Source organism: Carcharodon carcharias, chromosome 6 (genome assembly GCF_017639515.1).
Source record: "Carcharodon carcharias isolate sCarCar2 chromosome 6, sCarCar2.pri, whole genome shotgun sequence".
NCBI classification, from domain to species: Eukaryota; Metazoa; Chordata; class Chondrichthyes; order Lamniformes; family Lamnidae; genus Carcharodon; species Carcharodon carcharias.
The window spans coordinates 190,764,217-190,907,291 of NC_054472.1; the positions used below are offsets into that span (position 1 = coordinate 190,764,217).

At 51.6% G+C, this 143,075-nt stretch overlaps 1 protein-coding gene across 1 annotated transcript; it reads right to left on the reverse strand.

Annotated features, from left to right (window-relative positions):
• Positions 1-222: 222 nt before the first annotated feature.
• On the reverse strand, positions 223-57,523 carry asic1c (acid-sensing (proton-gated) ion channel 1c). Its single transcript, XM_041189327.1, has 10 exons — positions 57,002-57,523; positions 28,923-29,073; positions 26,019-26,146; positions 22,712-22,862; positions 19,618-19,674; positions 17,050-17,203; positions 16,378-16,469; positions 7,342-7,421; positions 5,866-5,937; positions 223-327 (listed from the first exon to the last, which is right to left on the reverse strand). Exons 1-10 carry the CDS (start codon positions 57,521-57,523, stop codon positions 223-225), a joined length of 1,512 nt encoding a protein of 503 aa, XP_041045261.1.
• Positions 57,524-143,075: the final 85,552 nt, after the last annotated feature.

The following is a 143,075-nucleotide window of genomic DNA, read 5'->3' on the forward strand; positions in this document are numbered from 1 at the left end:
CTGATAGGAGCTGAATTTCTGATAGACTTTGGTGAATGGTCCATGGATCCATTGGGGTTGCTGCTTCGTCCCATGTTCTCGGTTCTTGCTGGTTTTGCCTTGAGACAATCCCAGTTTCCCTTGTGTGTTTTTTTTTTGGGTTTCATTGTGTTTATACTCCCTCTCTCTCCTGGTTCTGCTCCGCCATGGGACCCGCTGCCTCCTCTGGAACTCCCGCTGAGGTCAGCAGGCAAACTCTTCGAAGTTGCCCAGGGTGGGGTGCCGAGGCAGCATGTTGGGGGTGAAGGCCATGCTGTCTGAGTGGCTCCTCAGTGTGTCGCAGGTACTCTGAAAGAGGCCGAGTGTGGGCGTTAGTGGTGGGGAAGGGGTGAAGAAGGACAACCCTACTTTGTATTGGCCAGTGTCAATGCATCACCCTAGAACTACATTTTCTTGTGGATATATGTACAATATACATATATAATACAAGGTGTGTGTACATTCCCTTGTATATGTGTATGTATGCTTGTATGTGTGTGTGTATTTGCATTTGTATGTATGGGTGTAGAAGCAGTGTATGTACATGTACGTGTGTGTGTGTGTATTTGCATTTGTATGTGTGGATGTAGAAGCGGTGTATGTACGTGTACGTGTGTGTGTATTTGTATTTGTATGTGTGGGAGTAAAAGCAGTGTATGTACATGTACGTGTGTGTGTGTATTTGCATTTGTATGTGTGGGAGTAAAAGCAGTGTATGTACATGTACGTGTGTGTGTGTATTTGCATTTGTATGTGTGGGAGTAAAAGCAATGTATGTACATGTATGTGTGTGTGTGTATTTGCATTTTTTTGTGTGTGTGGACTTGTAGATGCCTGTGTATTTTGTATGTCCTTGTATATTTACGTGTGCATTTGTGGGTGACTGTGTATTTGCATATGTATATATGATGGGGAGTTTAGAGACACAGAAACAGGTGAAGGCCATTTAACCTCTTGAGCCTGTTTCACTGCCATCCAATGAGATTACTCTGATCTAACTCCATTTACCTGCCTTTGTCTTGAAACCCTTAATACAGTCTGGTTAACAAAAATCTATCAATCTCAGATTTAAAGATAGCAATTAACCCAGCATCACCTGCAGAGTGCTGCTTTGGGCTGCATTTAAGTGATTCATTTGGAGTTTGGTGAGTCAGGGAGTTTTATGGGTTAATTTATCTTAAGGGCTAATTTCTATCTACAGTCTAGCCTTTCTTTAATTAAGCAATTAACTAAGAGTTGCACTTTGGGTTGGGAGAAGGTGAGTTTTAGTCCAGCTTTAAAACAGGGCTTATTCAGGTTCGACTTGCAGCTAGTTAATTAGTTAACCTACTTAAACAGGTTTTCAGAAGCTACATTCAGACAGCGTAAAAGCAAGCCACCTACAATACTGCTTTGGGCTGCATTTGAGTGCTTCAGTTGGAGTTTGGTAAGTGAAGGAGTTCACTGAAGAGGGAAGGATCCTTTCATTTTCTACCTTCAGTGAACTCCTACTCTCACTATTGCACTGATTTCATTCTTAACCAACAACACCGCCCCGCCTCCTATTCCTTTTTCCCTTAAATATCAAACACCCTTGGATGTTCAGTTCTTAGCCTTGAGCATCCTGCAGCCATATCTCTATAATTGCAATCATATTGTACCCGTTTTGCATCTATTTGCGCTGTTAATTCATCTACCTTATTGCAAATGCTCCTTGCATTCAGATACAATAGTGAGAGTAGAAGGAGTTCAATGAAGAGGGAAGGAGGTGATCTCTTCATTTTCTACCTTTCTTCAGAAAGAGGAGCAGCACCCTTGGTGAATAGGGCTTGGTGAGTATTTCTACTGCCCTTAGTATTCTTTAAACTAGAGGAAGTAAAAGTAAAGGGAGTAATTTAAGGGTAAGTCATGATAGGGCAGCTCGGTCATGTGGAATGCTACTCCTGTGTGATGTGGGAAGTCAGGGACACTTCCAGTGTCCATAGTGACCATGTTTGCAGGAAGTGTCTTCAGCTGTAGCTACTTGAAATCTGTATTTTGGATCTGGAGCAGCGGCTGGAGTCAATGTGGAACATCCGGAGGGTTGAGATCTTTGTGGATAGCATATACAGTGAGATGGTCACACCGCAGATAAAGAGTGCATAGGCAGAAAGGGAATGGGTGACCACCAGACAGAGTAAAAGCACTAGGCAGGTAGTTCAGCAGTCCCCTGGGTCCATCTTCCCCTCTAACAGATTTTCCATTTTGGATACTGCTGAGGAAGATGGTTTCTTAGGGGAATGCAGCAAGAGCCAAGTCCCTGCACCACGAGTGGCTCAGCTGCATGGGCGGGGGGGAGGGGGGCATGGGGGGTGGTGCGGGGGGCGTGGGCCGGGGATGAGGACGGAGAAAAAAGGGTGGGAGAGCAATAGTGATATAGGATTCTATCGTGACTGGAACGGATAGGTGTTTCTGGGGCTGTAGATGTGCTGGATGGTATGTTACCTCCCTGGTGCGAGGGTCAAAGATGTCACTGAGAGGCTGCAGGACATTCTGAAGGGGGAGGGTGGATACCAGAGCTCGTGATACATATTGGTTTCAACGACATAGGTTAAAAACAGGGAGGAGGCCCTGCCAGCAGAATATAGGGAGTAAGGCAATAACTTAAAAAGCAGGACCTCAAAGGTTGTAATCTCAGGATCACTCCCGGTGCCACACGCTAGTGAGATCAGGAATAGGAGAATAGACCAGATGAGTGTGTGGTGGAGAGATGGTGTCAGAGGATGGGATTTAGATTCCTGAGGCATTGGGATTGATTCTGTGGGAGATGGGACCTATACAAGTTGGACGGGTTGCACCCCAACAGGACCGGGACCAATGTCCTCTCAGGGGCATTTGCTAGTACTGTGGGGTAGGGTTTAAACTAGATTGGCAGGGGGATGGAAACATGAGGGGAGACATAAGAGAGGGAAACAAAGATAGAAATGAAAGACAGAGCAAAAGTGGAAGGCAGAGGAAACAAGGGCTAGCAGCAAATAGGGTCATAGTACCAAAAATAAGTGTAAAAATGTTAAAAAGACAAGTCTAAAGGCACTGTAACTGAATGCAAGGAGCATTTGCAATAAGGTAGATGAATTAGCAAGGCACATAGATGTAAACAGGTATGATATTACAATGACAGAGACATGACTGCACGGTGACCAAGACTGAGAACTGAATATCCAAGGGTGTTCAATATTTAGGAAGGTCAGGCACAAAGGAAAAGGAGGTGGGGTGGTGTTGTTGGTTAAGAATGAAATCAGTGCAACAGTGAGAGAGGATATTGACTCAGAAAATCTAGATCTAAACAAAGGAAACTACGAAGGTATGAGGCATGAATTGGCTAAGATAGATTGAGGAACTTCATTAAAAGGCATGGCAGTGGATAGGCAATGGCTAACATTTAAGGAACGAATGTCTGCATTGCAACAGTTACACATTCCTTTCTGGTACAAAAACAACAGGAAATGGCCCAATCGTGGCTAAAAAAAAAAGAGTCATATAAAGTTGCTTGGAAAAGTAGCAAGCCTGAGCATTGGGAGCAGTTTAGAATTCAGCAAAGGTGGACCAAGGGATTGATTAAGAGAAGAAAAATAGAGCATGAGAGTAAACTTGCAAGGAACATAAAAGAGGGCTGTAAAAGCTTCTATAAGTATGTCAGAAGAAAAAGATTAGTGAAGACAAATGCAGGTCTCTTACAGTCTGAAACGGGAGAATTTATAATAGAGAGCAAGGAAATGGCAGAGCAATTAAACAACTACTTTAGCTCTGTCTTCATGGAGGAAGACACAAATAACTTCCCAGAAATACTAGGGAACCAAAGGTCTAGTGAGTAGGAGGAATTGAAAGAAATTACTCAAAAAAACAGCGCTGGAGAAATTAATGGGACTGAAAGCCGATAAATCCCAAGGGTCTGATAAGCTACATGCTAGGGTACTAAAGGAGGTGTACATGGAATTAATGGATGTGTTGGTTGTCACCTTTCAAAATTCTGTAGATTCTGGATCAGTCTCAGCAGATTGGAGGGTGGAAAATGTAACGCTGCTATTTAAAAAAGGAGGGACAGAATAACAGGCAATTACAGAGTGGTCAGCCTAATATCAGTAGTAGGGAAAATGCTAGAGTCTATGACAAAAGGATGTGATAACAAGACACTTAGAAAATATCAACGGGATTAGGCAAAGTCAACATGGGTTTATGAAAGGGAAATCGTGTTTGACATCCCTCCTGGAGTTTTTTGGAAGATGTAACTAGCAGAATAGATAAAGGAGAACCAGTGGATGTGGCTTATTTGGATTTTCAGAAAGCTTTTGATAAATTCCCACATAAGAGGTTAGTGTGTAAAATTAAAGCACATGGGATTGGGGGTAATATATTGGCATGGATTGAGAATTGGTTAGCAGACAGGAAACAGAGAGTAGGAATAAATGGATCTGTTTAGGAGTGGCAGGCGGTGACTAGTGGGGTACCACAGGGATTAGTGCTTATTCCGCAGCTATTCACAATAAATATCAATGATTTGGATAAGGGAGCCAAATGTAATATTTCCAAGTTTGCTGACAACACGAAACTAGGGGGGAATATATGATTGGTGAGGAAGATGTTAAAAGGCTTCAAGGTGATTTAGACAGGTTGAGTGAGTGGGCAAATACATGGCAGATGCAGTATAATGTGGGTAAGTATGAAGTTATCGACTTTGGTAGGAAAAACAGAATAGCAGAATATTATTTAAATGGTGATAGATTGGGGAACATTGATGTACAAAGGGATCTGGATGTCCTTGTACACCAGTCACTGAAAGCAAGCATGCAGGTGCAGCAAGCAGTTAAGGCAAATGGTATTTTGGCCTTCATTGCAAGAGGGCTTGAGTACAGGAGCAAGGATGTCTTACTGCAGCTGTACAGGGCCTTGGTGAGACCACACCTGGAGTGTTGTGTGCAGTTTTTGTTTCCTTACCTCAGAAAGGATATACTTGCCATAGAGGGAGTGCAGCGAAGGTTCATCAGACTGATTCCTGGGATGGCAGGATAGTCAAAAGAGGAGGGATTGGGCTGACTAGGCTTGTATTCACTGGAGGTTCGGGGAAAGAGAGGAGATCTCATTGAAACATATAAAATTCTGACAGGGATGGATGGATTGGATGCAGGGATGATGTTTCCTCTGGCTGCGGTGGTGGGGGGGGGGTCACAGAACAAGGATTCATAGTCTCAGGACACGGGGTAGCCCATTTAGGACTGAGATGAGGAGAAACTTCTTCACTCAGAGGGTGGTGAACCTGTGGAATTCTCTACCACAGAAGCTGCAGAGGCCAAATCACTAAATATATTTAAGAAGGAAATAGATTTTTGGACTCTGAAGGCATCAAGGGGTTTGGGGAGAGAGCGGGAGTATGGTGTTGAGATAGAGGATCAGCCATGATCATATTGACTGGCGGAGCAGAGCTAAAGGACCAAATGACTGACTCCTGATCCTATTTTCTGTTTTCTTGATTAATAAGAGAGTCAGGGATTATCAGGGGTCGGTGAAATGTAAAGTTGAGGTTACAATCAAATCAGCCATGATCTTATTAAATGATGGAGCAGGCTCAAAGGGGCCAAGTGGCCTACTGCTCCTAATCTGTATGTTGGTATCCTTTGTGTGGAGAAGTGTTTTCTAATTCCACTCCTGAAAGGTCTGGCTCTCATTTTTAGATTCTGTCCCCTAGTCCCAGACTCCACAACCAGTGGAAATAGTTTCTGTCTGTCAACCCTATCAGTTCCCCTTAATATCTTGAAAACTTTGATCAAATTAGCCCTTAACTTTCTAAATTACAGAGAATATAAGCCATTTGTTTATGCTGCTGCTTTTTACCAGATTGTCACTGTGGCTTCTCTTAGGCCTTTTCTTGCGTTTTACAAAATTGGACATCTTGTCTTTAAAAACCTGAAGTACCAAACACAGAGAAACATAATCAAGACTCAAGACGCATAGACAGACAGAGAGAGAGGCAGACAGACGCAGAGAGAGAGGGAGACAGGCAGAGAGAGAGAGGGAGAAAGAGACAGGCAGAGAGAGAGGGAGACAGGCAGAGAGAGAGAGGGAGAAAGACAGGCTGAGAGAGGGAGACAGGCTGAGAGGGAGGGAGACAGACAGACAGAGAGAGGGAGGGATACAGACAGAGAGAGTGAGGCAGGCACAGAGAGAGAGGGAGGCAGACACAGAGAGAGAGGGAGGCAGACACAGAGAGAGAGAGACAGACAGTCAGAGAGAAAGACAGACAGGCAGAGAGAGAGACAGACAGACGCAGAGAGAGAGGGAGACAGGCAGAGAGAGAGAGGGAGAAACAGACAGGTAGAGGGAGAGGAAGACAGGCAGAGAGAGAGAGGGAGAAAGAGACAGGCAGAGAGAGAGGGAGACAGGCAGAGAGAGAGAGGGAGAAAGAGACAGGCAGAGAGAGAGGGAGACAGGCAGAGAGAGAGAGGGAGAAAGACAGGCTGAGAGAGGGAGACAGGCTGAGAGGGAGGGAGACAGACAGACAGAGAGAGGGAGGCATACAGACAGAGAGAGTGAGGCAGGCACAGAGAGAGAGGGAGGCAGACACAGAGAGAGAGGGAGGCAGACACAGAGAGAGAGGGAGGCAGACACAGAGAGAGAGAGACAGACAGTCAGAGAGAAAGACAGACAGTCAGAGAGAGAGACAGCCAGGCAGAGAGAAAGACAGACAGGCAGAGAGAGAGACAGACAGACGCAGAGAGAGAGGGAGACAGGCAGAGAGAGAGAGGGAGAAAGAGACAGGCAGAGAGAGAGGGAGACAGGCAGAGAGAGAGAGGGAGAAAGACAGGCTGAGAGAGGGAGACAGGCTGAGAGGGAGGGAGACAGACAGACAGAGAGAGGGAGGCATACAGACAGAGAGAGAGGGAGGCAGGCACAGAGAGAGAGGGAGGCAGACACAGAGAGAGAGAGACAGACAGTCAGAGAGAAAGACAGACAGGCAGAGAGAGAGACAGACAGGCAGAGAGAGAGACAGACAGGCAGAGAGAAAGACAGACAGGCAGAGAGAGAGACAGACAGACGCAGAGAGAGAGGGAGACAGGCAGAGAGAGAGAGGGAGAAAGACAGGCTGAGAGAGAGGGAGACAGGCTGAGAGGGAGAGGGAGAAAGACAGGCTGAGAGAGAGGGAGACAGGCTGAGAGGGAGGGAGACAGACAGACAGAGAGAGAGCCAGATACAGAGAGAGAGAGTCAGAGAGAGTGTCAGTGAGAGAGAAAGATTGAGAGAGTGACAGAGAGAGATGCCCCACTAAGAGAGGTTTAGATCAGCAAAACATGAACCCAAGCCTGGTCTTACCTCGTACAAGTAATCAAAAATTTCCAAGATGGTTAAAATACTGGCTCCAATGAACAAGCCCATCTGACCTCCAATATCACCTGCAAAACAGAAACTCAGATCTGTGAATAGTTTAGTAAATACTTGTTCAAGCAGACTGAGTATCCAGCAAGCATGGGCAGGGGTGTTGGGGGGTGTTGGGTGGGGGGGGGGGGGGGGGGGGGGGGGGGCGGGTGGTTGTGGGGTGGGGGTGCTTGTCAGAGGAAGGGTAAACACAGGGACTGGAGATGGAGGGAGAGAGAGAGAAAATGTTTGGAGATGGAGAGAGAAAGACTGAGGGACTAAAGTTGGAGAGAGAAGTACTGAGGAATTGAAGGTGGAGAGAAAGGGAGGGTAATTGATGAATTGGAGACCTCCCTCAGCTCTGGATGGTATATGAGGCTTGATCCCAAAGTGAAAGGACAGGCAATATTAATCCTGACCACTGCCAACAACCTGTTTCTAAATGGGGATGGAGAGCCACCATGTTCAGTGTCAATCCCAATGACTTAGGGGGAGGTGATGGCATAGTGGTATTGTCACTGGACTAGTATTCCAGAGACCCATGGTAACCCTTTGGGGATCTGGGTTCGAATCCCACAGCAGATGGTGAAATTTGAATCCAACAAAAATCTAGGGTTAAAAGTTTGATGATGACCATGAAACCATTGCTGATTGTCGTAAAAACCCATCCGGGTCACTAATGTCCTTTAGGGAAGGAAATCTGCTGTACTTGGTCTGGCCTACATGTGACTCCAGACACACAGAATGTGATTGGCTTTTAAATGCCCCTGAACAAGGACAATTATGGATGGGCAGTTAATGCTGGCCCAGCCAGCAACACCCACATCCCATGAACAAAAACAAATACTCGATTGGAGCATTGGAAGTAACATCTGAAAGTAGAGGTGAAAGGTCAGTTTGTTAATCTATTCAAAATCTCAGCTTCCCAAGTGAAGGCTGTTCTTTCAGTAAGTCAGTGTCTTATTGAATGTTTCATTATGTTGGGCAAGTGTGTGTATCTGAGATCAACCCATTAAGCGTGTGCTATTGATAGAGCTGCTGATTTCATTTAAATTCATCTGTTCACTACCTCTGAGACCTCCCCACTGCTACACCCCTCCCTATCTCTATAACCTACTCCAGCCCTTACAACCCTCCCTATCTCTATAACATCCTCCAGCCCTTACACCCCTCCCTATCTCTGTAACCTACTCCAGCCCTAAAACCCTCCCTATCTCTGTAACCTCCTCCAGCCCCTACACCCCTCCCTATCACTGTAACCTCCTCCAGCCCCTACACCCCTCCCTATCACTGTAACCTCCTCCAGCCCCTACAACCCTCCCTATCTCTGTAACCTCCTCCAGCCCCTACAACTCTCCCTATCTCTATAACCTACTCCAGCCCTACAACCCTCCTTATCTCTGTAACCTCCTCCAGCCCCTACACCCCTCCCTATCTCTGTAACCTCCTCCAGCTCCTACAATCCTCCCTATCTCTATAACCTACTCCAGCCCCTACAACCCTCCCTATCCCTGTAACCTCCTCCAGCCCTACAACCCTCCCTATCTCTGTAACCTCCTCCAGCCCCTACAACCCTCCCTATCTCTGTAACCTCCTCCAGCCCCTACAACCCTCCCTATCTCTATAACATCCTCCAGCCCTTACACCCCTCCCTATCTCTGTAACCTACTCCAGCCCTACAACCCTCCCTATCTCTGTAACCTCCTCCAGCCCCTACAACCCTCCCTATCTCTGTAACCTCCTCCAGCCCCTACAGCCCTCCCTATCTCTGTAACCTCCCCCAGCCCCTACACCCCTCCCTATCCCTGTAACCTCCTCCAGCCCTACAACCCTCCCTATCTCTGTAACCTCCTCCAGCCCCTACAACCCTCCCTATCTCTGTAACCTCCTCCAGCCCCTACAACCCTCCCTATCTCTATAACATCCTCCAGCCCTTACACCCCTCCCTATCTCTGTAACCTACTCCAGCCCTACAACCCTCCCTATCTCTGTAACCTCCTCCAGCCCCTACAACCCTCCCTATCTCTGTAACCTCCTCCAGCCCCTACAGCCCTCCCTATCTCTGTAACCTCCCCCAGCCCCTACACCCCTCCCTATCTCTGTAACCTACTCCAGCCCTAAAACCCTCCCTATCTCTATAACCTACTCCAGCCCTACAACCCTCCCTATCTCTGTAACCTCCCCCAGCCCCTACAGCCCTCCCTATCTCTGTAACCTCCCCCAGCCCCTACAACCCTCCCTATCTCTGTAACCTCCTCCAGCCCCTACAACCCTCCCTATCTCTGTAACCTCCTCCAGCCCCTACACCCCTCCCTATCTCTGTAACCTCCTCCAGCCCCTACAACCCTCCCTATCCCTGTAACCTCCTCCAGCCCCTACAACCCTCCCTATCTCTGTAACCTCCTCCAGCCCCTACACCCCTCCCTATCTCTGTAACCTCCTCCAGCCCCTACACCCCTCCCTATCTCTGTAACCTCCTCCAGCCCCTACAACCCTCCCTATCCCTGTAACCTCCTCCAGCCCCTACAACCCTCCCTATCTCTGTAACCTCCTCCACCCACAACCCTCTCTATCTCTGGAATCTCCTCCAGCTCCTACAACCTCTGCACTCTTCCAATTCCGGCCTCTTGAGCATCCCATGATTTCCATCTCTCCACCACTGGTTGCTGTGCCTTCAGCCACCTGGGCCTTGAGCTCTGGAATTTCCTCCCTAAACCTCTCCGCCTGTCTCCCCTCTATGACACTCCTAGAAATTGACCCCTTTGACCAAGCTTTTGATCACCTGTCATAATATCTCCTTATGTGTCTTGGTGTTGAATTTTGTCTAACTATGAAAGGTGCTATATAAACACAAGTTGTGGTTGTTTATCTTGACCAAGTATTATTTAAATCAGTATTCCTTCCTCACAATCACCCAACATTGTGAAAAAGCCGTCCTATACCACTCTGTGTCTTCCTGAAGTGAATTCTAACCTAACAACTCCAACTTGCTATTATAATTCTGCCTAATGCTCACTAAGGTTTTATGAACATATGAATTAGGAGCAGGAGAAGATCACTCGGCCCCTCGAGCCTTGCTCCACCATTCAATAAGATCATGGCTGACCTGATTGTAACCTCCCACCTAGCCCTAAAAACCTTTCACCCCCTTGCTTATCAAGAATCTATCTACCTCTGCCTTAAAAATATCCAAAGCCTCCACTTCCACCACCTTTTTAGGTTCACTAATATTTCTGGCAACATTATAGGCCTTTTCTTTTAATCTTATACAATCCTTAACTAACTTCCTTTGTCAGCCACTGATTTTTCTTTGGGTTTTTGTGCCTTGATGGATGATATAATTGATGTAAACTATGTAATAATTCCTTAAAGACTATCCATTGCCTATGTACCATCATACCTTCTAATGTATTTTCCCAATCCACCTTAGTCAATTTGCCCCCCATACCTTCATAATTTCCTTTGTTCAAATTTAACAACCTGGCTTCAGATTGAACTACCTCACTTTCAAACAGAATGTAAAATCTTATCATATTATGGTCACTCATCCCTAAAGCTTCTTTTCACAACAAGATTATTAATTAGCCCTTTCTTGTTACACAACGCTAGATCTAAAATAGCCTGTTCCTCAACATACTGCTCTCAAAAACCATCCCTAACACACTCCAGAAACTCATCTCCCACAACATTAGCGCTCATTAGGCTTACCCAGTCCATATGCAGATTGAAGTCACCCATGATTACCATATTGCTCAAGCTACATTCTTCTCTCATTCCTGATTAACACCATGCCCCACATTACTACTGCTGTGTGGCGGCCTATAAACAACTCCAACCAATGTCTGCTGCCCTTTGCTGTTTCTTAGCTCAAACAGATACCACATTTTGTTCTTCCGATCTGAGATCCTCCCTTGCTGAATTACTGATCCCATCCCTTATTATCAGCACAGCTCCACCTCCTTTCCCTTCTTGCCTGTCCTTCCTAAATGTCGAATATCCTTGAATATTCAATTCCCAGCCTTGGTCACCCTGCAGCCAGGTTTCTGTAGTGGCAATTAGATCACGCCCATTAACCTCTATTTGTGCCTTTAAATCCTTGACCTTATTGCAAATGCTACACGCATTCAGGTAGAATGCCCTTAACTTTGTCTCTTTGACGTTATTCTGGATTCTAGGTTTAGTTGATGCTCTCCGCTGACCAAGCTGGCTGAGTCCTAAATGACATTGATACTTGGCTGGGTCTTTGGCAGGTGATGATGAACCAACAAGAGGGCAAAACATACTTGACCTTATCCTCACCAACCTGCCTGTCACAGATGTATCTGCCCATGACAGGGATGACCACCGCACAGTTATTGTGGAGACGAAATCCTGACTTCATATCGTGTTGTGTGGCACTACCACCGTGCTAAATGGGATAGATTTCGAACAGATCTAGCAACTCAAGGCTGGGCATCCATGAGGCACTGTGGGCCATCAGCAGCAGCAGAACTGTACTCGAGCACAATCTGTAACCTCATGGCCCAGCATATCCCCCACTCTACCATTACCATCAAGCCAGGGGATCGACCCTGCTTCAATGAAGAGTGCAGGAGGGCATGTCAGGAGCAGCACAGGTATACCTAAAAATGAGGTGTCAACCTAATGAAGCTATAACACAGGGCTACTGGCATGCCAAACAGCATAAGCAGCGTGATAGACAGAGCTGAGCAATCCCACAACCAATGGATCAGATCTAAGCTCTGCAGTCCTGCCACACCCAGTCGTGAATGATGGTGGATAATTAAACAACTCATTCGAGGAGGAGGCTCCACAAATATCCCCACTATCAATGATGGAGGAGCCCAGCACATCAGTACAAAAGATAAGGCTGAAGCATTCGCAACAATCTTCATTCAGAAGTGCCGAGTGGATGATCTATCTCAGCCTCCTCCAGAGGTCCCCAGCATCACAGATGCCAGTCTTCAGCCAATTCAATTCACTCCACGTGATATTAAGAAACGGCTAAAGGCACTGGATACTGCAAAGGCTATGGGCCCTGACAATATTCCAGCAATAGTACTGAAGACTTGTGTTCCAGCACATGCTGCGCCCCTAGCCAAGCTGTTCCAGTACAGCTGCAAGACTGGCATCCACCCGACAATGTGGAAAATTGCCCAGGTATGTCCTGTACACAAAAAGCAGGACAAATCCAACCCGGCCAATTACCGCCCCATCAGTCTACTCTCGATCATCAGTAAAGTAATGGAAGGGGTCATCAACAGTGCTATCAAACAGCACTTGCTTAACAATAACCTTCTCACTGACACTTAGTTTAGGTTCCACCAGGGCCACTCAGCTCCTGTCCTCATTACAGCCTTGGTTCAAACATGGACAAAAGAGCTGAACTCCCGAGGTGAGGTGAGAGTGGCTGCCCTTGACATCAAGGCAGCATTTGACCGAGTGTGGCATCAAGAAGCCCGAGCAAAACTGGAGTCAATGGGAATCAGGGGGAAAACTCTCTGCTAGTTGGAGTCATACCTAGCACAAAGGAAGATGATTGTGGTTGTTGGAGGTCAGTCATCTCAGCTCCAGGACATCACTGCAGGAGTTCCTCAGGGTAGTGTCCTAGACCCAACCATCTTCAGCTGCTTCATCAATGACCTTCCTTCCATCATAAGGTCAGAAGTGGGGATGTTAGCTGATGTTTGCACAATGTTCAGCACCATTGGCGACTCCTCAGATACTGAAGCAGCTCATGTCCAAATGCAGCAAGACCTGGACAATATCCAGGCTTGGGCTGACAAGTGGCAAGTAACATTCACATCACACAAATGTCAGGCAATGACCACCTCCAATAAGAGAGAATCTAATCATCGCCCCTTGATGTTCAATGGCATTAATCACTGAATCCCCCACTATCAATGTCCTGGAGGTTACTATTGACCAGAAACTGAGCTGGACTAGCCATGTAAATACTGTGGCTACAAGAGCAGGTCAGAGGCCAGGAATCGTGCGATGAGTAACTCACCTCCTGACTCCCCAAAGCCTGTCCACCATCTACAAGGCACAAATCAGGAGTGTGATGGAATACTCCTCACTTGCTTGAATGAGTGTAGTTCCCATAACGCTGAAGGGGCTGGATTTGATTGGCACAACATCCACAAACATTTGTTCCTTCCACCACCAACGTACAGTAGCAGCAGTGTGTACCATCTACAAGATGCACTGCAGGAATTCACCAAGGCTCCTTAGACAGCACCTTCCAAACCCACGACTACTGCCACCTAGAAGGACAAGGGCAGCTGATAGATGGGAACACCACCACCTGTAAGTTCCCCTCCAAGTCACTCACCATCCTGACTTGGAAATATATTGCTGTTCCTTCACTGTCACTGGGTCAAAATCCTGTAACTCCCTTCCTAATAGCACTGTGACTGTACCTACACCATATGGACTGCAGTGGTTCAAGAAGGCAGCTCACCACCAGCTCCTCAAGGGCAATGAGGGATGGACAATAAATGCTGGCCCAGCCAGCGAAGCCCACATCCTGTTAATGAATAAAAAAAAAGTGACTCCAGCAGCTGCTTAAGTTCCGTAACCCAGAGTTCAAGGTTCTGCAGCCGATGACACTTCCTGTAGTTGTGTTTGTCCATGAGTTCCCACATACCGCAGGATGTGCATGCCACTCAGCTGATCTGACCTGCCATACAATAATTTTAGAAACTATTTATTACAATTAGAATAAGTAGAATAATTTACCACTTACCACTTAGCTTTTTCCCCTGTAACAAAGTAAGAGGCAACTACTGGAGGCTGAGGAAAGGTAGGAAAATGAGCACCTCCCTCCCTCTTCACTGAACTCCTTCACTCACTAAACTCCAACTTAAGCATGCTAATCGTGAAGACTGATGGAAAATACCTGTTCAATGCATCTGCCATCTCCTTATTTTCCATTATTAATTCTCCAGACTCACTTTCTATAGATCCAATGCTCACTTCATTAACTCTTTGATTATTTAAATATTTATAGAAATTCTTACTATCTGTCTTTATATTTTTAGCTAGCTTTCTCTCATACTCTAATTGTTCCTTCCTTATTAATCTTGTTGTTCTTCATAATCTGTCTGATCTTCTGACCTGCCAACTGCCTTTGTGCAATTATATGCATTTCCTTTAAACTTTATACTGTCTTCTATTTAATAAAGTGTACATGTCTATCCTAACATTCTCCACTCAGATATGAAACAACTGTCAGTCACAATCAAGTGTCTCAGCATGGGCCGCTCCCTCAGGGAAGGGAATTTACCTGACACCTGACTCCAGCCCTAGGGTTGGCTCACAATGGGCATCAGCTCAACCATTCAGGTGTAGACACAATCGCTGGGATGGATGGGTAATAAACAGGGCCTGGGCAAGACCCCCAATAAAGAATATGCCATGTGTTACCCTCTCTGTCTCTGTTGTCTCTGGGTACCTCTAAGTGATGTGGGACCCTCTGTGAAACACTGTGAGGGCAGCGCCAGCCTTTGACAGGACAGCAGTCTGATAAATCTCTAAATTTCCCTGGGGAATCTAGTGACATAGGGGATGCAAACTGAAGAACTTTGGTTTTATTTAGCTGGTAGTTGACAGTTTTCACGAAATAGCTGAGATGCAGGAGCGATGGACAGCACTGCATGGCTGCCAATGAGGACTGAAGTGTGCAATTTTAACAATCTGGGCTAGTACAGTAAGATCCAAATGTCTTATCCTTCATGTTATCTTCAAATGAGCAATTGAAAGGAATAGGGGTGCTACTGGTGTAAAAGTAGAGATTTCAGGCAGTGGTCACGAGCTAAAAGTCTATTAAATGTCCGGACATTATGTTTAGAAATGGCAGCTGACAGAATGTAAGCAAGAGTCATGGAATTCATTACCACACAAGGCTGTGGAGGCCAGGTCATTGAGTGTATTTAAGACCGAGATAGATAGGTTCTTGATTGGTAAGGGGATCAAAGGTTACGGGGAGAAGGCGGGAGAATGGGGTTGAGAAACTTATCAGCCATGATTGAATGGCGGGGCAGACTCGATGGGCCGAATGGCCTAATTTCTGCTCCTATGTCTTTATGGAGTCAGAGCGCAGAAGCTAATATTTAAAGATTTGTCAATTCTTTTCCTTTCCTCATCACCTAATATGATGATAAAATAGGAACAGTTTACTCTGGAAGATATTTGTGTTTTTAAAAATAAACTGGAGCACATTGTCAGAAACAGAACACTTCAGTTAACAGATTGTCACCACCTTTTCAGAGTGTATACAGTAGAATCGCTTTGCCAAACAGTTGAATTGGAAAACCTTTTTGAAGCCATTCTCCTGGCTCTGGCAGTGAGTATATCAGTTTTGATTTGTTTAAAATTTGAAACCTGTTTTCAAAAGTTTGCGTAATTGTTTTATTAATATTTCGTAGATTTGTATCACGTGGTGAAAATGGTGACCTGATCACCACAACTTCAGTGAGCACTGAAATCCTGTTCGACAACAGCGTTGTTAAAGAGGGAGTTCCAGGATTTTGACCCGGATGTGTGGCTTGGAGGGGATCTTCCAGGCAGTGGTATTCCCATGTGTCTGCATCCCTTGTCCTTCGAGATGGTAGTGGTCCTGGGTTTGTAAGGTGCTGTCTAAGGATCTTTGGTGAATTTCTGCAGTGTATCTTGTAGATGGTACACACACTGCTGCCACTGTGTGTCAATGGTAGAGGGAGCAAATGTTGGAGGTACCAATCAAGTGGGCTGCTTTGTTCTGGATGGTGTTGCTGTGAGTTTGGATTAAATGTGTCGGAAATGGTTGTGAAAAATCTTGGCCTTGCTTGGGTTGAATTCATTAACACATGAGCTAATATTTTGGTTCCACTTAACTGGGCTACTCACAGGAATGGGTGTGATTATCAAACTGTGTGTGGAGGCGCCTAGAGCCAGCGTTTGAATTAAGAATAAAGCCTTCATCACGGAACTGGTTTCCACGGAAACACTCACCGAGTAATCCTGCTACCTCGTAGGCTTTCTTCTGCTCAATGGTCTCGTAGTTCAGAGCCTCAAAAAAAATGTCCAAAACCAGAATGTTGTCCCTGAGAAGCAAGAAGACAGAGTGAGATGAGAGAGAGAGAGAGTGAGTGTGAGAAAGAAGAGAGTGAGAGAGAAACCGAGAGGGAGGGAGACAGAGGGTGGGAGAGAGAGTGAGAAAGAGAATGAGAGTGTAGGAGAGGGAATGCGTAGGAGAGAATGAGAGAAAGAGCATTCCCCTCCCTCTTCCGCTCCACTCCCTCTCCCTCCACCCGCTCGCATACCTCTCCCACCCCACTCCTTGTCCCATCCCCCACCCTCTCCTGTCCTCCTCCATCTCCCATCCCTGACCCTCTCCCTCTCCCACCTCCCTCCCTCCCTCTCCCATCCCCCACCGTCTCCCATTACCCTCCCACTCCTATGTCCCTTCCCTTTCCCCTCTCCCATCCCCCATCCACCTCCCCTCCCCCTCCCATCTCCAACCCCCTTCCCTCTTCCCTCTCCATCCCTCTCCCTCTCCCCCATCCCCCTCCCTCTCCCATCCCTCTACCCTCCCTCTCCCATCCCCCCCTCTATCCTCCCCCACCCCCTCTCTCTGCTGCTTCCCTCCCAGTTATTGGAATTAATGCTTTCCCAAATGCTCACATTATGTATTGCTCCGTTCTATTAAATTTTTTGGCGAGGAATTTTGCAGAGGCTTTGCTGGGAATCTTCACCATGGAAATCTCCTTCCCGAATCGGGTAACGTTACAGGGAGTTTCACACATACAGTAACTACTGTCCTGCTCCACAAGAAACTCTGAAATACAGGAACAGACAGGGAGGGAGAGAGGATGGGGGAAGTGAGAGAGGGATGAAGGGAGAGAAAGAGAGAGTTGTGAGAAAAAATAGGTGAGGGATAGAAACAGATAAAGTGGGAAATAGCGAGATCCAAAGAGGAATGGGAAAAGAGAAAGAGATATATATAGAGAGAAGGAGGGATGTAGAGAGTGACAGAGAGAGCAAGATAGAAATGCAGAAAGACAGAACGAGGGAGATGGCGACAGAGAGAATGATAGAGGGATGGAGTTAAAAAGATGGGGAAGGAGAGAGAAAAAATAAACAGGAGGTGAGGAATTGGGAGGTAATTAATTGGGAAAGGCAGACTTGAATGTGGAGAAAGAAGGATTATGGTTATTCAACTTACAATAACTTCATCTCTCCATCCACAGCTGCGTTCGGTGGTTTGAGTTCAGTGTGCTCAGGACCAGCAAAGCCAGTCCTCATGAGGCCGAGAGATTGGAGGACAGGGTGAGAGATGCAAAATGTTTTGGGAGGAGGATGTTTAATTTTGGGGGGGAAGGGTGTTTGGTTTTAGGGGAAGGGTGTTTGGTTTTGGGGGAAGGGTGTTTGGTTTTGGGAGAAGGTGTTTCGTTTGGGGGGGGAAGGGGTTTGGTTTTGGGGAGGGTAGAGTTTGGGGGGAGGGTTTTGGGTTGGGGGGGGGTTGGGTTTGGGGGGAGGTTTTTGGGTTGGCGGGGGAGGGTGCTGGGTTTGGGGGGAGGGTTTTTGGTTTGGGGAGGGTGGGATTTGGGGGTCGGGTGCTTGGTTTTGAGGGGGAGGGTGGAGTTTGGGGTAGGGTGTTTGGTTTTGAGGGGGAGGGTGGAGTTTGGGGTAGGGTGTTTGGGTTTTGAGGGGGAGGGTGGGGTTTGTGGGAGGGTGTTTGGTTTGGGGAGGGTGGGGTTTGGGGGTAAGGTGTTTGGTTTTGAGGGGGAGGGTAGGGTTTGGGGGTAGGGTGTTGGGTTTGGGGGGAGGGTGGGTTTTGTGGGAAGGTGGGTTTTGGGTGGAGAGTATTTGGTTTGGTTTTTGGTGAGGGGCTTTGCTGAATGATACTGGCAGTTGTTTAATCTCCTGCATATTTCACTCTAGAGGCCGTTCTTCATCAGTGAACCCAAATAATTCAACTGTGGAGACATCACAGCTGAGCTCAAACTTATCCTCACCTCTCAGCATGCTGATCTACCTCACTCTTGTCTGACTTTGGTGAGGAGAGGTCTGTAAGCTAGTTCACTGGGTCAGAGCTCCTGAATGCCAAAGTACACCCAGAGCCTATCCACCATCTACAAGGCACAAGTCAGGAGTGTGATGGAATACTCCCCACTTGCCTGGATGAGTGCAGCTCCCACAACACTCATTAAGCTTGACACCATTCAGGACAAAGCAGCCCGCTTGATTGGCACCACCTCCACAAACATTCATTCCCTCCACCACCGACGCACAGTAGCAGCAGTGTGTGTACCATCTACAAGATGCACCGCAGGAATTCACCAAGGCTCCTTAGACAGCACCTTCTAAACCCACGACCACTACCACCTAGAAGGACAAGGGCAGCAGACAGATGGGAACAGCACACCTGGAAGTTCCCCTCCAAAGCACTCACCATCCTGATTTGGAAACATATCGCCGTTCCTTCACTGTCGCTGGGTCCAAATCCTGGAACTCTCTCCCTAACAGCACTGTGGGTGTACCTACACCACATGGACTGCAGCGGTTCAAGAAGGCAGCTCACCACCACCTTCTCAAGGGAATTTAGGGATGGGCAATAGATTCTGGCCCAGCCAGCGACGCCCACCTTGTAGGACGAGTTACTTTAAAATCTATGTTGCTGTCTGCATACAGTTCTGGTGTTGCTGTAGTGAACATTCTTGTTTTAACCAATCCTGGATTGTAATCCTGAGTTGACTGTCACTCTGTGAATAACAGACATGGAGCTTAAGGACATCTGAGGTCACCAAACTCAACCCATGTCTCCAGGATTGGTCCCTGAGTCAGTCCGATCAGGATTGTCCTGGGTCCACTCTCAGCAGAGAACGGGACCACAGCTGGAATCTGGATTCGTGGATTGAGGAGAGATCCCAGATTTCTCTGGATTCTCGAGGAATGAGAGACTAATGTCCAGGAGAGAAAAATTTTCCGTGAATGGTTTATAAAAATATTGGTGGTTGGAGACTGCTGGAGACTGATGGTCCAATTAAATAGGGAAGAGTCTGTTCAATTTCTGATTGGCTGTGGAACGTGGGACACTATGAGGATGGAAGTGGTGGGTGACCAATGGTGGGAGGGCATGGGGCGGGGCTGTAGGGGTGAAAGGTCAGGATGTGAAACGTGAAGGATTCAGTACCAACCAGAATCAGCAACAGCCACTGTGAGGAGACATTGACAGCCATGAGGACTTACCCAAGGCTGGGTCAGCACAGTCCTTGTATTGTTCTGGTGTGCAGACATCAGCGTTCCCTGCATGTGAGAGAGAGAGAGAGAGAGAGAGATGAGGAATTTAATCACTCTTCAGAGAATCTCAGCCAAATCAAAGCACCCAGAAAATTAACTCCCAGCAAAACCCTGCGGATGCTGGAAATCTGAAATGAGCACAGAAAATGCTGGACAAACGCAGCAGGTCTGGTAGCATCTGTGGAAAGAGAAACAGAGTTAACGTTCCAGCTCTGTGACTTTTCATCGGGACACCTGTTTTGGTATTTCCAGCTGTACAGGAGGGAACACTCTCTGAACACAAACCCAGATCCCTCAACACCGACAGTGTTTACTTATATAGATCCTTTAATGTAGAGAAATCCTCAAGGTATTTCACAGGTGTGTTATTAACGAAAATTTGACACGGAACCACATGAATAGATGGTCGGACAGGGAGTTTGGAGTGGGGGGGGTCGTGGTTGGGGGTGGTGGAAGTGCCTGAGTGCCTGTTAGGTTGGTCGGGGAGGAAGATATTGGACTGACCACTGGGTGTGTCAGGGTTGGAGGGAGTTGGGGGTAAGGATGATATCGGAGTAACTACTGGGTGAATCACAGAATTGTAGAGTGCAGAAGGAGGCCATTCAGCCCGTCATGTCTGCACCAGCTCTCCAAATGAGCAATTCACCTTGTGCCATTCCCCTGACTTCTCCCTGTAACCCTGCACGTTCTTCCTTTTCAGATAACTGTCTAATTCCCTTTTGAACCTGCCTCCACCACACTCTCTGGCAGTGTTTTCAAACCCCAACCACTCGCTGGGTGAAAGTTTCTCCTCGTCTCATTTCTGTTTCTTTTACCAATTATTTTAAATCTGTCCCCTTTTCTTCTCGATCCTTTGACGAGTCAGAATAGTGTCTCCTTATCTACTCTGTCCAGACCCCTCATTATTTTGAATTCCCCTATCACATCTCCTCTCAACCTTCTCTTCTCCAAGTAAAACAGTCCCAATTTCTCCAATCTATCTTCATAACCGATTTCTCATTAGTAGAACTATTCTCCGTAAATCTATTCTGCATTCTCCCCACTATCTTCACATTCTTCCTAAAGTGCGGTGCCCAGAACTGGACGCAATACTCCAGCTGAGGCTGAGCTAATGTCCTATTCATGTTCAACTTAATCTCCTTGCTCTTGTACTCTGTTCCCCTATTAATAAAACCCAGGATACTGTATGCTTTATTAACCGTGCTCTCAACCTGTCCTGTCACCTTCAATGACTTATGCACATATACACCCAGGTCCCTCTGCTCCTGCACCCCCTTTAGAGTTGTACCCTTTATTTTATACTGTTTCTCCATGTTCTTCCTACCAAAATGCAGCAAGCAATTAGGAAGGCTAATGGAATGCTAGTCTTTATCGCAAGAGGGTTTGAGTACAGGAGTAGTGAAGTCTTGCTTCAATTGTATAGAAGCTTGGTTAGACCGCACCTGGAGTACTGTGTGCAGTTTTGGTCCCCTTACCTCAGAAAGGATATTACTGCCATAGAGGGAGTGCAATGAAGGGTCACCAGACTTGTTCCAGGGATAGCAGAACTGTCCTATGGAGAGAGATTGGGGAAACTGGGCCTGTTTTCTCTAGAGTTTTGAAAAATGAGAGGTGATCTCATTGAAACCTACAAAATACTTAAAGGGACAGACAGGGTAGATGCAGGTTAGATGTTTCCCCTGGTTGGGGAGTCTAGAACCAAGGAACACAATTTCAAAATAAGGGGGAAGCCACTTAGGACTGAGGTGATGAGAAATATTTTGACTCAGGTTGTGAATCTTTGGAATTCTCTACCCCAGGGGGCTGTGGAATCTCAGTCACTGAGTATGTTTAAAGTAGAGATTGACAGATTTCTAAATACCAATGATGTAATGGAATATGGGGATAGTGTGGGAAAAAGACATTGAAGTGGATGATCTGCCATGATTGTATTGACTGGTGGAGCAGGCTTGACGGGCTGAATGGCCCACTCCTGCTCCTATGTTCCTATGGATCACTTCACATTTCTCTGCGTTGAACTTCATCTGCCACCTACCCTTCCAACACTTGTCTATGTCCCTTTGACATTCGACACTATCCTCCTGACAGTTCAGAATGCTTTGTATCATCTGCAAATTTTGAAATTGTCCCCTGCACACGAAGATCTAGCTCATTTATATATATCAGGAAAAGCAAGGGCCCCTATACTGACCCCTGGGGAACTCCACTCCAAACCTTCCTCCAGCCCGAAAAATATCCATTAACCATTACTCTCTGTTTCCTGTCAGTCAACCAATTCTGTATCCATGTTGCTACTGTCCCTTTTAATCCGTGAGTTATAACTTTGCTCACAAGGCTGTTGTGTGACACTGCATTGAACACCTTTTGGAAGTCTATGTACACCACATCAGCAGCATTTCCCTTATCAACCCTCTCTGTCACCTCTTCAAAACACTCCAGCAAGTTAAGTGAAACATGATTATCCCTAGAGGAATCCATGCTGGCTTTCCTTAATTAACCCACATTTGTCCATGTGACTAATACATTTCCAGAAGTTTCCTCACCATCGAAGTTAAACTGATTGGCCTGTAGTTGCTGGGCTTATCTTTACCACCTTTTTTGAACAAGGGTGTAATGTTTGCAATTCCCTGATCCTCTGGCACCACCTCCTGAGTCTCGGGAAGACTGAAAAATTATGTCCAGTGCCCCCACAATTTCCACTCTCACTTCCCTCACTATCCTTGGATGCATCTCATCCAGTCCCGGTGCTTTATCAACTTTAAGTACAGACAACCTATTCAATACCCCCTCCTTATCAATCTTAAACCCTTCTAGTGTCTGAATTACCTCCTCTTTCACCATGGCTTGGGGAGTGCCTTCCTCCTTGGTAAAGACCTAACGGAGATCTGTAAAATTATGAAAAGATTTCAATAGGGGAGACGTAGAGAAGCAGTTTTCACTTGTAGGGCAAGACCAGAACTAGAAGTCAGAAATAAGGCAGTCACTCGTAAATCCAATCAAGGTGACCTGTCTCTCTCTCTCTCTCTCTCTCTCTGGATCTTACCTGGCATGTGCACCATGCGACAGTTGCAATTCTCCACAAGGTACCGTGTCTCACAGTCGATCCTGCATGCTGTGATACTGTAGGTGCTGAAGAAGCCGGAGTTTATGTTCGACATCCGGCAGTCACCCCAGGGTGGAGGAAGATACATGATCTGGAAGGACAGAGAGAGAGAGAGAGAGAGACTGAGAATTTCCTCACTACATCTGTCCCGCCAGGGTCTTTGTTATACTTCAATTACTGAGCATGTTTAGAAATCAACTGTCCATTTTTACCCATCGATATTTCCAAATATCAAACTTCATTTTTCAGAAATTATTTTCCTTCCACCTTTTGCTGCACTTTTCTCTCCTGAAGAGCTTCCCTGTGACCCCTGAGCCCTTTGACCCCTGGGACCCTTGACCTCTGAATGTCCTGCTCCCAGAGCTCTTGATCTTCGACATTAATCTTGACGTGTCAGGCAGATATAATAATTTTCATAATGTTATACTGTACAGTAGAGTAATGGTGGGGTCTGTGTCTATGTATCTGTCTGTGTGTGTGTGTGGGACTTAACTGAATTAAAGGCAGCTGGATTTGAAATGTTAAGTGGGTAAACATGGGGGAAGTTTTAGAATGTGAGGTATGAAGGGAACATTTGCATTTTTAAATAAACCAGAAGAGCTTGAATTCAAAAGAGGGGGTGAAATGTTTCACCTGGCGAGGAGAAGTTAAGAAACAGTGTGTTTATTTTTCCTAAAGATTACTGGTAAAATTGGTACTATGATAGATTTTTATTATTAGAGAGATAAAGTCTAAAGACACATTGAAACAATGGGAATTTGCATTCAAAGGGGAAAATATGTATAAAGGAGAGAAGGCTGTGTGTAAGGGCAAGCATTCTATGATCCAATACAAGTGTGAAAAACCTTCAGCATCTAAGCCTCAAACTGCTGGCTACAAGGAACTGAAGCTGAGAAAAATTCACTTTGAATTAGACTATGCAGGGTATTGTGTGTTACTTTGCCCGGGGCTTTTAAAATCTGTGTGTCTTACTGTTGCCTTAACAAAAGTGTAACTGGGAGTTAGATTGATTAGGGGATTTGGGAGTTATCATGGTAATAATTTGTTGATGTATGTATGTCCTTAAAATCATTTCTTCTACTAATAAAGGTATAATTTATTTTTGTAAGACTCTGGCCTTATTACTACTGAATTCAAGACATGCATCTTGAAATATATACAAATTTCAAAACAGTTGTGACAGTTGTTTCAAGTTTCCTTTGGGATTTGAGCAGCTCAGCATTTACCATCGGTTGTGCCATAACAGAAATCAGGGGGGATGGTGGTGTAGTAGTAATGTCACTGGACTGCTATTCCGAGAGGCCCAGGGAAATGCTCTGGACATGGATTCAAATCGCATCATGGTAACTGGTAGAATTTAAATTCAAGTAATAAATCGGGAATTGAAAGCTAGACTCAGTAATGGTGAAACTATCATCAATTGTTGTAAAAATCCATCTGGTTCACTAATGCCCTTTAGGGAAGGAAATCTGCCTTCCTTACCTGGTCTGGCCTACATGTGACCAACAGCAATATGGTTGACTCTTACCTGCCCTCTAAAGTAAGTTCAAGGGCAATTAGGGATGGGGAACAAATGCTGGCCTTGCCAGCGATGCCCACATCCCATAAAAGATTTTAAAAAAATCATTGACCTTCAAAGATTTGACTCCAGTAGAGGTTTGACATCAAACAATTTAGTGGATTATCTTTCCTTGTGCCTTCTCTGTAAAATTACATCGGATATGTAACACAGAAACAGGCCATTCGGCCCAACCAGTCCATGCTGGGGTTTATGCTTCTCTCGAGCCTCCTCCCATCTTTCCTCATCAAAATCTAACTTGAATTTTGCTGCCAAGGGAGACATGTTGCTGAAGCTTTTTGTCTTGCACTCATCAAGACAAACCGAAGAATACCAGAATAACAGAAGAATTTCAAACAATCACAACAATTTATACTCCAGGAGAAAAGGGTGCTGATTGGTTGGCAAGTCAACTCTGATTGGCCAAGGCATTGCCATGGAGAAAGCAATGAAGATTTCTCAGCTCCCCAAGCAAAAACACACAAGGCTTGAGCATATTCCTCTTGTTTGCAGAGAATGGGTACCTGTGTATGAATGAATGTTGCATCTAGCAAGTATAAATGAGTTGCGTTATGAGATTGACTAATTATCTTAATTTGTTTGTTCGTGTGGTTATTTGTGCACTCAGGATTGTTCAGCGAGTGCTGTCCAATCCTGGAATGACCTCTAACAATAGATCAACCCACGATTGCAAAACCCAAAACAGAACACCAACTCCCTCCCAACGCCCCATCCCTGGAAGCTGTCCCTTACCAGTTGAGGCCTCAGAGGCAAGCCCAAACATGTCCTCACCTCTCAGCATCTGATTTTCCTCACTCTTGTTCGACGTTGTTGAGGAGGGGGCCTGTGAGCATGCTCACTGGGACAGCCTTCCTAAACACCAAAGTACACCCAAGCCTGAGAGATAATGTCTCACTCCACATCAATGGGTCAAAACCCTGAAACCGCCTCCCTAACACCACCACCTGGAAGTTCCCCCTTCAGGGGGCACCGCACAGATTCATTAGAATGATCCCAGGGATGAAAGTGTTAAATTGTGATAACAGATTGCACAGACTAGACTTGTATTCCCTCGAGTATAGAAGATTAAGGGGTGATCTAATCGAGGGGTTTAAGGTCATTAAAGGATACAATAGGGTCGATAGAGAGAAACTATTTCCTCTATCAGTGGAATCCAGAACAAGGGTGTGGAATCTTAAAATTTGAGCCAGGATGTTCAGGGGTGATGTCAGGAAGCACTTCTTCACACAAAGGGGAGTGGAAACCTCTTCCCCAAAGAGCTGTTGAGGCCGGAGGTCAATTGGAAGCTTCAAAACTGGGATTGATAGATTTTTGTTGGGTAAGGGGATTAAGGGTTGCAGAACCGAGGTGGGTAAATGGAGCTAAGGTCAAATCAGCCATGATGTAATTGAACGGCGGAGCAGGCTCGAGGGGCTGAATGGCCTCCTCCTGTTCCTGTTGATTGTTCTTACGTTGAGAAAACAGATTGAACCCTTAACCCACTGTGAAGAGAGGCGCCATGTTTCTAGCAGCCATTCAGCTGCTGTCAGCTCTGGACAAGACGTCGTTGCCTCTGTCAGATTGTTGTTGGACTGAGAGTTGCGAAATGGAAGGTAGTACGGTCACACAGTGACGTGGTTTCTCGTTAGCCCTCACTCTGTCATGCAGAAAACACGATTGGTACGTTACCCGCTGTTCCTGTGTGGACACAAAAGTCTGAAAACCTGGAGCAACCCCAAACCCCAACTCGTGAATATACGGAGGCTCATCCTGCGTGTGGATCTGAATCTTCAAACCAGCTTCAAAGGAAGTTTCTTCTGTGAGTTGGATTGTCAGATTGAGGGAGAGAGAGAGAGAGAGAGAAAAGACATCAATTAATAATAATCTGCTGCTGAAACCCTCACCCATGCCTTTGTTACCTCCAGACCTGACTATTTCAATCCTCTCCAAGTTTCCCTCCGTAAACCTGAGCTCATCCAAAATTCTGCTGCCTGCGTCCTAACTTGCACCAAGTCCCGATCCCGCGTCAGCCCTGTGCCTGCTGACCCACACAAAAAACTTGGCAGATGGAATCTAATGTGGGAAAGTGTGAGGTTATGCACTTTGGCAGGAAGAATAGAGGAGTTGAATATTATTTAAATGGAGAAAGATTGCAGAAAGCTGCAGCACAGAGGGATTTGGGGGTCCTCATGCATGAATCCCAAAAAGCTAGAATGCAAGTCCAACAGGTAATAGGGAAGGCAAATGGAATGTTGGCCTTTACTTCAAAGGGAATGGAGTATAAAATTAGGGAAGTCTTTCGAAAACTTCAAAAGGCACTAGTTAGACCACACCTAGAATACTGTGAACAATTTTGGTTCCCTTATCTCAGGAAAGATATACTGGCATTGAAGGCAGTCCAGAGAATGTTCACGAGGTTGATCCGGGGAATGGATGCAAGTTGTTGCTCTTTTATCGCAATAGGAACTTCGAAAGTCACTTCACAGGAATGGTTATCAAATTAACTTTGAAACCGAGACACACGAGGAGATATTAGAACCAATAATTAACGTCAATTGCACCCCCTGACCCCTGGACAGTCTCCCCCAGCATTCCCACATTCTCATCCTGTGCCCACCCCCCCCCACCCACAAATCTCAACCCCCCCCTTCCCGATTGGCAGCGCTGTCTCCAAGGGCTCTACCCTCTCCCATTGGCTTTCCTGCTGACCCAGCCTCTCACTCTGACTAGCTGCCAGATGGGAAACAAAGGGAAGAAATGACCATGAGCTCCTGATGTTCAGCATGAGACCATAAGATGTAGGAGCAGGAGTAGGCCATTCAGCCCATCGAGTCTGCACTGCCATTCAATGAGACCATGGCTGATCTGATAATCCTCAACTCCACACCCACATTGTATTTTTTTCTTTCAATTTGATACTGTCCTTAACTTCCTTTGTTAACCATGGTTGGTTTATCCCCTTCCCAGAATCCTTCTTCCTCACTGGGGTATATCTTTGTTGTGAGTCATGAACTATTTTCTTAAATGTCTGCTATTGTTCATCAGCCGTCTTTTCTGCTAAACTCCTTTCCCAGTCCACTCCAGCCAACTCTGCCCTCATTCCTTATTTAACCCTCCCTTCCTGTCACACTCTGGGTATCATTACCTAAAGAGTTACCCTGCAAGGCTGCCATGTAATTACCCTTATTTCAGTTTAGCACAGTTGTTTCGACCCAAGATCTCACTCTCAAACTTAATGCTAAATTCTACCATGATATGGTCACTGTTTCCAAGGGGGTCTTTTACTCTGAGATCATTTATTAAACCGGCCTCATTACAGAATAGCAGATCGAAAATAGCCTGATCCCTGGTTAGATCCACAACATATTGTTCTAAGAAACTGTCCCAAATATACTCTATGGATTCTTGCTCGTGGCTACCTCTGCCAATTTGATTTTCCCAATCTTCATGAAGATTAAAGTCACTCATGATTAATGCACTGCCTTTTTTACATGCCCTCGTTATCTCCTGATTTATTCTCTGTCCTACAGCATAGCTACTGTTCGGGGGCCTATAGACTACTCCCACCAGTGTCTTCTTCCTCTTGTTATTTCTTATCTCCATCCATATGGATTCTACATCTTCCGATCCAAGATCATTTCATACTTATTCCATCTCGTACTAACAAGGCTACCCCACCACCCTTTCCTCCCTGCCTGTGCTTTTGAAAAGTCACATACCCCTGAATAATTAATTCCCAGCTTTGATCATCTTGTAACCATGTCTCTGTAATGACTATATAATCATGCCCATTAACTTCTATTTGTGCCATTAATTCATTTAGTTTGTTCTGAATACTATGTGCATTTAAGTAAAGAGCCATTCCTTTATCCTTTATATCATTTTTTCCCCCTTGACCCTATTTGCTGCTGTTTTTTATATTTGTACACTCTGTTACTTCCTGTCACTCTTGGGGTATCATTATCTAAGTAGCTGCCCTGCAATGCTGCCATGCCCTGTTGTTTTGTAAACCTATGTATCCCCTCTCCAGAACCCTTCCCCCCATTTAGTTTAAAGCCCTCTCTACAGCCCTGTTTATTCAATTTGCCAGGACACTGGTCCCAGCACGGGTTCAGGTGAAGTCAGTCCCACTGGGACAGTCTCCCTTCTACCCCAGCAGGAGTTTGTGTCCCAGGGATTTCCAGGCATCACCCACTTCCTCCACCCCACACTCTCCCTCCCTTCCTCACCTTCCTCCTCGCCCTGCTTCCTCATCCTACACTCCCTTCCCTTCCCCACCCTCTCCCCATACTCTGCCTTTCACTCCACTAACACTACCCACTCACTCTTGCCCCCTTTCCTGGCCTTCCTCCTCCCGCACTCCCACCCCTTCCCCATTCTCCACTTCCACCCCCCCTCCACACTTCACCCCTCCCTCACTTCCTCTCACTCCCTTTCCTACCCACACACTCCTTCCCCCTCACCTCTCCCCCTCATCTCCTTGCTCTCATGTTCTCTCACCCACCCCCTACCCTCCCCACACTCCCCCTCCTTCCCCCTCCCCCATTTCTCTGGTGCACATGATGTTCTTGTCTCTCTGCCTCTCTTTCTCACCTGTCTTGTCCCACACGGGCAGGTACTCATCCTGCTGGATGTCCAGCATCACCTCCAGCCCGTTCCCTGTGCCACCTTTCATTGTCGTCAGCAGAGGTTTCCCGTCTTTCCCGGAGTTGAAGGTGTAACATTTCCCATAACGAGTGAAAATCTGGACAGAGAGGGAGATAAACGAGAATGATGGGAACAGCAGAAATATGGAGCTGATTGGCTCTAATTTATTTGAGTTTTACTATTATCCTGCAGGAGAAAAGGATAATGATTGGTTGGCAAGTGGACTCTGATTGGCCAAGGCGTTGCCATGACAATAGCAATGGGGAACTTCTGGCTCTGCAAGGCACAAGACTTGAAAATATTCCTTTTATTTACAGAGAACGGGTCTCTAGTTTGAATGTGTGTTATTTCTAGCAGGTATAAATGAGCTCGATTGATTATCTTCAATGTTAGTGTCGTTATCAGCGCACTCTGGATTGTTCAGTGAGTGCTGTCCAATTGCAGAATCACATCCAGCAGTAGACGTTTTGTTTTGGGTTTTGCGAGTGCGGGATCATTGAGTACAGTCTGTAATCTGACTATTACGAACAAATGAAGGAACATGCTGTTTGATTCGATCAGCCAATCACTGGGATGTACGGCCTACTTACCTGGCATCACACTGACGCTGAAATTCATACATGACATTGCTCAATTGTGTGGTGGGTAGAATGTCTTTTTGGACTGATGGTAGCATCCCGTTAGTAGAAAATACCACTCGTGTCACCGCTGCATAGTAGCAACGTGAAACGGCTAGCTTAACCTGTACAAATATTTGAGATACTTTGCCTTCCCAGGGTAATTTGAGATAGACTGGGCACTATTCTGGTCCAAAACTGGTGGCCTTAAACCCATGTGTGAGTTTGCACGATATATAGCAAGCAATGATCTGATCAGGATAAACTGAATCTGCATGTAAGAACTTCCTTGAACACCTTTATGGGCTCCGTCCAAGACTCAGATTCTCCTTTAAAATGGAGCTAATGAACACCCCTTCCTCGATCTGCTCATTGAGATATCTGCTCATGGGTTCTTTACTACTGTCTACCTCAAGTCTACCTTTACTGGTCAGTCTACACGTTGAGATTCCTACAGTTCCACGCAGTCTAAGATTGGTCTTATCGGTAATGTCCTAAACAGGGCCCGAGCCATTTGCTGACTGTGTAAGCTTGGTGCTGAGATAGGGTCATCAACGACATCCTGCAGATCCCCGAACCAACATCACAAACGGCTTATCCAGTCATCTGAAACAGTGAAACAATTACAGAAGGAGGCCTACTACCCTTCCAGGCAGTGAGTCTCTCACCCCACTACTCTCTGGGTGAAAGAATTGACTCCTCAACTCCCCTCTGATCCGTCCACTAATTGTTTTAAATCTCTGCTCCCTGGTTATTGACCTGAGAACGGTGCACAGTTTTGATCCCCTTACCAAAGGAAAGATATGCTTGCCCTAGAGGGAGTGCAACGGAGACTCACTAGATTAAATCCTGGGATGGAGGGATTGTCCTACCAGGGAAGATTAAACAGACTGGGCCTGTATTCTCTGGAGTTTAGAGGAACGAGAGGTGATCTCATTCAAACTTACAAAATTCTTACAGGGCTCGACAGGGCAGATGTAGGAAGGATGTTTCACCTGGCTCGGGGGCGGTGGGGGGAGGGGGGGTGGTCTGTGGGGGGTTGGGGGGGTGGGGGGGGGGATCTGTGGGGGGTTGGGGGGGTTGGGGATGGGTGGGGAGTGGCGGGGGTGTTGGGTGGGGTGTCTACACCAGGGGACACAGCCTCAGCATAAGGGGCAGGTCATTTAAGATTGAGATGAGGAGGAATTTCTTCACCCAGAGGGTGGTGAATCTTTGGAATTCTCTGTCCCAAAAGGCTGTGGGGGCTCAGCCATTTTGAGTATGTTCACGACTGTAATCGATGGATTTTTACATTTTAAAAACATCCAGGGACACGGGGATAGTGCAGGGAAATAGTGTTGAAGTGGAAGATCGGCCATGATCTCATTGGATAGCACAGCAGGCTGGAAGGTCTGAATGGCCTGGTGTTCTCATGTTCTCTGTGCAATGGAAATACCTCTTCCTATCCACTCTATCTAGACCCCGTCTGATTTTATTCACCTCAACCCTCACCCCCATGTAACAAAGAAAACAACTCTGGCCGATCCAATCCTAATTAAAATGCTCCAGTCCCGGCAACACCCTTCGTATAACTTCTCTGTAAGTTCTCTGCTGCAGCCGCATCCTTCCTGTAATGTAGTGACCGGAACTGTACACAGTATTCTACCTGTAGTTAACGGAACTGTACACAGTATTCTACCTGTAGTTAACAGAACTGTACGCAGTATTCTACCTGTAGTTAACAGAACTGTACGCAGTATTCTACCTGTAGTTAACAGAACTGTACGCAGTATTCTACCTGTAGTTAACAGAACTGTACGCAGTATTCTACCTGTAGTTAACAGATCTATACACAGTATTCTACCTGTAGTTAACAGAACTATACACAGTATTCTACCTGTAGTTAACAGAACTGTACACAGTTCCCTAGCTGTGGTTAACAGAACTGTACACAGTATTCTACCTGTAGTTAACAGAACTGTACACAGTATTCTACCTGTAGTTAACAGAACTGTACACAGTATTCTACCTACAGTTAACAGAACTGTACGCAGTATTCTACCTGTAGTTAACAGAACTGTACGCAGTATTCTACCTGTAGTTAACAGAACTGTACACAGTATTCTACCTGTAGTTAACAGAACTGTACACAGTTCCCTAGCTGTGGTTAACAGAACTGTACGCAGTATTCTACCTGTAGTTAACAGAACTGTATGCAGTATTCTACCTGTAGTTAACAGAACTGTACACAGTATTCTACCTGTGGTTAACAGAACTGTACACAGTATTCTACCTGTAGTTAACAGAACTGTACACAGTATTCTACCTGTAGTTAACAGAACTGTACACAGTATTCTACCTACTGTTAACAGAACTGTACACAGTATTCTACCTACAGTTAACAGAACTGTACACAGTTCCCTATCTGTGGTTAACAGAACTGTACACAGTTCCCTAGCTGTGGTTAACAGAACTGTGCACAGTATTCTACCTGTGGTTAACAGAACTGTACACAGTATTCTACCTGTAGTTAACAGAACTGTACACAGTATTCTACCTGTAGTTAACAGAACTGTACACAGTATTCTACCTGTGGTTAACAGAACTGTACACAGTATTCTACCTGTAGTTAACAGAACTGTACACAGTATTCTACCTGTAGTTAACAGAACTGTACACAGTTCCCTAGCTGTGGTTAACAGAACTGTACTCAGTATTCTACCTGTAGTTAACAGAACTGTACACAGTATTCTACCTGTAGTTAACAGCACTGTACACAGTTCCCTAGCTGTGGTTAACAGAACTGTACACAGTATTCTACTTGTGTTTAACAGAACTGTACACAGTATTCTACCTGTAGTTAACAGAACTGTACACAGTATTCTACCTGTAGTTAACAGAACTGGACACAGTATTCTATCTGTAGTTAACAGAACTGTACTCAGTATTCTACCTGTAGTTAACAGAACTGTACACAGTATTCTACTTGTGTTTAACAGAACTGTACACAGTATTCTACCTGTAGTTAACAGAACTGTACACAGTATTCTACCTGTAGTTAACAGAACTGTACACAGTTCCCTAGCTGTGGTTAACAGAACTGTACACAGTATTCTACCTGTAATTAACAGAACTGTACACAGTATTCTACCTGTAGTTAACAGAACTGTACACAGTTCCCTAGCTGTGGTTAACAGAACTGTACACAGTATTCTACCTGTAGTTAACAGAACTGTACACAGTATTCTACCTGTAGTTAACAGAACTGTACACAGTTCCCTAGCTGTGGTTAACAGAACTGTACACAGTATTCTACCTGTAGTTAACAGAACTGTACACAGTATTCTACCTGTAGTTAACAGAACTGTACACAGTTCCCTGGCTGTGGTTAACAGAACTGTACACAGTATTCTACTTGTAGTTAACAGAACTGTACACAGTTCCCTGGCTGTAGTTAACAGAACTGTACACAGTATTCTACCTGTAGTTAACAGAACTGTACACAGTTCCCTAGCTGTGGTTAACAGAACTGTACACAGTATTCTATCTGTAGTTAACAGAACTGTACACAGTATTCTACCTGTAGTTAACAGAACTGTACACAGTTCCCTGGCTGTGGTTAACAGAACTGTACACAGTATTCTACCTGTAGTTAACAGAACTGTACACAGTTCCCTAGCTGTGGCCTAACTAGTGTTTTATATAATTCTAGAGAACCTCCTGGCTCTTATGCTCTAGGTCTCAGTTAATAAAGGAAAGTTTCCCGTCTGCCTTCTTAACCACCTTACTTACCTGTCCTGCTACCTTCAGGGATCTGTGAACATTCACTCCAAGGTCACTTACTTCCTCTACACTTCTCAGTATCCTCCCAGTTATTGTCAAATCCTTTGCCTTGTTTGTCCTCCCCAAATGCATCACCTCACACTTCTCCAGATTGAATTCCATTTGCTACTTCTCTGCTCACCCGACCAGTCCATTGATATCCTCCTGCATTTTACCGCTATCCTCTTCACTATCAACCACACGCATCAGCTGCAAACTTCTTAATCGAGCCCCCTACGTATAAGTTTAGATCGTTGATATATGCCACAAACAGCAAGGGAGCCTTACAGAAGCCCATTGGATCAGCCTTCCAGTCACAAAAACACCCTTCAACCACAACCCCTCCTATCACTGAGCCAATTTTGGATCCGATTTGCCACTTTCTCTGGGGCTCCATGAGCTTTTAATTTTCTGGCCGTTCTGCCACGTTGGACTTTGTCAAACGCCCTGTAAAAATCCACATGGACTACATCCAGGACTCTGCCCTCATTGGCCCTCCCTGTCAGCTGCTCAAGAATGTTGGTCCGACATGACCACAACTCTGTCCTGACTGCCTTGGATTAATCTGTGTCTGTCTGAGTGATGATTGATAATGTGGCTCATTTTTTTTACAATAATTTGCCCCCCATCACCAAGATCAGACCGACTGACCTGTGGTTTCTCGGTCCATCCATTCATCCCGCTTCAAACAACGATTGTCCTGTTGCTGTTTGTGGGATCCTGCTGTGCATAAATTGGCTGCCACATTTCCTACACTGCAACGAGTGACTACATTTCAGGTGTATTTCATTGGCTGGAAAGCGTTCAGTAACCCTCTGTGAAATTTGCTGCAGAAATGCACACCTCTCTCTCTCGGCCTGAGGTGTAACTTCCACCGTACGTGCCAGGGTTGTGAGCTGATAACAGTGCCGCAAGGAGACCTCAGTGAACGACAGGATTAACAGCCAATCTCACTGGTAATACATGAAGGATTGGAATCGAGAAATGATGGAGATGGAAACTGGCTGAATTCGAGTCAAGTCAGAGGCAGCATGAGAAGTAAGAAATGGAAAGGGCATTGGGCTGAGAGAATAAAGAGACAGAAAGGAAAGATAACAACTCTTATAAGAAACACTAACAATTAAAAAACCTCTACCCACAACCTACCGCCTGCACGGATGAGACTGAAGCAGTTTAAATTGTTCCCCTTCCGGGTAGGAAATTAATTAACATTGCATTAACAATGATCAAAGGTTAAAAGTGTACTTCCGCTGTTAATCACCAGCCCTAACTTTCTGAGCTAAATTTAATGGGTAATTAATATGCAAATGCAGTAAACCCTCAAAAATAACAGGAAAGCTAAGGGCAAGATGACATTTATATGAGGCAAACAGCAAGCGACATAAATTTCATATGAACATGTGAATTAGGAGCAGGATTAGGCCACTCGGCCCCTCGAGTCTGCTCCACCATTCACTTAGATCATGGCTGATCTGATTGTGACCTTAACCCCACATTCCTGCCTACCCCGATAACCTTTCACCCCGTTGTTAATCAAGAATCTATCTAGCTCAGCCTTAAAAATATTCAAAGACTCTGCTTCCACTGCCTTTTGAGGAAGCGAGTTCCAGAGACTCACCACCCTCTCACTCTGGATCCCTGTAGCTCGGAACTTGCTTTTGTTGCATACATTAATAACGGTGTATGTCATTCACACACCATTCATTTCCCAGTAAGATTCGGCCTGATATTTGTTTTCAAGATGGAAACTCAATTTCCTCACTTTTTAATATATCGGATTACGTTGAACGGGTAATAAACACAGCAAGGAATCACTTTGCTTAATCTGCTGTTGGGGATTAAATCTGCTCACAGTCCAGTGAGCAAATGAAGCTTTTAATCGAATCTTTACTCTGACAGCAGCTGTATATAATATTGGATATAAGATTACACCCAAAGTTTGCAGCATTTACTGAGTTAACTATTGCATTGCCTCTGGAAGGGCCCAGTTTCAATCCCGGGTCCCTACTGGGAGGTGGGGGTTGGGGGCGGAAGCACCATCCGTGGCTATAGAAGGAAGTTCAGGATGGGGTCAAATTGAAAGGACTGGTGGACAATGCTGTGAAGATTAGTGGAAGGCTGGAAGGTTGGGAGCATTTTAGAAACCGGCAAAGGATGACTAAAAAATTAATAAAGAGGGAGAAATTGGAGTCTGAGTAAAAACTAGCGAGAAACATAAAAACAGACAGTAAGAGCTTCTACCCGTATATCAAAAGGGAACAAAAGTAGCTAAAGTGAGCTTTAGCTCACCATTCTTTGAAGATAGAAAGAACATGTACACATATTGCACCTGTTTCAGCTAAAAAAATAAGTTACAGCCATTCGCTGATTCATTCCTCAGGGCAATGCCTCAGCCAATCAGGGTCAAGCTGCCTGGTTTAAGTTTCAGACAATGCTGGCAGTTAACTGTAAGTCACCATCAACTGGTGCATTCTCCATGGCAACGCCCCTACCAATCAGAGTCCACTTGCCAACCAACCAGCACTCTCTTCTCATATAGTATATAAGCATTCTTGCAAAGTGTCCTGATCAGTGCAAGATGAAAAGTTTTGACACGTCTCTTTTCTCTGCAATACTAAAGTGCGCATTGGTCCCTTAGAGGACGAGAGTGAGAACAATGGGAAACAGAAAATGGCAGAGACTTTCAACAAGTGTTTTATATCTGACTTCACAGTAGAGGAAACAAAAAGCATCCCAGGAATAGTAGAAAATCAAGAGGCAAAAAGGAGGGAGGAACTCAAAATAATCACGATTACTAAAGAAACAGCACTAGAAAATCTAATGAGTCTAAAGGCTGACAAGTCCCCTGGACCTGATGGACTTCATCCAAGGATCTTGAAAGAAGTGGCTGCAGAGATAGCGGATGTATTGGTTGTCATCTTCCAAAATTCCCTAGATTCAGGGAAGATCCCAGTGGGTTGAAAAACCACAAAGCACTTGTGTTCAAGAAAGGAGGGAGACAGAAAGCAGGGAACTCTAGCCCAGTTAATCCAACATCTGTCATTGGGAAAATACTAGAATCCATTATTAAAGAGATAGTAGCAGGATATTTAGAAAGTCATCATACAATCAGGCAGAATCACCATGGTTTTGTGAAAGGGAAATCGTGTTTGACAAATTTGTTAGAATTCTTTGAGGATATCATAAGCAGGGTGGATAAAGGGAACCAGTAGATGTAGTGTGTCGGGGTTCCCAAAAGGCATTTGATAAGATACCACATAAAAGGTTGCGTTAGAAGGCAAGAGCTCACTGAGTTGGGTGATATATTAGCCTGGATTGAGGATTGACTACCTAACAGGAAACAGAGAGTCAGGATTAATGGGTTATTTTCAGATTAAAAAACTGTAACTGATAGAGTGATGCAGGGATCAATGCTGGATGTCAACTATTTACAATCGATATCAATGACTTGGATGAAGGGACTGAGTGTACTGTAGCCAAATTTGTTAATGATACAAAGATAGATAGGAAAGCATATTGGGAGGAAGATACAGAGTCAGCAAAGGGATACGGATAGTTTAAGTGATTTGGTCAATCGAGGGTAATGTTGGAAGATGTGAGGGTGTCCATTTTGGCAGGAAGAATAGAAGAACAGAATATTATTTAAGTGGAGAGAGACTGCAGAATGTTACAGTACAGAGGGACCTGGGTGTCGTTGTACATGAATCATAAAAAGTCGGCATGCAGGTACAGCAAGTGATTAGGAAGGCAAATGGAATGTTGGCCTTTATTGCAAGGGGCTTAAACAAGTAGATAAGTCTTGCTACAACTGTACAGGGCATTGGTGAGATCACACTTGGAGTACAACATATAGCTTTGGTCTCCTTACTTAAAGAGATAAACTTGCAATGGAAGCAGATCAGAGAAGGTTCACTAGGCAATTAAAGAAATGTTGGCCTAGCCAAGGACACCCTCAGCCCAGGAATGAATAAGAAAACTAGGCTGATCCCTGTGATGATGGGGTTGTCTTATGAGGGAAGGTTGAACAGGTTGGGCCTATACTCATTGGAGTTTAGAAGAATGAGAGGTGATCTTATTGAAACATAAAATCGGAAGGGACTTGATGGAGAGGGCGTTGAGCCCCACACACTGAGCACCCTTGTGGGAGAGACTAGAACTAGGGGGCACAGTTTAAAAATAAGGGGTCTCCCATTTAAGATTGAAATGAGGAGGAATTTCTTCTTTCAGAGGGTTATTAGTCTGTGGAACTCTCTTCTCCAGAGAGCAGTGGAGGCTGGGTCATTGAGTGTATTCAAGGCTGAGTTAGGCAGACCTTTGATCTACACGGGGGTCAAGGGTTATGGGGGCACAGGCAGGAAAGTGGAGTTAAGGCCACACTCAGATCAGCCATGATCTTATTGAATAGCGGAGCAGGCTCGAGGGGTCATGTGGCTGCTACTCCTCCTATTTCTTATGAATATGATCTTATATAATTTGTTGTTAGTTTGTGCGCAAGGGCTGCAGTGCTGAAAAATCTCACCGGGGGGAGCAAGTGAACTGATTGGTCAATGTGTCGGTGTCGCCACCTGCTGGTCTGTGCTGGTACAATGCCGGCTCCTGATTGGCTGATTTAGGGCAAGCTGGACTGGGTTTGAATTTCCGCACACATTAACCCCATGGCCCTGCCTGCCCCCACAGGCGGACAAATTCTGCCCGATGTCCTGGACAGTGCTTATCCCTCAGTCAACACCACTAAAACAGATGACCTTGTCATTATAATATTGCTGTTTGTGGGATCTTGCTGTGTGTAAATTGGTTGCTGTCTTTCTTACATAACAACAGTGATTACATAAGCCCATATGAAATAGGAGCAGTACTACAATTCCAATCGGCTTTCAGGCTATTTCAGAGAAATGTGGTCTCTCCTCGGAATGAAGAATGCTGAGACTCCCAGGTGACCCCATCCCCTCCCACATGTGCACTCAAGCCCCCACACCTCAGCCCTCACCCCACGTCCCACACCTGAGTCTGCACTGCGTGTGGGAATCAGCACCCGAGGTGGGATCAGCGCAGGCCAGGGATGAAGTTCTGGGATCTTCCTATGCTCTGCGTGTGGGACTCAGTACCCAACCCGGGGTTGGGATCAGCGCAGGCCTGGGATCTTCCTGTGTTCTATGTGCTATTCCCTGAGTCATGATCTGGTTGTACTTTCACTACAACCTTCATCTCATCAACTTTAACCCTTAACCCTTCACCCCATCAGGACTCTAACCCTGAACCAACAGCAAATCAGGGTTCAGTAGCTATGGGTAGAAGGTGATGTTAACCAGGCACAGAGAATCACCAGTGGTATTTTCACTACGCTGCTGTTCGGGATATACTGAAAAATAATAATTGCGGGAGATTTTTTGAAGAGAATTCTGCCCCTTTAACAGCCCCACTCTCTCCATCCTCAATGTTAAATTTTCAGATCAGTCACACCATCAGCTCTGTCACAATCATAGGATCGGAGATTCTCAACTTTCAATATAGGAGAAGGGGCCAAGACTCTGGAGATTTGAAATGGAAATGGGAGTCAGACTATCGACTAGGATTGGGAATTCGAGAGGAAAAGTCAAGGAAAGGTCAGGTTATCTCTGAGAGATTATCGATTCAACATCCTGGAACCTGCATCAGGAATTGTGCTTCTGTCTGTGTCAGTGTGTGTGTGTGTGTGTGTGTGTGTCTATCTGTCTACATCTGTATGTCGATGTGTGTGTGCATGTGTATGTGTATGTATATGTCTGTGCGTGTGTATGTGTACATGTATATGTCTGCGTGTGTGTGCTCGTGTCTGTATGTCAGTGTGTGTGCGTACATGTGTATGTCAGTGTGTGTGCGTACATGTGTATGTCAGTGTGTGTGTGTGCTTGTGCCTATATGTCAGTGTGTGTGTGTGTACATGTATGTGTCTGTATGTTGATGTGTGTGTGTGCGTACATGTGTATGTCAGTGTGTGTGTGTGTACACGTATATGTCTGTTTGTGTCTGTATGTCGATGTGTGTGTGTGCGTACATGTGTATGTCAGTGTGTGTGTGTGTACATGTATATGTCTGTTTGTGTCTGTATGTCGATGTGTGTGTGTGCGTACATGTGTATGTCAGTGTGTGTGAGTGTACATGTATATGTCTGTTTGTGTCTGTATGCCGATGTGTGTGTGTGCGTACGTACATGTGTATGTCAGTGTGTGTGTGTGCGTACATGTATATGTCTGTTTGTGTCTGTATGTCGATGTGTGTGTGTGTGCGTACATGTATATGTCTGTTTGTGTGTGTGTGTACATGTGTATATGTGTGTGTGTGTGTACATGTATATGTCTGTTTGTGTCTGTATGTCGATGTGTGTGTGTGCGTACATGTGTATGTCAGTGTGTGTGTGTGTACACGTATATGTCTGTTTGTGTCTGTATGTCGATGTGTGTGTGCGCGTACATGTGTATGTCAGTGTGTGTGTGTGTATATGTCTGTTTGTGTCTGTATGTCGATGTGTGTGTGTGCGTGCATGTGTATGTCAGTGTGTGTGAGCAATTGTGTCTGTCTTTAAGACCAGCTGGAGTGTGAGGATTTGCGGAGGATAAATAAGGCAAAGGAATAAACAATAAATCGGATACTGAGAAATGTGGAGCAACGAGTTCATGTTGACAGATCCTTGAAGGTAGCAGGACAGATGGTTAAGGTAGTTAGGAAATCATAAATTGCGTTGGTGTACTCTCCTTTGTTAGCTAAGGTACAGAATATAAGAGCAGGGAGGTTGTGCTGGAACTATATAAAACACTAGTTAGACCACAACTCAAGTATTGTGTACAGTTCTGGTCACCACCCCACTATAGGAAAGATTCTTTGTACACTTGGCTTCGCTGGCTGGGCCAGCATTTATTACCCATCCCTAGATGCCCCTTGAGAAGGTGGTGGTGAGCTGCTTTCTTGAACTGCTGCAGTCCATGTGGTGTAGGTACACCCACAGTGCTGTTAGGGAGGGAGTTCCAGGATTTTGGTCCAGGTGACCACACTAGAGAGGGTACAGAGGAGATTTACACGGGCGTTACCTGGAGAATTTTAGAGATGAAGAAAGATTGACTCGGCTGGAGTTGTTGTCTTTGGAACAGAAGAGGCTGAGGGGAGATTTAATTGAAATGTATAATAATGGGGTCGAAATGAAGCAATGGGAAGGCCCTAAAGCCTTCGGTTGAGGGGTTTATAAGATGGGAAATGTAGATTTAGGGTAAGTGTAGGGGGAGATTTGAGGCGAAAATTTTTTTTATCCGGAGGGTGGTGGGGTCTGGAACTCACTGCTCAAAGAGACAGAAACCATCAGCGCATTTAAAAAACCCTTGGATATGTACTTGAGGTTCCGTAACCCAAAGGCTATAGAACAAGAGCTTGAAAGTGGGATTAGGCTGAATGGCTGGTTACATGTCGGCCTGCACAGATAGAACGGGCTGAATGGCCTCCTTCAGTGCTGTAAATTTCTACGATTCTATGATTCTATCTTCAGCCTCTCTGCCATGCCCATCTCTTCCTCCTCCCCCACCCTCACCCCACCCCCAGGGGGAAATATCCACCAATGATCCTGCTGCTACCACCCTAAACTTACGCCTTTCTCCGCTTTCTCTCCCATGTCCCCTCGTGACCTCTCTGAGCTCATCCTGTCCACCTGACCCAGCTCCTGTTCCCTCAGCCCTATTCTCACTAAACTTCCCCTCCTGACCCCCACGTTAACCCATTCCCGTCTGCCTGGTGCAGAGTTCCCCGCTCCGTCCCTCTCGCTCTCCCCCTCTCCCCCTTCCCCCCACACAGGCAGCGCTGAGCACAGCAGCAACGCCTTCCACACTGGGCCAACCTTAACTGGCCCACCCAGCGTCAGATCATCAACCGGCCCCGACTGTGGGTGGGCTTCCTGACAACCGCCCCCCCCCCCCACCCCCTTCCCCCACCCTCCCCCGCTGAGCCCGCCCAACAAGGGCAACATTCTGCACCCCCCCCCCCCCACCCCCCCGGTTCCGTTCTTATCTATCTAACAGTAGCCAGAGAATCACCAGCAATGGCTTCTCCTCCTGCTCCCACACCGTTACCTCTGGTGTTTCCCCAAGGACCTGCCCTCGGACCCTCCTATTTCTCAGCGACATCACCCAGCATTAATTTCCACACAGCGACACCCAGCTCCACTTCACCGCCGCCTCTCCAGACTCCTGCATGTTGCTAAATTATCTCACTGCTTATCCAACACCCGGGGCTGGATGAGCAGAGATTTCCTCCTGTTAAATACTGGAAAGACTGAAGCCGCTGCTCTCAGTTCCTGCTCCAGATCCTGTTCTCTAGCCACCAGCTCCATCCCTCCCACTCCAGCAACGGTGAGGTTAAACCCGTCCGTTCACAGCCTTGGCGTCATGCTTGACCCCGAGGTGAGACTCTGACCTCTTACCCTCACCTTCACTAAGGTCGTCTATTTTTATCTCCCGCCCATCAGCTGACGGCTGCTGACACCTTTATTCAGACCCTCGGCTACTCTAACACACTCCGGCCTGCTTTCTCCATCCAACATCAACTTGAGGTCATCCAAAACTCTGCCCCTCCACTACCCGCCCCCCCCACCCCCCACCCCACCCCCATGCCTTAATTCACAGCAAGTCCCATTCACCCCTCACCCCTATGCTCACTGACCCTCACTGGCTCCCAGTCCTGTAACTAGGGATGGCATCATTGTGATCAACGACACTGGGCCAGTAATCCCGAGGCCTGGACTAATGATTCAAGACATGAGCTCAAATCCCTCCATGGCACACCCCCTCCTTCTGTTGCCCGGTCCCATTGCCTCACCACCTATCTCTGTAATCTCCTCCATCCCTCCAACCCTCCGAGTTTCCTGTGCCCCTCTATCCCCGATTATAATCGCTCCAGCATTGGCGGCCAGGCCTGGAGCTGCCAGGGCCCTAATCTCTGGAATTCCCTCCCTAACCCTCTCGGCCCCTCTACCTCATTTTCCTCCTTTAAGACTCTCCTTAAAACCTACATCTACCTCCCTCACCAAGCTGTCGTATACTTGACCCAATATCTCCTTCTGTGGCTCTACGCCAGATATGGCCTGATTAAAAACTCCAGTGAAGCACCTAGAGATGTTTTACCACAGTAAAGGTGCTATATAAATGCACATTGTCTGAGTTCTTGTGGGTATCACATTATGTTCACACGTGTTTACGGTTTGTGAATATTGCAGGTTTGTGCATTTAAGTGCGTGTTTGTCAATTTTACACAGTCCGATCTCAAGTGTCGTAGAATCACAGACCGTTACATCACAGAAGGAGGTCATTCAGCCCATCATGCCTGTGCTAGCTCTTTACCAGTGTCACCCATGTCTCAGTTGGTGGCACCCTCACCTCTTAGCCACAAGGCTCCGAGTTTAAGTTTCTCCCCAGGATTAAAGACTGACACTCGCGTACTGAAGGGGTGCTGCACTGCCGGAGGTGCTGTCTTTTAGATTCTAAGTTAAACTGAGGGTTCATTGTCACTCTCAGGTGGATGTAAAAGATCTCGTGGTCACCGTTTCGAAGAAGAATAGGGGCGTCTTATTCGGGTGTCCTGGCCAATATTCATCCCTCTATCATCGTCATCATAAAAACAGATCACCTGGTCATGATCACATTGCTGTTTGTGGGAGCTTGCTGTGCGTAAGTTGGCTGCTGTGCTTCATTGGCAACAGTGACAATACTTCAAACATACCTCATTGGCTGAAAAATGTAATGGGGCGTCCTGTGATCGAGAAAGGCGCTAAATAAATGCAAATCTTTTTTCATTCTTTGAAAGGTCTTTTCAATTAGCCTCACTCCCCTTGCTCTTTCCCTATAGCCCTGAAAATTCTTTCTCTTCAAGTTTTTATCCAATTCCCCTTTTGATAGTTATGATTGAATCTGCTTCTACTGTCCTTTCAGGCAGCGCCTTCCAGATCTTTGTTCAGTATTATCATTATTTAAGTGTCAGTTATGGCTCTGTGGGGGCTCCAGAGTCCAAGTGTTCTGCGTTTGATTATGTGTGTTGACTGATCTATGCTCACTGCGCTTGATGGATTAAATTTGGATATGAACTCAGAGAAAAGTTAACATGGCTGTAGAAAGTGTCGGAAGCTAGAGCTAGATGCATGGAGCAGACATTTTAAAGCACTGTGAATAAGACATGTTACAGACATAGGAAGTGTAATCTCTGCAAATATCCGAGATATAAAATATACAACGGGGTAACACTCCCGTCTCTCAGTCAGAATCTCAGTATTCAAGTCACAATCCAGAGGCTTGAGCCTCAAATGTCTCCTGATGGGATGTGAATGAGATCAAATTAATACTGGTTTATTGGGACAGCCAAACTGATCCAACACTTTTTTGTATTCTTTCACAGGATGTGGGCTTCACTGGCTAGGCCAATGCTTTTATTGCCCATCCCTAACTGCCCTTGAGAAAGCGGTGGTGAGTTGCCTTCTTGAGCCACTGCAGTCCATGTGGTGTAAGGACACCCACAGTGCTGTTAGGGAGGGAGTTCCAGTGAAGACAGCCACAGTGAAGGAACTGTGATATATTTCCAAGTCAGGATGGTGAGTGACTTGGAGGGGAACTTCCAGGAGATGGTGTTCCCGTGTATCTGCTGCCCTTGTCCTTCTAGATGGTAGTGGTCGTGGGTTTGGAAGGTGCTGTCTAAGGAGCCTTGGTGAGTTTCTGCAGTGCATCTTGTAGATGGTACACACACTGCTGCTACTGTGTTGGTGGTGGAGGGAGTGAATGTTTGTGGATGTGGTGTCAATCAAGTCGGCTGCTTTGTCCTGGACAGTGTCGAGCTTCTTGAGTGTTTATGGAGCTGCACTCATCCAGGCAAGTGGGGAGTATTCCATCACACACCTGACTTGTGCCTTGTAGATGTTGGACAGGAATTGGGGAGTCAGGAGGTGAGTTACTCACCACAGGATTCCTAGCCTCTGACCTGCTCTTGTAGCCACAGTATTTATATGGCTAGTGCAGTTCAGTTTCTGGTCAATGGTAACCCCCAGGATGTTGATAATGAGGGATTCAGTGATGGTAATGCCATTGAACATCAAAGAACAATGGTTAGATTCTTTCTTGTTGGAGATGGTCATTGCCTGACACTTGTGTGGCGTGGATGTTACTTGCCAGTTGTCAGCCCAAGCCTGGATATTGTCCAGGTCTTGCTGCATTTGGACATGGACTGCTTCAGTATCTGAGGAGTTGTGAATAGTGCTGAACATTGTGAAATCATCAGCGAACATCCCCACTTCTGACCTTATGATGGAAGGAAGGTTATTGATGAAGCAGCTGAAGATGGTTGGGCCTAGGACACTACCCTGAGGAACTCCTGCAGTGATGTCCTGGAGATGATTGATCTCCAACAACCACAACCATCTTCTTTTGTGCTAGGTATGACTCCAACCAGCAGAGAGTTTTCCCCCTGATTCCCATTGACTCCAGTTTTGCTAGGGCTCCTTGATGTCACACTCGGTCAAATGCTGCCTTGATGTCAAGGTCAGTCACTCTCACCTCACCTCAGGAGTTCAGCTCTTTTGTCCATGTTTGAACCAAGGCTGTAATGAGGTCAGGAGCTGAGTGGCCCTGGCGGAACCCAAACTGGGCATCAGTGAGCAGGTTATTGCTAAGCAAGTGCAGCTTGATAGCACTGTTGATGACCCCTTCCATCACTTTACTGATGATGGAGAGTAGACTGATGGGGCTGTAATTGGTTGGATTTGTCCTGCTTTTTGTGTACAGGACATACCTGGGCAATTTTCCACATAGCTGGGTAGATGCCAGTGTTGTAGCTGTACTGGAACAGCTTGGCTAGGGGCGCGGCAAGTTCTGGAGCACAAGTCTTCAGTACTATTGCCGGAATATTGTCAGGGCCCATAGCCTTTGCAGTATCCAGTGCCTTCAGCCGTTTCTTGATATCACGTGGAGTGAATTGAATTGGCTGAAGACTGGCATCTGTGATGCTGGGGACCTCGGGAGGAGGCTGAGATGGATCATCCAGTCGGCAATTCTGGCTGAAGATTGTAGCAAATGCTTCAGCCTTGTCAGCCTTGGAGTTAAACATCCTGTGCCAGTCTACAGTATTATCACAGGCAGAAGCTGTCTGAAAGGTGAAGTACTGAGATCTCAGGCACCGCTCCTCCGTCTCTGGGGGATTTTTTTCACCTTTTTCTGGAAAGTACTTGGAATAGGGATATCAATTTAAATAGTGGAAATTTCACTGCAAAGGGTATTCACACAAGCTTTCTGTTAGTAATGAAGAGAAAATGTTGTTAACCATTAATAATGATTAAAATACTTCATGAGTGTGAAATTTTTATTTCCATAACGAGAGAAAGAAATGTAATTTAGTAACTGATGAAGAGCTGAGGTGTTTTGTGTTGGAAAGTCCTGAGAATTCCACAAGGGGCGTGTGTGATGGAGAATCTCATTTTAGGGTGTGAGATAAAATTTGGACAGAAATAGTAATGTTCAGGGCTACAGAACAAGAACCAGATAGTGAGACGATGATAGTGGGATTAGACTGGATAGTGGGATGATGATAGTGGGATTAGAATGAGAGTGGAATTATGATAGTGGGATTAGACTGGATAGTCAGATTATTATCGTGGGAGTACACTGGAGAGTGGGTTGATGATATTGGGCTTACACTGGAGAGTGGGATAATGATATCGGGATTAGATTGGAGAGTGGGATTATGATATCGGAATTACTCTGGAGAGTGGGATTATGATAGTGGGATTAGACTGGAAAGTGGGATGATGAAAACGGGATTATACTGGATAGCTGGATCATAATAGTGGAATTACACTGAAGAGTGGGATGATGATATCAGGATTAGAATGAGAGTGGGATTGTGATAGTGGGATTAGACTGGAAAGTGGGATGATGACAGTGGGATTACACTGGAGGGTGGGATTGTGATAGTGGGATTAGACTGGAAAGTGGGATGATGAAAACGGGATTATACTGAATAGCTGGATCATAATAGTGGAATTACACTGAAGAGTGGGATGATGATATCAGGATTAGAATGAGAGTGGGATTGTGATAGTGGGATTAGACTGGAAAGTGGGATGATGACAGTGGGATTACACTGGAGAGTGGGATTGTGATAGTGGGATTAGACTGGAAAGTGGGATGATGACAGTGGGATTACACTGGAGGGTGGAATTGTGATAGTGGGATTAGACTGGAATGTGGGATGATGACAGTGGGTTTTTACTGGAGAGTGGGATAATAATATTGGGATTAGACTGGAGAGTGGGATGATGATATTGGGACTAGACTGGAGAGTGGGATGATGAAAGTGGGATTAGACAAGATATCCTGGTTTTGACTGGTACAGGCACATTAGTGATGTAAATTTCACATTTAAATGTGAGAAATTCAGGATTGGAAGTGAGATTTTCACCAGGTTTTGAAGGCAAGAAACCAGGAGGAAAGCTAAAAATGATCCCTGGAGAAATTGACATAGTCCAACAGTGAAACAGGTCAACACTGGGGAAACAGCAAGAGGAACACCATTCAATTAGATGGGGTATATTTTTAGATATTGCTAAGTATTCTTTTACAACAGAAACAGGCCATTCAGCCCATCTTCTCCACGCTGGTGTTGATGGTCTACATGAACCTCCTCCCACTCTATCTCACCCCATCAATATATCCCTCTGTTCCTTTCTCCCTCATGTGTTTATCTAGTTTCCCCTTAAATGCTATTCACCTCAACCACTCCCTGCACATCAACATACAAACATGAATTAGGAGCAGGAGTAGGCCACTCGGCCCCTCGAGCCTGCTCCCCCATTCAATAAGATCATGGCTGATCTGAGTGTAACTCAACCCCATGTTCGTGCCTACCCCCGATAACCTTTCACCCTCTTGTTAATCAAGAATCTATCTATCTGCCTTTTGAGGAAGAGAGTTCCAGAGACTCACCACCCTTTGAGAGAAAACAACTCTCCTCATCTCTGTCTTCAAAGAGTGACCCCTTACTTATCGAGTTCCACATCACAAGAACACACAAAATAGAAGCAGGAGAAGAACCACTCGGCCCATCGAGCCCCCCCCCCATATTCAATACGACAATGACTGATCTTGGGAAACTCCACTTTCTCGCCCGCTCCCCATATCCCTTAATTGCACATCATAGCATCAGCCTGAAATGAGCTCAGACCTCATTTCCATCCTGAAATGAACTTTCTCTGTTTGTTATGGGCACTGAGAGGTGAGATCAAAGTCTCCTTGATATCAAGACAGCATTTGACCAAGTGTGACATCAAGGAGCCCCAGTAAAATGGAAATCAATGGGAATCAGGAGGACAGATCTCCACTGGTTGGAATCAAACCTTGTTTTCCCTCAGTACTGACCCTCCGACAGTGCAGCACTCCCTCAGTACTGACCCTCCGACAGTGCAGCACTCCCTCAGTACTGACCCTCTGACAGTGCAGCACTCCCTCAGTACTGACCCTCTGACAGTGCAGAACTCCCTCAGTACTGACCCTCTGACAGTGCAGCACTCCCTCAGTACTGACCCTCTGACAGTGCAGCACTCCCTCAGTACTGACCCTCGACAGTGCAGCACTCCCTCAGTACTGACTCTCCGACAGTGCAGCACTCCCTCAGTACTGAGCCTCTGACAGTGCAGCACTCCCTCAGTACTGACCCTCTGACAGTGCAGCACTCCCTCAGTACTGACCCTCTGACAGTGCAGCGCTCCCTCAGTACTGACCCTCCGACTGTGCAGTACTCCCTCAGCACTGACCCTCTGACAGTGCAGCACTCCCTCAGCACTGACCCTCCAACGGTGCAGCACTCCCTCAGTACTGACCCTCTGACAGTGCAGCACTCCCTCAGTACTGACCCTCTGACAGTGCAGCACTCCCTCAGCACTGACCCTCCAATGGTGCAGCACTCCCTCAGTACTGACCCTCCGACTGTGCAGTACTCCCTCAGCACTGACCCTCTGACAGTGCAGCACTCCCTCAGCACTGACCCTCCAACGGTGCAGTGCTTCCTCCTGCAGTATGTCACTGATGCCTTTTCTCAGGCCTCAGGTATTGTCTGCTACACTGAGTCTGCTTATCAATTTTGAAGGTTACGGGGGGGGGAATTCATTCTGTGTTAGCAATGCGCTGATACATCACACAGCTGCTCTGCAGCTCCTGAGACCGGCTTGAATTAAACATTAAAACTCGCAGTGAGCTCGAATTTATTCTGGGCTGAGTCCGACAGGTTTGTGACAGACAAGGAGTGAAGAGTGAATATGGGGGTTATCGGGGACAGACAGGAAAGTGGAGCTGAGACGACAATCAAATCAGTTATGATTGTATAGATGGGCAGAGTGGCCTGCTCCTGCTCCTAATTCTTGTGTTCCAGAGATATCCAGGTAGGTGGAGGAGGGGGAGGAGTCTGCTCAATAACTCAAGCGAACAAAGCAGATCAGATACATTCAGGTTCCAGTCCGACAAAGAAAACAGAATATTAACGGAAAATCAAATGTCCCAGGGACATAGAGAAAGTGCAGCATTCCAGAATTCCCGAAATATCCAGCAACATATATAAACGACATAGATGACTATGTAGGGGGTAGGATTAGTAAGTTTGCGGATGACACAAAGATTGGCCGGGTGGTTAACAGTGAGGTTGAGTGTCTTGGGCTACAGGAAGATATAGATGGGATGGTCAAATGGACAGATAAGTGGCAGATGGAATTTAACCCTGAAAAGTGTGAGGTGATACACTTTGGAAGGAGTAATTTGACAGGGAAGTATTCAATGAATGGCATGACACTAGGAAGTTCTGAGGAACTAAGTGACCTTGGCGTGTGTGTCCATAGATCTCTGAAGGCAGAGGGGCATGTTAGTGGGGTGGTGAAAAAGGCATATGGGACACTTGCCTTTATCAGTCGAGGCATAGATTACAAAAGTAGTGAGGTCATGTCGGAGTTGTATAGAACCTTGGTGAGGCCACAGCTGGAGTACTGTGTGCAGTTCTGGTTGTCACATTATAGGAAGGATGTGATTGCACTGGAGGGGGTCCAGAGGAGATTCATCAGGATGTTGCCTGGGATGAAACATTTAAGTTATGAAGAGAGGTTGGATAGACTTGGGTTGTTTTCGTTGGAGCAGAGAAGACTGAGGGGTGACCTGATCGAGGTGTATAAGATTATGAGGGGCATAGACAGGGTGGATAGGGAGCAGCTGTTCCCCTTATTTGAAGGGTCAGTCACGAGGGGACATAAGTTCAAGGTGAGGGGCAGGAGGTTTAGGGGGGATGTGAGGAAAAACTTTTTTACCCAGAGGGTGGTGACGGTCTGGAATGTGCTGCCTGGGAGGGTGGTGGAGGCGGGTTGCCTCACATCCTTTAAAAAGTACCTGGATGAGCACTTGGCACACCATAACATTCAAGGCTGTGGGCCAAGTGCTGGTAAACGGGATTAGATAGGTAGGTCAGGTGTTTCTCACGCGTCGGTGCAGACTCGATGGGCCGAAGGGCCTCTTCTGCTCTGTGATTCTGTGATTCTGTGAACAGCCGACACTGAGACACACGTGGATGGTACAGGAGAAGTAGTTAGTTCATTACTCTTCTCCAATTTGAAAATAAATTTGAAGAATCTGAAGAAAATGGAATCTAAATAGCTTTCCATCACTTTCTCACTTGTACTGCATCCAGGCTCCTGTTCATTATTCCAGTCTGTAGATTTTCTTGGCCAGTCTGCCTGTGTGCTGCACTGTGAACTGGGGACTATTACAATGAGCTATCACTCCCAGTACTACTCTTAATTAAAAGCCAATGAATCCTGAACTGCTTTAAGCCTGCCTGCTGAGCAGGGTTTGTCATTCAGTGTTAAAATCTGGGTCTGTAACCTAGCGTTCGACTTTTGATTCAGTTGACCAACTCAGCAATTTACGAACACAGATTGACTCATAAGACATAAAAACAAAAAAACTGTGGATGCTGGAAATCCAAAACAAAAACAGAATTACCTGGAAAAACTCAGCAGGTCTGGCAGCATCGGTGGAGAAGAAAAGAGTTGACGTTTCGAGTCCTCATGACCCTTCGACAGAACTTGAGTTCGAGTCCAAGAAAGAGTTGAAATATAAGCTGGTTTAAGGTGTTGGGGTGGGGGGGGGGGCGGTGGAGAGAGAGAGAGAGAGAGAGAGAGAGAGAGAGAAGTGGAGGGGAGTGGTGTGGTTGTAGGCAAAAGCAGTGATAGAATCCATGCTTCTACCACTGCTTTTGCCTACAACCACACCACTCCCCTCCACTTCTCTCTCTCTCTCTCTCCACCACCACCCCCCACACACCTTAAACCAGCTTATATTTCAACTCTTTCTTGGACTCGAACTCAAGTTCTGTCGAAGGGTCATGAGGACTTGAAACGTCAACTCTTTTCTTCTCCGCCGATGCTGCCAGACCTGCTGAGTTTTTCCAGGTAATTCTGTTTTTGTTTTTGACTCATAAGACCATAAGACCATAAGACCTAGGAGCAGAAATTAGGCCATTCGGCCCATCGAGTCTGCTCCGCCATTCAATCATGGCTGATAAGTTTCACAACCCCATTCTCCCGCCTTCTCCCCGTAACCTTTGATCCCCTCACCAATCAAGAACCTATCTATCTCGGTCTTAAATACACTCAATGACCTGGCCTCCACAGCCTTGTGTGGCAATGAATTCCATAGATTCACCACTCTCTGGCTAAAGAAGTTTCTTCTCATCTCTGTTTTAAAAGGTCTTCCCTTTACTCTGAGGCTGTGCCCTCGGGTCCTAGTCTCTCCTACTAATGGAAACATCTTCCCCACGTCCACTCTATCCAGGCCTTTCAGTATTCTGTAAGTTTCAATCAGATGCCCCCTCATCCTTCTAAACTCCATCGAGTCCTCAAACATTCCTCATATGTTAAGCCTTTCATTCCTGGGATCATTCTCGTGAACCTCCTCTGGACCCTCTCCAGGGTCAGCACATCCTTCCTGAGATACGGGGCCCAAAATTGCTCACAATATTCTAAATGTGATCTGACCAGAGCCTTATAAAGCCTCAGCAGCACATCCCTGCTTTTATATTCTAGTCCTCTCAAAATAAATGCCAACATTGCATTTGCCTTCCTAACTACTGACTCAACCTGCAAGTTAACCTTAAAAGAATCCTGGACTAGGACTCCCAAGTCCCTTTGCACTCCAGATTTCTGAATTCTCTCCCCATTTAGAAAATAGTCTATGCCTCTATTCTTCCTACCAAAGTGCATGACCTCACACTTCCCCACGTTGTATTCCATCTGTCACTTCTTTGCCCATTCTCCTAACCTGTCCAAATCCTTCTGCAGCCTCCCCACCTCCTCAATACTACCTGTTCCTCCACCTATCTTTGTATCATCTACAAACTTAGCTAGGATGCCCTCGGGTTCCTTCCTCTAGATCATTAATGTATAAAGTGAAAAGTTGTGGTCCCAACACTGACCCCTGCGGAACTCCACTAGTCACCGGCCGCCATCCCCTTATCCCCACTCTCTGCCTCCTGCCAGACAGCCAATCTTCTATCCATGCTAGTACCTTGCCTCTAACGCCATGGGCTCTTATCTTACTGAGCAGCCTCCTGTGCGGCACCTTGTCAAAGGCCTTCTGGAAGTCCAAGTAGATAACATCCAATGGCTCTCCTTTGTCTAACCTACTCGTCACCTCCTCAAAGAATCCTAACAGATTTGTCAGGCATGACCTCCCCTTGATGAAACCATGCTGACTTTGTCCTATTTTATCATGCACTTCCAAGTATTCTGAAATCTCATCCTTAATAATGGCCTCTAAAATCTTACCAACGACCGAGGTCAGGCTAATCAGCCTGTAATTTCCCGTCTTTTGCCTCACTCCCTTCTTAAACAGGGGGTTACATTAGCGATTTTCCAGTCCTCTGGAACCCTCCCTGACTCCAGTGATTCCTGAAAGATCACCACTAACACCTCCACTATCTCTTCAGCTATCTCCTTCAGAACTCTGGGGTGTAATCCATCTGGTCCAGGTGATTTATCCACCTTCAGACCTTTCCGTTTTCCTAGCATCTTCTCCTTGGTAATGGCCACCATACTCACCTCTGCCCCCCGACTCTGTTGAACTTTGGGGATGTTACTCGTGTCTTCTACTGTGAAGACTGACGCAAAGTACCTATTCAGTTCCTCCGCCATTTCTTTGTTCCCCACTACTACTTCTCCAGCGTCATTTTCCAGTGGCCCAATGTCCACATTTGCCTCTCTCTTACCCTTTATATATCTAAAAAACTCTTGCGATCTTCTTTTATATTACTGGCTAGTTTACCCTCATATTTATCTTCTCCCTCCTTATTTCTTTTTTAGTTGTCCTCTGTTGGTCTTTGTAGGCTTCCCAATCCCCTGGTTTCCCACTGCTCTTCGCCGCATTGTATGCTTTCTCTTTAGCTTTTATGCTGTCCCTGAGTTCCCTTGTCAGCCATGGTTGCCTCGTCCTCCCTTTAGTATGCTTCTTCTTCCTAGGGATGAATTTTTGCTGTGTCTCCCAAATTACTCCCAGAAACTCCTGCCATTGCTGTTCCACTGTCTTTCCTGATAGGCTCATCTCCCAGTCAATTCTGGCCAGCTCCTTCCTCATGCCTCTGTAGTTGCCTTTATTCAACTGTAATACCGTTACATCTGATTCCAGCTTTTTCCTCTCAAATTGCAGAGTAAATTCTACCATATTATGGTCACTTCCTCCTAAGGTTCCCTTATCAAAGCACAGGAGGAGGACATTCAGCCCATCACACCTGTGCTGGCTCTCTGAAAGAGCTATCCAATTAGTGGCACTACCCTGCCCTCTGCATTCACCAAGGCTCCTTCAACAGCACCTTCCAAACCCACAACCGCTACCATCTAGAAGGACAAGGGCAGCAGATAGCTGGGAACACCACCACCTGGAAGTTCCCCTCCAAGTCACTCACCATCCTGACTTGGAAATATATCACCATTCCTTCACTGTCATTGGGTCAAAATCCTGGAACTCCCTCCCTAACAGCACTGTGGGTGTACCTACTCCACATGGACTGCAGCAGTTCAAGAAGGCAGCTCACCACCACCTTGTCAAGGGCAATTAGGGATGGGTAATAAATGCTGTCCCAGCCAGCGATACCCACATCCTGTGAATCAAAATTAGTTGAATAAATGCTTCTCTCAACAGTAATTTGGAAGAATGTAATTTGTGGAAATGAACTGATCAAATAGCAAACAAAATACTTGGTAAAAAACAGAGGAAAGAACCTTGCCTGACAGAAACTTCCCAATCACAAATCCAAGATTCATCAAACATCTACAGATTGACTTTACTGGGTATTGTAATCTCAGCAGTATTACAGTATTGTAATGTCAGCAGTACTGCATACTGTAATGTCAGCAACATTACAGTCCCTGGGCTGAAAATAATCGATAGAATGACATCCATATGAAATGCCTCAGGAACAGAGTAGAATGTAGGTCAGTGTTGGACAGGACAGATTGGTGTTGATCAGGGACTCACTGTCTCCACAGATACAATACAGACCCTTCATTTACACTCTTACCAGTGAGTGACCACTTCCCTTTGCTTCATTAACCAATAGGAACACAGGAATGACTGGATGAAGTGGACCAAGGTCGATCTAGTTCACCTTTCACCATCCTGACAATCACTTGATACAATAATGGAGTCATTGGCCAACCACAGTGGATCAATCGCTATCGATGAATCTACAACAGACCCAGACATGAGGGGAGGAAAACTCCCAGTGGGGGAGTAGGGTCAAAGTTAGCTATTCCTCCTGAGCACTGAAACAAATAAAAAAAGATTGCATTTCTATAGAGCCTTTCACAACCTTTCCAAAATGCTTTACAGCCAATGAAATACTTTTGTTGTAATGTAGAAAATGCAGCAGCCAACCTGTGCACAGCAAGCTCCCACAATCAGCAATGTGACAGTGGGTAGGTAATCTTTGTGTATTGTGAGAGAATGGGGAGAACTCTCCACTCTGTTCTTCAGAATGGTGGTCACAACACCTTTTATTTCTGTTTAATGTTGTACCTCTGACAGGACCACTCCCTGAATTCTGCCCCTTTGAGAGGGCATAAGGACATAAGAATTAGGAGCAGGAGTAGGCCATTCGGCCCCTTGAGCCTGCTCCAACACTCAATAAGACCACGTCTGATCTTTGTCTTAAACTCCACCTTCCTGTACTCTCCCCATATCCATTAATTCTCTTTGTGTCAAAAAATCTATCAACCTCTGTTCTGAATACACTCAATGATTGAGTTTCCACAGCCCTTTGGGTCGAGAATTCCAAAGATTCACTACCCTCCGAGTGAAGTAATTTCTCCTCATCTCAGTCCTATATGATCAGGCCCTTATCCCGAGATTTCCCCCCTGTGTCTTAGATTCTCCAGCCAGCAGAAACTCAGTAGCTACCCTGTCGAGGCCCTTCAGAATCTTGGATGTTTCAATGAGGTCGCCTCTCATTTGTCTAAACTCCAGAGAATATTGTCCCAATTTACTCAGCCTCTCATCATAGGAAATCCCCCTCAACCCAGGGTCCAATCCAGTGAACCTTCTCTGTACCGTCTCCAATGCAAGTATATCCTTCCTTAAACATGGAGACCAAAACTGCACACAGTACTCCAGGCATAGTCTCACCAAAACCCTGTACAACTGGAGCTAGACTTCTTTATTCCTGTACTCCAATCCCATTGCAATAAAGGCCAACATGCCATTTACCTTCCTAATTGCTTGCTGCACCTGCACACTAACTTTCTGTGCTCCTTGTACAAGTATACCCAAGTCTCTCTGAATATCGACACGTAAAAGTTTCACACCTTTTACAAACAATCTGCTTTTCTATTCTTATAACAAAAGTGAAAAACTTCACACTTCCCTATGTTCTACTCCATCTGCCATCTTCTCTTAGCAGCCTCTCTGTGTCCTCCTCACAGCTTACCTTCCCACCCACGGGTATCATCAGCACATTTATTTAGATTGTTCTCTCTCTTTGCTTCAGTCATTAATGTAGATTGTAAAAGCTGAGGTCCCAGCACTGATCCACCAGTCACAGGCTGACAACCTGAAAATGCCCCAAATTATCCCAACTTTCTGCTACCTGCCCCTTAATCAATCCTCTATCCATAACTAACATATTAACACCAGCTCCATGAACCCTTATCTAGTGTGTGGCACCTTATCAATTGCCTTTTGGAAATCCAAGTATACTACATCAATTGGTTCCCCTTTGTCTACCCTAATAGTTACATCCACAAAAGAACTCCAGTAGTATAGCACTCCTTCAGTACTGCCCCTCCGACAGTGTGGCCCTCCCTTAGTACTGACCCTCTGACAGTGCAGCAATCCCTCAGTACTGACCCTCTGACAGTGCAGCACTCCCTCAGTACTGACCCTCCGACAGTGCAGCACTCCCTCAGTACTGACCCTCTGATAGTGCATTACTCCCAAGTACTGACACCTGACAGTGCAACACTCCCTGAGATCTGACCCTCTGACAGTGCAGCACTCCCTCGGTACTGACCCACTGACAGTGTAGCACTCCCTCAGTACTGACCCACTGACAGTGTAGCACTCCCTCAGTACTGACCCTCCGACAGTGCAGCACTCCCTCAGTAGTGACCCTCTGACAGTGCAGCACTCCCTCAGTACTGACCCTCTGACAGTGCAGCACTCCCTCAGTACTGACCCTCTGACAGTGCAGCACTCCCTCAGTACTGACCCTCTGACAGTACAGCCCTCCCTCAGTTGTGATCCTCCATAAACTTGAGCTAATCCATGACTCTGCTGCCCTGGTCTTAACTTGCACCAAGTTCCATTGCCCTATCACCCCCATCCTCACTGACCTACACTGGCTCTCGGTCAGGCCAATGGCTCATTTTAAAATTCTGCACCCTAGTTCTGAAATCCCCGTATGTCCTCACACCTCCCTTTCTCTGAAATCTCCTCCAGTCCCACAACCCTCCGAGATACCTGAGCTCCCCTAATCCTGGCCTTTTGACTCTAATTGTTGCACCATTGGCGGCTGTGCCTGCAGCTGCCTGATCCTAAACTCTGGAATTCCTTCCCCTCCCTTTCAAGATGCTCCTCGAAGCTTTGGATCATCCACCCTAATGGCCCCTTGGGTGCTCAGTGTCAAATCTTTCTTTCTAATCACTCCTCTGAAACGGCCTCAGATGGTTTGTTGCATTAACGGTGCTATACAAATGAAAGTTGTTGTTCTCCGTGATCCTCTCCGGGGGAAGTTGTGTCTCTTGACGTATTCCCTCAATCCCTCAGTTCCCCTCAACACCTCGATCCGATCATCCCTTCACCATTGAGACGTGAGGGGGATAGAAACCTCGTCTTTTCATTTAACCCCACATCCCTGGATCGTTCTGTTCAATCTGCGCTGCTGCCTGTCTAAGGTCACTCTCTCCCTCCTGAGGCTCTGGACTGAACCCACGTGGGTGACTCCACATGGGGCCTGGCCAAGGGCTGCGTACAGACTCTTCAAACACCGAGTGGCATCGCCGAGTGCGGGAGGGGGATTGTGCGCCCAACTCACGAGGGTGAAATCGTCAGCCTCACACTCGCTGCTCCGATAGCGACACTCCAACAGCATCTCGGCGATGTCGTGTCCCGCCCTGCCGAACACCTCAGTCATGTCGTAGGTCTTGGTGGGGCTGAAGCCGGACAGGTCCGAGTTCCGCCCGATAGCCTCCAGGAAACTGGGGAAGTCACGTTCTTTCACCCCCAGCAGCCCCCCGAGCCAGTACACATCGTTCCTGGTGATGCGGGATTTACGGAAGCTGTTCTGGTTACACAAGGTGACGGCCGGGAAGGTCATGCTGGAGCTATCCATCTCGTCCAGGGTGGTAACATGATGGTACTGGATAAAATAATCCACCCGGTCAGCCACCTGATACAGGAACAGGGCGAGGGACAGGAGGAAGGAGCCAGCCCACAGCAACCTCCGCAGGGTAACTCCCCCAGGCAGGAAGATGTGATTGATCCCGTGTAAGGTGCAGCCGCCGGCAAAGACGGTGATGTCGGAGGGCTTCCTCTCTTCCAGCTCTGGGAGACCCATCACCTGCACCCCCCCTCACCGCCGTTCCTCCCCGGATTGCTCCCGCTCTCCTCCCTCTCGCAGGCTGCGCGCAGAGTGGGGGACAGAGTGGGACTGCCCAGCAGCTCCCTCGCTGGCAGAGGAAGACAATACGAGAGAGAGAGAGAGAGAGAGAGAGAGAGAGAGAACACACGCACCACTGGGAATGAAGGGCAAGGAGTCAGGGTGAGATCAGGTTACGCGAGCTGGCTGTTTGCTGGAGAGAGAGAGAGAGAGAGAGAGAGAGAGAAGGTCAGGGAGAGAATGAGAGAGTGACGGTGAGGGAGCGAGAAAGCAAGTCAGAGAGAGAGAGAGACAGACAGAGACAGTGTACAAGATTATGAGGGGCGACCTGATCGAGGTGTACAAGATTATGGGGGGCATGGACAGGGTGGATAGGGAGCAGCTGTTCCCCTTAGTTGAAGGGTCAGTCACAAGGGGGCATAAGTTCAAGGTGAGGGGCAGGAGGTTTAGGAGGGATGTGAGGAAAAACTTTTTTACCCAGAGGGTGGTGATGGTCTGGAATGCGCTGCCTGGGAGGGTGGTGGAGGCGGGTTGCCTCACATCCTTTAAAAAGTACCTGGATGAGCACTTGGCACCTCATAACATTCAAGGCTATGGGCCAAGTGCTGGTAAATGCGATTAGGTAGGTAGGTCAGGTGTTTCTCACGTGTGGGTGCAGACTCGATGGGCCGAAGGATTCTGTGATTCTGTGACCACTTTGCAAATTCTGCAGAAAGGCCCCACGAACGAAGCGCTGGGGCTGTGGCCGTTCCTCGGGCCTTCACCGAGGCCTGGGCAGAGCGGGACCAAGAGGCCAGGGGAACAGGCTGCAGCCGAGGAAGCCTGATAACCAGGCCCAAACCGACGGCTTCGCCCTGCTCTGAGGCCTCTGTCCATCTCCGACAGTGCGCTTAGTGCGCTTACTGAAAGATCCCTAAAACGTATCCCCCTGGGGTGTGGGCCACGTTGACAAGGTTGGTATTTACCCTCCATCCCTCTTCAGTTTGAGAAGCAGTTTTTACTGTGCGTCTCGCCAGGACACAGCCAGCAGGTAAGATTCAACCACGTGAGTGTGAGATACAGACCCAGACTAGGGCGGGATGCTAGATTTCCTGCCCTGAAGGACAAGGAGAATACGAGAACAGGAGGAGGCCATTCAGCCCCTCTAACCTGCTCCACTGCTCATAGGACGACCCAGGATCACAGCACAGAAGCAGGCCATTCGGCCCAGCCAGTCCATGCTGGTGTTTATGCGCCAATCGAGCCTCCTCCCATCTTTCCTCACCTAAATCTATCATGGCCACCCTCTGCTCTCTTCTCCCTCGTATTCCTGTCTAACGTCCCCTTAAATCCAGTCATACCATTCACCTCGCCCGCTCCCTGCGGTAGCGGGTTCCACACTCTCACCTCTCTCTGGGAAGAGGAGTTTCTTCTGAGTTCAGTAAGATTGGTCAAGCAAGATTTTAAATGAAAACTGAGAAGCAGAAAACGCTGGGAAAAGAGCTGGAGACAGGAAAACAGATTCTGCCTGTTCCCATTCCGAAGAAGATTCGTACGGACTCGAAACGTTGACTCTGTTTCTCCCTCCACAGACCCGCTGAGTTTTTCCAGCGCTTGTTATTTATATTTCAGATTTTCCAGCATCCACGGTATTTTGCTTTTATTCGAGCAGCATTTTCCCATTTGCAATCCATGCTGACTATTCATCGTTATATTGTTCATTTCTTGGTGCTCCTCTTTAGTAGGGATTCCAGTATTCTTCCTGCCACTGATGTTAATCTGACTGGTCTATGTTCTTACCCATGTTCTGTTCCCCTTCTTAAATACAGGAAATACATTAGCCAACCTCCAGTCCCCTGGCACTCCACCTTTTTCTAACAATTTATTAAATATGCGTGGTAATACTTTTGGCTATTTCTTCCCTAGATTATCTCACAATACATGGGGGCAGCGTTTACCAGTCGGCGAGGGGGGATGGAGCATTTAGATTTTCAGTTCGACTGGGCTACTAAACTGGCCTATTAAAGCCCGTTAGATACTGATTAACCCAATTTAATGAGCAGCCCGTCCAACCTGAGGGTTATTGGGCAGGTGAAGAGGCCAGGAGGCCTTTGCGTTTATCATGGAACCTCATCCTCGGGCGGGGCGAAGTCTCGTGAAGTTTTTTAAAATCTAATAAAAATTTACACGTTTATTCTTTGACATGTCCCAGCTGGTGTGATGGTGTCGCATGATGGGACGCATCCCAAAAGTTTAAAAAATCCTTTATTTTAATGTTTAAGACTGAAACGAATCTCCCTGAGGCACCTCCGTGTCTCGAGGAGATCTCTGCGCAGGGAATCCACCCCCCCCCCACCCCACACCACCCCACCTCCTCCACACCCCACCCCACCCCAACCCCCCACACCCCACCCCACCCCACCCTCCCCACACCCCACCCCACCCCCCCACACCCCACCCCACCCCACACCACCTCCTCCACACCCCCCATCCCCCACCCCACCCCACCTCCCCCACACCCCACCCCACCTGCCCTCTCGGGCAGCGCTCAGTGTTTCTGGGTGTGTGTCACGAAGGGCCGGCCTTAATTGACTCGCCCACTTAAAATGGCGGCGGGTAACTGATCGGGGGCGCTGATCCGGGTTTGTGCTCGCTCCAGCACAACCACCCCCCCACCCCCACCAACCACCGATAGGGGGGAAATTTCTGGCCAAGGGTGCAATCCATCTGGATCAGAGGTTTTATCTTCTGAGTTTGATAACTTTACTCCACACACCCCTTTTTTTTAAATTTTAAATTCATTCAGCTCATCTCTGGTCTCGACATTAACAAACTCATCTCTCCCTGTTCCACCTCCCTGGTTAATAGTGAAGCAAAAGAATGATTCACTCTTTCTGCCAACTCTCCAAAACCACAGGTTCCTGGGAGAGATGGGCAGAAATATTAAACCATTCTTTCGTGGTTTTATTCTGTCTATTCCTCAATGATCCTATTCCTATCACTGCCTTGTTTTTTTTTTACTGATGTCCCTATAAAATCTTTTGCTATTTTGTTTTAGGTTCCTCGATAATTTAGTTTCGTCGTTCCTCTTTGATTTCTGAATTGCCTTTTTTGTACATCTCTGGTGCCGCATAGGAGGCTGCTCAGTAAGATAAGAGCCCATGGTGTTAGAGGCAAGGTACTAGCATGGATAGAAGATTGGCTGTCTGACAGGAGGCAGAGAGTGGGGATAAGGGGGTCCTTCTCAGGATGGCGGCCGGTGACTAGTGGAGTTCCACAGGGGTCAGTGTTGGGACCACAACTTTTCACTTTATACATTAATGATCTAGATGAAGGAACTGAGGGCATCCTGGCTAAGTTTGCAGATGATACAAAGATAGGTGGAGGGACAGGTAGTATTGAGGAGGCGGGGAGGCTGCAGAAGGATTTGGACAGGTTAGGAGAATGGGCAAAGAAGTGGCAGATGGAATACAACGTGGGCAAGTGTGAGGTTAAGCACTTTGGTAGGAAGAATAGAGGCATAGACTATTTTCTAAATGGAGAGAGAATTCAGAAATCTGGAGTGCAAAGGGACTTGGGAGTCCTAGTCCAGGATTCTCTTAAGGTTAACTTGCAGGTTAAGTTGGTAGTTAGGAAGGCAAATGCAATGTTGGCATTTATTTCGAGAGAACTAGAATATAAAAGCAGGGATGTGCTGCTGAGGCTTTATAAGGCTCTGGTCAGATCACATTTAGAATATTGTGAGCAATTTTGGGCCCCGTATCTCAGGAAGGATGTGCTGGCCCTGGAGAGGGTCCAGAGGAGGTTCACGAGAACGATCCCAGGAATGAAAGGTTTAACATATGAGGAACGTTTGAGGACTCTGGGTCTATACTTGATGGAGTTTAGAAGGATGAGGGGGGATCTGATTGAAACTTACAGAATACTGAAAGGCCTGGATAGAGTGGACGTGGGGAAGATGTTTCCATTAGTAGGAGAGACTAGGACCCGAGGGCACAGCCTCAGAGTAAAGGGAAGACCTTTTAGAACAGAGATGAGGAGAAACTTCTTTAGCCAGAGAGTGGTGAATCTATGGAATTCATTGCCACACAAGGCTGTGGAGGCCAGGTCATTGAGTGTATTTAAGACCGAGATAGATAGGTTCTTGATTGGTGAGGGGATCAAAGGTTACGGGGAGAAGGCGGGAGAATGGGGTTGAGAAACTTATCAGCCATGATTGAATGGCAGAGCAGACTCGATGGGCCGAATGGCCTAATTTCTGCTCCTAGGTCTCATGGTCTTATGGACTGCTTCAATATCTGAGGAGTCACTCTCACCCTCTCCGTCTCCTCATAACCCTCACTCTACCCTTTCCCCATATCCCTCACTCTCACCCTCTCCCCGTATCCCTCACTCTCACCCCGTATCCCTCACTCTTTCCACTTCTGACCTTATGATGGAAGGAAGGTCATTGATGAAGTAGCTGAAGATGGTTGGGCTGAGGACACTACCCTGAGGAACTCCTGCAGTGATGTCCTGGAGCTGAGATGATTGACTTCCAACAACAACAACCATCTTCCTTTGTGCTAGGTATGACTCCAACCAGCAGAGAGTTTTCCCCTGATTCCCATTGACTCCAGTTTTGCCAGGGCTCCTTGATGCCACACTCGGTCACATGCTGCCTTGATGTCAAGGTCAGTCACTCTCACCTCACCTCAGGAGTTCAGCTCTTTTGTCCATGTTTGAACCAAGGCTGTAATGAGGTCAGGAGCTGAGTGGCCCTGGCAGAACCCAAGCTGAGCATCAATGAGCAGGTTATTGCTAAGCAAGTGCCGCTTGATAGCACTGTTGATGACTCCTTCCATCACTTTACTGATGATGGAGAGTAGACTGATGGGACGCTAATTGGCCGGGTTGGATTTGTCCTGCTTTTTGTGTACAGGACATACCTGGGCAATTTTCCACATAGCCGGGTAGATGCCAGTGCTGTAGCTGTACTGGAACAGCTTGGCTAGGGGCGCGGCAAGTTCTGGAGCACAAGTCTTCAGTATTATTGCTGGAATATTGTCAGGGCCCATAGCCTTTGCAGTGTCCAGTGTCTTCAGCTGTTTCTTGATATCACGTGGAGTGAATTGAATTGGCTGAAGACTGGCATCTGCAATGCTGGGGACCTCTGGAGGAGGCCGAGATGGATCATCCAGTCGGTACTTCTAGCTGAAGATTGTAGGAAATGCTTCAGCCTTGTCAGCCTTGGAGTTAAACATCCTGCGCCAGTCTACAGTGTTATCACAGACTGAAGATTTTGCACTGATGTGCTGGGCTCCTCCATCATTGAGGATGGGGATATTTGTGGAGCCTCCTCCTCCAGTGAGTTGTTTAATTGTCCACCATCATTCACGACTGGCTGTGACAGGGCTGCAGAGCGCAGATCTGGTCTGTTGGTTGTGGGATCACTTAGCTCTGTCTATCACTTGCTGCTTATGCTGTTTGGCATGCAAGTTTTTTAGGTATACCTGGTGCTGCTCCTGACATGCCCTCCTGCACTCTTCATTGAACCAGGGTTGATCCCCTGTCTTGATGGTAATGGTAGAGTGGGGGATATGCTGGGCCATGAGGTTACAGATTGTGTTTGAGTACAATTCTGCTGCTGCTGATGGCCCACAGCACCTCATGGATGCCCAGTGTTGAGTTGCTAGATCTGTTTGAAATCTATCCCATTTAGCACGGTGGTAGTACCACACAACACGATGGAGGGTATCCTCAATGTGAAGGAGGGACTTCGTCTCCACAATGACTGTGCAGTGGTCACTCCTACCCACACTGTCATGGATAGATGTATCTGCAGCAGGCAGGTTGGTGAGGGTGAGGTCAAGTATGTTTTTTCCCTCTTGTTGGTTACCTCACCACCTGCCGCACACCCAGTCTAGCAGCTATGTCATTTCGGGCTCGGCCAGCTCGGTCAGTAGTGGTGCTACCAAGCCACTCTTGGTGATGGACATTGAAGTCCCCCACCCAGAGTACATACTGCACCCTTGTCACCCTCAGTGCTTCCTCCAAGTGGTGTTCAACATGGAGAAGCACTGATTCATCAGCTGAGGGAGGGCAGTATGTGGTAAGCAGCAGGAGGTTTCCTTGCCCATGTTTGACCTGATGCCATGAAACATAATGGGGTCCGGAGTCAATGTTGAGGATTCCCAGGGCAACTCCCTCCCGGCTGTATACCACTGTGCCACCATCTCTACTGGGCCTGATCTGTCAGTGGGACAGGGCATACGCAGGGATGGTGATGGTGATGTCTGGGACATTATCTGTAAGGTATGATTCTGTGAGGATGACTATGTCAGGCTGTTGCTTGACTAGTCTGTGAGACAGCTCTCCCAATTTTGGCACTAGCCCCCAGGTGTTAGTAAGGAGGAGTTTGCAGGGTCGACAGGGCTGAGTTTGCCGTTGTCGTTTCCGGTGCCCAGGTCAATGCCGGGTGGTCCGTCTGGTTTCACTCCTGTTTTGTGACTTTGTAGCCGTTTGTTACAACTGAGTGTCTGGCTCAGCCATTTCAAAGTCAACCACATTGCTGTGGGTCTGGAGTCACATGTAGGCCCAGACCAGGTAAGGACAGCAGATTTCCTTCCCTAAAGGACATTAGTGACCCAGATGGGTTTTTACAACAACGACAATGGTTTCATGGTCATCATCAGACTTTTTAATTCCAGATTTTTATTGAATTCAAATTCCACTATCTGCTGTGGCAGGATTCGAGCCCAGGGCTCCAGAGTATTACCCTGGCTTTCTGGATTGCTGGTCCAGTGATAATACTACTAAAAACTAAAACTATCTCCTCACCCACTCAACTCTGGTACATTCCCCCTATGATCCATCCAGTGAGATCACAGATGATCTGTTATTTTAACCCTATCTACTCACCTTGGTTCTTTAACTCTTCATCCCTCTCCCAACAAAATCAACCAATTACAGTTTGCAAGATCTCAGGTCACTGCCATCCTAACAGTTTTGTTTGGGGAGGAGGGAGTCCCAGATTTCCACTCCCCTTTCGGTGAAGTAGTGCTACCTGACATCACCCCTGCACGGTCCCTGGTCACTTTTAATCTCTGAATTCTGACTTGAAATCGAATCCTTGTTCTCTGTGGATGGGCTTTGACTTCTTTGCTGTTGTGATTATTATTCCAAGTCCAGGGAGATAACTGCTCCACCAGGTAACTCTCTGAGGTGGGTGTTGATGGGAATCAGAGTGTCGGCAGGAAGGTATTTGGGTCAATTTTTCATCATTAACTTTCAGCTTCGTAACAACCAGAGAAGTTAAAGGAAGTTTCCAGTTGGCAGGCGGTGACTAGTGGGGTACCACAGTGCTTGGGCCCCAGCTATTCACGATATGTATAAATGACTTGGATGAGGGAACCAAATGCAATATTTCCAAGAGATAAAAACAAAAAAACTGCGGATGCTGGAAATCCAAAACAAAAACAAAAACAGAATTACCGGGACAAACTCAGCAGGTCTGGCAGCATCGGCGGAGAAGAAAAGAGTTGACGTTTCGAGTCCTCATGACCCTTTGACAGAACTTGAGTTCGAGTCCAAGAAAGAGTTGAAATATAAGCTGGTTTAAGGTGTGTGTGTGGGGGGCGGAGAGATAGAGAGAGAGAGAGAGGTGGAGTGGGGGTGTGGTTGTAGGGACAAACAAGCAGTGATAGAAGCAGACCATCAAAAGATGTCAACAACAATAATACAAAAGAACACATAGGTATTAAAGTTAAAGTTGGTGATATTATCTAAACGAATGTGTTAATTAAGAATGGATGGTAGGGCAGTCAAGGTATAGCTCTAGTGGGGGTGGGGAGAGCATAAAAGATGTAAAATAAATAAATAAATAAATAAATAATTTTTTTTTTCTTTTTCTCTTTTTATAATGGAAATAGGTGGGAAAAGGAAAATCTATATAATTTATTGGAAAAAAAAAGAAAAGGAAGGGGGAAACAGAAAGGGGGTGGGGATGGGGGAGGGAGCTCATGACCTAAAGTTGTTGAATTCAATATTCAGACCGGAAGGCTGTAAAGTCCCTAGTCGGAAAATGAGGTGTTGTTCCTCCAGTTTGCGTTGGGCTACACTGGAACAATGCAGCAAGCCAAGGACAGACATGTGGGCAAGAGAGTAGGGTGGAGTGTTAAAATGGCAAGCGACAGGGAGGTTTGGGTCATTCTTGCGGACAGACCGCAGGTGTTCTGCAAAGCAGTCGCCCAGTTTACATTTGGTCTCTCCAATGTAGAGGAGACCACATTGGGAGCAACGAATGCAGTACACTAAGTTGGGGGAAATGCAAGTGAAATGCTGCTTCACTTGAAAGGAGTGTTTGGGTCCTTGGACGGTGAGGAGAGAGGAAGTGAAGGGGCAGGTGTTGCATCTTTTGCGTGGGCATGGGGTGGTGCCATAGGAGGGGGTTGAGGAGTAGGGGGTGATGGAGGAGTGGACCAGGGTGTCCCGGAGGGAGCGATCCCTACGGGATGCCGATAGGGGGGGTGAAGGGAAGATGTGTTTGGTGGTGGCATCATGCTGGAGTTGGCGGAAATGGCGGAGGATGATCCTTTGAATGCGGAGGCTGGTGGGGTGACAAGTGAGGACAAGGGGGACCCTATCATGTTTCTGGGAGGGAGGAGGAGGCGTGAGGGTGGATGCACGGGAGATGGGCCGGACACGGTTGAGGGCCCTGTCAATGACCGTGGGTGGAAAACCTCGGTTAAGGAAGAAGGAGGACATGTCAGAGGAACTGTTTTTGAAGGTAGCATCATCAGAACAGATGCGACGGAGGTGAAGGAACTGAGAGAATGGGATGGAGTCCTTACAGGAAGCAGGGTGTGAGGAGCTGTAGTCGAGGTAGCTGTGGGAGTTGGTGGGTTTGTAATGGATATTGGTGGACAGTCTATCACCAGAGATTGAGACAGAGAGGTCAAGGAAGGGAATGGAAGTGTCAGAGATGGACCACGTGAAAATGACGGAGGGGTGGAGATTGGAAGCAAAATTAATAAATTTTTCCAAGTCCCGACAAGAGCATGAAGCGGCACCGAAGTAATCATCGATGTACCGGAGAAAGAGTTGTGGAAGGGGGCCGGAGTAGGACTGGAACAAGGAGTGTTCCACATACCCCATAAAGAGACAGGCATAGCTGGGGCCCATGCGGGTACCCATAACCACACCTTTTATTTGGAGGAAGTGAGAGGAGTTGAAGGAGAAATTGTTCAGCGTGAGAACAAGTTCAGCCAGACAGAGGAGAGTAGTGGTGGATGGGGATTGTTCGGGCCTCTGTTCGAGGAAGAAGCTAAGGGCCCTCAGACCATCCTGGTGGGGGATGGAGGTGTAGAGGGATTGGACGTCCATGGTGAAGAGGAAGCGGTTGGGGCCAGGGAACTGGAAATTGTTGATGTGACGTAAGGTGTCAGAGAAATCACGGATGTAGGTGGGAAGGGACTGGACAAGGGGAGAGAGAAGGGAGTCAAGATAACGAGAAATGAGTTCTGTGGGGCAGGAGCAAGCTGAGACGATCGGTTTACCGGGGCAGTTCTGTTTGTGGATTTTGGGTAGGAGATAGAAGCGGGCCGTCCGAGGTTGGGCGACTATCAGGTTGGAAGCTGTGGGAGGAAGATCCCCAGAGGAGATGAGGTCAGTGACAGTCCTGGAAACAATGCCTTGATGTTCAGTGGTGGGGTCATGGTCCAGGGAGAGGTAGGAGGAAGTGCCTGCGAGTTGACGCTCAGCCTCCGCGAGGTAGAGGTCAGTGCGCCAGACAACAACAGCACCACCCTTGTCAGCGGGTTTGATGACAATGTCAGGGTTGGACCTGAGAGAATGGAGTGCAGTAAGTTCAGAGAGAGACAGGTTAGAATGGGTGAGAGGAGCAGAGAAATTGAGAGGACTAATGTCGCGCCGACAGTTCTCAATGAAAAGATCAAGAGAAGGTAAGAATCCAGAGGGAGGGGTCCAGGTGGAGGGAGAATTTTGGAGATGGGTAAAAGGATCCGTTGAATGGGGAGAGGACTCCTGCCCAAAAAAGTGAGCACGGAGACGAAGGCGGCGGAAGAAGAGTTCAGCATCATGCCGAGCCCGAAATTCATTGAGATGAGGGCGTAAGGGTATGAAACTAAGTCCTTTGCTGAGCACTAAACGTTCAGCATCGGAGAGGGGAAGGTCAGGGGGTATAGTGAATACACGGCTGGGGCTGGGATTGGAAGAAAGGGTGGGGTCGGAGGGACAGGCAGGGGTGGAGGGTCCTGGATGGGTGTTGGTGTCGATGAGTTGTTGGAGCTTGCGTTCCTTAGCACTTGAGAGAAAGAGAAAAAGTTTCTTGTTGAGGCGTCGGATGAGCCGAAGGATAAAATGAAACTGGGGGCACGCGCAGCTTTGAAAAAGGGTGCGGCGGTGCTGCTGGAGGGAGAGGTCGAGTGTGTTCATATGGCGGCACATGGCACTGAGTGTGGATCTCAGAATGTGACGGGAACAGCAGTCCGAGAAACGTTTTATGTCCCGGAGATACCTGTAATCCTGGGTGGGTTCGAAACATGAGGGATGGAATTTCAGTTGAAATCCACGTGGGGTAAGTCGGAGACGGAGACAGTCACTGAGAAAGGAGATGTGGCTGTGAAAGCGGGTTTTAGTAAACACCTTATCAAACACCAGGAGGGAAATGGAAAGCAATGAAGGTGAACAAGGCAAAAGAGAGATACGGAAATCTTGTCGCAGAGAGGAACAGAACTTCTTCAAGGAGGTAGGCATTTCTTGAAGAGCAGTGGCAGTCAATTAAACACAGAGATAAAAACAAAAAAACTGCGGATGCTGGAAATCCAAAACAAAAACAAAAACAGAATTACCTGGAAAAACTCAGCAGGTCTGGCAGCATCGGCGGACAAGAAAAGAGTTGACGTTTCGAGTCCTCATGACCCTTTGACAGAACTTGAGTTCGAGTCCAAGAAAGAGTTGAAATATAAGCTGGTTTAAGGTGTGTGTGTGGGGGGCGGAGAGAGAGAGAGAGAGAGAGGTGGAGTGGGGGTGTGGTTGTAGGGACAAACAAGCAGTGATAGAAGCAGATCATCAAAAGATGTCAACAATAATAATACAAAAGAACACATAGGTGTTAAAGTTAAAGTTGGTGATATTATCTAAATGAATGTGCTAATTAAGAATGGATGGTAGGGCACTCAAGGTATAGCTCTAGTAGGGTGGGGAGAGCATAAAAGATGTAAAAAAAAAAATAAATGAATAAATAAATAAATATTTTTTTTTTTTTCTTTTTCTCTTTTTATATTGGAAATAGGTGGGAAAAGGAAAATCTATATAATTTATTGGAAAAAAAAGAGAAAAGGAAGGGGGAAACAGAAAGGGGGTGGGGATGGGGGAGGGAGCTCATGACCTAAAGTTGTTGAATTCAATATTCAGTCCGGAAGGCTGTAAAGTCCCTAGTCGGAAAATGAGGTGTTGTTCCTCCAGTTTGCGTTGGGCTTCACTGGAACAATGCAGCAAGCCAAGGACAGACATGTGGGCAAGAGAGTAGGGTGGAGTGTTAAAATGGCAAGCGACAGGGAGGTTTGGGTCATTCTTGCGGACAGACCGCAGGTGTTCTGCAAAGTGGTCGCCCAGTTTACGTTTGGTCTCTCCAATGTAGAGGAGACCACATTGGGAGCAACGAATGCAGTAGACTAAGTTGGGGGAAATGCAAGTGAAATGCTGCTTCACTTGAAAGGAGTGCATCATCGGAACAGATGCAACGGAGGTGAAGGAACTGAGAGAATGGGATGGAGTCCTTACAGGAAGTGGGGTGTGAGGAGCTGTAGTCGAGATAGCTGTGGGAGTCGGTGGGTTTGTAATGGATATTGGTGGACAGTCTATCACCAGAGATTGAGACAGAGAGGTCAAGGCTGCTTCATGCTCTCGTCGGGACTTGGAAAACTTTATTAATTTTGCTTCCAATCTCCACCCCTCCGTCATTTTCACGTGGTCCATCTCTGACACTTCCATTCCCTTCCTTGACCTCTCTGTCTCAATCTCTGGTGATAGACTGTCCACCAATATCCATTGCAAACCCACCAACTCCCACAGCTATCTCGACTACAGCTCCTCACACCCCGTTTCCTGTAAGGACTCCATCCCATTCTCTTAGTTCCTTCGCCTCCGTCGCATCTGTTCCGATGATGCTACCTTCAAAAACAGTTCCTCTGACATGTCCTCCTTCTTCCTTAACCGAGGTTTTCCACCCACGGTCGTGGACAGGGCCCTCAACCGTGTCCGGCCCATCTCCTGTGCATCCGCCCTCACGCCTTCTCCTCCCTCCCAGAAACATGATAGGGTCCCCCTTGTCCTCACTTATCACCCCACCAGCCTCCGCATTCAAAGGATCATCCTCCGCCATTTCTGCCAACTCCAGCATGATGCCACCACCAAACACATCTTCCCTTCACCCCCCCTATCGGCATTCCGTAGGGATCACTCCCTCCGGGACACCCTGGTCCACTCCTCCATCACCCCCTACTCCTCAACCCCCTCCTATGGCACCACCCCATGCCCACGCAAAAGATGCAACACCTGCCCCTTCACTTCCTCTCTCCTCACCGTCCAAGGACCCAAAAACTCCTTTTAAGTGAAGCAGCATTTCACTTGCATTTCCCCCAAATTAGTGTACTGCATTCGTTGCTCCCAATGTGGTCTCCTCTACATTGGAGAGACCAAACGTAAACTGGGCGACTGCTTTGCAGAACACCTGCGGTCTGTCCGCAAGAATGACCCAAACCTCCCTGTCGCTTGCCATTTTAACACTCCACCCTACTCTCTTGCCCACATGTCTGTCCTTGGCTTGCTGCTTTGTTCCAGTGAAGCCCAACGCAAACTGGAGGAACAACACCTCATCTTCCGACTAGGGACTTTACAGCCTTCCGGACTGAATATTGAATTCAACAACTTAAGGTTGTGAGCTCCCTCCCCCATCCCCACCCCCTTTCTGTTTCCCCCTTCCTTTTCTTTTTTTTCCAATAAATTATATAGATTTTCCTTTTCCCACCTATTTCCATTATAAAAAGAGAAAAAGAAAAAAAAATAAATTATTTATTTATTTTATTTTTTTTTTACATCTTTTATGCTCTCCCCACCCCCCACTAGAGCTATACCTTGAGTGCCCTACCATCCATTCTTAGTTAGCACATTCATTTAGATAATATCACCAACTTTAACTTTAATACCTATGTGTTCTTTTGTATTATTGTTGTTGACATCTTTTGATGATCTGCTTCCAACACTGCTTGTTTGTCCCTACAACCACACCCCCACTCCATCTCTCTCTCTCTCTATCTCTCCGCCCCCCACACACACACCTTAAACCAGCTTATATTTCAACTCTTTCTTGGACTCGAACTCAAGTTCTGTCAAAGGGTCAAGAGGACTCGAAACGTCAACTCTTTTCTTGTCCGCCGATGCTGCCAGACCTGCTGAGTTTTTCCAGGTAATTCTGTTTTTGTTTTTGTTTTGTAATATTTCCAAGTTTGCTGATGACACAAAAGTGGGTGGGGTTGTGGGTTGTGAGGAGGCTGCAAGAAGGCTTCAGGGTGATTTCAGTAAGTTGTGTGTGTGGGTAAAACACATGGCAAATGCAGTATAACGTGGATAAATGTGAAGGTATAAGCTTCGGTGTGAAAAACATAAAGGCAGAGTGTTATTTAAATGGTGATATATAGGGAAATGTGGGTGTAGAAAGGGATCTGGATGTCCTTGTACACCAGGTGCAACAAGCAGTTAGGAAGGTAAATGGTATGTTGGCCTTCATTACAAAAGGATTTGAGTTCAGAAGTAGGGATGTCTTACTGCAGTTATACAGGGCCTTGGTGAGACCACACCTGGAGTATTGTGTGCAGTTTTGGTCTCTTTACCTAAGAAAGGATTTAGTTGCCATACAGGGAGTGTAGCGAAGGTTCACCAGACTGATTCCGGGAATGGCAGGACTGTCCTATGAGGAGAGATTGGGTCGAATAGGCCTGCGTTCACTAGAGTTTAGAAGAATGAGAGGGGATCTGATTGAAACGTATAAAATTCTAATAGGGCTAGACAGACTAGATGCAGGGAGGATGGTTCCTCTGGTTTGGGAGTCTAGAACCAGGGGTCACAGTCTCAGGATATGGGGTTGGCCATTTAGGCCTGAGATGAGGAAAGGTTTCTTCACTCAGAGGGTGGTCAACCTATGGAATTCTCTACCACAGAAGCTGTGGAGGCCAAATCACTGAGTATATTTTAAAATGAAATTGATAAATGTTTGGATATTAGGGGCATTAAGGAGTATGGAGAGAAAGTGGGAATAAGGCGTTGAGACAGAAGATCAGCCATGATCATATTGAATGGTGGAGCAGGCTCGAAGGGGTGAATGGCCTACTCCTGCTCCTAGTTTCTATGTTTCTATGTTTGAATTTGAACATCATGGAAATGTTCACTAGTTGTGTTTTCAGGAGTGAAGCTTGTGATGCTTGATTACATCACATCCAGTCCCATCGAGGCAGCAGATCAGAAACAGTGTTCAGTGTGTGAACTGTGTATGTTCCTCATCTAAATCACTTCAGCACAGGGGAACACACTGATACTGGCTGCACACTTCTCCCAATGGATTCAAACTTAACTGATAGAGAAATATTCCTACTCTCAGCGCCAGTATACCTACCATCCCCTTTGTGGTGCCATTATACCTACCATCCCCTCTGTGGTACAGTAAACCTACCATCCTCTCTGAGGTACCAGTATACCTACCATCCCCTCTGTGGTGCCAGTATACCTACCATCCCCTCTGAGGTCCCAGTATACCTACAATCTGCTCTGAGGACCCAGTATACCTACCATCCCCTCTGTGGTGCCAGTATACCTACCATCCCCTTTGAGGCACCAGAAAGCTACCATCCATGCTCAGGTGCCAATATACCTACCATCCCCTCTGAGGCACCAGTATACATATCATCCTCTCTGAGGTGCCATTATACCTACCATAACCTGTGGCATAGCTACCATCCCCTGGGAGCTGCCAGGTTTTGTGATCAGACTGTTAGAGTGTCAGGACCACAGTGTTACATACCCCAGGAAGGTATCAGTTGGAGATTTACTGCCCCTGTTGTATGGATGGTCAGACTCATCCTCCACAATGCATCAAAATCATAGACATCAGATTCCTCTAACAGCTCTGTGGATAAGGAGACCAGGGGTGTGAGCCAATCAGATTGTGAGATGGTGAGGTATTGAGCCAATGAGATTGTGAGTTGGTGGATTAGTGGGCCAATTAAATTGTAGAATGTTGGGTTACTGGGCCAATGAATCTCTGGGATGGTGGGGGTCACAGGGCCAATGAGATTGTGAGATGATGGGTTAGCAGGCCAATATGAACATGAGATGCTGGATTACTGGGCCAATGAGATTCAAGGATGGTGAGTTATTGGGCCAATGAGATTGTGAGATGATGGGATACTGGGCCAATGAGGCTGTGAGTTGATGAGGTGTTGGCCAATGAGATTGAGAGGGTGGTCGTGGGACAATTAGCTCTCAGAATCACAGAGTGCAGAAAAGGCCCTTCAGCCCATCGAGTCTGCACCGACACGTGAGAAACACCTGACCTACCTACCTAATCCCATTTCCCAGCACTTGGCCCATAGCCTTGACTGTTATGACGTGCCAAGTGCTCATCCAGGTACTTTTTAAAGGATGTGAGGCAACCCGCCTCCACCACCCTCCCAGGCAGCGCATTCCAGACCGTCACCACCCTCTGGGTAAAAAAGTTTTTCCTCACATCCCCCCTAAACCTCCTGCCCCTCACCTTGAACTTATGTCCCCTCGTGATGACCCTTCAACTAAGGGGAACAGCTGCTCCCTATCCACCCTGTCCATGCCCCTCATAATCTTGTACACATCGATCAGGTCGCCCCTCAGTCTTCTCTGCTCCAACAAAAACAACCCAAGTCTATCCAACCTCTCTTCATAACTTAAATGTTTCATCCCAGGCAACATCCTGGTGAATCTCCTCTGCACCCCCTCCAGTGCAATCACATCCAATAATGGTTTGATTATTCCAATTCTGAGAAAGGTTTAACTTTATTTAGAAAAGAAAGAGTTTCAAGGGGTCAAGAGCTGCAGGTCTTCAATATGGTAAAGTGACTGAATAAAATATGATTGGAAAAATTGTTTGTATGATCAAGGGTTCAAAGCCCATAAACACCTGAAAATAAGGATTTTAGGATGAAGCAAGGGAGGAATTTTATATCATCTTTCACAGCCTCAGAATGTCTGAAACTGCTTCACAGCCATTGAAAGACTGTAGAATAATGTGGAAATAGAAAAGAAATTGAGTTCTGAGTTAACTTGTTATTGAAGTCAGTTTAATCAATGATTAATTTAATCGGGGGGGGGGCGGAGACAAAATCTGTTAGTGATGGGGAAAGTTCACAATAAAGTAGGGACTGAGGGTTAGAAAATAGATTAGCTGGGAGTGAGGGGTAGGGGAGAGGGTGGGATTGAAGGATATGGGGAGAGGGTGGGAGTGAACAATATGGGGAGAGGGTGGGAGTGGGGGATATGGAGAGAATGGGGGATATGGGGAGAAGCTGGGAGTGGGGGATATGGAGAGAATGTGGGAGTGGGGGATATGGAGAGAAGGTGGGAGTGGGGGATATGGAGAGAATGTGGGAGTGGGGATATGGGGAGAAGGTGGGAGTGGGGGATATGGAGAGAATGTGGGAGTGGGGGATATGAGGTGAAGGTCAAAGTGAAGGATATGGGGAGAATGTGGGAGTGGGGGATATGGAGAGAATATGAGAGTGTGGGGTATGGGGTGAAGGTCAAAGTGAAGGATATGGGGAGAAGGTGGGAGTGGGGGAGATGGAGAGAATGTGGGAGTGGGGGATATGGGGTGAAGGTCAAAGTGAAGGATATGGGGAGAATGTGGGAGAGGGGGATATGGAGAGAATATGAGAGTGGGGGATATGGGGAGAATGTGGGAGTGGGGATATGGAGAGAATATGAGAGTGGGGGATATGGGGAGAAGGCGGGAGTGGGGGATATGGGAGAATATGAGAGTGGGGGATATGGGGAGAAGGTGGGAGTGGGGAATATGGGGAGAAGGCGGGAGTGGGGGATATGGGGAGAAGGCGGGAGTGGGGGATATGGGGAGAAGGTGGGAGTGGGGGATATGGGGAGAAGGCGGGAGTGGGGGATATGGAGAGAATATGAGAGTGGGGGATATGGGGAGAAGGTGGAAGTGGGGGATATGGGGAGAAGGTGGGAGTGGGGGGTATGGGGAGAAGGTGGGAGTGGGGGATATGGGGAGAAGGTGGGAGTGGGGGATATGGGGAAAGTGACTGGAAGTCTGTTTCGAGGGGAGTTCTGCAGTGCTCGGTGCTGGGGCCCTTGCTGTATGTGGTGTAGATAAATGATTTGGACTTAAATGTAGGGGGTATGATCAAGTGATTCGTGGATGACCCGACAATTGGTAAGGTGGTAAATAGTGAGGAGGATAGGTGTAAACTGCAGGAGGATATCAATGGTCAGGTGGGCAGAGCAGTGGCAAATGGAATTCAACCCAGAAAAGTGTGAGGTAATGCACTTGGGGAGGGCTAACAAGGCAAGAGATTACACTATAAATGTTTTTTGTTTATTATTTGCTCATGGGTTGTGGGTGTCACTGGCTAGGCCAACATATAATGCCCATCCCTAATTGCCCTTGTTCAGAGGGCATTTTTTTTAAAAGAGTTAATCACATGGCTGTGGGTCTGGAGTCACATGTAGGCCAGACCAGGTAAGGAAGGCAGATTTTGTTCCCTAAAGGACATCAGTGACCCAGATGGGTTTTTCCAACAGTTGATGATGGATTCATGACCATTATCAGATTTTGTTTTTTAAATTCCAAGTTTGCATTGATTTCAAATCTTCCCATCAGTCATAGTAGGATTTGAACCCTGGTCCCAAGAGAATTACAATGGGTCTCTGGAGTACTAGTCCAGCAACAATGCCACCATGCCACTGGAAAAGGCCCGGAAAAGTACTGAAGATCAGACGGAGCTTGGTATTCATGTCCACTGATCCCTGAGGGTAGCAGAGCAGAGCATTAGCAGAGGGGTTAAAAAGCAGGGGGCGTAAATTTCAGGTAAGAGGGGAGTTGAGGAGAAATTTTTTCACCCAGAGGGTGGTTGGAGTCTGGAACTCACTGCCTGAAAGGGTGGTTGAGTCAGAAACTCTCATAACATTTAAGAAGTATTTAAATATTCACTTGTGTTGCCAGAGCCTCCAGGGCTATGGGCCAAGTGCTGGAAAATGGGACTAATTTAGTCAGAAAATTGTTGATCAGTGCAGAAATGATGGGCTGAATGGCCACCTTCTGTGCTGTAAATGTCTATGAATCGATGAGAGAAGGTGGGAGTGAGGAATACGGGGACAGAGTGAGAGTGAGGGATATGGGGAGAGAGTAAAAGTGAGGGATGTGGGGAGAGGGTGAGAGTGAGGGGGATGGGGAGAGGAAGAGAGTGAGGGATATGGGGAAAGGGAGAGAGGGAGGGATATGGGGAGAGGGTGAGGGTGAGAGATGGGATATGGGGAGAAGGTGAGAGTCAGGGATACAGGGAGACAGTGAGAGTGAGGGATACGGGGAGAGGGTGAGAGTGAGGGATGCGGGGAGAGGATCAGAGTGAGGGATATGGGGAGAGGGTGAGAGTGAAGGATACGGGGAGAGGTGGAGAGTGAGGGATATGGGGAGAGGGCGAGAGTGAGGGATATGGGGAGAGGGTGAGAGTGAGGTATACGAGGAGAGGCTGAGAGTGAGAGATATGGGGAGAGGGTCAGAGTGACGGATATGGGGAGAGGGAGAGAGTGAGGGATATGGGGAGAGGGTGAGGGTGAGAGATGGGATATGGGGAGAGGGTGAGAGTGAGGGATACGGGGAGAAGTTGAGAGTGAGGGATATGGGGACAGGGCAAGAGTGAAGGATATGGGGAGAGGGTGAGAGTGAGGGATAAGGGGAGAAGGTGAGAGTGAGGGATATGGGGAGAGGCTGAGATTGAGGAAAACGGGGGGAGGGTGAGAGTGAGGGATACAGGGTGAGGGTGAGAATGAGGGATACGGGGAGAGGGTGAGAGTGAGAGATGGGGAGAGGGGGAGAGTGAGGGATACGGGGAGAGGGTGAGAGTGAGGGATATGAAGTGAGTGTGAGAGTGAGGGATATGGGGAGAGGGTGAGGGAAACGGAGAGAGGGTCAGAGTGAGGGATATGGGGAGAGGGTCAGAGTGAGGGTACGGGGAGAGGGTGAGAGTGAGGGATATGGGGAGAGGGCGAGAGTGAAGGATAAGGGGAGAGGGTGAGAGTGAGGGACAAGGGGAAAGGGTCAGAGTGAGGGAAATGGGGAAAGGGTGAGAGTGAGGGATTCGCGGAGAGGGTGAGAGTGAGGGATAAGGGGAGAGGGTGAGAGTGAGAGACACGGAGAAAGGGTCAGAGTGAGGGATAATGGGAGGGGGTGAGAGTGAGTGATACGGGGAGAGGGTGAGAGTGAGGGATACGGGGAGAGAGTGAGGGATACGGGGAGAGGGTGAGAGTGAGGGACACGGGGAGAGGGTGAGAGTGAGGGATATTGCGAGAGGGTGAGACTGAGGGACACGGGGAGAGGGTCTGAGTGAGGGATTTGGGGAGAGGGTCCAATTGGGGGTAATGGGGAGAGGGAGAGAGTGAGGGACACGGGGACAGGTTGAGAGTGAGGGACAAGGGTAGAGAGTGAGGGACTCGTGGAAAGAGTGAGAGATACAGGGAGAGGGTGAGGGATAGGGGGAGAGGGTGAGAGTGAGGGGTACGGGGAAAGGGTAAGAGTGAGGGATAAGTGCTGAGGGTGAGAGTGAGGGATACGGGGAGAGGTTGAGAGTGAGGGATACGATGAGAGTGTGAAGGATACGGGGAGAGAGTGAGGTATATGGGGAAAGTGTGAGGGATACGGGGAGAGGGTGAGATTGAGGGATAAGGGGAGAGGTAGAGAGTGAAGGACACGGGTAGAGAGTGAGGGACTCGAGGAGAGAGTGAGGGTTACGGGGAGAGGGTGAGGGATACAGGGAGAGAGTGAGGGATACGGGGAGAGAGTGAGGGATACGGGGAGAGAATGAGGGATACGGGGAGAGGGTGTGAGTGAGGGATACGGGGAGAGGCTGAGAGTGAGAGATACGGGGAGAGGGTGAGGGATATGGGGAGAGAGTGAGGGATACGGGGAGAGAGTGAGGGATATGGGGGAGGGAGAGAGTGAGGGATACGGGGAGAGGGTGAGGAATACGGGGAGAGGGTGTGAGTGAGGGATATGGGGAGAGGGAGAGAGTGAGGGATATGGGGAGAGGTTGAGAGTGAGGGACACGGGTAGAGAGTGAGGGACTCGAGGAAAGAGTGAGGGATATGGGGAGAGAGTGAGGGATATGGGGAGAGCGTGAGGGATACGGGGAAAGGGTGAGATTGAGGGATACGGGGAGAGGCTGAGAGTGAGGGATATTGTGAGAGGGTGAAAGTGAGGGTTACGGGTAGAGGGCGAGATTGAGGGACACGGGGAAAGGTTGAGAGTGAGGGACACAGGTAGAGAGTGAGGGACTCATGGAAAGAATGAGGGATACGGGGAGAGAGTGAGGGATACGGGGAAAGGTTGAGAGTGAGGGATATGGGGAGAGGGTGAGAGTGAGATATACGGGGAGAGGGTGAGAGTGAGGGATACGGGGAGAGGGTGAGAGTGAGAGATACGGAGAGAGGGTGAGAGTGAGAGATACGGAGAGAGGGTGAGAGTGAGGGATACGGGGAGAGAGTGAGAGTGAGAGATATGGGGAGAGGGTGAGGGATACAGGGAGAGGCTGAGAGTGAGGGATACGGGGAGAGGGTGAGAGTGAAAAGTACGGGGAGAGGGTGAGGGACACGGGGAGAGGGTGAGAGTGAGGGATACGGGGAGAGGGTGAGAGTGAGGGATACGGGTAGAGGGCAAGATTGAGGGACACGTGGAGAGAGTGAGGGACTCGTGGAAAGAGTAAGGGATACGGGGAGAGGGTGAGGGATACGGGGAAAGGTTGAGAGTGAGGGATACGGGGAGAGGGTGAGAGTGAGAGATACGGGGAGAGGGTGAGATTGAGGGACACGGGGAGAGGGTGAGAGTGAGGGATACGGGGAGAGGGTGAGAGTGAGGGATACGGTGAGTTTGTGAAAGATACGGGGAGAGAGTGAGGGATACGGGGAGACGTTGAGAGTGAGGGACATGGGTAGAGGGTGAGGGACTTGAGGAAAGAGTGAGGGATACGGGGAGAGGGTGAGAGTGAGGGACACAGGGAGAGACTGAGAATGAGGGATGAGGGGAGAGGGTGAGATTGAGGGATAAGGGGAGAGGGTGAGATTGAGGGATAAGGGGAGAGGGTGAGAGTGAGGGATACGGGGAGAGGGTGAGATTGAGGGATGAGGGGAGAGGGTGAGAATGAGGGATAAGGGGAGAGGGTGAGAGTGAGGGATATGGGGAGAGGGTGAGATTGAGGGATGAGGGGAGAGGGTGAGATTGAGGGATAAGGGGAGAGGGTGAGAGTTAGGGATATGGGGAGAGGGTGAGATTGAGGGATAAGGGGAGAGGGTGAGAGTGAGGGATATGGGGAGAATGTGAGATTGAGGGATGAGGGGAGAGGGTGAGAATGAGGGATACACGGAGAGGGAGAGAGTGAGGGATACGGGGAGATGTTGACAGTGAGGTACACGGGTAGAGAGTGAGGGACTCGAGGAAAGATTGAGGTATACGGGGAGAGATTGAGGGATACGGGGAGAGAGTGAGGGTTACGGGGAGAGGGTGAGAGTGAGGGATACGGGGAGAGGTTGAGAGTGAGGGATACGGGGAGAGGGTGAGAGTGAGGGATACGGGGAGAGGCTGAGAGTGAGGGATACGGGGAGAGGGTGAGAGTGAGGGATACGGGGAGAGGGTGAGAGTGAGGGATACGAGGAGTGGGTGAAATTGAGGGATATGGGGAGAGCATGAGGGACACGGGGAAAGGGTGAGATTGAGGGATACGGGTAGAGGGTAAGAGTGAGAGATACGGGGAGAGGGTGAGAGTGAGGGATACGGGGAGAGGCTGAGAGTGAGGGATATTGTGAGAGGGTGAAAGTGAGGGTTACGGGTAGAGGGCGAGTTTGAGGGACACGGGGAAAGGTTGAGAGTGAGGGACACAGGTAGAGAGTGAGGGACACATGGAAAGAATGAGGGATACGGGGAGAGAGTGAGGGATACGGGGAAAGGTTGTGAGTGAGGGATATGGGGAGAGGGTGAGGGTGAGAGATACGGGGAGAGGCTGAGAGTGAGGGATATTGTGAGAGGGTGAAAGTGAGGGTTACGGGTAGAGGGCGAGATTGAGGGACACGGGGAAAGGTTGAGAGTGAGGATCACAGGTAGAGAGTGAGGGACTCATGGAAAGAATGAGGGATACGGGGAGAGAGTGAGGGATACGGGGAAAGGTTGAGAGTGAGGGATATGGGGAGAGGGTGAGAGTGAGAGATACGGGGAGAGGGTGAGAGTGAGGGATACGGTGTGAGGGTGAGAGTGAGAGATACGGAAAGAGGGTGAGAGTGAGGAATACGAGGAGAGAGTGAGAGTGAGAGATATGGGGAGAGGGTGAGGGATACAGGGAGAGGCTGAGAGTGAGGGATACGGGGAGAGGGTGAGAGTGAGAGATACGGGGAGAGAGTGAGATTGAGGGACACGGGGAGAGGGTGAGAGTGAGGCATACGGTGAGTTTGTGAAAGATACGGGGAGAGAGTGAGGGATACGGGGAGAGGTTGAAGTGAGGGACATGGGTAGAGGGTGAGGGACTTGAGGAAAGAGTGAGGGATACGGGGAGAGGGTGAGAGTGAGGGACACAGGGAGAGATTGAGAATGAGGGATGAGGGGAGAGGGTGAGATTGAGGGATAAGGGGAGTGGGTGAGATTGAGGGATAAGGGGAGAGGGTGAGAGTGAGGGATAAGGGGAGAGGGAGAGAGTGAGGGATATGGGGAGAGGGTGAGATTGAGGGATAAGGGGAGAGGGTGAGAGTTAGGGATATGGGGAGAGGGTGAGATTGAGGGATGAGGGGAGAGGGTGAGATTGAGGGATAAGGGGAGAGGGTGAGAGTGAGGGATATGGGGAGAGTGTGAGATTGAGGGATGAGGGGAGAGGGTGAGAATGAGGGATACACGGAGAGGGAGAGAGTGAGGGATACGGGGAGAGGTTGACAGTGAGGGACACGGGTAGAGAGTGAGGGACTCGAGGAAAGATTGAGGGATACGGGGAGAGATTGAGGGATACGGGGAGAGAGTGAGGGTTAAGGGGAAAGGTTGAGAGTGAGGGATACGGGGAGAGGGTGAGAGTGAGGGATACAGGGAGAGGCTGAGAGTGAGGGATACGGGGAGAGGGTGAGAGTGAGGGATACGGGGAGAGGGTGAGAGTGAGGGATACGGGGAGAGGCTGAGTGTGAGCATTATGGGTAGAGGGCGAGAATGAGGGACACGGGGAAAGGTTGAGAGTGAGGGACACGGGTAGAGAGAGAGGGACCCGTGGAAAGAGTGAGGGATACGGGGAGAGGTTGAGGGATACGGGGAGAGGGTGAGAGTGAGGGATATGGGGAGAAGGTGAGATTGAGGGACACAGGGAGAGGGTGAGAGTTAGAGATACGGGGATAGGGTGAGAGTGAGGGATACGGGGAGAGGGTGAGAGTGAGGGATACGGGGAGAGAGTGAGAGTGAGGGATACGGGGAGAGGGTGAGAGTGAGGGATATGGGGAGAGGGAGAGAGTGAGAGTTACTGGGAGAGGTTGAGAGTGAGGGACAAGGGTAGAGAGTGAGGGACTCGAGGAAAGAGTGAGGGTTACGGGGAGAGATTGAGGGATATGGGGAGAGGGTGAAATTGAGGGATATGGGGAGAGGGTGAGGGACACGGTGAAAGAGTGAGATTGAGGGATATGGTGAGAGGGTGAGTGTGAGGGATACGGGGAGAGGGTGAGAGTGAGGGACACGGGTAGAGAGTGAGGGACCCGAGGAATGAGTGTGGGTTACGGGGAGAGTGTGAGGGATACGGGGAGAGGGTGAGAGTGAGGGATATGGGGAATGGTTGAGTTTGAGGGATACGGGGAGTGGGTGAGAGTGAGGGATATGGGGAAAGGTTGAGAGTGAGGGATAAGGGGAGAGGGTGAGAGTAAGAGATGCGGGGAGTGGGTGAGATTGTGGGACACGGGGAGAGGGTGAGAGTGAGGGATACGGGTAGAGGGTGAGAGTGAGGGACACAGGGAGAGGGTGAGAGTTAGATATTCGGGGATAGGGTGAGAGTGAGGGATACGGGGAGAGGTTGAGAGTGAGGGACTCGGGTAGAGAGTGAGGGACTCGAGGAAAGAGTGAGGGATATGGGGAGAGAGTGAGGGATGGGGGAGAGAGTGAGGGATATGGGGAGAGGGTGAGAGTGAGGGATACGGGGAGAGAGTGAGTGATACGGGGAGAGGGTGAGAGTGAGGGATACGGGGAGAGGGTGAGAGTGAGGGATACGGGGAGAGGGTGAGAGTGAGGGATAAGGGGAGAGGGTTTGAGCGAGGGATACGGGGAAAGGGAGAGAGTGAGGGATAAGGGGAGAGGTTGAGAGTGAAGGACACGGGTAGAGAGTGAGTGACTCGAGGAAAGAGTGAGGGTTACGGGGAGAGGGTGAGGGACACGGGGAGAGAGTGAGGGATATGGGGAGAGAGTGAGGGTTACAGGGAGATGGTGAGAGTGCGGGATAAGCAGAGAGGGTGACTGTGAGGGATACTTGGAGAGGGTCAGATTGTGGGATACGGGGAGAGAGTGAGGGATACGGGGAGAGGGAGAGAGTGAGGGATAAGCAGAGAGGATGACTGTGAGGGATAAGGGGAGTGGGTGAGATTGAAGGAAATGGGGAGAGGGTGAGATGAGGGATACGGGGAGAGGGAGAGATTGAGGGACACGTGGAGAGGGTGTGAGTTAGGGAAAAGGGGAGAGGGTCAGATTGGGGGATATGGGGAGAGGGTGAGAGTGAGGGTTATGGGGAGAGGGTGAGGGACACAGGGAGAGTGTGAGAGTGAGGGATACGGGGAGAGAGTGAGATTGAGGAATACGGGGAGAGCGTGAGAGTGAGGGATACAGGGAGAGGGTGAGGGATACAGGGAGGGGGAGCGAGTGAGGGATACGGGGAGAGAGTGAGGGATACGGGGAGAGGTTGAGAGTGAGGGGCACGGGGAGAGAGTGAGGGATTCAAGGAATGAGTGAGCGTTACGGGGAGAGTGTGAGGGTTATGGGTAGAGGGCGAGACTGAGGGTCACGGGGACAGGTTGAGAGTGAGGGATTCGGGTAGAGAGTGAGGGACTCGTGGAAAGAGTGAGGGTTACGGGGAGAGGCTGAGGGATACGGGGAGAGGGTGAGAGTGAGGGATACGGGGAGGGGGTGAGAGTGAGGGATACGGGGAGAGCGTGAGGGATACGGGGAGAGGGTGAGAGTGAGGCATACGGGGAGAGAATTAGGGATACGGGGAGAGGGTGTGAGTGTGGGATACGGGGAGAGGGAGAGAGTGAGGGATAAGGGGAGCGTTTGAGAGTGAAGGACACGGGTAGAGAGTGAGTGACTCGAGGAAAGAGTGAGGGTTACGGGGAGAGGGTGAGAGCACGGGATACGGGAAGAGGGTGTGAGTGAGGGATACGGGGAGAGGGTCCAATTGGGGGTAATGGGGAGAGGGAGAGAGTGAGGGACACGGGGACAGGTTGAGAGTGAGGGACAAGGGTAGAGAGTGAGGGACTCGTGGAAAGAGTGAGAGATACAGGGAGAGGGTGAGGGATAGGGGGAGAGGGTGAGAGTGAGGGGTACGGGGAAAGAGTAAGAGTGAGGGATAAGTGCCGAGGGTGAGACTGAGGGATACGGGGAGAGGTTGAGAGTGAGGGATACGGTGAGAGTGTGAAGGATACGGGGAGAGAGTGAGGTATACGGGGAAAGTGTGAGGGATACGGGGAGAGGGTGATATTGAGGGATAAGGGGAGAGGTTGAGAGTGAAGGACACGGGTAGAGAGTGAGGGACTCGAGGAGAGAGTGAGGGTTACGGGGAGAGGGTGAGGGATACAGGGAGAGAGTGAGGGATACGGGGAGAGAGTGAGGGATACGGGGAGAGAATGAGGGATACGGGGAGAGGGTGTGAGTGAGGGATACGGGGAGAGGCTGAGAGTGAGAGATACGGGGAGAGGGTGAGGGATATGGGGAGAGAGTGAGGGATACTGGGAGAGAGTGAGGGATATGGGGGAGGGAGAGAGTGAGGGATACGGGGAGAGGGTGAGGGATACGGGGAGAGGGTGTGAGTGAGGGATATGGGGAGTGGGAGAGAGTGAGGGATATGGGGAGAGGTTGAGAGTGAGGGACACGGGTAGAGAGTGAGGGACTCGAGGAAAGAGTGAGGGATATGGGGATAGAGTGAGGGATACGGGGAGAGATTGAGGGATACGGGGGAGGGTGAGAGTGAGGGATACGGGGAGAGGGTGAGAGTGAGGGATACGGGTAGAGGGCGAGATTGAGGGACACGGGGAGAGAGTGAGGGACTCGTGGAAAGAGTAAGGGATACGGGGAGAGGGTGAGGGATACGGGGAAAGGTTGAGAGTGAGGGATACGGGGAGAGGGTGAGAGTGAGAGATACGGGGAGAGGGTGAGATTGAGGGACACGGGGAGAGGGTGAGAGTGAGGGATACGGGGAGAGAGTGAGAGTGAGGGATACGGTGAGTTTGTGAAAGATACGGGGAGGGAGTGAGGGATACGGGGAGAGGTTGAGAGTGAGGGACATGGGTAGAGGGTGAGGGACTTGAGGAAAGAGTGAGGGATACGGGGAGAGGGTGAGAGTGAGGGACACAGGGAGAGACTGAGAATGAGGGATGAGGGGAGAGGGTGAGATTGAGGGATAAGGGGAGAGGGTGAGATTGAGGGATAAGGGGAGAGGGTGAGAGTGAGGGATACGGGGAGAGGGTGAGATTGAGGGATGAGGGGAGAGGGTGAGAATGAGGGATAAGGGGAGAGGGTGAGAGTGAGGGATATGGGGACAGGGTGAGATTGAGGGATGAGGGGAGAGGGTGAGATTGAGGGATAAGGGGAGAGGGTGAGAGTTAGGGATATGGGGAGAGGGTGAGATTGAGGGATGAGGGGAGAGGGTGAGAGTGAGGGATATGGGAGAGTGTGAGATTGAGGGATGAGGGGAGAGGGTGAGAATGAGGGATACACGGAGAGGGAGAGAGTGAGGGATACGGGGAGATGTTGACAGTGAGGGACACGGGTAGAGAGTGAGGGACTCGAGGAAAGATTGAGGTATACGGGGAGAGATTTAGGGATACGGGGAGAGAGTGAGGGTTACGGGGAGAGGGTGAGAGTGAGGGATACGGGGAGAGGTTGAGAGTGAGGGATACGGGGAGAGGGTGAGAGTGAGGGATACGGGGAGAGGGTGAGAGTGAGGGATACGGGGAGAGGGTGAGAGTGAGGGATACGGGGAGAGGCTGAGTGTGAGGGTTATGGGTAGAGGGCGAGATTGAGGGACACGGGGACAGGTTGAGAGTGAGGGACACGGGTAGAGAGAGAGGGACCCGTGGAAAGAGTGAGGGATACGGGGAGAGGTTGAGGGACACGGGGAGAGGGTGAGAGTGAGGGATATGGGGAGAAGGTGAGATTGAGGGACACTGGGAGAGGGTGAGAGTTAGAGATACGGGGATAGGGTGAGAGTGAGGGATACGGGGAGAGGTTGAGAGTGAGGGACACGGGTAGAGAGTGAGGGACTCGAGGAAAGAGTGAGGGATATTGGGAGAGAGTGAGGGATGGGGAGAGAGTGAGGGATACGGGGAGAGAGTGAGGGATACGGGGAGAGGGTGAGAGTGAGGGATACGGGGAGAGGGTGAGAGTGAGGGATACGGGGAGAGGGTGAGAGTGAGCGATACGAGGAGTGGGTGAAATTGAGGGATATGGGGAGAGCGTGAGGGACACGGGGAAAGGTTGAGATTGAGGGATATGGGTAGAGGGTAAGTGTGAGAGATACGGGGACAGGGTGAGAGTGAGGGATACGGGGAGAGGCTGAGAGTGAGGGATATTGTGAGAGTGTGAAAGTGAGGGTTACGGGTAGAGGGCGAGATTGAAGGACACGGGGAAAGGTTGAGAGTGAGGGACACAGGTAGAGTTTGAGGGACTCATGGAAAGAATGAGGGATACGGGGAGAGAGTGAGGGATACGGGGAAAGGTTGAGAGTGAGGGATATGGGGAGAGGGTGAGAGTGAGAGATACGGGGAGAGGCTGAGAGTGAGGGATATTGTGAGAGGGTGAAAGTGAGGTTTACGGGTAGATGGCGAGATTGAGGGACACGGGGAAAGGTTGAGAGTGAGGGACACAGGTAGAGAGTGAGGGACCCATGGAAAGAATGAGGGATACGGGGAGAGAGTGAGGGATACGGGGAAAGGTTGAGAGTGAGGGATATGGGGAGAGGGTGAGAGTGAGAGATACGGGACAGGGTGAGAGTGAGGGATACGGTGTGAGGGTGAGAGTGAGAGATACGGAAAGAGGGTGAGAGTGAAGGATACGGGGAGAGAGTGAGAGTGAGAGATATAGGGAGAGGGTGAGGGATACAGGGAGAGGCTGAGAGTGAGGGATACGGGGAGAGGGTGAGAGTGAGGGATACGGGGAGAGGGTGAGAGTGAGGGATACGGTGAGTTTGTGAAAGATACGGGGAGAGAGTGAGGGATACGGGGAGAGGTTGAAGTGAGGGACATGGGTAGAGGGTGAGGGACTTGAGGAAAGAGTGAGGGATACGGGGAGAGGGTGAGAGTGAGGGACACAGGGAGAGACTGAGAATGAGGGATGAGGGGAGAGGGTGAGATTGAGGGATAAGGGGAGAGGGTGAGATTGAGGGATAAGGGGAGAGGGTGAGAGTGAGGGATAAGGGGAGAGGGAGAGAGTGAGGGATATGGGGAGAGGGTGAGATTGAGGGATGAGGGCAGAGGGTGAGATTGAGGGATAAGGGGAGATGGTGAGAGTTAGGGATATGGGGAGAGGGTGAGATTGAGGGATACGGGGAGAGGGTGAGAGTGAGGGATACGGGGAGAGGGTGAGAGTGAGGGATACGAGGAGAGGCTGAGTGTGAGCGTTATGGGTAGAGGGCGAGAATGAGGGACACGGGGAAAGGTTGAGAGTGAGGGACACGGGTAGAGAGAGAGGGACCCGTGGAAAGAGTGAGGGATACGGGGAGAGGTTGAGGGATAAGGGGAGAGGGTGAGAGTGAGGGATATGGGGAGAAGGTGAGATTGAGGGACACAGGGAGAGGGTGAGAGTTAGAGATACGGGGATAGGGTGAGAGTGAGGGATACGGGGAGAGGTTGAGAGTGAGGGACACGGGTAGAGAGTGAGGGACTCGAGGAAAGAGTGAGGGATATGGGGAGAGAGTGAGGGATGGGGGAGAGAGTGAGGGATACGGGGAGAGGGTGAGAGTGAGGGATACGGGGAGAGAGTGAGGGATACGGGGAGAGGGTGAGAGTGAGGGATACGGGGAGAGGGTGAGAGTGAGGGATACGGGGAGAGGGTGAGAGTGAGGGACACGGGTAGAGAGTGAGGGACTCGAGGAAAGAGTGAGGGTTACGGGGAGAGATTGAGGGATACGGGGAGAGGGTGAAATTGAGGGATATGGGGAGAGGGTGAGGGACACGGGGAAAGAGTGAGATTGAGGGATATGGTGAGAGGGTGAGAGTGAGGGATACGGGGAGAGAGTGAGAGTGAGGGATATGGTGAGAGGGTGAGAGTGAGGGTTACGGGTAGAGGGCGAGATTGAGGCACACGGGGACAGGTTGAGAGTGAGGGATACGGGGAGTGGGTGAGGGACACAGGGAGAGGTTGAGAGTGAGTGATACGGGGAGAGAGTAAGGGATACGGGGAGAGAGTGAGGGATACGGTGAGAGGGTGAGGGATACGGGGAGAGAGTGAGGGATACGGGGAGAGGGTGAGAGTGAGGGATATGGGGAAAGGTTGAGAGAGAGGGATACGGGGAGATGGTGAGAGTGAGGGATACGGGGAGTGGGTGAGGGACACAGGGAGAGGTTGAGAGTGAGTGATACGGGGAGAGAGTAAGGGATACGGGGAGAGAGTGAGGGATACGGTGAGAGGGAGAGAGTGAGGGATACGGGGAGAGATTGAGAGTGAGGGACATGGGTAGAGGGTGAGAGACTGGAGGAAAGAGTGAGGGATACGGGGAGAGATTGAGAGTGTGGGATACGGGGAGAGGCTGAGAATGAGGGATACTCAGAGAGGGTGAGAGTGAGGGGCACGGGGAGAGGCTGAGAGTGAGGGATGAGGGGAGAGGGTGAGATTGAGGGATAAGGGGAGAGGGTGAGAGTTAGGGATATGGGGAGAGGGTGAGATTGAGGGATGAGGGGAGAGGGTGAGATTGAGGGATAAGGGGAGAGGGTGAGAGTGAGGGATATGGGGAGAGTGTGAGATTGAGGGATGAGGGGAGAGGGTGAGAATGAGGGATACACGGAGAGGGAGAGAGTGAGGGATACGGGGAGAGGTTGACAGTGAGGGACACGGGTAGAGAGTGAGGGACTCGAGGAAAGATTGAGGGATACGGGGAGAGATTGAGGGATACGGGGAGAGAGTGAGGGTTACGGGGAAAGGGTGAGAGTGAGGGATACGGGGAGAGGGTGAGAGTGAGGGATACAGGGAGAGGCTGAGAGTGAGGGATACGGGGAGAGGGTGAGAGTGAGGGATACGGGGAGAGGGTGAGAGTGAGGGATACGGGGAGAGGCTGAGTGTGAGCATTATGGGTAGAGGGCGAGAATGAGGGACACGGGGAAAGGTTGAGAGTGAGGGACACGGGTAGAGAGAGAGGGACCCGTGGAAAGAGTGAGGGATACGGGGAGAGGTTGAGGGATACGGGGAGAGGGTGAGAGTGAGGGATATGGGGAGAAGGTGAGATTGAGGGACACAGGGAGAGGGTGAGAGTTAGAGATACGGGGATAGGGTGAGAGTGAGGGATACGGGGAGAGGTTGAGAGTGAGGGACACGGGTAGAGAGTGAGGGACTCGAGGAAAGAGTGAGGGATATGGGGAGAGAGTGAGGGATGGGGGAGAGAGTGAGGGATACGGGGAGAGGGTGAGAGTGAGGGATACGGGGAGAGAGTGGGCGATACGGGGAGAGGGTGAGAGTGAGGGATACGGGGAGAGGGTGAGAGTGAGGGATACGGGGAGAGGGTGAGAGTGAGGGATATGGGGAGAGGGAGAGAGTGAGAGTTACTGGGAGAGGTTGAGAGTGAGGGACAAGGGTAGAGAGTGAGGGACTCGAGGAAAGAGTGAGGGTTACGGGGAGAGATTGAGGGATATGGGGAGAGGGTGAAATTGAGGGATATGGGGAGAGGGTGAGGGACACGGTGAAAGAGTGAGATTGAGGGATATGGTGAGAGGGTGAGTGTGAGGGATACGGGGAGAGGGTGAGAGTGAGGGACACGGGTAGAGAGTGAGGGACCCGAGGAATGAGTGTGGGTTACGGGGAGAGTGTGAGGGATACGGGGAGAGGGTGAGAGTGAGGGATATGGGGAAAGGTTGAGATTGAGGGATACGGGGAGAGGGTGAGAGTGAGGGATATGGGGAAAGGTTGAGAGTGAGGGATAAGGGGAGAGGGTGAGAGTAAGAGATGCGGGGAGTGGGTGAGATTGTGGGACACGGGGAGAGGGTGAGAGTGAGGGATACGGGTAGAGGGTGAGAGTGAGGGACACAGGGAGAGGGTGAGAGTTAGATATTCGGGGATAGGGTGAGAGTGAGGGATACGGGGAGAGGTTGAGAGTGAGGGACTCGGGTAGAGAGTGAGGGACTCGAGGAAAGAGTGAGGGATATGGGGAGAGAGTGAGGGATGGGGGAGAGAGTGAGGGATATGGGGAGAGGGTGAGAGTGAGGGATACGGGGAGAGAGTGAGTGATACGGGGAGAGGGTGAGAGTGAGGGATACGGGGAGAGGGTGAGAGTGAGGGATACGGGGAGAGGGTGAGAGTGAGGGATAAGGGGAGAGGGTTTGAGCGAGGGATACGGGGAAAGGGAGAGAGTGAGGGATAAGGGGAGAGGTTGAGAGTGAAGGACACGGGTAGAGAGTGAGTGACTCGAGGAAAGAGTGAGGGTTACGGGGAGAGGGTGAGGGACACGGGGAGAGAGTGAGGGATATGGGGAGAGAGTGAGGGTTACAGGGAGATGGTGAGAGTGCGGGATAAGCAGAGAGGGTGACTGTGAGGGATACTTGGAGAGGGTCAGATTGTGGGATACGGGGAGAGAGTGAGGGATACGGGGAGAGGGAGAGAGTGAGGGATAAGCAGAGAGGATGACTGTGAGGGATAAGGGGAGTGGGTGAGATTGAAGGAAATGGGGAGAGGGTGAGATGAGGGATACGGGGAGAGGGAGAGATTGAGGGACACGTGGAGAGGGTGTGAGTTAGGGAAAAGGGGAGAGGGTCAGATTGGGGGATATGGGGAGAGGGTGAGAGTGAGGGTTATGGGGAGAGGGTGAGGGACACAGGGAGAGTGTGAGAGTGAGGGATACGGGGAGAGAGTGAGATTGAGGAATACGGGGAGAGCGTGAGAGTGAGGGATACAGGGAGAGGGTGAGGGATACAGGGAGGGGGAGCGAGTGAGGGATACGGGGAGAGAGTGAGGGATACGGGGAGAGGTTGAGAGTGAGGGGCACGGGGAGAGAGTGAGGGATTCAAGGAATGAGTGAGCGTTACGGGGAGAGTGTGAGGGTTATGGGTAGAGGGCGAGACTGAGGGTCACGGGGACAGGTTGAGAGTGAGGGATTCGGGTAGAGAGTGAGGGACTCGTGGAAAGAGTGAGGGTTACGGGGAGAGGCTGAGGGATACGGGGAGAGGGTGAGAGTGAGGGATACGGGGAGGGGGTGAGAGTGAGGGATACGGGGAGAGCGTGAGGGATACGGGGAGAGGGTGAGAGTGAGGCATACGGGGAGAGAATTAGGGATACGGGGAGAGGGTGTGAGTGTGGGATACGGGGAGAGGGAGAGAGTGAGGGATAAGGGGAGCGTTTGAGAGTGAAGGACACGGGTAGAGAGTGAGTGACTCGAGGAAAGAGTGAGGGTTACGGGGAGAGGGTGAGAGCACGGGATACGGGAAGAGGGTGTGAGTGAGGGATACGGGGAGAGGGTCCAATTGGGGGTAATGGGGAGAGGGAGAGAGTGAGGGACACGGGGACAGGTTGAGAGTGAGGGACAAGGGTAGAGAGTGAGGGACTCGTGGAAAGAGTGAGAGATACAGGGAGAGGGTGAGGGATAGGGGGAGAGGGTGAGAGTGAGGGGTACGGGGAAAGAGTAAGAGTGAGGGATAAGTGCCGAGGGTGAGACTGAGGGATACGGGGAGAGGTTGAGAGTGAGGGATACGGTGAGAGTGTGAAGGATACGGGGAGAGAGTGAGGTATACGGGGAAAGTGTGAGGGATACGGGGAGAGGGTGATATTGAGGGATAAGGGGAGAGGTTGAGAGTGAAGGACACGGGTAGAGAGTGAGGGACTCGAGGAGAGAGTGAGGGTTACGGGGAGAGGGTGAGGGATACAGGGAGAGAGTGAGGGATACGGGGAGAGAGTGAGGGATACGGGGAGAGAATGAGGGATACGGGGAGAGGGTGTGAGTGAGGGATACGGGGAGAGGCTGAGAGTGAGAGATACGGGGAGAGGGTGAGGGATATGGGGAGAGAGTGAGGGATACTGGGAGAGAGTGAGGGATATGGGGGAGGGAGAGAGTGAGGGATACGGGGAGAGGGTGAGGGATACGGGGAGAGGGTGTGAGTGAGGGATATGGGGAGTGGGAGAGAGTGAGGGATATGGGGAGAGGTTGAGAGTGAGGGACACGGGTAGAGAGTGAGGGACTCGAGGAAAGAGTGAGGGATATGGGGATAGAGTGAGGGATACGGGGAGAGATTGAGGGATACGGGGGAGGGTGAGAGTGAGGGATACGGGGAGAGGGTGAGAGTGAGGGATACGGGTAGAGGGCGAGATTGAGGGACACGGGGAGAGAGTGAGGGACTCGTGGAAAGAGTAAGGGATACGGGGAGAGGGTGAGGGATACGGGGAAAGGTTGAGAGTGAGGGATACGGGGAGAGGGTGAGAGTGAGAGATACGGGGAGAGGGTGAGATTGAGGGACACGGGGAGAGGGTGAGAGTGAGGGATACGGGGAGAGAGTGAGAGTGAGGGATACGGTGAGTTTGTGAAAGATACGGGGAGGGAGTGAGGGATACGGGGAGAGGTTGAGAGTGAGGGACATGGGTAGAGGGTGAGGGACTTGAGGAAAGAGTGAGGGATACGGGGAGAGGGTGAGAGTGAGGGACACAGGGAGAGACTGAGAATGAGGGATGAGGGGAGAGGGTGAGATTGAGGGATAAGGGGAGAGGGTGAGATTGAGGGATAAGGGGAGAGGGTGAGAGTGAGGGATACGGGGAGAGGGTGAGATTGAGGGATGAGGGGAGAGGGTGAGAATGAGGGATAAGGGGAGAGGGTGAGAGTGAGGGATATGGGGACAGGGTGAGATTGAGGGATGAGGGGAGAGGGTGAGATTGAGGGATAAGGGGAGAGGGTGAGAGTTAGGGATATGGGGAGAGGGTGAGATTGAGGGATGAGGGGAGAGGGTGAGAGTGAGGGATATGGGAGAGTGTGAGATTGAGGGATGAGGGGAGAGGGTGAGAATGAGGGATACACGGAGAGGGAGAGAGTGAGGGATACGGGGAGATGTTGACAGTGAGGGACACGGGTAGAGAGTGAGGGACTCGAGGAAAGATTGAGGTATACGGGGAGAGATTTAGGGATACGGGGAGAGAGTGAGGGTTACGGGGAGAGGGTGAGAGTGAGGGATACGGGGAGAGGTTGAGAGTGAGGGATACGGGGAGAGGCTGAGAGTGAGGGATACGGGGAGAGGGTGAGAGTGAGGGATACGGGGAGAGGGTGAGAGTGAGGGATACGGGGAGAGGCTGAGTGTGAGGGTTATGGGTAGAGGGCGAGATTGAGGGACACGGGGACAGGTTGAGAGTGAGGGACACGGGTAGAGAGAGAGGGACCCGTGGAAAGAGTGAGGGATACGGGGAGAGGTTGAGGGACACGGGGAGAGGGTGAGAGTGAGGGATATGGGGAGAAGGTGAGATTGAGGGACACAGGGAGAGGGTGAGAGTTAGAGATACGGGGATAGGGTGAGAGTGAGGGATACGGGGAGAGGTTGAGAGTGAGGGACACGGGTAGAGAGTGAGGGACTCGAGGAAAGAGTGAGGGATATTGGGAGAGAGTGAGGGATGGGGAGAGAGTGAGGGATACGGGGAGAGAGTGAGGGATACGGGGAGAGGGTGAGAGTGAGGGATACGGGGAGAGGGTGAGAGTGAGGGATACGGGGAGAGGGTGAGAGTGAGCGATACGAGGAGTGGGTGAAATTGAGGGATATGGGGAGAGCGTGAGGGACACGGGGAAAGGTTGAGATTGAGGGATATGGGTAGAGGGTAAGTGTGAGAGATACGGGGACAGGGTGAGAGTGAGGGATACGGGGAGAGGCTGAGAGTGAGGGATATTGTGAGAGTGTGAAAGTGAGGGTTACGGGTAGAGGGTGAGATTGAAGGACACGGGGAAAGGTTGAGAGTGAGGGACACAGGTAGAGTTTGAGGGACTCATGGAAAGAATGAGGGATACGGGGAGAGAGTGAGGGATACGGGGAAAGGTTGAGAGTGAGGGATATGGGGAGAGGCTGAGAGTGAGGGATATTGTGAGAGGGTGAAAGTGAGGGACACAGGTAGAGTTTGAGGGACTCATGGAAAGAATGAGGGATACGGGGAGAGAGTGAGGGATACGGGGAAAGGTTGAGAGTGAGGGATATGGGGAGAGGGTGAGAGTGAGAGATACGGGACAGGGTGAGAGTGAGGGATACGGTGTGAGGGTGAGAGTGAGAGATACGGAAAGAGGGTGAGAGTGAGGGATATGGGGAGAGAGTGAGAGTGAGAGATATAGGGAGAGGGTGAGGGATACAGGGAGAGGCTGAGAGTGAGGGATACGGGGAGAGGGTGAGAGTGAGGGATACGGGGAGAGGGTGAGAGTGAGGGATACGGTGAGTTTGTGAAAGATACGGGGAGAGAGTGAGGGATACGGGGAGAGGTTGAAGTGAGGGACATGGGTAGAGGGTGAGGGACTTGAGGAAAGAGTGAGGGATACGGGGAGAGGGTGAGAGTGAGGGACACAGGGAGAGACTGAGAATGAGGGATGAGGGGAGAGGGTGAGATTGAGGGATAAGGGGAGAGGGTGAGATTGAGGGATAAGGGGAGAGGGTGAGAGTGAGGGATAAGGGGAGAGGGAGAGAGTGAGGGATATGGGGAGAGGGTGAGATTGAGGGATGAGGGCAGAGGGTGAGATTGAGGGATAAGGGGAGATGGTGAGAGTTAGGGATATGGGGAGAGGGTGAGATTGAGGGATACGGGGAGAGGGTGAGAGTGAGGGATACGGGGAGAGGGTGAGAGTGAGGGATACGAGGAGAGGCTGAGTGTGAGCGTTATGGGTAGAGGGCGAGAATGAGGGACACGGGGAAAGGTTGAGAGTGAGGGACACGGGTAGAGAGAGAGGGACCCGTGGAAAGAGTGAGGGATACGGGGAGAGGTTGAGGGATAAGGGGAGAGGGTGAGAGTGAGGGATATGGGGAGAAGGTGAGATTGAGGGACACAGGGAGAGGGTGAGAGTTAGAGATACGGGGATAGGGTGAGAGTGAGGGATACGGGGAGAGGTTGAGAGTGAGGGACACGGGTAGAGAGTGAGGGACTCGAGGAAAGAGTGAGGGATATGGGGAGAGAGTGAGGGATGGGGGAGAGAGTGAGGGATACGGGGAGAGGGTGAGAGTGAGGGATACGGGGAGAGAGTGAGGGATACGGGGAGAGGGTGAGAGTGAGGGATACGGGGAGAGGGTGAGAGTGAGGGATACGGGGAGAGGGTGAGAGTGAGGGACACGGGTAGAGAGTGAGGGACTCGAGGAAAGAGTGAGGGTTACGGGGAGAGATTGAGGGATACGGGGAGAGGGTGAAATTGAGGGATATGGGGAGAGGGTGAGGGACACGGGGAAAGAGTGAGATTGAGGGATATGGTGAGAGGGTGAGAGTGAGGGATACGGGGAGAGAGTGAGAGTGAGGGATACGGGGAGAGGGTGAGAGTGAGGGATACGGGGAGAGGCTGAGAGTGAGGGATATGGTGAGAGGGTGAGAGTGAGGGTTACGGGTAGAGGGCGAGATTGAGGCACACGGGGACAGGTTGAGAGTGAGGGATACGGGGAGTGGGTGAGGGACACAGGGAGAGGTTGAGAGTGAGTGATACGGGGAGAGAGTAAGGGATACGGGGAGAGAGTGAGGGATACGGTGAGAGGGTGAGGGATACGGGGAGAGAGTGAGGGATACGGGGAGAGGGTGAGAGTGAGGGATATGGGGAAAGGTTGAGAGAGAGGGATACGGGGAGATGGTGAGAGTGAGGGATACGGGGAGTGGGTGAGGGACACAGGGAGAGGTTGAGAGTGAGTGATACGGGGAGAGAGTAAGGGATACGGGGAGAGAGTGAGGGATACGGTGAGAGGGAGAGAGTGAGGGATACGGGGAGAGATTGAGAGTGAGGGACATGGGTAGAGGGTGAGAGACTGGAGGAAAGAGTGAGGGATACGGGGAGAGATTGAGAGTGTGGGATACGGGGAGAGGCTGAGAATGAGGGATACTCAGAGAGGGTGAGAGTGAGGGGCACGGGGAGAGGCTGAGAGTGAGGGATGAGGGGAGAGGGTGAGATTGAGGGATAAGGGGAGAGGGTGATAGTTAGGGATATGGGGAGAGGGTGAGATTGAGGGATGAGGGGAGAGGGTGAGATTGAGGGATAAGGGGAGAGGGTGAGAGTGAGGGATATGGGGAGAGTGTGAGATTGAGGGATGAGGGGAGAGGGTGAGAATGAGGGATACACGGAGAGGGAGAGAGTGAGGGATACGGGGAGAGGTTGACAGTGAGGGACACGGGTAGAGAGTGAGGGACTCGAGGAAAGATTGAGGGATACGGGGAGAGATTGAGGGATACGGGGAGAGAGTGAGGGTTACGGGGAAAGGGTGAGAGTGAGGGATACGGGGAGAGGGTGAGAGTGAGGGATACAGGGAGAGGGTGAGAGTGAGGGATACGGGGAGAGGGTGAGAGTGAGGGATACGGGGAGAGGGTGAGAGTGAGGGATACGGGGAGAGGCTGAGTGTGAGCATTATGGGTAGAGGGCGAGAATGAGGGACACGGGGAAAGGTTGAGAGTGAGGGACACGGGTAGAGAGAGAGGGACCCGTGGAAAGAGTGAGGGATACGGGGAGAGGTTGAGGGATACGGGGAGAGGGTGAGAGTGAGGGATATGGGGAGAAGGTGAGATTGAGGGACACAGGGAGAGGGTGAGAGTTAGAGATACGGGGATAGGGTGAGAGTGAGGGATACGGGGAGAGGTTGAGAGTGAGGGACACGGGTAGAGAGTGAGGGACTCGAGGAAAGAGTGAGGGATATGGGGAGAGAGTGAGGGATGGGGGAGAGAGTGAGGGATACGGGGAGAGGGTGAGAGTGAGGGATACGGGGAGAGAGTGGGCGATACGGGGAGAGGGTGAGAGTGAGGGATACGGGGAGAGGGTGAGAGTGAGGGATACGGGGAGAGGGTGAGAGTGAGGGATATGGGGAGAGGGAGAGAGTGAGAGTTACTGGGAGAGGTTGAGAGTGAGGGACAAGGGTAGAGAGTGAGGGACTCGAGGAAAGAGTGAGGGTTACGGGGAGAGATTGAGGGATATGGGGAGAGGGTGAAATTGAGGGATATGGGGAGAGGGTGAGGGACACGGTGAAAGAGTGAGATTGAGGGATATGGTGAGAGGGTGAGTGTGAGGGATACGGGGAGAGGGTGAGAGTGAGGGACACGGGTAGAGAGTGAGGGACCCGAGGAATGAGTGTGGGTTACGGGGAGAGTGTGAGGGATACGGGGAGAGGGTGAGAGTGAGGGATATGGGGAAAGGTTGAGATTGAGGGATACGGGGAGAGGGTGAGAGTGAGGGATATGGGGAAAGGTTGAGAGTGAGGGATAAGGGGAGAGGGTGAGAGTAAGAGATGCGGGGAGTGGGTGAGATTGTGGGACACGGGGAGAGGGTGAGAGTGAGGGATACGGGTAGAGGGTGAGAGTGAGGGACACAGGGAGAGGGTGAGAGTTAGATATTCGGGGATAGGGTGAGAGTGAGGGATACGGGGAGAGGTTGAGAGTGAGGGACTCGGGTAGAGAGTGAGGGACTCGAGGAAAGAGTGAGGGATATGGGGAGAGAGTGAGGGATGGGGGAGAGAGTGAGGGATATGGGGAGAGGGTGAGAGTGAGGGATACGGGGAGAGAGTGAGTGATACGGGGAGAGGGTGAGAGTGAGGGATACGGGGAGAGGGTGAGAGTGAGGGATACGGGGAGAGGGTGAGAGTGAGGGATAAGGGGAAATGGTTTGAGCGAGGGATACGGGGAAAGGGAGAGAGTGAGGGATAAGGGGAGAGGTTGAGAGTGAAGGACACGGGTAGAGAGTGAGTGACTCGAGGAAAGAGTGAGGGTTACGGGGAGAGGGTGAGGGACACGGGGAGAGAGTGAGGGATATGGGGAGAGAGTGAGGGTTACAGGGAGATGGTGAGAGTGCGGGATAAGCAGAGAGGGTGACTGTGAGGGATACTTGGAGAGGGTCAGATTGTGGGATACGGGGAGAGAGTGAGGGATACGGGGAGAGGGAGAGAGTGAGGGATAAGCAGAGAGGATGACTGTGAGGGATAAGGGGAGTGGGTGAGATTGAAGGAAATGGGGAGAGGGTGAGATGAGGGATACGGGGAGAGGGAGAGATTGAGGGACACGTGGAGAGGGTGTGAGTTAGGGAAAAGGGGAGAGGGTCAGATTGGGGGATATGGGGAGAGGGTGAGAGTGAGGGTTATGGGGAGAGGGTGAGGGACACAGGGAGAGTGTGAGAGTGAGGGATACGGGGAGAGAGTGAGATTGAGGAATACGGGGAGAGCGTGAGAGTGAGGGATACAGGGAGAGGGTGAGGGATACAGGGAGGGGGAGCGAGTGAGGGATACGGGGAGAGAGTGAGGGATACGGGGAGAGGTTGAGAGTGAGGGGCACGGGGAGAGAGTGAGGGATTCAAGGAATGAGTGAGCGTTACGGGGAGAGTGTGAGGGTTATGGGTAGAGGGCGAGACTGAGGGTCACGGGGACAGGTTGAGAGTGAGGGATTCGGGTAGAGAGTGAGGGACTCGTGGAAAGAGTGAGGGTTACGGGGAGAGGCTGAGGGATACGGGGAGAGGGTGAGAGTGAGGGATACGGGGAGGGGGTGAGAGTGAGGGATACGGGGAGAGCGTGAGGGATACGGGGAGAGGGTGAGAGTGAGGCATACGGGGAGAGAATTAGGGATACGGGGAGAGGGTGTGAGTGTGGGATACGGGGAGAGGGAGAGAGTGAGGGATAAGGGGAGCGTTTGAGAGTGAAGGACACGGGTAGAGAGTGAGTGACTCGAGGAAAGAGTGAGGGTTACGGGGAGAGGGTGAGAGCACGGGATACGGGAAGAGGGTGTGAGTGAGGGATACGGGGAGAGGGTCCAATTGGGGGTAATGGGGAGAGGGAGAGAGTGAGGGACACGGGGACAGGTTGAGAGTGAGGGACAAGGGTAGAGAGTGAGGGACTCGTGGAAAGAGTGAGAGATACAGGGAGAGGGTGAGGGATAGGGGGAGAGGGTGAGAGTGAGGGGTACGGGGAAAGGGTAAGAGTGAGGGATAAGTGCCGAGGGTGAGAGTGAGGGATACGGGGAGAGCTTGAGAGTGAAGGATACGGTGAGAGTGTGAAGGATACGGGGAGAGAGGGAGGTATAAGGGGAAAGTGTGAGGGATACGGGGAGAGGGTGAGATTGAGGGATAAGGGGAGAGGTTGAGAGTGAAGGACACGGGTAGAGAGTGAGGGACTCGAGGAGAGAGTGAGGGTTACGGGGAGAGGGTGAGCGATACAGGGAGAGAGTGAGGGATACGGGGAGAGAGTGAGAGATACGGGGAGAGAATGAGGGATACGGGGAGAGGGTGTGAGTGAGGGATACGGGGAGAGGCTGAGAGTGAGAGATACGGGGAGAGGGTGAGGGATATGGGGAGAGAGTGAGGGATACAGGGAGAGAGTGAGGGATATGGGGGAGGGAGAGAGTGAGGGATACGGGGAGAGGTTGAGGGATACGGGGAGAGGGTGTGAGTGAGAGATATAGGGAGAGGGAGAGAGTGAGGGATATGGGGAGAGGTTGAGAGTGAGGGACACGGGTAGAGAGTGAGGGACTCGAGGAAAAAGTGAGGGATATGGGGAGAGAGTGAGGGATACGGGGAGAGATTGAGGGATACGGGGGAGGGTGAGAGTGAGGGATACGGGGAGAGGGTGAGAGTGAGGGATACGGGTAGAGGGCGAGATTGAGGGACACGGGGAGAGAGTGAGGGACTCGTGGAAAGAGTAAGGGATACGGGGAGAGGGTGAGGGATACGGGGAAAGGTTGAGAGTGAGGGATACGGGGAGAGGGTGAGAGTGAGAGATACGGGGAGAGGGTGAGATTGAGGGACACGGGGAGAGGGTGAGAGTGAGGGATACGGGGAGAGAGTGAGAGTGAGGGATACGGTGAGTTTGTGAAAGATACGGGGAGGGAGTGAGGGATACGGGGAGAGGTTGAGAGTGAGGGACATGGGTAGAGGGTGAGGGACTTGAGGAAAGAGTGAGGGATACGGGGAGAGGGTGAGAGTGAGGGACACAGGGAGAGACTGAGAATGAGGGATGAGGGGAGAGGGTGAGATTGAGGGATAAGGGGAGAGGGTGAGATTGAGGGATAAGGGGAGAGGGTGAGAGTGAGGGATACGGGGAGAGGGTGAGATTGAGGGATGAGGGGAGAGGGTGAGAATGAGGGATAAGGGGAGAGGGTGAGAGTGAGGGATATGGGGACAGGGTGAGATTGAGGGATGAGGGGAGAGGGTGAGATTGAGGGATAAGGGGAGAGGGTGAGAGTTAGGGATATGGGGAGAGGGTGAGATTGAGGGATGAGGGGAGAGGGTGAGAGTGAGGGATATGGGAGAGTGTGAGATTGAGGGATGAGGGGAGAGGGTGAGAATGAGGGATACACGGAGAGGGAGAGAGTGAGGGATACGGGGAGATGTTGACAGTGAGGGACACGGGTAGAGAGTGAGGGACTCGAGGAAAGATTGAGGTATACGGGGAGAGATTTAGGGATACGGGGAGAGAGTGAGGGTTACGGGGAGAGGGTGAGAGTGAGGGATACGGGGAGAGGTTGAGAGTGAGGGATACGGGGAGAGGCTGAGAGTGAGGGATACGGGGAGAGGGTGAGAGTGAGGGATACGGGGAGAGGGTGAGAGTGAGGGATACGGGGAGAGGCTGAGTGTGAGGGTTATGGGTAGAGGGCGAGATTGAGGGACACGGGGACAGGTTGAGAGTGAGGGACACGGGTAGAGAGAGAGGGACCCGTGGAAAGAGTGAGGGATACGGGGAGAGGTTGAGGGACACGGGGAGAGGGTGAGAGTGAGGGATATGGGGAGAAGGTAAGATTGAGGGACACAGGGAGAGGGTGAGAGTTAGAGATACGGGGATAGGGTGAGAGTGAGGGATACGGGGAGAGGTTGAGAGTGAGGGACACGGGTAGAGAGTGAGGGACTCGAGGAAAGAGTGAGGGATATTGGGAGAGAGTGAGGGATGGGGAGAGAGTGAGGGATACGGGGAGAGAGTGAGGGATACGGGGAGAGGGTGAGAGTGAGGGATACGGGGAGAGGGTGAGAGTGAGGGATACGGGGAGAGGGTGAGAGTGAGCGATACGAGGAGTGGGTGAAATTGAGGGATATGGGGAGAGCGTGAGGGACACGGGGAAAGGTTGAGATTGAGGGATATGGGTAGAGGGTAAGTGTGAGAGATACGGGGACAGGGTGAGAGTGAGGGATACGGGGAGAGGCTGAGAGTGAGGGATATTGTGAGAGTGTGAAAGTGAGGGTTACGGGTAGAGGGTGAGATTGAAGGACACGGGGAAAGGTTGAGAGTGAGGGACACAGGTAGAGTTTGAGGGACTCATGGAAAGAATGAGGGATACGGGGAGAGAGTGAGGGATACGGGGAAAGGTTGAGAGTGAGGGATATGGGGAGAGGGTGAGAGTGAGAGATACGGGGAGAGGCTGAGAGTGAGGGATATTGTGAGAGGGTGAAAGTGAGGGTTACGGGTAGAGGGCGAGATTGAGGGACACGGGGAAAGGTTGAGAGTGAGGGACACAGGTAGAGAGTGAGGGACTCATGGAAAGAATGAGGGATACGGGGAGAGAGTGAGGGATACGGGGAAAGGTTGAGAGTGAGGGATATGGGGAGAGGGTGAGAGTGAGAGATACGGGACAGGGTGAGAGTGAGGGATACGGTGTGAGGGTGAGAGTGAGAGATACGGAAAGAGGGTGAGAGTGAGGTATATGGGGAGAGAGTGAGAGTGAGAGATATAGGGAGAGGGTGAGGGATACAGGGAGAGGCTGAGAGTGAGGGATACGGGGAGAGGGTGAGAGTGAGGGATACGGGGAGAGGGTGAGAGTGAGGGATACGGTGAGTTTGTGAAAGATACGGGGAGAGAGTGAGGGATACGGGGAGAGGTTGAAGTGAGGGACATGGGTAGAGGGTGAGGGACTTGAGGAAAGAGTGAGGGATACGGGGAGAGGGTGAGAGTGAGGGACACAGGGAGAGACTGAGAATGAGGGATGAGGGGAGAGGGTGAGATTGAGGGATAAGGGGAGAGGGTGAGATTGAGGGATAAGGGGAGAGGGTGAGAGTGAGGGATAAGGGGAGAGGGAGAGAGTGAGGGATATGGGGAGAGGGTGAGATTGAGGGATGAGGGCAGAGGGTGAGATTGAGGGATAAGGGGAGATGGTGAGAGTTAGGGATATGGGGAGAGGGTGAGATTGAGGGATACGGGGAGAGGGTGAGAGTGAGGGATACGGGGAGAGGGTGAGAGTGAGGGATACGAGGAGAGGCTGAGTGTGAGCGTTATGGGTAGAGGGCGAGAATGAGGGACACGGGGAAAGGTTGAGAGTGAGGGACATGGGTAGAGAGAGAGGGACCCGTGGAAAGAGTGAGGGATGAGGGGAGAGGTTGAGGGATAAGGGGAGAGGGTGAGAGTGAGGGATATGGGGAGAAGGTGAGATTGAGGGACACAGGGAGAGGGTGAGAGTTAGAGATACGGGGATAGGGTGAGAGTGAGGGATACGGGGAGAGGTTGAGAGTGAGGGACACGGGTAGAGAGTGAGGGACTCGAGGAAAGAGTGAGGGATATGGGGAGAGAGTGAGGGATGGGGGAGAGAGTGAGGGATACGGGGAGAGGGTGAGAGTGAGGGATACGGGGAGAGAGTGAGGGATACGGGGAGAGGGTGAGAGTGAGGGATACGGGGAGAGGGTGAGAGTGAGGGATACGGGGAGAGGGTGAGAGTGAGGGACACGGGTAGAGAGTGAGGGACTCGAGGAAAGAGTGAGGGTTACGGGGAGAGATTGAGGGATACGGGGAGAGGGTGAAATTGAGGGATATGGGGAGAGGGTGAGGGACACGGGGAAAGAGTGAGATTGAGGGATATGGTGAGAGGGTGAGAGTGAGGGATACGGGGAGAGAGTGAGAGTGAGGGATACGGGGAGAGGGTGAGAGTGAGGGATACGGGGAGAGGCTGAGAGTGAGGGATATGGTGAGAGGGTGAGAGTGAGGGTTACGGGTAGAGGGCGAGATTGAGGCACACGGGGACAGGTTGAGAGTGAGGGATACGGGGAGTGGGTGAGGGACACAGGGAGAGGTTGAGAGTGAGTGATACGGGGAGAGAGTAAGGGATACGGGTAGAGAGTGAGGGATACGGTGAGAGGGTGAGGGATACGGGGAGAGAGTGAGGGATACGGGGAGAGGGTGAGAGTGAGGGATATGGGGAAAGGTTGAGAGAGAGGGATACGGGGAGATGGTGAGAGTGAGGGATACGGGGAGTGGGTGAGGGACACAGGGAGAGGTTGAGAGTGAGTGATACGGGGAGAGAGTAAGGGATACGGGGAGAGAGTGAGGGATACGGTGAGAGGGAGAGAGTGAGGGATACGGGGAGAGATTGAGAGTGAGGGACATGGGTAGAGGGTGAGAGACTGGAGGAAAGAGTGAGGGATACGGGGAGAGATTGAGAGTGTGGGATACGGGGAGAGGCTGAGAATGAGGGATACTCAGAGAGGGTGAGAGTGAGGGGCACGGGGAGAGGCTGAGAGTGAGGGATGAGGGGAGAGGGTGAGATTGAGCGATAAGGGGAGAGGGTGAGATTGAGGGATAAGGGGAGAGGGTGAGGGTGAGGGATACAGGGAGAGGGTGAGGGATATGGGGAGAGGGTGAGAGTGAGGGATACGGGGAGAGGGTGAGAGTGAGGGACACGGGTAGAGAGTGAGGGACCCGAGGAATGAGTGTGGGTTACGGGGAGAGGGTGAGGGATACGGGGAGAGTGTGAGGGATACGGGGAGAGGGTGAGAGTGAGGGATATGGGGAAAGGTTGAGAGTGAGGGATACGGGGAGAGGGTGAGAGTGAGGGATATGGGGAAAGGTTGAGAGTGAGGGATAAGGGGAGAGGGTGAGAGTAAGAGATGCGGGTTTGGGTGAGATTGTGGGACACGGGGAGAGGGTGAGAGTGAGGGATACAGGGAGAGAGTGAGGGATACGGGGAGAGGGTGCGAGTGAGGGATACGAGTAGAGGGTGAGAGTGAGGGATATGGGGAGAGGGTGAGAGTGAGGGATAAGGGGAGAGGGTTTGAGTGAGGGATACAGGGAAAGGGAGAGAGTGAGGGATAAGGGGAGAGGTTGAGATTGAAGGACACGGGTAGAGAGTGAGTGACTCGAGGAAAGAGTGAGGGTTACGGGGAGAGGGTGAGGGACACGGGGAGAGAGTGAGGGATATGGGGAGAGAGTGAGGGTTACAGGGAGAGGGTGAGAGTGCGGGATAAGCAGAGAGGGTGACTGTGAGGGATACTTGGAGAGGGTCCGATTGGGGGATACGGGGAGAGAGTGAGGGTTACGGGGAGAGGGTGAGAGTGAGGGATACGGGGAGAGGTTGAGAGTGAGGGATACGGGGAGAGGGTGAGAGTGAGGGATACAGGGAGAGGCTGAGAGTGAGGGATACGGGGAGAGGGTGAGAGTGAGGGATACAGGGAGAGGGCGAGAGTGAGGGCTACGGGGAGAGGCTGAGTGTGAGCATTATGGGTAGAGGGCGAGAATGAGGGACACGTGGACAGGTTGAGAGTGAGGAACACGGGTAGAGAGAGAGGGACCCGTCGAAAGAGTGAGGGATACGGGGAGAGGTTGAGGGATACGGGGAGATGGTGAGAGTGAGGGATATGGGGAGAAGGTGAGATTGAGGGACACAGGGAGAGGGTGAGAGTTAGAGATACGGGGATAGGGTGAGAGTGAGGGATACTGGGAGAGGTTGAGAGTGAGGGACACGGGTAGAGAGTGAGGGACTCGAGGAAAGAGTGAGGGATATGGGGAGAGAGTGAGGGATGGGGGAGAGAGTGAGGGATACTGGGAGAGGGTGAGAGTGAGGGATACGGGGAGAGAGTGAGTGATACGGGGAGAGGGTGAGAGTGAGGGATACGGGGAGAGGGTGAGAGTGAGGGATACGGGGAGAGGGTGAGAGTGAGGGATAAGGGGAGAGGTTGAGAGTGAAGGACACGGGTAGAGAGTGAGTGACTCGAGGAAAGAGTGAGGGTTACGGGGAGAGGGTGAGGGACACGGGGAGAGAGTGAGGGATATGGGGAGAGAGTGAGGGTTACAGGGAGAGGGTGAGAGTCCGGGATAAGCAGAGAGGGTGACTGTGAGGGATAATTGGAGAGGGTCAGATTGTGGGATACGGGGAGAGAGTGAGGGATACGGGGAGAGGGAGAGAGTGAGGGATAAGCAGAGAGGATGACTGTGAGGGATAAGGGGAGTGGGTGAGATTGAAGGAAATGGGGAGAGGGTGAGATGAGGGATACGGGGAGAGGGAGAGATTGAGGGGCACGTGGAGAGGGTCTGAGTTAGGGAAAAGGGGAGAGGGTCAGATTGGGGGATATGGGGAGCGGGTGAGAGTGAGGGTTATGGGGAGAGGGTGAGGGACACAGGGAGAGTGTGAGAGTGAGGGATACGGGGAGAGAGTGAGATTGAGGAATACGGGGAGAGCGTGAGAGTGAGGGATACAGGGAGAGGGTGAGGGATACAGGGAGGGGGAGCGAGTGAGGGATACGGGGAGAGAGTGAGGGATACGGGGAGAGGTTGAGAGTGAGGGGCACGGGGAGAGAGTGAGGGATTCAAGGAATGAGTGAGCGTTACGGGGAGAGTGTGAGGGTTATGGGTAGAGGGCGAGACTGAGGGACACGGGGACAGGTTGAGAGTGAGGGATTCGGGTAGAGAGTGAGGGACTCGTGGAAAGAGTGAGGGATACAGGGAGAGGCTGAGGGATACGGGGAGAGGGTGAGAGTGAGGGATACGGGGAGGGGGTGAGAGTGAGGGATACGGGGAGAGAGTGAGGGATACGGGGAGAGGGTGAGAGTGAGGCATACGGGGAGAGAATTAGGGATACGGGGAGAGGGTGTGAGTGTGGGATACGGGGAGAGGGAGAGAGTGAGGGATAAGGGGAGCGTTTGAGAGTGAAGGACACGGGTAGAGGGTGAGTGACTCGAGGAAAGAGTGAGGGTTACGGGGAGAGGGTGAGGGATACGGGGAGAGAGTGAGGGATACACGGAGAGAGTGAGGGATACGGGGAGTGGGTGAGAGCGCGGGATACGGGAAGAGGGTGTGAGTGAGGGATACGGGGAGAGGGTCCAATTGGGGGTAATGGGGAGAGGGAGAGAGTGAGGGACACGGGGACAGGTTGAGAGTGAGGGACAAGGGTAGAGAGTGAGGGACTCGTGGAAAGAGTGAGAGATACAGGGAGAGGGTGAGGGATAGGGGGAGAGGGTGAGAGTGAGGGGTACGGGGAAAGGGTAAGAGTGAGGGATAAGTGCCGAGGGTGAGACTGAGGGATACGGGGAGAGGTTGAGAGTGAGGGATACGGTGAGAGTGTGAAGGATACGGGGAGAGAGTGAGGTATACGGGGAAAGTGTGAGGGATACGGGGAGAGGGTGATATTGAGGGATAAGGGGAGAGGTTGAGAGTGAAGGACACGGGTAGAGAGTGAGGGACTCGAGGAGAGAGTGAGGGTTACGGGGAGAGGGTGAGGGATACAGGGAGAGAGTGAGGGATACGGGGAGAGAGTGAGAGATACGGGGAGAGAATGAGGGATACGGGGAGAGGGTGTGAGTGAGGGATACGGGGAGAGGCTGAGAGTGAGAGATACGGGGAGAGGGTGAGGGATATGGGGAGAGAGTGAGGGATACGGGGAGAGAGTGAGGGATATGGGGGAGGGAGAGAGTGAGGGATACGGGGAGAGGGTGAGGGATACGGGGAGAGGGTGAGAGTGAGGGATATGGGGAAAGGTTGAGAGTGAGGGATAAGGGGAGAGGGTGAGAGTAAGAGATGCGGGTTTGGGTGAGATTGTGGGACACGGGGAGAGGGTGAGAGTGAGGGATACAGGGAGAGAGTGAGGGATTCGGGGAGAGGGTGCGAGTGAGGGATACGAGTAGAGGGTGAGAGTGAGGGATATGGGGAGAGGGTGAGAGTGAGGGATAAGGGGAGAGGGTTTGAGTGAGGGATACAGGGAAAGGGAGAGAGTGAGGGATAAGGGGAGAGGTTGAGAGTGAAGGACACGGGTAGAGAGTGAGTGACTCGAGGAAAGAGTGAGGGTTACGGGGAGAGGGTGAGGGACACGGGGAGAGAGTGAGGGATATGGGGAGAGAGTGAGGGTTACAGGGAGAGGGTGAGAGTGCGGGATAAGCAGAGAGGGTGACTGTGAGGGATACTTGGAGAGGGTCCGATTGGGGGATACGGGGAGAGAGTGAGGGTTACGGGGAGAGGGTGAGAGTGAGGGATACGGGGAGAGGTTGAGAGTGAGGGATACGGGGAGAGGGTGAGAGTGAGGGATACAGGGAGAGGCTGAGAGTGAGGGATACGGGGAGAGGGTGAGAGTGAGGGATACGGGGAGAGGGCGAGAGTGAGGGCTACGGGGAGAGGCTGAGTGTGAGCATTATGGGTAGAGGGCGAGAATGAGGGACACGTGGACAGGTTGAGAGTGAGGGACACGGGTAGAGAGAGAGGGACCCGTCGAAAGAGTGAGGGATACGGGGAGAGGTTGAGGGATACGGGGAGAGGGTGAGAGTGAGGGATATGGGGAGAAGGTGAGATTGAGGGACACAGGGAGAGGGTGAGAGTTAGAGATACGGGGATAGGGTGAGAGTGAGGGATACTGGGAGAGGTTGAGAGTGAGGGACACAGGTAGAGAGTGAGGGACTCGAGGAAAGAGTGAGGGATATGGGGAGAGAGTGAGGGATGGGGGAGAGAGTGAGGGATACGGGGAGAGGGTGAGAGTGAGGGATACGGGGAGAGAGTGAGTGATACGGGGAGAGGGTGAGAGTGAGGGATACGGGGAGAGGGTGAGAGTGAGGGATACGGGGAGAGGGTGAGAGTGAGGGATAAGGGGAGAGGTTGAGAGTGAAGGACACGGGTAGAGAGTGAGTGACTCGAGGAAAGAGTGAGGGTTACGGGGAGAGGGTGAGGGACACGGGGAGAGAGTGAGGGATATGGGGAGAGAGTGAGGGTTACAGGGAGAGGGTGAGAGTCCGGGATAAGCAGAGAGGGTGACTGTGAGGGATAATTGGAGAGGGTCAGATTGTGGGATACGGGGAGAGAGTGAGGGATACGGGGAGAGGGAGAGAGTGAGGGATAAGCAGAGAGGATGACTGTGAGGGATAAGGGGAGTGGGTGAGATTGAAGGAAATGGGGAGAGGGTGAGATGAGGGATACGGGGAGAGGGAGAGATTGAGGGACACGTGGAGAGGGTGTGAGTTAGGGAAAAGGGGAGAGGTTCTGATTGGGGGATATGGGGAGCGGGTGAGAGTGAGGGTTATGGGGAGAGGGTGAGGGACACAGGGAGAGTGTGAGAGTGAGGGATACGGGGAGAGAGTGAGATTGAGGAATACGGGGAGAGCGTGAGAGTGAGGGATACAGGGAGAGGGTGAGGGATACAGGGAGGGGGAGCGAGTGAGGGATACGGGGAGAGAGTGAGGGATACGGGGAGAGGTTGAGAGTGAGGGGCACGGGGAGAGAGTGAGGGATTCAAGGAATGAGTGAGCGTTACGGGGAGAGTGTGAGGGTTATGGGTAGAGGGCGAGACTGAGGGACACGGGGACAGGTTGAGAGTGAGGGATTCGGGTAGAGAGTGAGGGACTCGTGGAAAGAGTGAGGGATACGGGGAGAGGCTGAGGGATACGGGGAGAGGGTGAGAGTGAGGGATACGGGGAGGGGGTGAGAGTGAGGGATACGGGGAGAGAGTGAGGGATACGGGGAGAGGGTGAGAGTGAGGCATACGGGGAGAGAATTAGGGATACGGGGAGAGGGTGTGAGTGTGGGATACGGGGAGAGGGAGAGAGTGAGGGATAAGGGGAGAGGTTGAGAGTGAAGGACACGGGTAGAGAGTGAGTGACTCGAGGAAAGAGTGAGGGTTACGGGGAGAGGGTGAGGGATACGGGGAGAGAGTGAGGGATACACGGAGAGAGTGAGGGATACGGGGAGTGGGTGAGAGCGCGGGATACGGGAAGAGGGTGTGAGTGAGGGATACGGGGAGAGGGTCCAATTGGGGGTAATGGGGAGAGGGAGAGAGTGAGGGACACGGGGACAGGTTGAGAGTGAGGGACAAGGGTAGAGGGTGAGGGACTCGTGGAAAGAGTGAGAGATACAGGGAGAGGGTGAGGGATAGGGGGAGAGGGTGAGAGTGAGGGGTACGGGGAAAGGGTAAGAGTGAGGGATAAGTGCCGAGGGTGAGACTGAGGGATACGGGGAGAGGTTGAGAGTGAGGGATACGGTGAGAGTGTGAAGGATACGGGGAGAGAGTGAGGTATACGGGGAAAGTGTGAGGGATACGGGGAGAGGGTGATATTGAGGGATAAGGGGAGAGGTTGAGAGTGAAGGACACGGGTAGAGAGTGAGGGACTCGAGGAGAGAGTGAGGGTTACGGGGAGAGGGTGAGGGATACAGGGAGAGAGTGAGGGATACGGGGAGAGAGTGAGGGATACGGGGAGAGAATGAGGGATACGGGGAGAGGGTGTGAGTGAGGGATACGGGGAGAGGCTGAGAGTGAGAGATACGGGGAGAGGTTGAGGGATATGGGGAGAGAGTGAGGGATACTGGGAGAGAGTGAGGGATATGGGGGAGGGAGAGAGTGAGGGATACGGGGAGAGGGTGAGGGATACGGGGAGAGGGTGTGAGTGAGGGATATGGGGAGTGGGAGAGAGTGAGGGATATGGGGAGAGGTTGAGAGTGAGGGACACGTGTAGAGAGTCAGGGACTCGAGGAAAGAGTGAGGGATATGGGGAGAGAGTGAGGGATACGGGGAGAGGGTGAGAGTGAGGGATACGGGGAGAGGGTGAGAGTGAGGGATACGGGGAGAGGGTGAGAGTGAGGGATACGAGGAGTGGGTGAAATTGAGGGATATGGGGAGAGCGTGAGGGACACGGGGAAAGGGTGAGATTGAGGGATACGGGGAGAGGGTAAGAGTGAGAGATACGGGGAGAGGGTGAGAGTGAGGGATACGGGGAGAGGCTGAGAGTGAGGGATATTGTGAGAGGGTGAAAGTGAGGGTTACGGGTAGAGGGCGAGATTGAGGGACACGGGGAAAGGTTGAGAGTGAGGGACACAGGTAGAGAGTGAGGGACTCATGGAAAGAATGAGGGATACGGGGAGAGAGTGAGGGATACGGGGAAAGGTTGAGAGTGAGGGATATGGGGAGAGGGTGAGAGTGAGATATACGGGGAGAGGGTGAGAGTGAGGGATACGGGGAGAGGGTGAGAGTGAGAGATACGGAGAGAGGGTGAGAGTGAGGGATACGGGGAGAGAGTGAGAGTGAGAGATATGGGGAGAGGGTGAGGGATAGAGGGAGAGGCTGAGAGTGAGGGATACGGGGAGAGGGTGAGAGTGAGAGGTACGGCGAGAGGGTGAGGGACAAGGGGAGAGGGTGAGAGTGAGGGATACGGGGAGAGGGTGAGAGTGAGGGATACGGGTAGAGGGCGAGATTGAGGAACACGGGGAGAGAGTGAGGGACTCGTGGAAAGAGTAAGGGATACGGGGAGAGGGTGAGGGATACGGGGAAAGGTTGAGAGTGAGGGATACGGGGAGAGGGCGAGAGTGAGAGATACGGGGAGAGGGTGAGATTGAGTGACACGGGGAGAGGGTGAGAGTGAGGGATACGGGGAGAGAATGAGAGTGAGGGATACGGTGAGTTTGTGAAAGATACGGGGAGAGAGTGAGGGATACGGGGAGAGGTTGAGAGTGAGGGACATGGGTAGAGGGTGAGGGACTTGAGGAAAGAGTGAGGGATACGGGGAGAGGGTGAGAGTGAGGGACACAGGGAGAGACTGAGAATGAGGGATGAGGGAAGAGGGTGAGATTGAGGGATAAGGGGAGAGGGTGAGATTGAGGGATAAGGGGAGAGGGTGAGAGTGAGGGATACGGGGAGAGGGTGAGATTGAGGGATGAGGGGAGAGGGTGAGAATGAGGGATAAGGGGAGAGGGTGAGAGTGAGTGATACGGGGAGAGGGTGAGAGTGAGGGATACGGGGAGAGGGTGAGAGTGAGGGATACGGGGAGAGGGTGAGAGTGAGGGATAAGGGGAGAGGGTTTGAGCGAGGGATACGGGGAAAGGGAGAGAGTGAGGGATAAGGGGAGAGGTTGAGAGTGAAGGACACGGGTAGAGAGTGAGTGACTCGAGGAAAGAGTGAGGGTTACGGGGAGAGGGTGAGGGACACGGGGAGAGAGTGAGGGATATGGGGAGAGAGTGAGGGTTACAGGGAGAGGGTGAGAGTGCGGGATAAGCAGAGAGGGTGACTGTGAGGGATACTTGGAGAGGGTCAGATTGTGGGATACGGGGAGAGAGTGAGGGATACGGGGAGAGGGAGAGAGTGAGGGATAAGCAGAGAGGATGACTGTGAGGGATAAGGGGAGTGGGTGAGATTGAAGGAAATGGGGAGAGGGTGAGATGAGGGATACGGGGAGAGGGAGAGATTGAGGGACACGTGTAGAGGGTCTGAGTTAGGGAAAAGGGGAGAGGGTCAGATTGGGGGATATGGGGAGAGGGTGAGAGTGAGGGTTATGGGGAGAGGGTGAGGGACACAGGGAGAGTGTGAGAGTGAGGGATACGGGGAGAGAGTGAGATTGAGGAATACGGGGAGAGCGTGAGAGTGAGGGATACAGGGAGAGGGTGAGGGATACAGGGAGGGGGAGCGAGTGAGGGATACGGGGAGAGAGTGAGGGATACGGGGAGAGGTTGAGAGTGAGGGGCACGGGGAGAGAGTGAGATTGAGGGATATGGTGAGAGGGTGAGAGTGAGGGATACGGGGAGAGAGTGAGAGTGAGGGATACGGGGAGAGGGTGAGAGTGAGGGATACGGGGAGAGGCTGAGAGTGAGGGATATGGTGAGAGGGTGAGAGTGAGGGTTACGGGTAGAGGGCGAGATTGAGGCACACGGGGACAGGTTGAGAGTGAGGGATAAGGGGAGCGTTTGAGAGTGAAGGACACGGTTAGAGAGTGAGTGACTCGAGGAAAGAGTGAGGGTTACGGGGAGAGGGTGAGGGATACGGGGAGAGAGTGAGGGATACACGGAGAGAGTGAGGGATACGGGGAGAGGGTGAGAGCGCGGGATACGGGAAGAGGGTGTGAGTGAGGGATACGGGGAGAGGGTCCAATTGGGGGTAATGGGGAGAGGGAGAGAGTGAGGGACACGGGGACAGGTTGAGAGTGAGGGACAAGGGTAGAGAGTGAGGGACTCGTGGAAAGAGTGAGAGATACAGGGAGAGGGTGAGGGATAGGGGGAGAGGGTGAGAGTGAGGGGTACGGGGAAAGGGTAAGAGTGAGGGATAAGTGCCGAGGGTGAGACTGAGGTATACGGGGAGAGGTTGAGAGTGAGGGATACGGTGAGAGTGTGAAGGATACGGGGAGAGAGTGAGGTATACGGGGAAACTGTGAGGGATACGGGGAGAGGGTGATATTGAGGGATAAGGGGAGAGGTTGAGAGTGAAGGACACGGGTAGAGAGTGAGGGACTCGAGGAGAGAGTGAGGGTTACGGGGAGAGGGTGAGGGATACAGGGAGAGAGTGAGGGATACGGGGAGAGAGTGAGGGATACGGGGAGAGAATGAGGGATACGGGGAGAGGGTGTGAGTGAGGGATACGGGGAGAGGCTGAGAGTGAGAGATACGGGGAGAGGGTGAGGGATATGGGGAGAGAGTGAGGGATACTGGGAGAGAGTGAGGGATATAGGGGAGGGAGAGAGTGAGGGATACGGGGAGAGGGTGAGGGATACGGGGAGAGGGTGTGAGTGAGGGATATGGGGAGTGGGAGAGAGTGAGGGATATGGGGAGAGGTTGAGAGTGAGGGACACGGGTAGAGAGTCAGGGACTCGAGGAAAGAGTGAGGGATATGGGGAGAGAGTGAGGGATACGGGGAGAGGGTGAGAGTGAGGGATACGAGGAGTGGGTGAAATTGAGGGATATGGGGAGAGCGTGAGGGACACGGGGAAAGGGTGAGATTGAGGGTTACGGGGAGAGGGTAAGAGTGAGAGATACGGGGAGAGGGTGAGAGTGAGGGATACGGGGAGAGGCTGAGAGTGAGGGATATTGTGAGAGGGTGAAAGTGAGGGTTACGGGTAGAGGGCGAGATTGAGGGACACGGGGAAAGGTTGAGAGTGAGGGACACAGGTAGAGAGTGAGGGACTCATGGAAAGAATGAGGGATACGGGGAGAGAGTGAGGGATACGGGGAAAGGTTGAGAGTGAGGGATATGGGGAGAGGGTGAGAGTGAGATATACGGGGAGAGGGTGAGAGTGAGGGATACGGGGAGAGGGTGAGAGTGAGAGATACGGAGAGAGGGTGAGAGTGAGGGATACAGGGAGAGAGTGAGAGTGAGAGATATGGGGAGAGGGTGAGGGATAGAGGGAGAGGCTGAGAGTGAGGGATACGGGGAGAGGGTGAGAGTGAGAGGTACGGCGAGAGGGTGAGGGACACGGCGAGAGGGTGAGAGTGAGGGATACGGGGAGAGGGTGAGAGTGAGGGATACGGGTAGAGGGCGAGATTGAGGGACACGGGGAGAGAGTGAGGGACTCGTGGAAAGAGTAAGGGATACGGGGAGAGGGTGAGGGATACGGGGAAATGTTGAGAGTGAGGGATACGGGGAGAAGGCGAGAGTGAGAGATACGGGGAGAGGGTGAGATTGAGTGACACGGGGAGAGGGTGAGAGTGAGGGATACGGGGAGAGAATGAGAGTGAGGGATACGGTGAGTTTGTGAAAGATACGGGGAGAGAGTGAGGGATACGGGGAGAGGTTGAGAGTGAGGGACATGGGTAGAGGGTGAGGGACTTGAGGAAAGAGTGAGGGATACGGGGAGAGGGTGAGAGTGAGGGACACAGGGAGAGACTGAGAATGAGGGATGAGGGGAGAGGGTGAGATTGAGGGATAAGGGGAGAGGGTGAGATTGAGGGATAAGGGGAGAGGGTGAGAGTGAGGGATACGGGGAGAGGGTGAGATTGAGGGATGAGGGGAGAGGGTGAGAATGAGGGATAAGGGGAGAGGGTGAGAGTGAGGGATATGGGGAGAGGGTGATATTGAGGGATGAGGGGAGAGGGTGAGATTGAGGGATAAGGGGAGAGGGTGAGAGTGAGGGATATGGGGAGAGGGTGAGATTGAGGGATGAGGGGAGAGGGTGAGAATGAGGGATACAAAAATGGGAGAGAGTGAGGAATACGGGGAGATGTTGACAGTGAGGGACACGGGTAGAGAGTGAGGGACTCGAGGAAAGATTGAGGTATACGGGGAGAGATTGAGGGATACGTGGAGAGAGTGAGGGTTACGGGGAGAGGTTGAGAGTGAGGGATACGGGGAGAGGGTGAGAGTGAGGGATACGGGGAGAGGCTGAGTGTGAGCGTTATGGGTAGAGGGTGAGAATGAGGGACACGGGGAAAGGTTGAGAGTGAGGGACACGGGTAGAGAGAGAGGGACCCGTGGAAAGAGTGAGGGATACGGGGAGAGGTTGAGGGATACGGGGAGAGGGTGAGAGTGAGGGATATGGGGAGAAGGTGAGATTGAGGGAAACAGGGAGAGGGTGAGAGTTAGAGATACGGGGATAGGGTGAGAGTGAGGGATTCGGGGAGAGGTTGAGAGTGAGGGACACGGGTAGAGAGTGAGGGACTCGAGGAAAGAGTGAGGGATATGGGGAGAGAGTGAGGGATGGGGGAGAGAGTGAGGGATACGGGGAGAGGGTGAGAGTGAGGGATACGGGGAGAGAGTGAGGGATACGGGGAGAGGGTGAGAGTGAGGGATACGGGCAGAGGGTGAGAGTGAGGGATACGGGGAGAGGGTGAGAGTGAGGGATATGGGGAGAGGGAGAGAGTGAGGGTTACTGGGAGAGGTTGACAGTGAGGGACACGGGTAGAGAGTGAGGGACTCGAGGAAAGAGTGAGTGTTACGGGGAGAGATTGAGGGATACGGGGAGAGGGTGAAATTGAGGGATATGGGGAGAGGGTGAGGGACACGGTGAAAGAGTGAGATTGAGGGATATGGTGAGAGGGTGAGAGTGAGGGATACGGGGAGAGAGTGAGAGTGAGGGATACGGGGAGAGGGTGAGAGTGAGGGATACGGGGAGAGGCTGAGAGTGAGGGATATGGTGAGAGGGTGAGAGTGAGGGTTACGGGTAGAGGGCGAGATTGAGGCACACGGGGACAGGTTGAGAGTGAGTTATACGGGGAGAGAGTAAGGGATACGGGGAGAGAGTGAGGGATACGTTGCGAGGGAGAGAGTGAGGGATACGGGGAGAGATTGAGAGTGAGGGACATGGGTAGAGGGTGAGAGACTTGAGGAAAGAGTGAGGGATACGGGGAGAGGGTGAGAGTGAGGGATACGGGGAGAGGCTGAGAATGAGGGATACTCGGAGAGGGTGAGAGTGAGGGGCACGGGGAGAGGCTGAGAGTGAGGGATGAGGGGAGAGGGTGAGATTGAGCGATAAGGGGAGAGGGTGAGATTGAGGGATAAGGGGAGAGGGTGAGGGTGAGGGATACGGGGAGAGGGTGAGGGATATGGGGAGAGGGTGAGAGTGAGGGATACGGGGAGAGGGTGAGAGTGAGGGACACGGGTAGAGAGTGAGGGACCCGAGGAATGAGTGTGGGTTACGGGGAGAGGGTGAGGGATACGGGGAGAGTGTGAGGGATACGGGGAGAGGGTGAGAGTGAGGGATATGGGGAAAGGTTGAGAGTGAGGGATACGGGGAGAGGGTGAGAGTGAGGGATATGGGGAAAGGTTGAGAGTGAGGGATACGGGGAGAGGGTGAGAGTGAGGGATATGGGGAAAGGTTGAGAGTGAGGGATACAGGGAGAGTGTGAGAGTGAGGGATACGGGGAGAGAGTGAGATTGAGGAATACGGGGAGAGCGTGAGAGTGAGGGATACAGGGAGAGGGTGAGGGATACAGGGAGGGGGAGCGAGTGAGGGATACGGGGAGAGAGTGAGGGATACGGGGAGAGGTTGAGAGTGAGGGGCACGGGGAGAGAGTGAGGGATTCAAGGAATGAGTGAGCGTTACGGGGAGAGTGTGAGGGTTATGGGTAGAGGGCGAGACTGAGGGACACGGGGACAGGTTGAGAGTGAGGGATTCGGGTAGAGAGTGAGGGACTCGTGGATAGAGTGAGGGATACGGGGAGAGGCTGAGGGATACGGGGAGAGGGTGAGAGTGAGGGATACGGGGAGGGGGTGAGAGTGAGGGATACGGGGAGAGAGTGAGGGATACGGGGAGAGGGTGAGAGTGAGGCATGCGGGGAGAGAATTAGGGATACGGGGAGAGGGTGTGAGTGTGGGATACGGGGAGAGGGAGAGAGTGAGGGATAAGGGGAGCGTTTGAGAGTGAAGGACACGGGTAGAGAGTGAGTGACTCGAGGAAAGAGTGAGGGTTACGGGGAGAGGGTGAGGGATACGGGGAGAGAGTGAGGGATACACAGAGAGAGTGAGGGATACGGGGAGAGGGTGAGAGTGAGGGATATGGGGAGAGGTTGAGAGTGAGGGAAACGGGTAGAGAGTGAGGGACTAGAGGAAAGAGTGAGGGATATGGGGAGAGAGTGAGGGATACGGGGAGAGGGTGAGAGTGAGGGATACGGGGAGAGGGTGAGAGTGAGGGATACGGGGAGAGGGTGAGAGTGAGGGATACGAGGAGTGGGTGAAATTGAGGGATATGGGGAGAGCGTGAGGGACACGGGGAAAGGGTGAGATTGAGGGATACGGGGAGAGGGTAAGAGTGAGAGATACGGGGAGAGGGTGAGAGTGAGGGATACGGGGAGAGGCTGAGAGTGAGGGATATTGTGAGAGGGTGAAAGTGAGGGTTACGGGTAGAGGGCGAGATTGAGGGACACGGGGAAAGGTTGAGAGTGAGGGACAAAGGTAGAGAGTGAGGGACTCATGGAAAGAATGTGGGATACGGGGAGAGAGTGAGGGATACGGGGAAAGGTTGAGAGTGAGGGATATGGGGAGAGGGTGAGAGTGAGATATACGGGGAGAGGGTGAGAGTAAGGGATACGGGGAGAGGGTGAGAGTGAGAGATACGGAGAGAGGGTGAGAGTGAGGGATACGGGTAGAGGGCGAGATTGAGGGACACGGGGAGAGGGTGAGAGTGAGGGATACGGGGAGAGAGTGAGAGTGAGGGATACGTTGAGTTTGTGAAAGATACGGGGAGAGAGTGAGGGATACGGGGAGAGGTTGAGAGTGAGGGACATGGGTAGAGGGTGAGGGACTTGAGGAAAGAGTGAGGGATGCGGGGAGAGGGTGAGAGTGAGGGACACAGGGAGAGACTGAGAATGAGGGATGAGGGGAGAGGGTGAGATTGAGGGATAAGGGGAGAGGGTGAGATTGAGGGATAAGGGGAGAGGGTGAGAGTGAGGGATACGGGGAGAGGGTGAGATTGAGGGATGAGGGGAGAGGGTGAGAATGAGGGATAAGGGGAGAGGGTGAGAGTGAGGGTTATGGGGAGAGGGTGAGATTGAGGGATGAGGGGAGAGGGTGAGATTGAGGGATAAGGGGAGAGGGTGAGAGTTAGGGATATGGGGAGAGGGTGAGATTGAGGGATGAGGGGAGAGGGTGAGATTGAGGGATAAGGGGAGAGGGTGAGATTGAGGGATGAGGGGAGAGGGTGAGAATGAGGGATACACGGAGAGGGTGAGAGTGAGGGACACGGGTAGAGAGTGAGGGACTCGAGGAAAGATTGAGGTATACGGGGAGAGATTGAGGGATACGGGGAGAGAGTGAGGGTTAGGGGGAGAGGGTGAGAGTGAGGTATACGGGGAGAGGGTGAGAGTGAGGGATACGGGGAGAGGTTGAGAGTGAGGGATACGGGGAGAGGGTGAGAGTGAGGGATACGGGGAGAGGGTGAGAGTGAGGGATACGGGGAGAGGTTGAGAGTAAGGGACACGAGTAGAGAGTGAGGGACTCGAGGAAAGAGTGAGGGTTATGGGGAGAGAGTGAGGGATGGGGAGAGAGTGAGGGCTACGGGGAGAGGGCGAGAGTGAGTGATACATGGAGAGGTTGAGAGTGAGGGACACGGGTAGAGAGTGAGGGACTCGAGGAAAGTGTGAGGGTTATGGGGAGAGAGTGAGGGATGGGGAGAGAGTGAGGGCTACGGGGAGAGGGCGAGAGTGAGGGATGCGGGGAGTGGGTGAGATTGAGGGACACCGGGCGAGGGTGAGAGTGAGGGATAAGGGGAGATTGTGAGAGTGTAGGGATACAGGGAGAGGGTGAGATTGAGGGATGAGTGGAGAGGCTGAGATTGAGGGATAAGGAAAGAGGGTGAGAGTGAGGGATATGGGGAGAGGGTGAGATTGAGGGATGAGGGGAGAGGGTGACACTGAGGGTTAAGGGGAGATGGTGAGAGTGAGGGATATGGGGAGAGAGTGAGATTTAGGGATGATGGGAGAGGGTGTGAGTGAGGGATACGGGGAGAGGTAGAGAATGAGGGATACGGGGAGAGGGTGAGAGTGAGTGATACGTGGAGAGGTTGAGAGTGAGGGACACGGGTAGGGAGTGAGGGACCTGAGGAATGAGTGAGGGTTACGGGGAGAGGGTGAGGGATACGGGGAGAGGGTGAGAGTGAGTGATATGGGGAAAGGTTGAGAGAGAGGGATACGGGGAGAGGGTGAGAGTGAGGGATACGGGGAGTGGGTGAGGGACACAGGGAGAGGTTGAGAGTGAGTGATACGGGGAGAGAGTAAGGGATACGGGGAGAGAGTGAGGGATACGGTGAGAGGGAGAGAGTGAGGGATACGGGGAGAGATTGAGAGTGAGGGTCATGGGTAGAGGGTGAGAGACTTGAGGAAAGATTGAGGGATACGGGGAGAGTGTGAGAGTGAGGGGCACGGGGAGAGGCTGAGAGTGAGGGATGAGGGGAGAGGGTGAGATTGAGCGATAAGGGGAGAGCGTGAGATTGAGGGATAAGGGGAGAGGGTGAGGGTGAGGGATACGGGGAGAGGGTGAGGGATACGGGGAGAGGAAAAGAGTGAGGGATACGAGGAGAGGGTGAGAGTGAGGGACACGGGTAGAGAGTGAGGGACCTGAGGAATGAGTGTGGGTTACGGGGAGAGAGTGAGGGTTATGGGGGAGGGAGAGAGTGAGGGATACGGGGAGAGGGTGAGGGATACGGGGAGAGGGTGTGAGTGAGGGATATGGGGAGAGGGAGAGAGTGAGGGATATGGGGAGAGGTTGAGAGTGAGGGACACGGGTAGAGAGTGAGGGACTCGAGGAAAGAGTGAGGGATATGGGGAGAGAGTGAGGGATACGGGGAGAGGGTGAGAGTGAGGGATACGGGGAGAGGGTGTGAGTGAGGGATACGGGGAGAGGGTGAGAGTGAGGGATACGAGGAGTGGGTGAAATTGAGGGATATGGGGAGAGCGTGAGGGACACGGGGAAAGGGTGAGATTGAGGGATACGGGGAGAGGGTAAGAGTGAGAGATACGGGGAGAGGGTGAGAGTGAGGGATACGGGGAGAGGCTGAGAGTGAGGGATATTGTGAGAGGGTGAAAGTGAGGGTTACGGGTAGAGGGCGAGATTGAGGGACACGGGGAAAGGTTGAGAGTGAGGGACACAGGTAGAGAGGGAGGGACTCATGGAAAGAATGAGGGATACGGGGAGAGAGTGAGGGATACGGGGAAAGGTTGAGAGTGAGGGATATGGGGAGAGGGTGAGAGTGAGATACACGGGGAGAGGGTGAGAGTGAGGGATATGGGGAGAGGGTGAGAGTGAGAGATACGGAGAGAAGGTGAGAGTGAGGGATACGGGGAGAGAGTGAGAGTGAGAGATATGGGGAGAGGGTGAGGGATAGAGGGAGAGGCTGAGAGTGAGGGATACGGGGAGAGGGTGAGAGTGAGAGGTACGGGGAGAGGGTGAGGGACACGGGGAGAGGGTGAGAGTGAGGGATACGGGGAGAGGGTGAGAGTGAGGGATACGGGTAGAGGGCGAGATTGAGGGACACGGGGAGAGAGTGAGGGACTCGTGGAAAGAGTAAGGGATACGGGGAGAGGGTGAGGGATACGGGGAAAGGTTGAGAGTGAGGGATACGGGGAGAGGGTGAGAGTGAGAGATACGGGGAGAGGGTGAGATTGAGGGACACGGGGAGAGGGTGAGAGTGAGGGATATGGGGAGAGAGTGAGAGTGAGGGATACGGTGAGTTTGTGAAAGATACGGGGAGAGAGTGTGGGATACGGGGAGAGGTTGAGAGTGAGGGACATGGGTAGAGGGTGAGGGACTTGAGGAAAGAGAGGGATACGGGGAGAGGGTGAGAGTGAGGGACACAGGGAGAGACTGAGAATGAGGGATAAGGGGAGAGGGTGAGAGTGAGGGATATGGGGAGAGGGTGAGATTGAGGGATAAGGGGAGAGGGTGAGATTGAGGGATGAGGGGAGAGGGTGAGAATGAGGGATAAGGGGAGAGGGTGAGAGTGAGGGTTATGGGGAGAGGGTGAGGTTGAGGGATGAGGGGAGAGGGTGAGATTGAGGGATAAGGGGAGAGGGTGAGAGTTAGGGATATGGGGAGAGGGTGAGATTGAGGGATGAGGGGAGAGGGTGAGATTGAGGGATAAGGGGAGAGGGTGAGAGTGAGGGATATGGGGAGAGTGTGAGATTGAGGGATGAGGGGAGAGGGTGAGATTGAGGGATAAGGGGAGAGGGTGAGAGTGAGGGATATGGGGAGAGTGTGAGATTGAGGGATGAGGGTAGAGGGTGAGAATGAGGGATACACGGAGAGGGTGAGAGTGAGGGATACGGGGAGAGAGTGAGGGTTACGGGGAGAGGGTGAGAGTGAGGGATACGGGGAGAGGTTGAGAGTGAGGGATACGGGGAGAGGGTGAGAGTGAGGGATACGGGGAGAGGCTGAGAGTGAGGGATACGGGGAGAGGGTGAGAGTGAGGGTTACGGGGAGAGGGTGAGAGTGAGGGATATGGGGAGAGGTTGAGAGTGAGGGACACGAGTAGAGAGTGAGGGACTCGAGGAAAGAGTGAGGGTTATGGGGAGCGAGTGAGGGATGGGGAGAGAGTGAGGGATACGGGGAGAGGGTGAGAGTGAGGGGTACGGGGAGAGGGTGAGAGTGAGTGTTACATGGAGAGGTTGAGAGTGAGGGACACGGGTAGAGAGTGAGGGACTCGAGGAAAGAGTGAGGGTTATGGGGAGAGAGTGAGGGATGGTGAGAGAGTGAGGGATACGGGGAGAGGGTGAGAGTGAGGGATGCGGGGAGTGGGTGAGATTGAGGGACACCGGGCGAGGGTGAGAGTGAGGGATAAGGGGAGATTGTGAGAGTGTAGGGATACAGGGAGAGGGTGAGATTGAGGGATGAGGGGAGAGGCTGAGATTGAGGGATAAGGGAAGAGGGTGAGAGTGAGGGATATGGGGAGAGGGTGAGATTGAGGGATGAGGGGAGAGGGTGACACTGAGGGTTAAGGGGAGATGGTGAGAGTGAGGGATATGGGGAGAGAGTGAGATTTAGGGATGATGGGAGAGGGTGTGAGTGAGGGATACGGGGAGAGGTAGAGAATGAGGGATACGGGGAGAGGGTGAGAGTGAGTGATACGTGGAGAGGTTGAGAGTGAGGGACACGGGTAGGGAGTGAGGGACCTGAGGAATGAGTGAGGGTTACGGGGAGAGGGTGAGGGATACGGGGAGAGAGTGAGGGATACGGGGAGAGGGTGAGAGTGAGGGATATGGGGAAAGGTTGAGAGAGGGGGATACGGGGAGTGGGTGAGGGACACAGGGAGAGGTTGAGAGTGAGTGATACGGGGAGAGAGTAAGGGATACGGGGAGAGAGTGAGGGATACGGTGAGAGGGAGAGAGTGAGGGATACGGGGAGAGATTGAGAGTGAGGGACATGGGTAGAGGGTGAGAGACTTGAGGAAAGATTGAGGGATACGGGGAGCGTGTGAGAGTGAGGGGCACGGGGAGAGGCTGAGAGTGAGGGATGAGGGGAGAGGGTGAGATTGAGCGATAAGGGGAGAGGGTGAGATTGAGGGATAAGGGGAGAGGGTGAGGGTGAGGGATACGGGGAGAGGGTGAGGGATACGGGGAGAGGAAAAGAGTGAGGGATATGGGGAGAGGGTGAGAGTGAGGGACACGGGTAGAGAGTGAGGGACCTGAGGAATGAGTGTGGGTTACGGGGAGAGGGTGAGGGACACGGGGAGAGAGTGAGGGATACGGGGAGAGGGTGAGAGTGAGGGATATGGGGAAAGGTTGAGAGTGAGGGATGCGGGGAGAGGTTGAGAGTAAGAGATGCGGGGTGTGGGTGAGATTGAGGGACACGGTGAGAGGGTGAGAGTGAGGGATACAGGGAGAAAGTGAGGGACACGCGGAGAGGGTGCGAGTGAGGGATACGGGGAGAGGGTGAGAGTGAGGGATACGGGGAGAGGGTGAGAGTGAGGGATAAGGGGAGAGGGTTTGAGTGAGGGATACGGGGAAAGGGAGAGAGTGAGGGATAAGGGGAGAGGTTGAGAGTGAAGGACACGGGTAGAGAGTGAGTGACTCGAGGAAAGTGTGAGGGTTACGGGGAGAGGGTGAGGGACACGGGGAGAGAGTGAGGGATATGGGGAGAGTGTGAGGGTTACAGGGAGAGGGTGAGAGTGCGGGATAAGCAGAGAAAGTGACAGTGAGTGATACTTGGAGAGGGTCCGATTCGGGGATACGGGGAGAGAGTGAGGGTTACGGGGAGAGGGTGAGAGTGAGGGATACGGGGAGAGGATGAGAGTGAGGGATACGGGGAGAGGGTGAGAGTGAGGGATACAGGGAGAGGCTGAGAGTGAGGGATACGGGGAGAGGGTGAGAGTGAGGGATACGGGGAGAGGGTGAAAGTGAGGGATACGGGGAGAGGCTGAGTGTGAGCGTTATGGGTAGAGGGCGAGAATGAGGGACACGGGGACAGGTTGAGAGTGAGGGACACTGGTAGAGAGAGAGGGACCCGTGGAAAGAGTGAGGGATACGGGGAGAGGTTGAGGGATACGGGGAGAGGGTGAGAGTGAGGGATATGGGGAGAAGGTGAGATTGTGGGACACAGGGAGAGGGTGAGAGTTAGAGATACGGGGATAGGGTGAGAGTGAGGGATACGGGGAGAGGTTGAGAGTGAGGGACATGGGTAGAGAGTGAGCGGCTCGAGGAAAGAGTGAGGGAAATGGGGAGAGAGTGAGGGATGGGGGAGAGAGTGAGGGATACGGGGAGAGGGTGAGAGTGAGGGATACGGGGAGAGAGTGAGTGATACGGGGAGAGGGTGAGAGTGAGGGATACGGGGAGAGCGTGAGAGTGAGGGATACGGGGAAAGGGTGAGAGTGAGGGATATGGGGAGAGGGATAGAGTGAGGGTTATGGGGAGAGGTTGTCAGTGAGGGACACGGGTAGAGAGTGAGGGACTCGAGGAAAGAGTGAGGGTTACGGGGAGAGATTGAGGGATACGGGGAGAGGGTGAAATTGAGGGATATGGGGAGAGGGTGAGGGACACGGGGAAAGAGTGAGATTGAGGGATATGGTGAGAGGGTGAGAGTGAGGGATACGGGGAGAGAGTGAGAGTGAGGGATACGGGGAGAGGGTGAGAGTGAGGGATACGGGGAGAGGCTGAGAGTGAGGGATATGGTGAGAGGGTGAGAGTGAGGGTTACGGGTAGAGGGCGAGATTGAGGCACACGGGGACAGGTTGAGAGTGAGGGATTCATGGAAAGAGTGAGGGATAAGGGGAGAGGGTGAGGGAAACGGGGAGACGGTGAGAGTGAGGTATATGGGAGAGGGTGAGATTGAGAGACACAGGAAGAGGGTGAGATTGAGGGACATGGGGAGAGGGTGAGAGTGAGGGATACAGCGATAGGGTGAGAGTGAGGGACACTGGGAGAGGGTGAGAGTGAGGGATACAGGGAGAGGGTGAGATTGAGGTATCCGGGGAGAGGGTGAGAGTGAGGGACACGGGTAGAGAGTGAGGGACTCGAGGAAAGAGTGAGGGATACGGGGAGAGAGTGAGGGATAGGGGAGAGAGTGAGTGATACGGGGAGAGAGTGAGGGATACGGGGAGAAGGTGAGAGTGCAGGATACGGGGAGAGGGTGAGAGTGAGTGATACGTGGAGAGGTTGAGAGTGAGGGTCATGGGTAGAGAGTGAGGGACCTGAGTAATGAGTGAGGGTTACGGGGAGAGGGTGAGGGATACGGGGAGAGAGTGAGGGATACGGGGAGAGGGTGAGAGTGAGGGATATGGGGAAAGGTTGAGAGAGAGGGATACGGGGAGAGGGTGAGAGTGAGGGATACGGGGAGTGGGTGAGGGACACAGGGAGAGGTTGAGAGTGAGTTATACGGGGAGAGAGTAAGGGATATTGGGAGAGAGTGAGGGATACGGTGAGAGGGAGAGAGTGAGGGATACGGGGAGAGATTCAGAGTGAGGGACATGGGTAGAGGGTGAGAGACTTGAGGAAAGAGTGAGGGATACAGGGAGAGGGTGAGAGTGAGGGATACGGGGAGAGGCTGAGAATGAGGGATACTCGGAGAGGGTGAGAGTGAGGGTTACGGGGAGAGGCTGAGAGTGAGGGATGAGGGGAGAGGGTGAGATTGAGCGATAAGGGGAGAGGGTGAGATTGAGGGATAAGGGGAGAGGGTGAGGGTGAGGGATACGGGGAGAGGGTGAGGGATATGGGGAGAGGGTGAGAGTGAGGGATATGGGGAGAGGGTGAGAGTGAGGGACACGGGTAGAGAGTGAGGGACCCGAGGAATGAGTGTGGGTTACGGGGAGAGGGTGAGGGATACGGGGAGAGTGTGAGGGATACGGGGAGAGGGTGAGAGTGAGGGATATGGGGAAAGGTTGAGAGTGAGGGATACGGGGAGAGGGTGAGAGTAAGAGATGCGGGGAGTGGGTGAGATTGAGGGACACGGGGAGAGGGTGAGAGTGAGGGATACGGGGAGAGGGTGCGAGTGAGGGATACGGGTAGAGGGTGAGAGTGAGGGATACGGGGAGAGGGTGAGAGTGAGGGATAAGGGGTGAGGGTTTGAGTGAGGGATACGGGGAAAAGGAGAGAGTGAGGCATACGGAGAGAGAATTAGGGATATGGGGAGAGGGTGTGAGTGTGGGATACGGGGAGAGGGAGAGAGTGAGGGATAAGGGGAGCGTTTGAGAGTGAAGGACACGGGTAGAGAGTGAGTGACTCGAGGAAAGAGTGAGGGTTACGGGGAGAGGGTGAGGGATACGGGGAGAGAGTGAGGGATACACGGAGAGAGTGAGGGATATGGGGAGAGGGTGAGAGCGCGGGATACGGGAAGAGGGTTTGAGTGAGGGATACGGGGAGAGGGCGAGAGTGAGGGATACGGGAAGAGGTTGAGAGTGAGGGACATGGGTAGAGGGTGAGGGACTTGAGGAAAGAGTGAGGGATACTGGGAGAGGGTGAGAGTGAGGGACGCAGGGAGAGAATGAGAATGAGGGATGAGGGGAGAGGGTGAGATTGAGGGATAAGGGGAGAGGGTGAGATTGAGGGATAAGGGGAGAATGTAAAAGTGAGGGATACGGGGAGAGGGTGAGATTGAGGGATGAGGGGAGAGGGTGAGATTGAGGGATAAGGGGAGACGGAGAGAGTGAGGGATATGGGGAGAGGGTGAGATTGAGGAATGAGGGGATATGGTGAGATTGAGGGATAAGGGGAGAGGGAGAGAGTGAGGGATATGTGGAGAGGGTGAGATTGAGGGATGAGGGGAGAGGATGAGATTGAGGGATAAGGGGAGAGGGTGAGAGTGAGGGAGATGGGGATAGGGTGAGATTGAGGGATGAGGGGAGAGGGTGAGATTGAGGGATAAAGGGAGAGGGTGAGAGTGAGGGATATGGGGAGAGTGTGAGATTGAGGGATGAGGGGAGAGGGTGAGAGTAAGAGATGCGGGGTGTGGGTGAGATTGAGGGACACGGGGAGAGGGTGAGAGTGAGGGATACAGGGAGAAAGTGAGGGACACGCGGAGAGGGTGCGAGTGAGGGATACGGGGAGAGGGTGAGAGTGAGGGATACGGGGAGAGGGTGAGAGTGAGGGATAAGGGGAGAGGGTTTGAGTTAGGGATACGGGGAAAGGGAGAGAGTGAGGGATAAGGGGAGAGGTTGAGAGTGAAGGACACGGGTAGAGAGTGAGTGACTCGAGGAAAGTGTGAGGGTTACGGGGAGAGGGTGAGGGACACGGGGAGAGAGTGAGGGATATGGGGAGAGTGTGAGGGTTACAGGGAGAGGGTGAGAGTGCGGGATAAGCAGAGAAAGTGACAGTGAGTGATACTTGGAGAGGGTCCGATTCGGGGATACGGGGAGAGAGTGAGGGTTACGGGGAGAGGGTGAGAGTGAGGGATACGGGGAGAGGTTGAGAGTGAGGGATACGGGGAGAGGGTGAGAGTGAGGGATACAGGGAGAGGCTGAGAGTGAGGGATACGGGGAGAGGGTGAGAGTGAGGGATACGGGGAGAGGGTGAAAGTGAGGGATACGGGGAGAGGCTGAGTGTGAGCGTTATGGGTAGAGGGCGAGAATGAGGGACACGGGGACAGGTTGAGAGTGAGGGACACTGGTAGAGAGAGAGGGACCCGTGGAAAGAGTGAGGGATACGGGGAGAGGTTGAGGGATACGGGGAGAGGGTGAGAGTGAGGGATATGGGGAGAAGGTGAGATTGTGGGACACAGGGAGAGGGTGAGAGTTAGAGATACGGGGATAGGGTGAGAGTGAGGGATACGGGGAGAGGTTGAGAGTGAGGGACATGGGTAGAGAGTGAGCAGCTCGAGGAAAGAGTGAGGGAAATGGGGAGAGAGTGAGGGATGGGGGAGAGAGTGAGGGATACGGGGAGAGGGTGAGAGTGAGGGATACGGGGAGAGAGTGAGTGATACGGGGAGAGGGTGAGAGTGAGGGATACGGGGAGGGCGTGAGAGTGAGGGATACGGGGAAAGGGTGAGAGTGAGGGATATGGGGAGAGGGATAGAGTGAGGGTTATGGGGAGAGGTTGACAGTGAGGGACAAGGGTAGAGAGTGAGGGACTCGAGGAAAGAGTGAGGGTTACGGGGAGAGATTGAGGGATACGGGGAGAGGGTGAAATTGAGGGATATGGGGAGAGGGTGAGGGACACGGGGAAAGAGTGAGATTGAGGGATATGGTGAGAGGGTGAGAGTGAGGGATACGGGGCGAGAGTGAGAGTGAGGGATACGGTGAGAGGGTGAGAGTGAGGGATACGGGGAGAGGCTGAGAGTGAGGGATATGGTGAGAGGGTGAGAGTGAGGGTTACGGGTAGAGGGCGAGATTGAGGCACACGGGGACAGGTTGAGAGTGAGGGACTCATGGAAAGAGTGAGGGATAAGGGGAGAGGGTGAGGGAAACGGGGAGATGGTGAGAGTGAGGTATATGGGAGAGGGTGAGATTGAGGGACACAGGAAGAGGGTGAGAGTGAAAGATACGGGGAGAGGGTGAGATTGAGGGACACGGGGAGAGGGTGAGAGTGAGGGATACAGCGATAGGGTGAGAGTGAGGGACACGGGAAGAGGGTGAGAGTGAGGGATACAGGGAGAGGGTGAGATTGAGGTATCCGGGGAGAGGGTGAGAGTGAGGGACATGGGTAGAGAGTGAGGGACTCGAGGAAAGAGTGAGGGATACGGGGAGAGAGTGAGTGATACGGGGAGAGAGTGAGGGATACGGGGAGAGGGTGAGAGTGCGGGATACGTGGAGAGGTTGAGAGTGAGGGACACGTGTAGAGAGTGAGGGACCTGAGGAATGAGTGAGGGTTACGGGGAGAGTGTGAGGGATACAGGGAGAGAGTGAGGGATACGGGGAGAGGGTGAGAGTGAGGGATATGGGGAAAGGTTGAGAGAGAGGGATACGGGGAGAGGGTGAGAGTGAGGGATACGGGGAGTGGGTGAGGGACACAGGGAGAGGTTGAGAGTGAGTGATACGGGGAGAGAGTAAGGGTTACGGGGAGAGAGTGAGGGATACGGTGAGAGGGAGAGAGTGAGGGATACGGGGAGAGATTGAGAGTGAGGGACATGGGTAGAGGGTGAGAGACTTGAGGAAAGAGTGAGGGATACGGGGAGAGGGTGAGAGTGAGGGATACGGGGAGAGGCTGAGAATGAGGGATACACGGAGAGGGTGAGAGTGAGGGGCACGGGGAGAGGCTGAGAGTGAGGGATGAGGGGAGAGGGTGAGATTGAGCGATAAGGGGAGAGGGTGAGATTGAGGGATAAGGGGAGAGGGTGAGGGTGAGGGATACGGGGAGAGGATGAGGGATATGGGGAGAGGGTCAGAGTGAGGGATAAGGGGATAGGGTGAGAGTGAGGGACACGGGTAGAGAGTGAGGGACCCGAGGAATGAGTGTGGGTTACGGAGAGAGGGTGAGGGATACGGTGAGAGTGTGAGGGATACGGGGAGAGGGTGAGAGTGAGGGATACGGGGAGAGGGTGAGAGTGAGGGATATGGGGAAAGGTTGAGAGTGAGGGATACGGGGAGAGGGTGAGAGTAAGAGATGCGGGGAGTGGGTGAGATTGAGGGACACGGGGAGAGGGTGAGAGTGAGGGATGCAGGGAGAGAGTGAGGGATACGGGGAGAGGGTGCGAGTGAGGGATACGGGTAGAGGGTGAGAGTGAGGGATATGGGGAGAGAGTGAGGGTTACAGGGAGAGGGTGAGAGTGCGGGATAAGCAGAGAGGGTGACTGTGAAGGATACTTGGAGAGGGTCAGATTGGGGGATACGGGGAGAGAGTGAGGGATACGGGGAGAGGGAGAGAGTGAGGGATAAGCAGAGAGGATGACTGTGAGGGATAAGGGGAGTGGGTGAGATTGAAGGAAATGGGGAGAGGGTGAGATGAGGGATAAGGGGAGAGGGAGAGATTGAGGGACATGTGGAGAGGGTCTGAGTTAGGGAAAAGGGGAGAGGTTCTGATTGGGGGATATGGGGAGAGGGTGAGAGTGAGGGTTATGGGGAGAGGGTGAGGGACACAGGGAGAGTGTGAGAGTGAGGGATACAGGGAGAGAGTGAGATTGAGGAATACGGGGAGAGCGTGAGAGTGAGGGATACAGGGAGAGGGTGAGGGATACAGGGAGGGGGAGCGAGTGAGGGATACTGGAAGAGAGTGAGGGATACGGGGAGAGGTTGAGAGTGAGGTGCACGGGGAGAGAGTGAGGGATTCAAGGAATGAGTGAGCGTTACGGGGAGAGTGTGAGGGTTATGGGTAGAGGGCGAGTCTGAGGGACACGGGGACAGGTTGAGAGTGAGGGATTCGGGTAGAGAGTGAGGGACTCGTGGAAAGAGTGAGGGATACGGGGAGAGGCTGAGGGATACGGGGAGAGGGTGAGAGTGAGGGATACGGGGAGCGGGTGAGAGTGAGGGATACGGGGAGAGAGTGAGGGATACGGGTAGAGGGTGAGAGTGAGGCATACGGGGAGAGAATTAGGGATATGGGGAGAGTGTGTGAGTGTGGGATACGGGGAGAGGGAGAGAGTGAGGGATAAGGGGAGAGTTTGAGAGTGAAGGACACGGGTAGAGAGTGAGTGACTCGAGGAAATAGTGAGGGTTACGGGGAGAGGGTGAGGGAGACGGGGAGAGAGTGAGGGATACACGGAAAGAGTGAGGGATACGGGGAGAGGGTGAGAGTGCGGGATACGGGAAGAGGGTGTAAGTGAGGGATACGGGGAGAGGGCGAGAGTGAGGGATACGGGGAGAGGTTGAGAGTGAGGGACATGGGTAGAGGGTGAAGCACTGGAGGAAAGAGTGAGGGATACGGGGAGAGGGTGAGAGTGAGGGACACAGGGAGAGAATGAGAATGAGGGATGAGGGGAGAGGGTGAGATTGAGGGATAAGGGGAGAGGGTGAGATTGAGGGATAAGGGGAGAGGGTGAAAGTGAGGGTTACGGGGAGAGGGTGAGATTGAGGGATGAGGGGAGAGGGTGAGATTGAGGGATAAGGTGAGAGGGTGAGAGTGAGGGATATGGGGAGAGGGTGTGAGTGAGGGATACGGGGAGAGGCTGAGAGTGAGGGACATGGGTAGAGGGTGAGGGACTTGAGGAAAGAGTGAGGGATACGGGGAGTGGGTGAGAGTGAGGGACACGGTGAGAGGCTGAGAGTGAGGGATGAGGGGAGAGGGTGAGATTGAGGGATAAGGGGAGAGTGTGAGAGTGTAGGGATATGGGGAGAGGGTGAGATTGAGGGATGAGGGGAGAGGCTGAGATTGAGGGATAAGGGAAGAGGGTGAGAGTGAGGGATATGGGGAGAGGGTGAGATTGAGGGATGAGGGGAGAGGGTGACACTGAGGGTTAAGGGGAGATGGTGAGAGTGAGGGATATGGGGAGAGAGTGAGATTTAGGGATGAGGGGAGAGGGTGTGAGTGAGGGATACGGGGAGCGGGAGAGAATGAGGGATACGGGGAGAGGGTGAGAGTGAGTGATACGTGGAGAGGTTGAGAGTGAGGGACACGGGTAGAGAGTGAGGGACCTGAGGAATGAGTGAGTGTTACGGGGAGAGGGTGAGGGATACGGGGAGAGAGTGAGGGATACGGGGAGAGGGTGAGAGTGAGGGATATGGGGAAAGGTTGAGAGAGAGGGATACGGGGAGAGGGTGAGAGTGAGGGATACGGGGAGTGGGTGAGGGACACAGGGAGAGGTTGAGAGTGAGTGATACGGGGAGAGAGTAAGGGATACGGGGAGAGAGTGAGGGATACGGTGAGAGGGAGAGAGTGAGGGATACGGGGAGAGATTGAGAGTGAGGGACATGGGTAGAGGGTGAGAGACTTGAGGAAAGAGTGAGGGATACGGGGAGAGGGTGAGAGTGAGGGATTCGGGGAGAGGCTGAGATTGAGCGATAAGGGGAGAGGGTGAGATTGAGGGTTAAGGGGAGAGGGTGAGGGTGAGGGATACGGGGAGAGGGTGAGGGATACGGGGAGAGGGTGAGAGTGAGGGATACGGGGAGAGGGTGAGAGTGAGGGACACGGGTAGAGAGTGAGGGACCTGTGGAATGAGTGTGGGTTACGGTGAGAGGGTGAGGGATATGGGGAGAGAGTGAGGGATACGGGGAGAGGGTGAGGGTGAGGGATATGGGGAAAGGTTGAGAGTGAGGGATACGGGGAGAGGGTGAGATTAAGAGATGCGGGGATTGGTTGAGATTGAGGGACACGGGGAGAGGGTGAGTTTGAGGGATACAGGGAGAAAGTGAGGGATACGGGGAGAGGGTGCGAGTGAGGGATACGGGGAGAGGGTGAGAGTGAGGGATACGGGGAGAGGGTGAGAGTGAGTGATAAGGGGAGAGGGTTTGAGTGAGGGATACGGGGAAAGGGAGAGAGTGAGGGATAAGGGGAGAGGTTGAGAGTGAAGGACACGGGTAGAGAGTGAGTGACTCGAGGAAAGAGTGAGGGTTACGGGGAGAGGGTGAGGGACAGGGGGAGAGAGTGAGGGATATGGGGAGAGTGTGAGGGTCACAGGGAGAGGGTGAGAGTGCAGGAAAAGCAGAGAGGGTGACTGTGAGGGATACTTGGAGAGGGTCCGATTGGGGGATACGGGGAGAGAGTGAGGGATACGGGGAGAGGGAGAGAGTGAGGGATAAGCAGAGAGGATGACTGTGAGGGATAAGGGGAGTGGGTGAGATTGAAGGAAATGGGGAGAGGGTGAGATGAGGGATAAGGGGAGAGGGAGAGATTGAGGGACATGTGGAGAGGGTCTGAGTTAGGGAAAAGGGGAGAGGTTCTGATTGGGGGATATGGGGAGAGGGTGAGAGTGAGGGTTATGGGGAGAGGGTGAGGGACACAGGGAGAGTGTGAGAGTGAGGGATACAGGGAGAGAGTGAGATTGAGGAATACGGGGAGAGCGTGAGAGTGAGGGATACAGGGAGAGGTTGAGGGATACAGGGAGGGGGAGCGAGTGAGGGATACTGGAAGAGAGTGAGGGATACGGGGAGAGGTTGAGAGTGAGGTGCACGGGGAGAGAGTGAGGGATTCAAGGAATGAGTGAGCGTTACGGGGAGAGTGTGAGGGTTATGGGTAGAGGGCGAGTCTGAGGGACACGGGGACAGGTTGAGAGTGAGGGATTCGGGTAGAGAGTGAGGGACTCGTGGAAAGAGTGAGGGATACGGGGAGAGGCTGAGGGATACGGGGAGAGGGTGAGAGTGAGGGATACGGGGAGCGGGTGAGAGTGAGGGATACGGGGAGAGAGTGAGGGATACGGGTAGAGGGTGAGAGTGAGGCATACGGGGAGAGAATTAGGGATATGGGGAGAGTGTGTGAGTGTGGGATACGGGGAGAGGGAGAGAGTGAGGGATAAGGGGAGAGTTTGAGAGTGAAGGACACGGGTAGAGAGTGAGTGACTCGAGGAAAGAGTGAGGGTTACGGGGAGAGGGTGAGGGATACGGGGAGAGAGTGAGGGATACACGGAAAGAGTGAGGGATACGGGGAGAGGGTGAGAGTGCGGGATACGGGAAGAGGGTGTAAGTGAGGGATACGGGGAGAGGGCGAGAGTGAGGGATACGGGGTGAGGTTGAGAGTGAGGGACATGGGTAGAGGGTGAAGCACTGGAGGAAAGAGTGAGGGATACGGGGAGAGGGTGAGAGTGAGGGACACAGGGAGAGAATGAGAATGAGGGATGAGGGGAGAGGGTGAGATTGAGGGATAAGGGGAGAGGGTGAGATTGAGGGATAAGGGGAGAGGGTGAAAGTGAGGGTTACGGGGAGAGGGTGAGATTGAGGGATGAGGGGAGAGGGTGAGATTGAGGGATAAGGTGAGAGGGAGAGAGTGAGGGATATGGGGAGAGGGTGAGATTGAGGGATAAGGGGAGAGGGTGAAAGTGAGGGTTACGGGGAGAGGGTGAGATTGAGGGATGAGGGGAGAGGGTGAGATTGAGGGATAAGGTGAGAGGGAGAGAGTGAGGGATATGGGGAGAGGGTGAGATTGAGGGAAAGGGGAGACGGTGAGATTGAGGGATAAGGGGAGAGGGTGAAAGTGAGGGTTAAGGGGAGAGGGTGAGATTGAGGGATGAGGGGAGAGGGTGAGATTGAGGGATAAGGTGAGAGGGAGAGAGTGAGGGATATGGGGAGAGGGTGAGATTGAGGGATGAGGGGAGACGGTGAGATTGAGGGATAAGGGGAGAGGGAGAGAGTAAGGGATACGGGGAGAGGTTGACAGTGAGGGACACGGGTAGAGAGTGAGGGACTTGAGGAAAGATTGAGGTATACGGGGAGAGATTGAGGGATACGGGGAGAGAGTGAGGGTTACGGGGAGAGGGTGAGAGTGAGGGATATGGGGAGAGGGTGAGAGTGAGTGATACGGGGAGAGGGTGAGAGTGAGGGATACGGGGAGAGGGTGAGAGTGAGGGATACGGGGATAGGGTGAGAGGGAGGGATATGGGGAGAGGTTGAGAGTGAGGGATACGGGGAGTGGGTGAGAGTGAGGGATACGGGGAGAGGGTGAGAGTGAGGGATACGGGGAGAGGGTGAGAGTGAGGGATACGGGGAGAGGCTGAGAGTGAGGGATATGGTGAGGGGGTGAGAGTGAGGGTTATGGGTAGAGGGCGAGATTAAGGGACACGGGCACAGGTTGAGAGTGAGGGATATGGGGATAGGGTGAGAGTGAGGGATATGGGGAGAGGTTGAAAGTGAGGGACACGAGTAGAGAGTGAGGGACTCGAGGAAAGAGTGAGGGTTATGGGGAGAGAGTGAGGGATGGGGAGAGAGTGAGGGATACGGGGAGAGGGTGAGAGTGAGGGATGCGGGAGAAGGGTGAGAGTGAGTGATACGTGGAGAGGTTGAGAGTGAGGGACACGGGTAGAGAGTGAGGGACTCGAGGAAAGAGTGAGGGTTATGGGGAGAGAGTGAGGGATGGGGAGAGAGTGAGGGATACGGGGAGAGGGTGAGAGTGAGGTATACGGGGAGAGGGAGAGAGTGAGGGATACGGGGAGTGGGTGAGAGTGAGGGATATGGGGAGAGGGTGACTGTGAGGGATACGGGGAGAGGCTGAGTGTGAGGGTTATGGGTAGAGGGCGAGATTGAGGGACATGGGGACAGGTTGAGAGTGAGGGACACGGGTAGAGAGAGAGGGACACTTGGAAAGAGTGAGGGATACGGGGAGACGTTGAGGGATACGGGGAGAGGGTGAGTGTGAGGGATATGGGGAGAAGGTGAGATTGAGGGACACAGTGAGAGGGTGAGAGTTAGAGATACGGGGATAGGGTGAGAGTGAGGGATACGGGGAGATGTTGAGAGTGAGGGAAACGGGTAGAGAGTGAGGGACTCGAGGAAAGAGTGAGGGATATGGGGAGAGAGTGAGGGATGGGGGAGAGAATGAAGGATACGGGGAGAGGGTGAGAGTGAGGGATACTGGGAGAGAGTGAGGGATACGGGGAGAGGGTGAGAGTGAGGGATGCGGGGAGAGGGTGAGAGTGAGGGATACGGGGAGAGGGTGAGAGTGAGGGATATGGGGAGAGGGAGAGAGTGAGGGTTACAGGGAGAGGTTGACAGTGAGGGACACGGGTAGAGAGTGAGGGACTCGAGGAAAGAGTGAGGGTTACAGGGAGAGATTGATGGATACGGGGAGAGGGTGAAATTGAGGGATATGGGGAGAGGGTGAGGGACACGGGGAAAGAGTGAGATTGAGGGATACCGTGAGAGGGTGAGAGTGAGACATACGGGGAGAGGGTGTGAGTGAGGGATACGGGGAGAGGCTGAGAGTGAGGGACATGGGTAGAGGGTGAGGGACTTGAGGAAAGAGTGAGGGATACGGGGAGTGGGTGAGAGTGAGGGACACGGGGAGAGGCTGAGAGTGAGGGATGAGGGGAGAGGGTGAGATTGAGGGATAAGGGGAGAGTGTGAGAGTGTAGGGATATGGGGAGAGGGTGAGATTGAGAGATGAGGGGAGAGGCTGAGATTGAGGGATAAGGGAAGAGGGTGAGAGTGAGGGATATGGGGAGAGGGTGAGATTGAGGGATGAGGGGAGAGGGTGACACTGAGGGTTAAGGGGAGATGGTGAGAGTGAGGGATATGGGGAGAGAGTGAGATTTAGGGATGAGGGGAGAGGGTGTGAGTGAGGGATACGGGGAGCGGGAGAGAATGAGGGATACGGGGAGAGGGTGAGAGTGAGTGATACGTGGAGAGGTTGAGAGTGAGGGACACGGGTAGAGAGTGAGGGACCTGAGGAATGAGTGAGTGTTACGGGGAGAGGGTGAGGGATACGGGGAGAGAGTGAGGGATACGGGGAGAGGGTGAGAGTGAGGGATATGGGGAAAGGTTGAGAGAGAGGGATACGGGGAGAGGGTGAGAGTGAGGGATACGGGGAGTGGGTGAGGGACACAGGGAGAGGTTGAGAGTGAGTGATACGGGGAGAGAGTAAGGGATACGGGGAGAGAGTGAGGGATACGGTGAGAGGGAGAGAGTGAGGGATACGGGGAGAGATTGAGAGTGAGGGACATGGGTAGAGGGTGAGAGACTTGAGGAAAGAGTGAGGGATACGGGGAGAGGGTGAGAGTGAGGGATTCGGGGAGAGGCTGAGAATGAGGGATACGTGGAGAGGGTGAGAGTGAGGGATGAGAGGAGAGGGTGAGATTGAGCGATAAGGGGAGAGGGTGAGATTGAGGGTTAAGGGGAGAGGGTGAGGGTGAGGGATACGGGGAGAGGGTGAGGGATACGGGGAGAGGGTGAGAGTGAGGGATACGGGGAGAGGGTGAGAGTGAGGGACACGGGTAGAGAGTGAGGGACCTGTGGAATGAGTGTGGGTTACGGTGAGAGGGTGAGGGATATGGGGAGAGAGTGAGGGATACGGGGAGAGGGTGAGGGTGAGGGATATGGGGAAAGGTTGAGAGTGAGGGATACGGGGAGAGGGTGAGATTAAGAGATGCGGGGATTGGTTGAGATTGAGGGACACGGGGAGAGGGTGAGTTTGAGGGATACAGGGAGAAAGTGAGGGATACGGGGAGAGGGTGCGAGTGAGGGATACGGGGAGAGGGTGAGAGTGAGGGATACGGGGAGAGGGTGAGAGTGAGTGATAAGGGGAGAGGGTTTGAGTGAGGGATACGGGGAAAGGGAGAGAGTGAGGGATAAGGGGAGAGGTTGAGAGTGAAGGACACGGGTAGAGAGTGAGTGACTCGAGGAAAGAGTGAGGGTTACGGGGAGAGGGTGAGGGACAGGGGGAGAGAGTGAGGGATATGGGGAGAGTGTGAGGGTCACAGGGAGAGGGTGAGAGTGCAGGAAAAGCAGAGAGGGTGACTGTGAGGGATACTTGGAGAGGGTCCGATTGGGGGATACGGGGAGAGAGTGAGGGATACGGGGAGAGGGAGAGAGTGAGGGATAAGCAGAGAGGATGACTGTGAGGGATAAGGGGAGTGGGTGAGATTGAAGGAAATGGGGAGAGGGTGAGATGAGGGATAAGGGGAGAGGGAGAGATTGAGGGACATGTGGAGAGGGTCTGAGTTAGGGAAAAGGGGAGAGGTTCTGATTGGGGGATATGGGGAGAGGGTGAGAGTGAGGGTTATGGGGAGAGGGTGAGGGACACAGGGAGAGTGTGAGAGTGAGGGATACAGGGAGAGAGTGAGATTGAGGAATACGGGGAGAGCGTGAGAGTGAGGGATACAGGGAGAGGTTGAGGGATACAGGGAGGGGGAGCGAGTGAGGGATACTGGAAGAGAGTGAGGGATACGGGGAGAGGTTGAGAGTGAGGTGCACGGGGAGAGAGTGAGGGATTCAAGGAATGAGTGAGCGTTACGGGGAGAGTGTGAGGGTTATGGGTAGAGGGCGAGTCTGAGGGACACGGGGACAGGTTGAGAGTGAGGGATTCGGGTAGAGAGTGAGGGACTCGTGGAAAGAGTGAGGGATACGGGGAGAGGCTGAGGGATACGGGGAGAGGGTGAGAGTGAGGGATACGGGGAGCGGGTGAGAGTGAGGGATACGGGGAGAGAGTGAGGGATACGGGTAGAGGGTGAGAGTGAGGCATACGGGGAGAGAATTAGGGATATGGGGAGAGTGTGTGAGTGTGGGATACGGGGAGAGGGAGAGAGTGAGGGATAAGGGGAGAGTTTGAGAGTGAAGGACACGGGTAGAGAGTGAGTGACTCGAGGAAAGAGTGAGGGTTACGGGGAGAGGGTGAGGGATACGGGGAGAGAGTGAGGGATACACGGAAAGAGTGAGGGATACGGGGAGAGGGTGAGAGTGCGGGATACGGGAAGAGGGTGTAAGTGAGGGATACGGGGAGAGGGCGAGAGTGAGGGATACGGGGTGAGGTTGAGAGTGAGGGACATGGGTAGAGGGTGAAGCACTGGAGGAAAGAGTGAGGGATACGGGGAGAGGGTGAGAGTGAGGGACACAGGGAGAGAATGAGAATGAGGGATGAGGGGAGAGGGTGAGATTGAGGGATAAGGGGAGAGGGTGAGATTGAGGGATAAGGGGAGAGGGTGAAAGTGAGGGTTACGGGGAGAGGGTGAGATTGAGGGATGAGGGGAGAGGGTGAGATTGAGGGATAAGGTGAGAGGGAGAGAGTGAGGGATATGGGGAGAGGGTGAGATTGAGGGATAAGGGGAGAGGGTGAAAGTGAGGGTTACGGGGAGAGGGTGAGATTGAGGGATGAGGGGAGAGGGTGAGATTGAGGGATAAGGTGAGAGGGAGAGAGTGAGGGATATGGGGAGAGGGTGAGATTGAGGGAAAGGGGAGACGGTGAGATTGAGGGATAAGGGGAGAGGGTGAAAGTGAGGGTTAAGGGGAGAGGGTGAGATTGAGGGATGAGGGGAGAGGGTGAGATTGAGGGATAAGGTGAGAGGGAGAGAGTGAGGGATATGGGGAGAGGGTGAGATTGAGGGATGAGGGGAGACGGTGAGATTGAGGGATAAGGGGAGAGGGAGAGAGTAAGGGATACGGGGAGAGGTTGACAGTGAGGGACACGGGTAGAGAGTGAGGGACTTGAGGAAAGATTGAGGTATACGGGGAGAGATTGAGGGATACGGGGAGAGAGTGAGGGTTACGGGGAGAGGGTGAGAGTGAGGGATATGGGGAGAGGGTGAGAGTGAGTGATACGGGGAGAGGGTGAGAGTGAGGGATACGGGGAGAGGGTGAGAGTGAGGGATACGGGGATAGGGTGAGAGGGAGGGATATGGGGAGAGGTTGAGAGTGAGGGATACGGGGAGTGGGTGAGAGTGAGGGATACGGGGAGAGGGTGAGAGTGAGGGATACGGGGAGAGGGTGAGAGTGAGGGATACGGGGAGAGGCTGAGAGTGAGGGATATGGTGAGGGGGTGAGAGTGAGGGTTATGGGTAGAGGGCGAGATTAAGGGACACGGGCACAGGTTGAGAGTGAGGGATATGGGGATAGGGTGAGAGTGAGGGATATGGGGAGAGGTTGAAAGTGAGGGACACGAGTAGAGAGTGAGGGACTCGAGGAAAGAGTGAGGGTTATGGGGAGAGAGTGAGGGATGGGGAGAGAGTGAGGGATACGGGGAGAGGGTGAGAGTGAGGGATGCGGGAGAAGGGTGAGAGTGAGTGATACGTGGAGAGGTTGAGAGTGAGGGACACGGGTAGAGAGTGAGGGACTCGAGGAAAGAGTGAGGGTTATGGGGAGAGAGTGAGGGATGGGGAGAGAGTGAGGGATACGGGGAGAGGGTGAGAGTGAGGTATACGGGGAGAGGGAGAGAGTGAGGGATACGGGGAGTGGGTGAGAGTGAGGGATATGGGGAGAGGGTGACTGTGAGGGATACGGGGAGAGGCTGAGTGTGAGGGTTATGGGTAGAGGGCGAGATTGAGGGACATGGGGACAGGTTGAGAGTGAGGGACACGGGTAGAGAGAGAGGGACACTTGGAAAGAGTGAGGGATACGGGGAGACGTTGAGGGATACGGGGAGAGGGTGAGTGTGAGGGATATGGGGAGAAGGTGAGATTGAGGGACACAGTGAGAGGGTGAGAGTTAGAGATACGGGGATAGGGTGAGAGTGAGGGATACGGGGAGATGTTGAGAGTGAGGGAAACGGGTAGAGAGTGAGGGACTCGAGGAAAGAGTGAGGGATATGGGGAGAGAGTGAGGGATGGGGGAGAGAATGAAGGATACGGGGAGAGGGTGAGAGTGAGGGATACTGGGAGAGAGTGAGGGATACGGGGAGAGGGTGAGAGTGAGGGATGCGGGGAGAGGGTGAGAGTGAGGGATACGGGGAGAGGGTGAGAGTGAGGGATATGGGGAGAGGGAGAGAGTGAGGGTTACAGGGAGAGGTTGACAGTGAGGGACACGGGTAGAGAGTGAGGGACTCGAGGAAAGAGTGAGGGTTACAGGGAGAGATTGATGGATACGGGGAGAGGGTGAAATTGAGGGATATGGGGAGAGGGTGAGGGACACGGGGAAAGAGTGAGATTGAGGGATACCGTGAGAGGGTGAGAGTGAGACATACGGGGAGAGGGTGTGAGTGAGGGATACGGGGAGAGGCTGAGAGTGAGGGACATGGGTAGAGGGTGAGGGACTTGAGGAAAGAGTGAGGGATACGGGGAGTGGGTGAGAGTGAGGGACACGGGGAGAGGCTGAGAGTGAGGGATGAGGGGAGAGGGTGAGATTGAGGGATAAGGGGAGAGTGTGAGAGTGTAGGGATATGGGGAGAGGGTGAGATTGAGAGATGAGGGGAGAGGCTGAGATTGAGGGATAAGGGAAGAGGGTGAGAGTGAGGGATATGGGGAGAGGGTGAGATTGAGGGATGAGGGGAGAGGGTGACACTGAGGGTTAAGGGGAGATGGTGAGAGTGAGGGATATGGGGAGAGAGTGAGATTTAGGGATGAGGGGAGAGGGTGTGAGTGAGGGATACGGGGAGCGGGAGAGAATGAGGGATACGGGGAGAGGGTGAGAGTGAGTGATACGTGGAGAGGTTGAGAGTGAGGGACACGGGTAGAGAGTGAGGGACCTGAGGAATGAGTGAGTGTTACGGGGAGAGGGTGAGGGATACGGGGAGAGAGTGAGGGATACGGGGAGAGGGTGAGAGTGAGGGATATGGGGAAAGGTTGAGAGAGAGGGATACGGGGAGAGGGTGAGAGTGAGGGATACGGGGAGTGGGTGAGGGACACAGGGAGAGGTTGAGAGTGAGTGATACGGGGAGAGAGTAAGGGATACGGGGAGAGAGTGAGGGATACGGTGAGAGGGAGAGAGTGAGGGATACGGGGAGAGATTGAGAGTGAGGGACATGGGTAGAGGGTGAGAGACTTGAGGAAAGAGTGAGGGATACGGGGAGAGGGTGAGAGTGAGGGATTCGGGGAGAGGCTGAGAATGAGGGATACGTGGAGAGGGTGAGAGTGAGGGATGAGAGGAGAGGGTGAGATTGAGCGATAAGGGGAGAGGGTGAGATTGAGGGTTAAGGGGAGAGGGTGAGGGTGAGGGATACGGGGAGAGGGTGAGGGATACGGGGAGAGGGTGAGAGTGAGGGATACGGGGAGAGGGTGAGAGTGAGGGACACGGGTAGAGAGTGAGGGACCTGTGGAATGAGTGTGGGTTACGGTGAGAGGGTGAGGGATATGGGGAGAGAGTGAGGGATACGGGGAGAGGGTGAGGGTGAGGGATATGGGGAAAGGTTGAGAGTGAGGGATACGGGGAGAGGGTGAGATTAAGAGATGCGGGGATTGGTTGAGATTGAGGGACACGGGGAGAGGGTGAGTTTGAGGGATACAGGGAGAAAGTGAGGGATACGGGGAGAGGGTGCGAGTGAGGGATACGGGGAGAGGGTGAGAGTGAGGGATACGGGGAGAGGGTGAGAGTGAGTGATAAGGGGAGAGGGTTTGAGTGAGGGATACGGGGAAAGGGAGAGAGTGAGGGATAAGGGGAGAGGTTGAGAGTGAAGGACACGGGTAGAGAGTGAGTGACTCGAGGAAAGAGTGAGGGTTACGGGGAGAGGGTGAGGGACAGGGGGAGAGAGTGAGGGATATGGGGAGAGTGTGAGGGTCACAGGGAGAGGGTGAGAGTGCAGGAAAAGCAGAGAGGGTGACTGTGAGGGATACTTGGAGAGGGTCCGATTGGGGGATACGGGGAGAGAGTGAGGGATACGGGGAGAGGGAGAGAGTGAGGGATAAGCAGAGAGGATGACTGTGAGGGATAAGGGGAGTGGGTGAGATTGAAGGAAATGGGGAGAGGGTGAGATGAGGGATAAGGGGAGAGGGAGAGATTGAGGGACATGTGGAGAGGGTCTGAGTTAGGGAAAAGGGGAGAGGTTCTGATTGGGGGATATGGGGAGAGGGTGAGAGTGAGGGTTATGGGGAGAGGGTGAGGGACACAGGGAGAGTGTGAGAGTGAGGGATACAGGGAGAGAGTGAGATTGAGGAATACGGGGAGAGCGTGAGAGTGAGGGATACAGGGAGAGGTTGAGGGATACAGGGAGGGGGAGCGAGTGAGGGATACTGGAAGAGAGTGAGGGATACGGGGAGAGGTTGAGAGTGAGGTGCACGGGGAGAGAGTGAGGGATTCAAGGAATGAGTGAGCGTTACGGGGAGAGTGTGAGGGTTATGGGTAGAGGGCGAGTCTGAGGGACACGGGGACAGGTTGAGAGTGAGGGATTCGGGTAGAGAGTGAGGGACTCGTGGAAAGAGTGAGGGATACGGGGAGAGGCTGAGGGATACGGGGAGAGGGTGAGAGTGAGGGATACGGGGAGCGGGTGAGAGTGAGGGATACGGGGAGAGAGTGAGGGATACGGGTAGAGGGTGAGAGTGAGGCATACGGGGAGAGAATTAGGGATATGGGGAGAGTGTGTGAGTGTGGGATACGGGGAGAGGGAGAGAGTGAGGGATAAGGGGAGAGTTTGAGAGTGAAGGACACGGGTAGAGAGTGAGTGACTCGAGGAAAGAGTGAGGGTTACGGGGAGAGGGTGAGGGATACGGGGAGAGAGTGAGGGATACACGGAAAGAGTGAGGGATACGGGGAGAGGGTGAGAGTGCGGGATACGGGAAGAGGGTGTAAGTGAGGGATACGGGGAGAGGGCGAGAGTGAGGGATACGGGGTGAGGTTGAGAGTGAGGGACATGGGTAGAGGGTGAAGCACTGGAGGAAAGAGTGAGGGATACGGGGAGAGGGTGAGAGTGAGGGACACAGGGAGAGAATGAGAATGAGGGATGAGGGGAGAGGGTGAGATTGAGGGATAAGGGGAGAGGGTGAGATTGAGGGATAAGGGGAGAGGGTGAAAGTGAGGGTTACGGGGAGAGGGTGAGATTGAGGGATAAGGTGAGAGGGAGAGAGTGAGGGATATGGGGAGAGGGTGAGATTGAGGGATAAGGGGAGAGGGTGAAAGTGAGGGTTACGGGGAGAGGGTGAGATTGAGGGATGAGGGGAGAGGGTGAGATTGAGGGATAAGGTGAGAGGGAGAGAGTGAGGGATATGGGGAGAGGGTGAGATTGAGGGAAAGGGGAGACGGTGAGATTGAGGGATAAGGGGAGAGGGTGAAAGTGAGGGTTAAGGGGAGAGGGTGAGATTGAGGGATGAGGGGAGAGGGTGAGATTGAGGGATAAGGTGAGAGGGAGAGAGTGAGGGATATGGGGAGAGGGTGAGATTGAGGGATGAGGGGAGACGGTGAGATTGAGGGATAAGGGGAGAGGGAGAGAGTAAGGGATACGGGGAGAGGTTGACAGTGAGGGACACGGGTAGAGAGTGAGGGACTTGAGGAAAGATTGAGGTATACGGGGAGAGATTGAGGGATACGGGGAGAGAGTGAGGGTTACGGGGAGAGGGTGAGAGTGAGGGATATGGGGAGAGGGTGAGAGTGAGTGATACGGGGAGAGGGTGAGAGTGAGGGATACGGGGAGAGGGTGAGAGTGAGGGATACGGGGATAGGGTGAGAGGGAGGGATATGGGGAGAGGTTGAGAGTGAGGGATACGGGGAGTGGGTGAGAGTGAGGGATACGGGGAGAGGGTGAGAGTGAGGGATACGGGGAGAGGGTGAGAGTGAGGGATACGGGGAGAGGCTGAGAGTGAGGGATATGGTGAGGGGGTGAGAGTGAGGGTTATGGGTAGAGGGCGAGATTAAGGGACACGGGCACAGGTTGAGAGTGAGGGATATGGGGATAGGGTGAGAGTGAGGGATATGGGGAGAGGTTGAAAGTGAGGGACACGAGTAGAGAGTGAGGGACTCGAGGAAAGAGTGAGGGTTATGGGGAGAGAGTGAGGGATGGGGAGAGAGTGAGGGATACGGGGAGAGGGTGAGAGTGAGGGATGCGGGAGAAGGGTGAGAGTGAGTGATACGTGGAGAGGTTGAGAGTGAGGGACACGGGTAGAGAGTGAGGGACTCGAGGAAAGAGTGAGGGTTATGGGGAGAGAGTGAGGGATGGGGAGAGAGTGAGGGATACGGGGAGAGGGTGAGAGTGAGGTATACGGGGAGAGGGAGAGAGTGAGGGATACGGGGAGTGGGTGAGAGTGAGGGATATGGGGAGAGGGTGACTGTGAGGGATACGGGGAGAGGCTGAGTGTGAGGGTTATGGGTAGAGGGCGAGATTGAGGGACATGGGGACAGGTTGAGAGTGAGGGACACGGGTAGAGAGAGAGGGACACTTGGAAAGAGTGAGGGATACGGGGAGACGTTGAGGGATACGGGGAGAGGGTGAGTGTGAGGGATATGGGGAGAAGGTGAGATTGAGGGACACAGTGAGAGGGTGAGAGTTAGAGATACGGGGATAGGGTGAGAGTGAGGGATACGGGGAGATGTTGAGAGTGAGGGAAACGGGTAGAGAGTGAGGGACTCGAGGAAAGAGTGAGGGATATGGGGAGAGAGTGAGGGATGGGGGAGAGAATGAAGGATACGGGGAGAGGGTGAGAGTGAGGGATACTGGGAGAGAGTGAGGGATACGGGGAGAGGGTGAGAGTGAGGGATGCGGGGAGAGGGTGAGAGTGAGGGATACGGGGAGAGGG

What these genes read in the sequence shown, in the direction of transcription:
- asic1c (XM_041189327.1), bottom strand. Translation starts at nt 57,523, where the DNA reads ATGGGTCTCCCAGAGCTGGAAGAGAGGAAGCCCTCCGACATCACCGTC. An exon ending in TCGCATGGTGCACATGCCAG is followed by an intron (nt 19,675 to 22,711) that starts GTAAGATCCAGA and finishes TCTCACATGCAG; the next exon opens with GGAACGCTGATGTCTGCACA. An exon ending in TTTTTGATTACTTGTACGAG is followed by an intron (nt 5,938 to 7,341) that starts GTAAGACCAGGC and finishes TTGGTACTTCAG; the next exon opens with GTTTTTAAAGACAAGATGTC.